Source organism: Oryx dammah, unplaced genomic scaffold (genome assembly GCF_014754425.2).
Source record: "Oryx dammah isolate SB20612 unplaced genomic scaffold, SCBI_Odam_1.1 HiC_scaffold_25, whole genome shotgun sequence".
NCBI lineage: Eukaryota > Metazoa > Chordata > Mammalia > Artiodactyla > Bovidae > Oryx > Oryx dammah.
The window spans coordinates 2498041-2637807 of record NW_024070209.1 but is presented as its reverse complement, the minus strand read 5'-3'; the positions used below and the strand labels follow the sequence as shown (position 1 = coordinate 2637807).

The following is a 139767-nucleotide window of genomic DNA, read 5'->3' as shown; positions in this document are numbered from 1 at the left end:
TGGGGTTGAGGCCTGAGTGGGCCCTACATCCTCACACATCCCTTGTTCATGGGGCGTGCCTGGGGGGTCCTCTGTTCTCCACTCTCCTTGTCCTTTGCCCCCCGCCGCGGAGGCTGAAGGTCAGGGGAGCAGGGGAAATAAAGGCCTTTCCATGGACTTCCCTGGTGGTCCAGTGGCTGGGACTCCATGCTCCCGATGCAGGGGGCCCGGGCTCAACCCCTGGTCAGGGTACTAGATCCCGCATGCCACAACTAAGATCCAGTGTGGACAAATAAATAAATATTTTAACATACATATAAAGAGAAAGGGCTTTCCCACTGAGCAGCTGCTTAGTAAGCCATGAGATCACCCTGCTTAAGGAAGGGCACTGGAAGTGGAGAGAGGGGGGCCCCTTGGGCACCCAGGTCTTCCAAAGCACCAAACCCTACAAATTGGTGGAACTATATTTTCATCCATCTTTGAGAATTCTCTTCCCCTTTCCCAGTTCTTTGTTTTGATTCCCCTCCGGTCTGCGGGCCCTGGAACTGCTAACTGGCACAGACTGTTGTCAGCAGTGTCCCCTGCAGCCTGCCTTGCTTGGGCCCAGACCAGCTGATCTCAGATGCCACTGCCTGTGCAGGCGGTCGTCCTGCCACTTCACAGGGAGGTCCAGAAGCCTGGCGACAGGCACAAGGGCTTCTCTGGCGGTCCAGCTGGTAAAGAGTTTGCCTGCCACGCAGGAGACTGTCTGCAGTGCAGGAGACCCGGGTTCGATCCCTGGGTCAGAAGATCCCCTGGAGGAGGGGCATAGCAGCCCACTCCGGTATTCTTGCCTGGAGAACCCATGGAGAGAGGAGCCTGGTGGGCTACAGGCTATGGGGCTGCAAAGAGTTGGACATGACTTAGTGACTGAACTGCCTGCAATAGTCAGGCCGCCCCCCAAATAGCCCCAGCTCTGGAGAGAGACTGCATCTACAGAAAATGGGTGAGAGTCTGGGGGTGTTTAGACATCTTCAAACATGGGAAGGCCTCTTTCAGGGACGGGGGGCCTGCCCCTCCCCCAGTGGTTTCCGAGCCCGGAGGAAGCTGAACATGAGAGAGGACGTCCAAGGCCTGAGCATCCACAGAGCATCCGAGGATTCCTGTCCTGAGCCTCATCACAGCCAGCACAGGGGGAGAGAGCAAGAGTGTAGGAAGGACTAGGTCCTTCTTTAAGAGTCTAGAAAATCACCCAAGAAGGTAGGGATGGAGAGAAACTATCCTTCTGTTTGTGCAGGGGTGAGGAAGAGAAAGCGTGATGAAAAAGCAATACCTGAATCCGGAAGGTCAGGATCTGGTTCCATATTGGGCTCTCGGTTTCGGTCTGCACAGGTGTCTTAAGCTGGGAATATCCCAAAGAAATATCAGTCTAGCCCGTCCCTCTTCCCTCCACTGGTCTCACCTCCCAGCCCTTCTGGTCTAGCCTATGGGTGGACCCTGTCTGCAGCACAGAGCTGGTCCAAAGATACTTTGACAACTTCTCATCAGCTACAACTTCAATCCTTTGAGTTGCTATCTAGATCCAGACTCCATATTTTCCCTCAAATCAGCTTTCAATTGATTTAACTTTTAAATAGAGGGTTACTAACTCTATTACTAACTCTATTATGAGTGCAAAGATGTTGCTCTTGTTAGAGAAATTCTAAAATCCCAACAAAAGGTCAGCAACAATGATACTGATGGCATACTCCTTTTCAAAGTATCACTTGACTTTATTTTTAACCCTAGCCTTATTCTGAGCAATCATGTCGGTAAAATCAAGGGTTAATTGGACTGGTTAAACTTTTTCATACGCTCTAAGAAAAATATAGAAATATTAACATTTCTGAAAATATGTGTGCCTCTCCCACCCAACAGTATCTCACCTACTTCCAGAGTACCAAACCACTCACTGGAAAATAGGTACTCAGTATGGTGCTCTTGAAATATGTCCACACACTCTTTGGTATGCTCCCCTTCAAAAGGTGGACACTAATCTCCCTCCCCATTTGTCTGGGCTAGATTTAATGACTTCTTCTAATAGGTAAGATATGGTAGAAACGATGCTTGATGAATCTTGAGACAAATCTACTTAATTTCAGCCCAGAATTCCCCAAATTTGAAGACAGGGTCCTTTTTTTTTTTTTTTTTTGCCCATGACATCCATCAGCACACTTTGGAAAATGCTACTGTGTGTCCGGAGAGCTTCAGGGAATGTTGCCCTGGCCCAGAACCTCCCATGTCTAGATGCAGAGACTGAGGTTCAAGGGGCTCAGTGCCAGTTTCAATGGGGGCACTTGAGGACTCGTCTCATTCACTGGTCCACTCATCCGTGCATTTCGATGTTTGGTTTCCGGTGGGCATCTCCCCTCAAGGCACTGGGCACAGCTCTGGGGCACGGGCCGACTAAGCCACGGCCTCCACCTTCACAGAGATCCTCCCTGGTCCCACGAGGTCTCATCACTCATAAACAGGACGTGACTCCTGGGGTCCTGGCCTCCGACCCAGTCGTTTCCTCCCTGCTATTTTTTTCTAGGTGCCAACGTCTCTAAGCTTCAGACCGTTGTTATGCTTACCTTTTCCCCAATTAGTTCCACCTCCAACACAGGACTCACAGAGTAGTGTTTCTCTAAGAATAAGAAGTTACAAGATTTCGGCGGCAGCATTATTTTTTCAGGAGGAGGAGATGGAGAAGAGACAGGACCTCCTAATGAAGACCCTCCCTCATAATTTGGTTTCGTGCCCCCTGGGCAGACCCCTCCCACTTTCACTCTGTTCCCCTGTGCCACTGTGTGTCCTGGCACACAACGGGGGTGGGGGCTCTCACAAGGAACCTTGACTATGGGCATTAAGGACAGGTCAGGGGCACGTGGCCCATTTTAAAGGCGCCTTCATAAAACCATTCTCAGTGGGTTTCAGCCTCCCCCTCTTCCCCACCCCAAATCTTAAGGTCAAAATGGAACTGGGGAGCCCAATGAGAAACCAAGGTGGTCCCCAGTAGGGAAACTCAGGGCCACTCCCTCTCCCGCCCCGACTGACTGAGGTGGAGGTCCTCGGCACAGTAGATGAAGAACTGTAAGTAGGCTATGCTGATGGGCACCACTGACGACTTGAAGATCCGGGTGTCCATGTCGTCGACCCTATAGATCAGTTTTTGATCTACCTGGAGAGACCAGAGAGCTGATAGGGTTGGAGTCACAAGGAGGTCACAGGCCACCAGACTTGGCTGGCTGGTTGGGGTGGGGATGGGCAGCCTCGGAGTGACAGTGAACAAAGGAAAGCACTTGAAGAGCAGTGGCTGCTTGCGGGCTCAGGGGGTGGTCACCCACGGAAGCAGCCAGGGTAAGAAGTGTTCCTGAGGTGTGGGGGGGGCAGCCTCACCGGTGCCTGGTCTCCCACACCGAGGGCACAGATGGTGACTTTCAGGTAGCCTCTCACACCACTGCTGGGTTCGTTTGGCTGGCAGAGGCCAAGCCATTTCCTCAGGAGTGTGTGACCTGGAGAGGCAGAGGGCCCGTGGGAGACCAGCCTCCAGTTCCCCCCGTCTTCCCTGGAACCAGTCTTTGCTTCTGCAGTGGGCGCAGGTGTGTGGGAAAGTGTCTCATATATTCCGGTTTCCACCCAGGGGCAGAGGGAAATGGGACTCACTTCTTTGTGCTTAGCCATTCAGTCGTGTCCGACTCTTTGCAACCCTTTGGGCTGTAGCCCGCCAGGCTCCTCTGACCATGCAATGTTCCAGGCAAGAATACGGGAGTGGGAAGCCATTTCCTCCTCCAGTGAATCTTCCCAACCCAGGGATCAAATCTGGACCTCCTGCACTGGCAGGCGGACTCTTTACCCGAGGAACCGTTGGGGAACCCGTAAAGTACAGTATCATTAAGCAAAAGCCATGAAGTACAGTAAAATGTTGTCAAGTACAGAAAATAACTCACACCCTACCCCCCCCACCCATGTGTGGAATACACAGGAATTTTGAGATGATTTCAGCCCCAGACTGGTTTTTCTCGGAAGACACTCACATTTCCAACAACGGTTACCTACCTGGACAGTTGTAGATGAACCCAATATCTGTCTGAAAACACAGGAGTAGAGAAAGGGTTAGTTAGGGTCTCCAGCCAAGATTTGTAATGACCAACCAACTTGATGACAATCCATGTACTTTGTTGTCGCGTTGCTAAGTCGCGTCTGACTGTTTGTGACCCCATGAAACTCCAGCATGCCAGGCTTCCGGGTCCTTCGCTGTCGCCCAAAGTTTGCTCAGACTTATGTCCATTGAGGCAGTGAAGCTATCTAATCGTCTCATCCTCTGCTGCCCCCTTCTCCTCTTGCCCTCAGTCTTTCACAGCATCAGGGTCTTTTCCAAAGAGTCAGCTCTCATGGACTTGTCCCGCCCTAGCTCCTTTCATCTTTACAGCAACCTGGAAGTTGGCCCATTGTAATCTCCACTCTACAGAGGCAAATGTTGAGTTTGAGCCAAGAGCCCCAAATCTTACAACTAGTAAGTAAGGTTTGGATTGAAAGGACCCTTGACCACCACCAGCACTGCTAACAGACACAGCCTTGTTCTTCCCTACGCCTGTGTGGAGGAAAGTGTTTATCCCATCCTCGGGAAGAGGATAGTTGAGGAGCTGGCCAACAGACTAGGGGTTTTCCTCTTTCCCTGGGGGATATACGTTCTGTTTGCTTGTTTTGATGTGGACCACTTTTAAGGTCTTTACTGAATTTGTGACAACACTGCTTCAGTTTGGGTTTGGTTTTTTGACAGTGAAGCACGTGGAATCCTAGCTCTCCAACCAGGAGTCTGACCTGCGATCCCTCCTGCAGTGGAAGGAGTCCTAACCAGTGGACCGCCAGGGAAGTCACTATGTTCATCACCTTGATTGTGATAACAGTTTCAAACACAGTGGTTTCAAAAATGTATCAAATTATACATTTAAAATGTTTATATATTATTGTATGTCAATTATATCTCAATAAAGCTGGAAGAAAACAAACCAAAACAAAACTTATTCACCTCTAACGGGCAATAGATCTAGGCAGTGATCATCAATAGCTGTTAACAACAAAGGAAGAGACCGGCAGTCATTCTGTGCCTGTAGGTGATGTCATCTGGCCAAATAATTGACCTAAGTCTGATCCAGCCTCTAGATAGCAAATACCTGGGCGGAGGATCATGAGATGTGAGCCGCTGGAGGTACAGTCAACAAAATCCAGACTGAGGGAAAACTCTGCAGGACAAACTATCCAGTTGCTTCAAGAAATAAACGGCCAGACTTCCCTAGTGGTCCAGTGCTTAAGAATCTGCCTTACCATACAGGGAACACAGGTTTGATCTCTGGTTGGGGAACTAAGATATGTGCCGTGGGGCAACCAAGCCCATGAGCCACAACTACTGAGCCCTCGTATCACAATGAGAGTCTGCAAGCTACTCTCAAAGTGCTTGCATGACATGATGAACATCCTGAGTGCCAAAACTGAGACCTAAGGCAGCTGAATAAATAAATATTAAAAAAAGGAAAAGAAATGCAAAGAAAACTAGGGTGCAGGACCAACTGAATAAAATACACCTAAAAATACATTTTAATCAACTGCAATATGCGCACTTGGTTTGGATCCTGATTTGAATAAACTGTAGAAGGAATTCATGAGACAATTAGGGATATTTGAACACTGACTAGATGTTTAGTGCTAGCCCAGAATTATAAAGGGGTTTAGATGTTGTCATTGTATTCAATTATGCTTAATAAAGTCTGTATGTTTTTGAAATAGGTAATGAAATATTTTAAAGTATAATGATATGTCTGAGATTTGATTCAAAATATTTAGGTTGGTACAAAGCAATTGCAGTTTCAGACCATCAATTTTAAATCAGTCATGTCAGACTCTTTGCAACCCCATGGACTGTAACCCACCAGGCTCTGTTGTTCATGGGATTCTCCAGGCAAGAGGACTGAAGTGGGTTGCCATTTTCTACTCCAGGAGATCCGCGCAACTCAGAGATCCCCAACCATTCCAGAATCTCTTAATTCCTAGGCCTGTGCTGCTTCGAGAGTTAGTTGGGGGAGGGGCAGGTTATGAACACTCACATGCTTATTACAAGTTGTGAGAAAGAAACCTTCCTTTGACTTGTCCTAAATTTGCCTTTCCCAAGGGTAGGGCCCTTTCCCAAGAGTTGGCAGATTTAGCAAACACAAATACAGATGCCAGTTTAAATTAGGATTACAGATAAATAACAACCTTTTTTTTTTTTAGTAAATGTAGGTCCCCAGCAATATTTCATGAAGAGCCATGAAATATTGGGGACATACTTACATTTAAAAAGTACCTGTTGTTCAAGATTAAAAATTTCCAGGGCCTCTTGGATTTAACCTGGCAACCCTACCTTTTGGTTCACCCTTCATGATTGTGTGAACCATTTCTCAACCTGGGTCTTTCCCAAAGCAAATCTTTTTACTCTGTCTTCAGGGGCAGTCTTTCTCCAGGTTTTCCAACAACCTGGTTGACCTTTTGGATCCTCTGTTTCCATTTTCTGGAGACAGAGATGTGAGCTGTGTCCATAAATATTCTAAGTGTGGGGGAGTCAAGGTGGCACCCAGCACTCTCATAAATGTTACATATTTAATCCTCACAAAAATCCTGTGGGTTGAGTATGTTATTATCCCCATTTTACAGATGAGGAAGTAAAGGCTCCGAATAACTTGTCTAAATCACCCAGTGGGTAGGTGGATTCACAGCTGGAAATCCAGGTCCTTTTCCCTAGCCTGGGGCAAGTAGCCCTGGGTGGGTCTCTAACTATTTCACCAAACCTCCTCCTCCATCCAGTGCTCACTTGGAATCTCCCAATCTCTGCATTGAATCTCATCACTGAGGAATTCATCACCTGCAGGGAGATCCCAGAAAGATTTGTTATTCACAACCCTAACCCTGATTTCCCCAACCCCATGGGAGGAATCGGCAGGGTACATCTGGGCTCTCCGGGACTGACTCAACTTCCTAATGACGGACACTTCCAATCAGTGTTCCTCATTTAATTCTCAGAGAAGCCCTGAGAAGTTCAGATTTTTAGTCCCACTTTCAGGATGAGGAAATTGATCCGAGAGGTCAATTCCCTTGGTCTCCACAAAGCAAACTTGCTCTCAGCTTTCTCCTCTGCATCCTGCCGTGGCTGTTTCCTAAGAACTCTTCAAGGGAGAAGCCTTGCTCTCACTAGCCCTGTGCTGGGCACATAGGAGGCATTTGATAAATACAAGTTTCACATTGTTACTGGGCTCCCTGTGGTCGGAGAATGGAATGTCTCATTTGGAGGGGACATTTGAGGGGTCCTTTGGTGGCGTGAAAATCCTGGTACATGGGAAAGGGTTGCTTTGTTCACCTTGGAGCTAAGCTCAGGGCCTATCATTTGGCATTTCATAACATTCATTGAATGAACGAATAAATGGATGGATGGATGGATGGCTCAGGCGGGCGTCTGGCTGCTAGGGTGAAGAAGGTGGCAGAGACGCTGCCTTGGGGTCAGAAAGACCATCTGATGTGACTCTAGCTCCACAGATGGGGCTGGAGGAGAGTGAAGCACTTTTCAGAATTGAGGCGGGACAAGAAAAGTGAAGCTGTCTTGCCTGGCTCCTCACCTGGATTAAGATAATCTCATCGAAGAACTTCATAGGAGCCTCAAAAAAATTCTGAAAGAAGATCTGACGTAGAGAGAATGGGAGGGGGGCGGGGGTGAGAGTAGGAAATGTGTCTCCATCACATCCCCCAGGGACTGAGCAAGCCTGAAGCCTCCAACTAAGAGGCTTCTGCCTGTCGTTTGTCCATTTCGGTGACCTTCAGCTCCTTACCACTCGCATGCTCCGCTTGTAGAAGCAGAGGCCCGCCAGGCCCTAAATGATTTTTTATCCAGAAAAGGGTGGTGTAGGGGATCCCTGGAGGGCTTGGGAGCAGCTCAGAGCCCATCAAACTGCCCTGGGATGGAGATGAAAGTGTCCGCCTCTTTCCAGGTGTCCCTGTCTGTCCACCGCACCCTCACTCCCTGCTTCAGCCAGAACCTCCTCCCCCGAGAGCAGGCCTGGCCCTGTCACTCTCCTGCTTGAGTCCCTCCATGGCTCTCAAGTCCCATCTAAGATGAGGCCCCAGCACATTCTGCAGGCTTACCTAGGGCCACCCCACCCCACCCGCCCCCGTCCCAGCTCCATCCACATCTAGTTTTGTCAACCAGCCCTACTGTTTCTTCCTTCTGGGTCTCTGAGAACACAATTCCTTTTTCCTGAATTATCTTTCTCCATCTTGTCCCTCTTTCCTTGGAAGACTCCTCCTTCAAGGTTTCAGGAGACTTTTCTGAGTCCTCTCCACCCTCTGTTCCCTGCCCTCACTGTGCTTCTCTCTTTTCTTTGGTGGTCTAGTCACAAATTAACTCAGTGCCTATTTATGGAGTTCTTATTGCATCAGTCATAATGCCAGGAGGGGAGGCCCCAGCGGCAGCAAAGTCAGCATTGTTGTTCAGTCGCTCAGTCGTGTCCGACTTTTTGTGACCCCACGGACAGCAGCACGCCAGGCTTCCCTGTCCCTCACCAACTCCCAGAGCTTGCTCAAACTTGTCCATGGAGTTTTGATGTCCTTCAACCATCTCATCCTCTGTTGTCCCCTTTTCCTCCTGCCTTCAATCTTTCCCAGCATTGGGATCTTTTCAAATGAGTCAGTTCTTCGCATCAGGTGGCCAAAGTATTGGAGCTTCAGCTTCAGCATCAGTCCTTCCAATGAATATTCAGGCCTGATCTCCTTTAGGATTGACTGGTTTGATCCTCTTGCAGTCCAAAGGATTCTCGAGAGTCTTCTCCAGCACCATAGTTTGAAAGCATCAGTTCTTCAGCACTCAGCTTTCTTTATGGTCCAACTCTCATATCCATACCTGACTACTAGAAAAACCGTAGCCTTCAGCTGTGCAAACCTTTGTCAGCAAAGTGATGCCTCTGCTTTTTAATACAGAGACATTGAAGTTGTCTAGGTTTGTCACAGCTCTTCTTCCAAGGAACAAGTGTCTTTTAACGGTGGTAGACACCGTCAGCAGTGATTTTGGAGCCCAAGAAAAGAAAGTCTGTCACTGCGTCCACTTTTTCCCCTTCTATTTGCCGTGAAGTGATGGGGCCGGATTGCTATCACTCTACACGGGGCCTGCACTTTCTGGCTGTATCAGCGACCCTCCAGATCTTTATCCCCGGGCTCTGTCCCCGCAGCCTGCCGTCTCCCCAGATCTCTGTCCCCTCACATGCCTGCCCACTGCAGTCTTGCCCCATCGTCAGCACGGATGTGCTCACGTGCTCTGCTCTCCGTGGTGTGTGACCATCTGTGCCCAGTTTTGTGGAACGAACAGATGAAAGCAGCAGAGTGGGGAGCATGCTTACCGTCCACCAGCAGGAGACGCCTAGCCCTCGGCCGGCCCCTGTGACCCCAGCGCCCCCACTCAGCTCTGAAGGGCATGGGCCGCCCACCTCATTGAAGAAAGGGTTGTTCCCCATCTTGATCCGTGAGTGGTGCTGGTGGCCTCCAATGACCACCTTCACCACTGGCTTGATGTCGTTGCCCATCAGCTGCCGGGCTTCAAACACCTGCACTCGGACCTGCAGGGGACAGACCAGGAGAAACTGACTTTGGGGTCCAGGCTCCTCTTTGTCAAGGGGGACTCTTCTCTGAAAGAACAATATGTTCTGGTAAGAAGCATCTACTGCCGATAGAAAGTGGCCCCAAAGCCCTGAGAAGGCTCTGGCTCCTTCTCTTTCTTCCTATGGGAACTGTCACCTCCACTTCGCCTTTTCATTTTGGGTGCACATAGGGTTTACTGAGTGGGAGGGACTTGTTACAGAATAGGGTAGAACATTTCTCAGTTGTTGTTGTTGTGTCGTTTTGTTTGTTCTAAATATTTATTTGACTGCATCAAGTCTCAGTTAAGGCGTGTGGGGTCTTTAGTTGCAGCATGTGGGTCTAGCTCCCCGACCAGGGATTGAACCTGGGACCCCTGCACTGGGAGTGCGGAGTCTTAGCCACCAGACCACCAGGGAAGACCCAGTATATTGTCTTTTATACATGTGATCTTTCTACAGAATTGAACACTTTAAGAAGTTTATTTCATAGTGATAAAAGGACCAGTTAATGAAGAGGACATATAAAGATTATAAACATTTTTGTTTATACCCTGACAACAGATCTTCACAATATATGAAGCAAAAACTGATAGAAGTATAAAGAGAAAGAAAGAAAAACTCTTCTCTCCATTGATATAACAGGTAGGCAGAAAATCATCATGGTATAATACATTTGAATAGCACTATCAATCAACTTGGCTTCTCCCGTAGCTCAGCGGTAAAGAATCCACCAGCCAAGGCAGGAGACTGGGTTCTATCCCTGGGTGGGGAAGATCCTCTGGAGAAGGAAAGGGCAACCCACTCCAGTATTCTTGCCTGGAGAATCCCATGGACAGAGGAGGCTAGTGGGCTACAGCCCATGGGGTTGCAAAAGAATTGGACTTAGAGACTAAACAACAACAATCAATCAACTTGACCTGATGGACATTTATAGACTATTTGATCCAATATTGGCAGAATGCAAATTATTCTTAAGTGTGCACAGAATATTTACCAAGAAACACCATATTCTGGTACATAAAACATGCTTCAATAAATTAAAAAATAATCATTCAGGTTATGGTTTGCTTTTTTATTTTTACCATAATGGTATTAATTTATGTTTCTTTTTCAGTGTCTATTGGAGTATAGTTGCTTTACAATGCTGTGTTGGTAGGAATTGAACATTTTAAACTCCTGTGCAGTTGAATCTATGATCTGTGTTTCTTCTGCTCTCCTGAGACTTAGTAAAGGGCCTCACCTGGAAGTGCTGAGGCTTTGGGGACAGAGCCTTGTGCACTGTGGCACTGGGAAACCTCAGCTTCTGCTTGGCCACCTCTTGAGCTGTTACGGCCAGGAGGTCTTCATCGCCTGGGGAAACAGCCCAGGATGGGCTCTCATGGGGGGAGAGCAGGACACGTGGGGGTGTGTCCCCACTAAAATCCCAGCCACGAGGCCTGGTAAGGGCGCATGTCCTCCCAGAACCCTCCACGGTCCCCACCTACCCCTACCCCTGGGCCTCACTCGCTATACATGGGCGGGGCACGCTCTGGGGAACGGTCATCCTTGCCTCCCTCTGCAGCCCATTGGAGGCTGAGTCTTATGTCCACAGGGAGGTGTCTGGAGAGCTCACGATCCTGTAGGCCTCAAGGGTTGGGTGTCCGAGATCCCCAAGAGCCCATCCAGCTATGGCTGGAGAAGGGCAGGGCTCAGCCCTGTGGAAGTACATACCGATCTTCTCGATGTCCTTGGGGGTCATAAGGGCCGCCTGTAACGTGGCAGTGCACTGCAAGGCAAAGGCAGGAGGCTGTAAGACCCGGCAGTCCCCGGCAAGGTCACGGCACTGGAACCTGCCCCATCGTGGCAGGAGTCACTCCCAGCCATCCTGGGCCGAGTGATGCTGGTCACAGCACAGGGCCCCACTGGGGGGACTGTGCAGTCTGGGGTGGAGGGAGGCTATGAATTGATGGGGAGAGAGCAATGGGTCACTGCGGACAGGGCTGAAGAACAGAGGAGGCGCGTGGCTGTGGTGGTGACAGAACAGAACGCCGCAGGGTGGGGAGGAGAGAGAGGTGACTTGGGACCAGTCTAGAACCACTGATGCTAAACTCCTAGCCCAACATCTCATGACGCCCTGTGGGAACTCCAGCAAACATCAACTGACCTCTTGCCTCCAAGCGCCCTCACTGTTCAGCCATCGTCAGAATTGACCCCTGAACTCCCTAAGTGCCCTAAACCATCAGAGTAAAGTCACAGCGTATCCGCGTAGACCCCGCAAGGCCCTTCCCTTCTGGCCCCTGGCCACTGCCCAATCTCGGCTCTCCCACAGTCAAGCCTTCTCCGCCCCTTCCCCAGTGCTGGCAGTGCAAGCAGCCCACCCTCCTGAACATGCCGGGCTGCCTTTTGTCCCTCCAGCCTCCACACAAGCACCTTATATTCCTGCCGGGGGCTGTCTTTATTTCCTATCCATTGGGCAAACTCATGTGCTGCTGTGCTTAGTCGCTCCATCATATCTGACTCTTTGCAACTGCATGGACTATAGCCCACCAGGCTCCTCTGTCCATGGGGATTTTCCAGGCAAGAATATGAGAGTGGGTTGCCATGCCCTCTTTCAGGGGATCTTGAAAAGATCCCAACCCAGGGATTGAACTTGTGTCTCCTGAATTTCAGGCGGATTCTTTGCCATCTGAACCACCACGCCTCTCCTTAAAAACCATCTACAGGGCTTCCCTGGTTGCTCGGTGGTTAAGAATCCTCCTGCCAATGCAGGAGACACAGGTTTGACCCCTGGTCCAGGAAGAACCCACATGCCGAAAAGCAACTAAGCCAGTGCGCCACAGCTATTGAGCCTGTGCTCCAGAGCCCAGGAGCTGCTACTACTGAAATGCAACTGCCCTAGAGCTGCTGCTTTGCAACTACAGGAGCCGTTGCAATGAGAAGCCTTCACACTGCAGCTAGAGAGTAGCCCCTGCTTGCCACAAGTAGAGAAAAAGCCTGCACAGCAGCCAAGACCCAGAACAGCCAGAAATAAATAAAACCACATAAAAAAATTTTTTTAATCTATAAAAGTAGAACCTACACTCTGTAGCAATCAGCTCAGGAAACGAGCCTGATACTCACAGTAACCAGCCCAGGAAGTCAGTTTGCTGTGAGTCGGACCTATAGAAAGTCAGACCACCAGCTCTAGCAACAAACAGCCAGGACTTGATTAATAACTGACGAATCCCTTAATTTTGTTCCCACTTTTAGCTCAGGGCCAACAGGAGAAAGCCAAATACATACCCCTAAACAATCACATAGGGTGCTCAGCTTCTAGTTGGGCCACTTACAGCTCTCCTCACATCAACAGCCTCCCATCAGGACATACCTGAAGTCTTCCCTTTTTTCTACCATTGCGTTTTCTCACTCCTCTGCCTACCTTTGCGTCTCTGTCAAATCCAAGTGCTGGTGGCTGACTCCCTTGTTGTATTTGTTGCTGTTGTTTAGTCGTAAAGACATGTCCGACTCTTTTGCGACCCCATGGATTGTAGCCCACCCAGGCTCCTCTGTGCATGGGATTTCCCAGGCAAGAATACTGGAGTGGATTGCCATTTCTTTCTCTAGGGGATCTTCCTGACCCAGGGATCGAATCCGTGTCTCCTCCATTGTAGGCAGATTTGTTACCATTGAGCCACCAGGGAAGCCCCTTGTTATATATTAATAGCAAGCTCTGAATAAATCGCCTTTGCTTATTCTCATCTGGTTGGTCTCCATCACCTCCTCTGTAAAGCCTTTCATTTTCTCTCAAGTGAAATCATTCATTCCTTCCTGACCTCAGTGAAGTAGCTTTACAGACCCCAGTACACATGTGCGGGAGTGCTTGCCACGTGAGTGACGACAGATGTGGGCTTCGTTCAAGTTTGTATCTCAGGCCTAGCACAGTTGCTGAAACCAGCAGACAACTGACTGAGTTCTGATCTCAATGGGTGGGTGAAGGGTAGAGAGGTGAGTCGGTAGATGGAGAGTGTCACGGAACTTGGGGAGATGATGACAGTGTGATGGGGTCCCTCCAGGGTAGAAAATGTTCTCTGGGTTAGGGGGGCCCTGAGACACTGCTGCAGTGCTTGGCCCAGCTTCATCAGCTGCCCCCCTACTCCTTCAGCCACCCTCCCCGGGGCCCGACTCGCCTCTGTGGGCATCATGGAATGGTTGAGCAGGGTTAGGTCATTCACAAAAAGGATCTTTCTTGGTCTTTTCACCAAGGGCTTGAGCAGTACTGTGGCCGTGCCAATGAACCTGTGGAGACAGGGAGCAGCTGTGAGGTCCTGAGCCAGGTGTCCTTTTCTGTCTCAGGCATAGCTTTATCCAGGGATGTCTTTTCCCTCCTGGAGGCTGTGCTGTCCAGACAGAAGGAAGGGTGCGGTGATGCGGAGCATCCACTAGAGGGCGCAGGACTCTCAACTCTCTGGGAACTGGCTTGGGGGCTTCCTTGCCAGTGGGCACCCTAGTTACTGGCTCTGCCCTGCTGTACCCAGCCCCTTTCCAGAAGCTCTGCTCCCCACGCTCCTCTGGAACAGGACCCGTGCTAAGGAACAGCTGGTTGGACCAGGAGGTGGGCATCTGACCAAAGCTGGGCCAATCAAATTCTCTGTCCTAGGAATTTTGACCTGGGATGCCATAGCTCAGTTTCAGTAGGGCTCTAGCATGGGGCTGTGATGAGAAACCAGTGGTGGGCAGAAAGAAACAGGTTTGAGATCCTGTGTCTTCAAAAGAGACAGAAAGTTCCTGAGTCCCCAGTTTCCTAATTCTGTTTGATCTATCTATAATTCTAGCCTTGATACCTTTTTTTTTTTCTTTTTGGTATTAGCTGTCTAGAGTGGGTTCTAGTCCTTGCATCTGAGTGAGTTATGGATTAGAGACTGGAGACACAGCATCTGCTGTAGATTTGGTCAGAGAATCAGGCTCCTCCTGCCTCTCTCTCTGGGGGAGCCTTACCTTTCCTTCTTCACTGAGCCCATGTCTCGAAGGGTGATTTGCAGGAAAGAGTCCTTCTGCAGGGGGTGGTTCCAGAGGTGCCAGATGAGCGTCTGGGGGAGCCATGGAGAAGTCAGTACCTTCCCTCTACCCCGCACCCTTCCCATCCTTCTAGGAAATGAAAAAAGATGCAGGTGAAGGTCTGGCACTGTGTTTCTCTTGAACTGAGGACTCTCCCTCAAGTCCAGTTTCCTAAGAGGAGGCATTTGTTACCTTCACCCAGGAGCTGGGCATCCTACCTGAGCTCCTAGAGCTTAGCTGCAGTACTGGGGGCTTGTTAGTAGTTAAGGGGCTTGGGAATCAGGTGGTGGGACGAGGATGGATGGGAGATGAGAGGGGATCCTGCAGAGGGAGCCCTGTCTCTGGGAACATCAGGATGGCTGGTTGGACAAGCCGAGTCCCTCCCTAGGGTGAGGGGGAAGGCCAAGAGCTCTAAGCAGCTGTGGTTACAGTGGCCCTGAGATCCCACACAGCCTTCTCAGCACAGAGGCTGCTCACAGGGCAAGATGCTCCAGCCATGGGAAGGCTGAGGAGGCCCCTGTCCCCTCCCTAGACTTCTGAGCACAGTCAGTCTGGACCCGGCCTGAATGCTGGGCTTGTCATGGTCTCATCTGGGCTTGTCCTAATGTGTTTTACCTCATTCCACACGGGGTGATTGCCTTCCACCTCACGAGTTGTCCTCCTGACATCTGAAAAGACACCAAGGGGCCAGCATATGCGATAGGACATGTTTCAAAGTCTAGGTTCGAGTGAGCAAAGAGAGGTCAGACTCTCTAAGAAAACATCCAGTCTACATCGGCAGGTGTGATGTGGCACTGATTCTTTCTAACTTTGGAGTCTTCTAAATTTCTCACCTTTTGTTAAGAGTGACATCACCCCCATGTGACAGATAATGTTATGTGTTCATTTCCTTGTCCTCCTGGGTACACAGTTCCCAGTCATCTCGCACCAGGGTGGGGCCGGGTAACTCGTCCTGGCCAATGGAGCGTGGGAGCGATACTTAACTGCTGCCTGGATTGGCTCCCGAAGCTTCCCACGAGAGCGTCCATTCCCCTCCCCACTCCTGCGTCCACTCTCACCATCTGCGGGCAGAGCGATGCCTGGTGACTCTGCAGCCACCGGCAACAAGCAGCTGGTCCCCAGTCTACTGTTTGGAGGAGTCATTCAGGATTGCTGCCTGATCTGTACCATCAACGTTAGACTTGGTTGTAAGCAAGAGGTGAACTTCTGCTGTGTTAAGGCACCGGGATTTAAGGGTTCTGTTGTTACCGTTGGGTAACAACCAACGGTAAAGCCAGTGTACCCTGAGACATCCTAAAACATCTCTAATGGGTTGAAAGGTCTTTATCCACTATAATTTGTCTTCTTCAGAAACATCTTTAACAAAGAACAGCCCATAGCCCTGCAAAGAACCCCTAAATTGGTAACTCTGAGATTCTTCCCAAGGAATGAATATGTGTGTGAGGGCACGGTAACCCACTCCAGTATTCTTGCCTGGAGAATTCCATGGACAGAGAAGCTTGGTGGCCTACAGTTCATGGGGTTGCAAAGAGTTGGACATGTAGCCATTCACCGGAAAAAATGAAGGCAGAGGAGTCATACTAAGAGAAATCACAGCAATAAGGATGATAAATTTGAAAGACCCGGATGATGTCTACCTCACCTTTTGGTCACACGGCATCTTTGACATAGTAGGGCACCAATGGGTCTAGTTAGTACTGGACACGTTGCCTCCTGGGGGGTCCTGGTTCTTACCTCTGAAGTACACGGACACGCAGGGTCTGGGTGGGGGGCTTAGGGGTGGGCTAATCTTGGCCGACTGCACAATAAGCCGCAGCATCTTCCCCATCTACTTCTCAATGTCCTTCTCAGACAAAACTTCCTGCTTGGAGCACCTTAGTCCAGGGCTTCTCCTAGGGTGAGTAAAGTCTGTTGCTTAGCAACAGAGGTGACCTCACAAAGGCCGGTGGTTCTTGATTCTGGAGAGGAATGAAGAGAATGGAAAGAGGAAGAAGTCATAGGGCATGATGGAGCCAGTGGCTTGAGGTGACCCGGGCTGTAAAAACAAAACAGCTTGGCTAAATTTCATTTCCCCTTCCCATTTTTCTTTTCTCTCTTGTTCTTACTGTTCTTCTAATTTCAAGATCAGGAAAAGGGGGAATATGTTTTCTTTATACAAGCAAGATATCTGGACTGAATCCTTGCCAAAGTCACATTGTTTCCATAAGAAAATAGAGAAGGGAAGTGAGTTGAGAAAAGGAATAGGGAACTCAAAGATGATTTCAGTGGTGTTTCAGAAGTCCTTCCTAATATGGAAGCAAAACATCAAGGCCTCCCTTTTTCTAAAGAGGACATGAGTTTAGATAATGAGTCTTTCTTTAACCAAACTAGCTTACTCATTAACAAATTCCTATGCCAGCCAGCTGGGTTTGTAAGGTTAAAGAAAACTCTCTAAAGAAAAATCTCACTGACAATATAATCTTGTTGTGGTATCTTACTTGCTCTCAAGGCCTCTCAGAATGAGAATGGAGCAGGTCATTGCTCTTGTTGTCCCTAAGCTTTTTCTACTTTAGAAGGTTGATCATTATATAACCTACATCTAACTACATCCAATAGTAAGCATAAAAAAATTTTTTTTGTCAATTTATTTGGCTGTGCCGGGTCTTAGTTGCGGCATGTGAACTTATTAAGACTTTTTTGTTTGTTTTTTGATGTGGACCATTTTTAAAGTCTTCACTGAATTTGTTTTATGTTTCGTTTTTTTGGCCACAGGGTGTGTGGGATCTTAGTTTCCTTATCAGGGATGGTACCTGCACCCCTTGCACTGGGAGTGGGGCGTCTTAGCCACTGGACCCCGAGGGAAGTCCCATTAGCATAAAAATTAATGAATGTTTTAAAAATGTGTATTAATTGCTGAAACAATTTAGCACTAAGCTTATTACGCATTCTAAAACATGCATAGCATTCAAAGAACAACAATTAAAAAAAAATAAACTGGATGTGTGATTATGGTGCTACGATTACTTTTAGTCTTCCTGACAGTTTTTCTTGAAATCTAACAATGACACAATGCTTGTTGCTTTGTGAAAGATTTCCCAAACTAATCATGACACAAAAGGCAAACCCAGTAAAGGAAGAGGTTGATAGATTTGATCACATAAAATTTAAGATTCTTGTATAGAAAAATATACCTTAAAAGACAAATATCAAGGTAGGGAACATCTGCAACAGTTCTTATAATTCAATAAGAAAAAGATGAATACTCCAGAGGGGAAATTGCCCAAATAGATTTTTTTTTTAAGATGCAAAAACAAATTCAACCTATTTACTAATCAAAGAAATGCAATGAGATACTGTTTGTCATTTTGCCAAATTGGACTCAGAAGCCCCCAAAACAAGAAAAATATGTAAAAAAAAATTTTCAAGCTCATTAATAAGCAAAGAAACACAATAAGATACCATGTATCACCTCCCCGATTGGCAAAGAATGAAAAAAAAAAAAAAAAAAGATTAACTTGGTGTGCTAAGGAAGGAAGAAAGGGCAGAGAAAACATACCAGTTCATACACTGTGCTGATCAGACATAAAGAGAAAAAAACAGCAGAATGCTGGAGCAAAATAAGTGCCAGGGCAAGAGAATTAAGGGTGGTGAAAGATGAATCAAAGGCTGCTCTTTTCCTGTCATCCTAATAATGTTAACCTCTATATCTCTAAATAGTATATTTAAATAACATCTCTTGAATTTTTCACTTTTAAGAGATTATCTACCAAGTCAGTTCCTTTACATCATCTTTCACTCCTTTCCCATCTCCCAGCTTTTCTCTTCCAAACTTTCCAGCTCATCACTTTTAGACCTTATCTACCCTGGAGGAGGGCATGGCAACCCACTCCAGTATTCTTGCCTGGAGAATTTCATAAAGAGAGAAGCCTAGCGGGCTAACATACAGTCTATGGGGTCACAAAGAGTCAGAAACAACTGACTTGCCAGGCAGGCACTGTTGTTTATCTGCATATTTAACTTATACGCAGAGTACACCACGAGAAACGCTGGACTGGATGAAGAAGCACAAGCTGGAATCAAGATTGCCCAGAGAAATATCAATCACCTCAAATATGCAGATAACACCACCCTTATGGCAGAAAGCGAAAAACTGAAGAGCTTCTTGATGAAAGTGAAAGAGGAGAGTGAAAATGTTGGCTTAAAACTCAACATTCAGAAAACTAAGATCGTGGCATCTGGTCCCATCACTTCATGGCCAATAGATGGGGAAACAGTGACAGACTTTTATTTTGGGGGGCTCCCAAATCACTGCAGATCACAATGACTGTAGCCGTGAAATTAAAAGACGCTTGCTCCCTGGAAGAAAAGTTATGACCAACCTAGACAGTGTATTGAAAAGCAGAGACATTACTTTGCCAACAAAGGTCCGTCTAGTCAAAGCTATGGTTTTTCCAGTAGTCATGTATGGATGTGAAAGTTGGACTATAAAGAAAGCTGAGCACTGAAGAATTGATGCTTTTGAACTGTGGTGTTGGAGAAGACTCTTGAGAGTCCCTGGGACAGCAAGGAGGTCCAACCAGTCTATCCTAAAGGAAACCAGTCCTGAATATTCACTGGAAGGACTGATGCTGAAGCTGATAATCCAATACTTTTGCCACCTGATGCAAAGAGCTGACTCATCTGAAAAGACCCTGATGCTGGGAAAGATTGAGGGCAGGAGGAGGAGGGGATGTCAGAGGATGAGACGGTTGGGTGCCATCACCGACTCAATGGACATGAGCTTGAGTAAGCTCTGGGAGCTGGTGATGGACAGGGAGGCCTGGTGTGCTGCAGTCCATGGGGCCGTAGAGTCAGACACGCCTGAGCGACTGGACGGAACTGTTGTTTATCACACACGGGACAGGTTTTGCACACCTGCCTTTCCTGCAACCCATTTCATTCATATCTCATTTGGGGGCTAAATCTATACTGTATTCAGGATTTTATTTTTATCATAATGCATTTTTTTCACCGGGCTTCCCAGGTGGCTCAGAGGTAAAGAATCTGCCTGCCAATGCAGGAGACTCAAAAGATGCAGGTTCAATCCCTGGGTGGGGAAGCTCCCCTGGAGGAGGGCATGGCAACTCACTCCAGTGTTCTTGCTAGGAGTATTCCATGGACAGAGGAACCTGGCAGGCTACAGTCCATGGGGTTGCAAAGAGATGTACACCACTGAAGCAACTAAGTACAACCACGAAGTCTAATCTCTGCCTTGAGGGCGGCACTGCCTCGCTTTAACTTCTTAAGGATAGGGCCATCTTGACACATCTTTGCAGAGACCAGAAAGCAGCACTCCACAAATTATTTATTTTTAATAGTTTTTTTTTTTAGAGCAGTTTTAGGCTCACAGCAACTTTTAATTTTTACATGTATTTTTATTGTGGCTGTTTCTTGAGTAAATTCCTTTTTTTTTTTTTTAAATTTAAGTATTGTTGCTTTACAGTATCGTGTTAGTTTCAGGCATGCAGCATAAGTAGTAAATTCCTAAGGAACACACCCTGATAGGTAAGGGATGAGCTTTGCGGAGTGGAAAGTAGGTTGCCCTGCCTCCCGGCCCTGGCCAGACAACCTACAAAGCAACAGTGGGGGACAGCGAGAATAGGGGCTGCAGGAGCCAGCCTCCTCCCTCACCCTCACTTTTCTTGCTGAAGATGCAAGAACCCATACGCCGGACCCCGTGCTGTCTGCAGGCAAGGCCCGTGTGCTTTCTCAATTCAGTTCAGTTCAGGAGCTCAGTCATGCGATCCCATGAACTGCAGCACGTCAGCCTTCCCTGTCCATTACCAACTCCTGGAGCTTACTCAAACGCATGTCCATTGAGTCGGCGATGCCATCCAACCATCTCATCCTCTGTCCTCCCCTTCTCCTCCTGATTGGCTAGTTGGGTCTCCTTACAGTCTAAGGGATTCTCAAGCATCTTCTCCAACACAGTCCAAAAGCATCAATTCTTCGGTGCTCAGCCTCCTTTATAGTCCAACTCTCACATCCATACATGGCTACTTAAAAAACATAACTTTGATTAGACAGACCTTTGTTAGCAAAGTAATGTCTCTGCTTTTGAATATGCTGTCTAGGTTGGACATAACTTTTCTTCCAAGAAGCAAGTGTCTTTTAATTTCATGGCTACAGTCACCATCTGCAGTGATTCTGGAGGCCAAGAAAAAGTCTCTCACTGTTTCCATTGTTTTCCCATCTATTTCCCATGAAGTGATGGGACCAGATGCCATGATCTTAGTTTTCTGAATGTTGAGTTTTAAGCCAACATTTTCACTCTCCTCTTTCACTTTCATCAAGAGGCTCTTTAGTTTTTCTTAGCTTTCTGCCATAAGGGTGGTGTCATCTGCATATTTGAGGTTATTGATATTTCTCCTGGCAGTCTTGATTCTAGCTTGTGCTTTATCCAGCCTGGCATTTTGCATGATGTACTCTGCATATAAGTTAAATAAGTAGGGTGACAACATACAGCCTTGACGTACTCCTTTCCTGATTTGGAACCAGTCTGTTGTTCCATGTCCAGTTCTAACTGTTGCTTCTTGATCTGAATACAGATTTCTCAGGAGGGAGGTAAGGAGGTCTGGTAATTCCCATCTTTTGAAGAATTTTCCACAGTTTGTTGTGATCCACACAGTCAAAGGCTTTGGCGTAGTCAATAAAGCAGAAGTAGAGGTTCCCTTGGAGAAGGCAGTGGCACCCCACTCCAGTACTCTTGCCTGGAAAATCCCATGGACAGAGGAGCCTGGTGGGTTGCAGTCCATGGGGTCATGAAGAGTCGGACACGACTGAGGGACTTCACTTTCACTCTTCACTTTCATGCATTGGAGAAGGAAATGGCAACCCGCTCCAGTGTTCTTGCCTGGAGAATCCCAGGGACGGGGGAGCCTGGTGGGCTGCCGTCTATGGGGTCGCACAGAGTCGGACACGACTGAAGCGACTTAGCAGCAGCAGCAGCAGCACGGGTTCCCTTCCAGCTGCATCGTTTCCGGGTTTTGCGGCTCACCGCCCCTCCCTTCCCAGCTGGAATCCACTTCCGCATTTTGCTCGGTGCCCTGGGCACCCGGGCGTGGAGGCGGTAGCGCGCACGCGCACAGGGATCCGGCCCGGGCCGAGCGCGCGGCCGGACGATTGCGGGTGAGGGAGAGTCGGCCCTGGCCGGGATGGCGGGCCTGAGGGGTCGTGGTCCGGGTCGGAGCGGGCAGGGGGTCTCGGCTAGGATCTCCTGGCTCCCGGGGCATGCGGGGGCCGGGCGCTAGAGCCCGGGTCCTGACGATATGGGTCGGACGATAGTGTAGGGCCGGGGGCGGGCTCGGGCCGCCGTGACGCGGGCGCTCAGCCTGGCCGGGGCGGGCGGGAGGCGGGTGCGAGGCGGCTCCTTCTCGTCGCGAACTCTCTGTGACCTTGGCCAAGTCACTCCATCCCCTTGAGCCGGCGCCTGCGTCTGTGAAGTGCGAATTATGAGCCCTGCCTGCCTGCTGGAGCAGTTTTGAGGCTCGGGGGCGGGACCCCCGAGGGTACCTGGGGTAGAGGGCGGTTCCCCGGGGACCACCCGGGCCTTGGGTGAGGGAGAGGGGCCTTCCCGGCGTAGCATTTTGTTACAGGCTTTGGGGAGGACCGCTCATCGATAGATTTTTAAAACTCCAGAGCATTATGAAGTAGTTACAAAACTTGTTTAACACAAAGGAGACAGGTCAGGGCTTCCCCGAGGCCCACGTTGCGCAACTGTTTCAGCAATGCTCACGCTCCGGCCGGAGACGGCTCGGTGAGAATGGTTCGCAGCCGTCGAGACCCTTAGCTGCGGAATTAGTATTATTTGTGATTCCTCTTGTTTGCCAAAACCCGTTGCGCCCACCTGGGAAATTGTGGCGCTGGCCAAGCAAGTCTAGTATCTGTCCACGTGAGGCAGTCCTCCAGCTTCCCAATGGACCGAATTGTAGAGCCTGAGGATGGAGGGGGCGCCATAGCCATTTTGGGTCGGGGAGTGGGATCTCAGGAACCCTCCTGACGCGGGCAAGATATTATGTAATTGTATAATACTCAACTGCCAATGGTAGAAAGTCACTAAAATAAGCCTATTAAGATGTTCTAGGTTGGAAGAAATTCTGAGCATTTGAATTGACTTGAACTGAAACTTTTCACCGCAGGTGACTAGAATGCAGATAACCATTCTCTGACCTGCTGCCCCTCTTCTGACATGGCCCACCGCGGTGGGGAGAGGGACTTCCAGACTTCAGCGCGGCGCATGGGCACCTCTTTGCTCTTCCAGCTCTCGGTGCATGAGCGGGAACTGGACCTGGTGTTTCTGGATCACAGCTATGCTAAGCCATGGAGTGCCCACCCTGATGCCAGTAGTGCCCGCCCCACACGCATGCTCTTTGTTACTCCTCGGAGGCAGCACGAAAGTACCATGTGAGTTTGGCCTTCTCTCCTATGGGCTGCGGTCACCCTAACTGGGCAGTAATCAGGTGGGGAGTAGAGTGGATTTTATTGTGGGAGATTAGGGGTGGGGTGGGATGTTTAATTCAGCATCCTTCTTAACCATCCTGAGGATGGATGTCAGGCCTCTTGGTGAACACCTGGATTCAAGACATCTAATGAGTTAGAAGGCAGGATGTTCAAAGGAAAGCAAACAGCTGATTACATTTAGGATAAGAGGACTTGTTTGGAAAGAGGAATTGAAGATGATTATTTAAACGAAAGAAAAGGATGGAAGAGTTGACTTTTAAAAATTGTCACATAGAATTAGACTCATTCCTAAAATAGCCCAGTGTTCTGGCTCCAACGCTGGCAAATAACCTTTTTATGGTAATGCGGTTTCTTTTTCCTCCATTCGCCTGCAAAGCTTAGGAGCACATGCCCACAACTTTTCTTTCCCTCTTAACTTGTTATGGAACTGTCACCATGGGTTGATCTTAATCCTTCTGAGATCTGGTTATATTTTCAGCTCGCCTACATAATAGGGTCAGGAATTTTTTCGTAAACTTACCATGTAATATGTGATACAGTTACATGTGGTCTGTGCAAACTTGTTTAGCAATTCTTTTGAACTTTAAGGCTTTCTGATTACCTTGGAACACAAGGTGTTTCAAGATTTAGTGATATATTCTATTTTGATGATAAAATCATGCCCTTAATAATTTTATAAACTTTTTTGGGGAGGAGTTTGTTTTTGTTTGTCTCAATCTGACCTGATGTTTAATCTCTAGCACAGGTTTTAGGTTTGCTGGAAAACAGAGATCTTGTGCTTTGCTTCTTTCGGTCCACCAGTGAGCCTTAATGAGCTAGAAGTGCCATGACATGTGTGTGTTTAACACATGTAGAATAGTGGTTTTTATTTCATTTCCCAGCGAGAGCCTCATTTTGTTGGCCTATTTTGGATGTACAGGTCACAGGGTCTGTGATTTTAGAGAATAATTAAGCATAATCCTGATGCTTCTGATCAAGGGCATCACTGAAGAGCTCTTTTAAGTAGAATTGCAAGTCTCTCTCTTAGTTATGTAATAGCTTCTTGCAAACATTGAAACTCCTGTATTTAAATCTCATGATTATTTTCTTAAAGTGATTTCAGTACTCAGAAAATTACTTCCTCTTATAGACTGGCTCCATATATGAGCCCTATAAGTGGGAGTTTGGCGTATTTTAGGAGCTCTTTTTAGGCCACTGGATCTGGAAGGTGGTTGCAATGGGGGTGTAAGTGGGAGCTAGGGGAGAAGCTGGCAGGGGCTACCTCATATAGGAATTTGATTCTCAGAGTTGGTAAGAAGTCATTGAAGGATTTTAAGCTAGAGATTGAGTTTATATTTAAAAAGATCACTGAATTTTTGTTTAATAGATGATAGTGCTGAAATGGAATAGATAAGACCTGGCTAGGACACCATTGCAGAGTGGTCAGGGTCAGAGATCATGAGCCTTGATGGGACAGGCATATTACAAGTGGGGAAAAACGGATGGCCTTGAGGTGTATTTCTTGGATAGATCCAACATGACCTGCTGTGGTGAGTTGGCAAGAGTGGCCAGGATTAAGGGGAAAGGAAAGGAGGATGACTCTCATGTTTCTGGCTCAGTAGTGCCATGAGTTGGGAGGGACCTTGGGAAGATGGGGTTGGAATTGTGACATCAGGACTTCTTTTTTAGGCATCCAAGTCTGAGTACCTTGCCCAAAGTCTGGTCCACAAACGATAGTCAGCTCTTTCACCCACCACCAAATCTAGCTACACATTATTTCACTTCATTGTATAATGGTGTAATTATTCTAGCCATTGGGAATGTATACAGTAGCATCATTGAGGTCAAAAAGTTAAAGTGACATTTGCTAGATAGCCAGTAGACCAGTGTGATTGACATCATATTTTGGGTGACAGAGTTATTGAACTGAAAAACACAGCACTAGGATTTCATTAACATTTTATTTATTTCTTTCATTAATGTTTTAAAATACAAAAGATCTTTCAGGTATCCACTTGTGTTTGTTTCTGTTGTGGGCTCCTTACAGAGTGAGTAAGCTAAGGTGTTGGTCTGCATTCCTAGCAGTCTGTCTTAGACAGTCATGGGCTTTTACAGCATATCATTAGCTATCAGTTAACTTGGTAAGGAAAGGAAAATTTGTATGAATAATTTAGAACTTTAGACCAACATTGCCTGACAGACTCTGTAGTAACAGAAATGTTCTGTGCCTGCTTCCTTTAATATGGTAGACTTAGGCAGACATCTCTCTTTTTTTCTTGGAGAGAAAAATAAATGCAAAAAGGCAAAATGGTTGTCTGAGGGGGCCTTACAAATAGCTGTGAAAAGAAGAGAAGTGGAAGGCAAAGGAGAAAAGGAAAGATATACCCATCTGAATGCAGAGTTCCAAAGAATAGCAAGAGGAGATAAGAAAACCTTCCTCAGTGATCAATGCAAAGAAATAGAGGAAAACAATAGAATGGGAAAGGACTAGAAATCTCTTCAAGAAAATTAGAAATACTAAGGGAACATTTCATGCAAAGATGGGCTCTATAAAGGACAGAAATGGTATGGACCTAACAGAAGCAGAAGATATCAAAAAGAGGTGGCAAAAATACACGGAAGAACTGTACAAAAAAGATCTTCATGACCCAGATAATCACGGTGGTGTGATCACCCACCTAGAGCCAGATATCCTGGCATGTGAAGTCAAGTGGGCCTTAGGAAGCATCACTACGAACAAAGCTAGTGGAGGTGATGGAATTCCAGTGGAGCTCTTTCAAATCCTAAAAGATGATGCTTTGAAAGTGCTGCACTCAATATGCCAGCAAATTTGGAAAACTCAGCAGTGGCCACAGGACTGGAAAAGGTCAGTTCTCATTCCAGTCCCAAAGAAATGCCAAAGAATGCTCCAACTACCGCACAGTTGCACTCATCTCACATGCTAGCAAAGTAATGTTCAAAATTCTCCAAGCCAGGCTTCAACAGTACATGAACTGTGAACTTCCAGATGTTCAAGCTGGATTCAGAAAAGACAGAGGAACCAGAGATCAAATTGCAAGCATCCGTTGGATCATCGAAAAAGCAAGAGAGTTCCAGAGAAACATCTGTTGCTGCTTTATTGACTGTGCCAGAGCCTTTGACTGTGTGGATCACAACAAACTGGAAAATTCTTAAATGGGAATAGCAGACCACCTGATCTGCCTCCTGAGAAACCTGTATGCAGGTCAAGAAGCAGCAGTTAGAACTGGACATGGAACAACAGACTGGTTCCAAATCAGGAAAGGAGTACGTCAAGGCTGTATGTTGTCACCCTACTTATTTAACTTATATGCAGAGTACATCATGCAAAATGCCAGGCTGGATAAAGCACAAGCTGGAATCAAGACTGCCAGGAGAAATATCAATAACCTCAGATATGCAGATGATACCACCCTTATGACAGAAAGCTAAGTAAAACTAAAGAGCCTCTTGATGAACGTGAAAGAGGAGAGTGAAAATGTTGGCTTAAAACTCAACATTCAGAAAACTAGGATCATGGCATCTGGTCCCATCACTTCATGGCCATTAGATGGGGAAACAGTGGAAACAGTGAGAGACTATTTTCTTGGGCTCCAAAGTCACTGCAGATTATGGTGACTGTAGGCATGAAGTTAAAAGACGCTTGCTACCTGGAAGAAAAGTTATGACCAACCTAGACAGTGTATTGAAAAGCAGAGACATTACTTTGCCAACAAAGGTCTGTCTAACCAAAGTTATGGTTTTTCCAGTAGTCATGTATGGTTGTGAAAGTTGGACTATAAAGAAAGCTGAGCACTGAAGAATTGATGCTTTTCGACTGTGGTGTTGGAGAAGGCTCTTCAGAGTCCCTTGGACTGCACGAAGATCCAACTAGTCAATCCTAAAGGAAATCAGTCCTGAATATTCTTTGGAGGATGTGATACTGAAGCTGAAGCTTCATTACTTTGGCCATCTGATGCAAAGAACTGGCTCATTTGAAAAGACCCTCATGCTGGGAAAGATTGAAGGCGGAAGAGAAGAGGATGACAGAGAATGAGATGGTTGGATGGCATCACCAACTCAGTGGATAGTTTGAGTCAACTCCAGGAGTTGGTGATGGACAGGGAGGCCTGGTGTGCTACAGTCCATGGGGTCGCAAAGAGTCGGACACGGCTTAGCAACTGAACTGAACTGAGGCAGACATGTCTGTTGAGCTCTTGAAATATGGCTTGTGTGACTGAGGAAGTTTTTATTTTATTTAATTGTTATTAAGTTAAACATTTGCATGTGGCTTATATCTACGGTATTGAACATACTTGTCTTTTTAAAAAATAGCTCTTTGTCAGTTTTACATAAACTCATTTAAAACAACTTTGTGTTTCCCCTTCATATACCAGTATGTCACAGAGATCTAGATACGTGTGGGAAAGGCAACTTTGGATCATAATTTTCTGTGGACATAGTATGCTTATGCATACTTTAAAGCTGATTAAGGACTTCCCAGCAGTCCAGTGGTTAAGACTCTGCCCTCCCAGTGCAGGGGCCACAAGTTCTATCCCTGGTCAGGGAGTTAAGATCCCACAAGCTGCATGGTGCAGCCAAAAAAAATAAATACATAAAAAGCTGATTATATTAAAGAGACATTTTTGGCAATGGAACAATCATTAAATACTTATGTTGTGTGAAATATGTGTGGCTGGTCCTATTTTTTCACTTTTACAGTGAATCAGACGTCCCAATAGACGTGGAGACAGTCATATCCACCCCTGTGCCGCTCTATGACAACCAGAAGGCACGCAGTGTGATGAATGAGTGTGAACGGCACGTCATCTTCGCCAGGACTGATGCGGACGCCCCTCCCCCGCCAGAGGACTGGGAGGAGCATGTCAACAGGTAGGTTGCTTCTGAGAGGACTGGGCACTACAGGGTTCATGGTCAGTGCGTTGTAAATATCTTATATCGTTGTCATTGAAACGTATTTTTAGGAGTTTATTTCATTTGCAGCCATAGGAGTCAGAATGTTCTCCTGTCTTTGTAACTCTCAGCTCATTCTGCAGTGGGCTCCCTGGGAGGAGAGCTTGTGTCTCAGCCATCTTTGCATCCCTGACACCTCGGACATTGCCTGGCACATAGTAGGCAAGTAGTAAGTGTTAACTGAATGTATAAATGAGTCAAATTTGGTAGGTGTGACTTGCTCTGTAGTGTATATAGTACACGTTATGATACGGGAGTTAGCCAGACTACCAAAAAAAATTAAATGTCCGTTTGTATGATACTGTGCTTATAGTGCCTATAACTAGGGTAGTGAAAATGTTTTGGAATCGTATGAAAGGCTAATAGATGTTTGACTTGAGTGACTTTTAAAGATAGATTTGTAGTCTGTGGTTTTGGGGGAGCACCTCAGCCTGTTTTCATGAGTTTGCTGGCTAGTTTTGCTCTCTCATATCCTACTGACCCTGGGGACTCAGCATTGCTCTTTAGGTCATTCGTTGTTTATTTGGCAAACATTTATTTATCTTCATTTGTTGCATAAAACTTTATGAAAGTAAAATTTACATAGCATACAATTCACTTATATAATACATACAACCAGTGATTTTTAGTATATTCATCACTGCAGTCAATTTGATGAACGTTTTCCTTGCCCCCAAAAGAAACTCCTTACTCATTAATGGTCACTTCTCATTTCCTGCCAACCCCTCCAACCCCTGGCAACCAGTCTACTCTCTGTCTCTCTAAACTTACCTTCTCGAAACATTTCATAGACTCATCCAGAACATGGTCTTCTGTGACTGGATTCTTTCACATAGCATAAGGTTTTCAGGATTCATCCATGTTGAAGCATGTGTCAGTAGTTCATTCCTTTTTAATGCTGAATAATATTCCACAGTACGGAAGTGCCACATTTTGTTTATCCATTGATCTGTCGATGGATATTTGGGTTGCTAATGCTTTTTTGGCTACTGCATATGAATAATATCACTCTGAATATTCATTTACTTGTTTTTGTGTGGGCATACATTTTCATTTCTCTTGAATATACACCTAAGAGTGGAATTGCTGTGTCATATGATAAACGTGTACGGAATCTGCAGGTTCTTCTCCAAAAGGACTGCATCAGTTTGCATTCCCACCGGCAGCGTATGAGGGTTGCAGTTTCTCCACATCTTTGCCAACATTTGTTTTTCATCTTTTTCTTATTATGACCATTCTAGTGAGTGTGAAATGACATCTCATTGTGGTTTTAATTTACATTTCCCTCGTGGCTCTCTCTATATGTATTTATCTCCTAAGGGAATGTTAAGGTCTTTACATCAAGAGTTGGAAAGTGGTAAACTTGCCATAATGTTGGAGGGTTCTTACTTAATGATAACAGAGGAGAAAGAAGTAATTTGGTAGGAAGAAGGGCAGGAAAGTTCGAGGCATGTTGGAATGGCTCATGAGTTTGGTTGGAAGCAGGGAATGAGATTGAGCTGGGGTGCTTGTGTGATCAGGTGGTGGCTGGTGAAGGTGGAGCAGTTCTGCACCCTGGTTGAAGATCTTGTGGAGAAGTTCTTCGGGGTCTTGAATTGGAATTAGTCTTGTGCCCTAAGAAGGGGAAATGCTCTCCAGAGCTTCAGATAAAGAGGAAAATTGCTGTGAATGAAGATCAACTACTAGAATATTGCTGGGGTCAGTGAGTTCAGCGAAATTGTTTATCACCCTTGTTACAGTTAATAACACTGAAAATACTGGCAGTGGTAGTAACACAAGAGAACTCCCGTTTGTCGAGTGCTTTCTAGGTGCCAGGCATTGTACCAAGTGCTTCCATGCATTATCTCTTTTAAACCTCACAACTCTCCTAGGCATGTCCCTTCTTTATCTCTACTTTAAAAATGAAGAAACTAAACTCGGAAGTTGAAGAAAGCTTAGGAAGTCGTGGAGCAGGGGTTTGTTCAGAGCACACAGTCTGACCCTGGAGCCCAGTGTTGTCGGCTGCTGTACCTTTTCTTTAAGGGCAGTGGAAAGAGGCCAGTGATGGCTGGACCAGGTGACTTCACGCAGATATGTGTCCCCATTGTGTTCTTGGTTGCCTTGTCCTCAGTCTGCAGTTTCAGAAAGCGCATAGAAGAATTGCATGAATTTTTCTATCAGTTCACCCTTGGTCATGGACAAAGGGTTTTGGGTGCACTCATCATGTTTACCAAAGTCATCAGAGACTTAATAATAAGCATGAATGCAAGTTTCTTAATTTATAAGGAGAGATACAGCTGCAGGGCAGACGAGATATTGGGGCAGCCTGGCCCAGAGCCTTGATGCTCAGTAGGAGAGTTTGAGACGCTGTTCTCTTCCAGCAGTGGGTGGCTAGCAGACCATCTGCACAGGGGGTGCCCTCCTCCAGCACGGTAGCTGGATGGCAGAGAGGCCAAGGCACACCCCCCCCGCCGAGCCCTGCGGGAAACACTGACAGGCTCTGCTCTTTGCTCTCCTTCCTCCGTACCTGTGCTGTGACATTGCCACAGAGTGACGCGATTCATTAGCGCTAGTTTGTCTCAGATTATTTGTTTTTTAGTGTCTGATGAGATTTTGGAGGCGTCCTTTCATTAGCAACAGGCTTACATCTTCAGGTGCCTCACTATTGCACACAGCTAATTTCATTATTTGATGATACTTACTGGCTTCAGTCTCAGAGGTCACCATTTTTATGACCTTGTCCCCAAATTCTGGATCTGTAGCCTGTTTGGAGGTTGTAGTTAGTTCTCTCTGCTCTGATTATAATCATCTGTTGCCATTCTTGCACTTGATTTTATTGTTAAATTGCTGCTGCTTTTCTTCCATGTATAAAATCATGTAAAATTACAGTTTGCTACATCAAGAACTCATAGAGGACAGCTCCCTAGAAATGTATTTTTCCTCAGAGAGATGACTGATCTCTCTATCAGGGAGTCAGAAACTTACTTTTCTTTTTTAGTGCCCCATTTTGCCCTCCTGAATTATTTCAGTAGCAGATAGCTTCAGATCACTTCTTTTTTTTTTTTTGTCTGAGCCACGCAACATCAGGATCTTAGTTCCCTAACCAGGGATCAAGCTCATGCCCCCTGCACTGGGAGCACGGAGTCCTAACTACTGGACCGCCAGGGAAGTCCCCAGATAACTTGCTGTATTTAGAAAATGCATCCCCCCACCCCAGCTGACTCTGGGTTTCTCTAGTAATGCCTCATATTCCATGAAACATGATTTTAAGTATCCCTCTTCTTGATTTAATTGTCTAGATCAGGGGTTGGCAAACTATGGCCTGTGGGCCAAATCCGGCCCATTGCTTGTTTTTCTATGACCCATGAGCTAAGAATGGATTTTACATTTTTGAGTGGTTGAAAAAAAATCAAAAGAAGACACAAGAAATTCAAAATTCAGGGTACGTAAACACAGTGTTATTGGAACACAGTCATGCCCACTCATTTAGGTATTGTCTGTGGCTGCTTTTGCACTACAATTGTGGAGTGAAATAGTTGTGACGGAAACTCTAAAATATTTAGTATCCAGTCCATTTATAGAAAAAGCTTGCTGACTCCTGGTCTAGATTTGTGTCTGCGTGCCAAAATCGTGTGACTTGGTGAACTTTTGAAAATGATATATATTTGCAGGTATGGTAATGTTTCCCAAAGAAGCTGGACCAGCTTTTTTTCCCCAGATGTTTGTCAGATACCAAATTTAATTAGATGCACAGCTTTTCAAAGACATGTAACAAAATACTCCTGACATATGGTACTTCAGGGCCTTGCTCAAATGGATTCGAGGACATTGCCAGCATTTCAGTAAAAGCATCTAGTGTCCTACAGCAGATTGTCAATCTTAGAAATCAGAACTTCTGAATTCAGTTAAAAAATATTCTCTGAATTTGCTCTAACTGTATCTCTCGGTATTGTATGTATAATATCTATGTGTTAATCTCAGACAGATGTTTGAAATTTCGATTCAAGACCTCTGAGTTGTGTATTTTCCCTCCCTCTTTCCCTGTCATTTCTCTTCCTTTCTCCTGGTGTTTAAGCAAAGAGTTTTATGATCTGAAAAAGTAAGTGTGACCCTTTTCTTCTCTCTGATGTTCTTTGTTTCTCTCTGCTTGACTTCTGGTTAAAGAGAAGAAAAACCCTTTAGACATTTTAATATTGAATTAGTGTCAGAAAAAGAATTATCTTTGAAAATATCAGGCTCTTCTAGGACTGGTGTGACTTTTTGGCTGCTTTGGATAAGAGAAGCCAGGAGTCAGAATGTCATTCGGTTTCAGTGGGAGTGTGGGGAACATAAAATTGTCTGATCTCATCTAAGCAATGGAGAGAAGACATTTTTATACCCATGAAAATTGAATAGGTTTAGATGGGGGAGTGTATTGACTCACCACAGTTCCCATCAGCTGTTTGACTGTTCAGACTTGTATCTAAAATTCTGTCTCCTGTTTTTAAATTTTTCCTTAATTATATCTTTTGCATACTCTTAATCCTCGGTTAGATCATTTTTTTCTGCCCATTTAATTTTCTAGCCTCCCATGAAGCACACGAAATACAGAGAATATGTTTCAGTTCTTGGAATCACTTTGTTATATATCCAGCAAGAATCCTAAGAACTTTTTCTGGGGGTTTTAGACTCGTGGTTTTTCAGTTTAATTTCAGCTGTCAGTGGTGTATGGTAGTAATTTCTAAATAGCTTTCTAGTCCCCCTCCCATTTTGTTCACATCATTTTCCTTGCTCCCATCATTTTGGGTTTCAGAATAAATACAGGGTAAGAAAAACAAATAGAGAAAACATCCTGTTGTATGATGAAGAACAAGATAATTTTGGAAATGCTGTTGGTACCTCATAAGTAAAAATTATATACACCTCATTCTCTTTCCTTGGGATTAGGGTTTGCAACCTGATTGATAGGCTTTGAGAAAGCTCAAGAGATCCTTGGACATAAAGAAATTGTATTCGTTGTTTAACGTGTTTGATTATCACTGAGCATTATTGCTGGGGTTAAGCGCTCAGTTGCTCTGTCTTGTCTGACTCTTTGTGACCCCGTGGACTGTAGCCCGCCAGGCTGCTATGTCCATGGGATTTTCCAGGCAAGAATACTGGAGTGGGTTGCCATTTGCACCTCCAGGGGCTGGGGGTAAAGCTGCAGTGTAATACTGCTTTCAAGATTCTACAGGTTCTTTATGCATATTATTCACACAGAACTGGAAATTCTAAAATTTTAACACAGATCTTTCATTTCCACTTCAAGAGATTTATCCTGCAGAGAGATTTGCATGACCATGTGAAGATGCAGAGAGAGACGTATATGAGTGTATTGGGAGAAGTGGGGCTGTCACTGTGACTGTTTATAATAGTAATAAAAGGGACAGAACCTCAGTGCCCACCAGTAGGGTAGAACCAGCCATTAAAAGCAAGGAAGTTTATTAATAAGGAAATATCCAGGTATCTCCAGAGAGCTTTTTATAACTATTTGTGGACATCCTTTGTCTCCTCCCACCACCACCAAAACCCAAGCCCACCAAAGAATCACTATACGTAAGAGAAGTGCTACTCATGTTAGTGTGTAATACTTTAAATAACGTAAAGAAAGGTAAGATTATGAACCAGCGGACTGGTGATGCTAGTTCACACACACCTTCCTCGTCCCAAGGTATCTTGAGCCCCAACCTTGAGTACAAGCTTCTACTCCCCCATCTTCCAAGTCCAAAATCTCTCTGAATACCAAACCACAACAAAAACTGACTAGATACTGATGAAGTAGCAGAAATTCAGCCAGGAGAGCTGTGGGAAGATAAGAAAATGTCAAGAAACCTGAGATGGCTGCTGGAACCCCACAAGAGGTTTATAAAAGGATGAGCAGCTTTGGCAGTTGAGACAGGCATTAGCTGTGCCAACAAAAGCTACTAAAGACAGAGGGCACTTCTAAAGAAAAAGTTCTGTGACCCTGGACTTGGGCTGCTGTCATAGAACTTTTACTCCCATCAGTAATCGTAGCTAGCCTGAGTTTTATAGATCATCTTGTCCATCTCTTCTGCAGTCAAGGAGACTAAAGGTACATAGCCAGCTCCTGGCTCGTAGCTAGTGTTTCCCTGGACTTTGTGACTGTGGTAAGTTGTAAAACTGGAGACGTAACGTGGTGGGTGGAGATTGTATTTTACAGGAGGAAAAGAAGTTGGACTGTTATTTTCCTCCTTTCCGGAGGGTATTTACTCGTTTCAAGGACAGTGAGATGATGGTTGAGGTTGGAAGCAATGTTCTTGTGGTCCAGGCACCCTGATCTGGCGATGGGCTCTATTTACAGTTGCCCCCAGAGGATGTGACAGTGTTGCGCTGCACCTCAGGACCTGGGCACCTACTGTGCTAGGGAGTGCGAGGGTTTGAATTTGTCCTCTGCTGTTCACCGGGTTTAGAATGTAGTGTGTGTACAGCTCCTCCATGTCTTTATTCAGCAGATGGTTAAAGTCCCTGCTCTGTGTCAGACACTTTTAAAACAGACAAAGATCTTTGCCGTCTTGGCCTTTACATTCTAGCAGAGGGAGACAAACCAAACATAAATAAAACGGATAGGATGTGAGGTGGGGATAGGGAATCCCGAGGCGAGAGTCTTGTGTTGGCAGTTTTAAGTAGGGGTGCGTCGGGGGAACCCTCAGTAGAAGGTGACATCTGAGCAAGAACCTGGCGGTTGGAGAGGGCGCCATTGTTTCAGGTGGAGGGAGCGGGTGGCTAGGGCCCAGTCTGTGCGGCGGGAGCGGGCAGGCTGTATGGGAGATAAGGGAAGGGGCAATGCAAGGAAGCATAGTAAGCTGGGGGCTGTCCTGGAGGATGAGGTTGGAGAGCCAGGGGTCCACACAGCCCATGGCAAGGACTTTGATTCTCAGCTGACTTAAATGGGCTTGGCTCGCAGTTGTCACAGTCCTACTTACTTTGTCCCAGCTGATGTGGAGTGCTACCTTGATGCCATTCCAGGCTCTCATTTGGGTCTGGCATCCACCTAAGGTTTTAAAATGAGATTTAATCACCAGTTTATTTTTATGGCAGGGAGAGCTGGTAAACAAATACTGAAATAAATTGGGCATCTTCTGTTACCTTTTTCTTGGTATCTGTAGGAAGATTACTGGCCAGAGTTGGAGTCTCAGAGTAATTAAGGTTGTCAGGAGTCGGGTGGAGAGGGTAAAGCTTTAGTCAGCTCCACACTGCTGTGCGCCATTTCATGAGGTTGGGACGAGCAATAGAGTAGTTTTCTAATAGCAGGGAATTTATAGCTGAGTTGGAGGAAGAGCTGTAAAGCCTCCCATAAGCAAGGTCAAAGTGTGTCAGCCGGGGTCATACACTGGATGCACAGAGCTGACTTATATGGGGCAGTTGTTGTATGGCAGAAACTAGCACAATGTAAAGCAGTTATCCTCCGATTAAAGATGAATTAGAAATACATAACCTATTTAAACATTTTACAAAGTAAATTTGTTAATGGTGGGATATACAGAAAAAACAAAGGAAGGTTAATGAGGGGTGGATTATTTAGGCATGGGAGACCAGCGCTTGGTTTTGTTGTGTTTTTGTCCCTGACCCTGGTGTAAGTAGGCCTCTTGTCTTAGTGTGAGGTTTTAGTGTGCCCAGTGCTTCCTCATCCTGTCTACCTTTTTTGAGTAGCTTGTGAAATTCAGATGCGTCTGTGCAGTGCTGCCTGGCTTCTGTTCACTAATGGGTTATTTTAGCTACTGGGTAATTACTGAGCCCTGCTAGCACCACAGAGGCGTAATTCCTGGTGGCTCAGCAGTACAGAATCTGTCTGCCAATGCAGGAGACACAGGTTCAATCCCTGGGTTGGGAAGAGCCCCTGGAGAAGGAAAGGGCAACCCACTCCAGTGTTCTTAACTGGAAAACCCTATGGACAGAGGAGCCTGACAGGCTACAGAGTGGACGTGACTGGGCGACTATGCAACAAACAACAAAGCCCCACAAAGACTTGTGTGTGTGTATGAACACGTGCTGAGGTGCTTCGCTGGCAGGACTGGGGCCAGAATCTGGGTGTGGTGCTTTAGCTCGGTACTCAGCTACTTGGAGTTACATGGCTCACAGTGCGAACAAAAATCATGACATAATCTTCTTTGCAGTGTACTGGTGCGGGGAGCGTCCCCAGGGTTTGACTCTAATTCCTCAGAGTGTCTCTTACAGGACTGGCTGGACCCTGGCCCAGAACAAGCTATTCAACAAGATCCTCAAAGCCCTGCAATCTGACCGGCTTGCCCGCTTGGCCAATGAAGGGGTAAGACTCCAGAAATCTGCCCCCAGCGGGCCCTCACTAGCTCAGGCCTCTCTGACTGACTCACTTGTTGGGCGCTATCCCCCACCATCCCCCAACCCCAGCTGCTAACAAGGTGACCCTCAGACTTTTCCCTCTACTTCCTCTGTTCAGGCTTGTAATGAGCCCGTGCTGCGTCGTGTTGCTGTGGACAAGTGTGCGAGGAGAGTGCGGCAGGCTCTGGCAAGTGTGAGCTGGGACACCAAGCTGATCCAGTGGCTGCACGCCACCCTGGTGGAGACCTTGAGTCTGCCCATGCTGGCAGCCTACCTGGATGCTCTGCAGACCCTGAAAGGGAAGGTGAGGCTGGGGTGTGTGTCTGCCCTGTCCTGGGATAGCCAGCCTCTGCTGTGGGTTCAGGAAACGGGACTGGGCCAGGTCGTTGCCTGGTCAGTCTAGAGGACGTGGCTGAAGCTAATGTGCTTGCTATTAAAAATAGGAGACATGGTGTCATTTCACGTTCTCATTCGGCATAAATGTCTTCAGCCCTCCTGTCTCTAGGATGAGGTGTGGCGCCCCCAAACCAGAGAACATGTTTAGCCTCTACAGCCCTGCCACTTGTGGTTTGAGGTGAGGTGAGAAGGGAGAAGATAAATGAAGGGTTTACCAGGGAGGAGTGTTGAGAGAGGAGTAAGAAGCAGACACCCCCGGAGCTGAGAGTGGGGTGGGGCAGGGGAGGTGTCTGGAGCAAGGCGCACAGGGCCGACGCCTCAGTCTCTGCTCATTGTGACAAGCCTTCAGTGGCAACACTCTGACTTAAACCACGCTTAATAAAGCGCCACTACGTTTCCCACTTCCTTACTCAGTATTGCAGTCACGCTGTTCCCCTTTGTGACTAGTTGACTGTGGTTGTAGTTACTGCACTGGACTGTGTTCAGTGTGATAGAGTTCTGGTTCTGGACGCAGACTGCCTGGCTGATCCTTTCATCACTAATTAGCTGTGTAATCTTGGGTTAACACCTCAGTTTCCTCATCTCTAAAAAATGGCTGATTATAATAATACCTACCTAGGATTTTTGTGATAATTTGTTAATCTGGGTAGAATGCTTGGCACAAAGTGTGGCACATAGGAAACCCAGGGTAGCTGTTAGTGATTTATAAGTGGTACCATTATATTTAGTGTGTTTTGCTCCAGCATGGCCTCAGATAACTTGGATTAATTCAGTCTTTTACTTTTGTGGGGTTTTTTCCTCCTTTGCAAGCAGCTGGCCAGCAACTTTCCCCAGCCATATTCCCCAAATTTCCAGACTTACTGTTTCCTATCTGTTTGTAAGTTGAAGGATGCTGAGTTTGTTTGAAAGCAAAAGAAGACTGGTTTAGCTTCTGGAAATAAAACGCAGGACTAGATGCATTAATGAAACGCATGGTAGGAATTTGACGTTAATTTATACACTCTGCCTTTGGAAAGAGAATAGCATTAGCAAATCTACCCTAGGGACCAGTGTAGCCATGCCCAGAGTCCACCCCCTGCTTCTCTTTGTGTGCCCAGTATGCCTTGGAGGTCTTTTTCCTCATAATGAAGTTGGCACTGCTTTCCAACTGAAGTTACTATCTGGATGTTCCCAACAAATACGTGTTTTGTGTCTCCAGTGTGCCGGGTGTTGGGATGAGCGAAACAAGTTCTCTGTCCTCTGATGGAGCTGATTTTCTAGTGGAGAAAGAGACAAACGAAAAGAGCCCCAGACTTGCCCCTGTGCTGCTCCTCTGCAGTGGTCACCCTGGCTCAAGTGTGAATAGGGGGCAGCAAGGGCACAGAGTGGATATGGGGCCAAGACAAGCCCCTGCCAGAGAGCAGTGGCTTGTAATCAAGCATTTCCACTGCTCTCTACAGCATTCCGCCAATGGAAAGAGAACAGCATTGGTGAGTCTGCTCTGGGGGCCCAGTGTAGTGGTGCCCAGAGTCCACTTCTCGGCTTTTCTTTGCATGCCCAGTACGCCTTGGAGGTCATTTCCCTCAATGAAGTTGGCACTGCTTTCCAACTGAAGTTATTGTCTGGGTGTTCGCAAGTGAGTGAAGGAGTGTTCAGATTTATTGAGCATCACGGACCACTGGTGGTACCCTGCAGGTGTGCCCGGTGCGTGCTGCTGAGTCGCAGTGTGGGTTAGCTGGGACAGCAGAGGGAGCCCAGACTACCCGGTGCTGTTCTGCTCTCAGCGGGATCTCTCCCTTCAGGCTCTTGTTTTCCCATGACTGTTAGAGTCACAGCAAATATTTAAGCTGTTCCCAAAACTTCCAGTGTACCAACTGGATGAAATTGTCAGTGAATGGGGTCATGCTCTAGGCCCAGTTACTTTCACCTTCAGAACTGTTGTAAAGGGTGCACAGAAGGTATGGGCCCCATCCTCTTCACTGTCTGCTGAGAGCGATCCTGTGCTGGAGAGAATAGGGAGGCTTGGTCTGCCTAGCTTCATTCAGGCAAAGGCGTCTAAGTGTTCTGTATTTACAAAAAAGTGAGTTTCGAGGCTTTGTCATTTCAGAGGTGCACTCTGCTGTGTGTGTGATTAGTGTGCATGCACGCAGGCTGTGTGCTCAGTCACGTCTGACTCTGCCATCCCACGGGCTGTAGCCCGCTAGGCTCCTCTGTCCATGGGATTCTCCAGGCAAGAACACTGGAGTGGATTGCCATCTCCTCCAGGAGATCTTCCCGACCCAAGGATTGAACCTGCGTCTCTTGCAGCGGCAGGTGGATGCTCTGCCACTGAGCCACTGGGGAAACTGCCAGATAAAAGGGTTTAAAATCTAATATTCAGTCAGATCCTCTACGTCTAGGTGTTGAGTGGCTCACAGAGACGAAACATCAGTTACTTTGGAAGAAACAGCCAGTTCAGGGTGAAGATCCTTTGCAGTTTGACACTCTCCTTTGTTACTAGCCTTATATCCTCCTATTGCCTTGCTTGAATCCTTGACTTCAGGCCCTCTGTGCCTAGAGTGAGCCCTGGACTTTCTTGTTTCTGTCTGGTGTCTGTTTAGAAAGCTGTTCCCCATCTTCTGTTGGAGCTCTTCAGAGGGCGTCTCCTTTGCGTGCTGCATCTTCACTCCCCTCTTCTCTGCCGGATGGTTCAGGTCACAGCAGTGAGGCTTCTGTTTCTTTATGGGACTTCCCAGCCCCTCCTCCCTGGTTATTTGTGTGCTTGCCTTCATAGATTGTGGATTAAATTCCTTTGTAGTCAGCACTAGCCTGGTGCCTTGTAACAGCAGTGTTGCATAAATGTTTGTTTCCTGAGTTAAACTGAGACAGCCTCATGGTTAAAATAGTCCCCTCATTTTTTGTGCGGAGCTCTTCTTAGTCTTGCTCTTTTAAAATTAAGAACACTGTCCTTTCTTGTCATTTCCAGGAATAATTATCTTCTTGTGCTATCTTCGAACTTTTAATTTTAATTGAAATATAATTGACATATAGGATTTCCCTGTTGGCTCAGATGGTAAAGAGCCTGCCTGCAATGCAATGTTCGATCCCTGGGTCAGGGAGATCCCTTGGAGAAGGAAATGGCAACACACTCCAGTATTCTTGCATGGAGAATTCCACGGGCAGAGGAGCCTGGCAGGCTACAGTCCATGAAATCTCAAAGAATCAGACACAACTGAGTGACTAACACATGTACACACATACAATTGACATTTATTGACAAGTATACAATATGTTTCAATATTTATATTATGGTAAAATGATCACCACAGTAAGTCTAGTTAACACCTGTCACTGTACCTAGTTAAAGAATTTTTTTTCTTTTGATGAGAATTTTTAAGATTTATTCTTGTAGCAGCTTTTACATATGGAGTATAGTATTATTAACTATAGTTGTCATGCTGTATGTTACATCCCTTGACTTTATTTATTTCATACTTTTTGATCCCTTTTACCGATTTAACTAATCTCCCATCCCATCCCTCTGACAACCACCAGTCTGTATCTATGAGTTTGGTTTTTGTTTTGTTTTGGTTTTCCATAGTCCAGATACACAGTAGATCATTCGATATTTGTCTTTTTCCATCTGACTTACTTCATTTAGCACAGTGCCCTCAGGGTCCATCCATGCTTTTGCACGTGGCAAGATTTCCTTTTTGTGGCTGCATAATATTCCATTGTATGTATATTCCACATTTTCTTTATCCATTCATCCATCAGTGGGCACTTACGTTGTTTTCATATCTTGCCTGTTGTAAATAATACAGTGAATATGGGGGTGCGTATATTTTTTTGAGTTAGTGGGTTTTTTTCTTCAGGTAAATACCCAGAATTGGAATTCCTGGATTATGTGGTAGTTCTCTTTTTAATTTTAGGACGAATGTCTATTAGTGTTTTTCATAAAAGTTGTACCAGTTTACATTCTCACCAAAATGTACAAGGGTTTCCTTCTCTCCACATCCTTGCCAGCATTTGTTAATGCCTGTCTTTTTTGATAATAGCTGTTCTAACAGGTATGAGATGATATCTCCTTGTGGTTTTGGTCTGTATTTCCCTGATGACTAGTAATGTTGAGCGTCTTTTCATGTACAGTGTGTAAGCTCTGTATATCTTCTTGGGAAAATGTCTATTCAGATCTCCCACTTTTTAATCAGATTGTCTTACTCGTGTTGAGTTGCATGAGTTCTTTGTGTGTCTTAGATATTAATCTCTTATCAGATACATGACCTGAAAATGCTTCTCCCTTCAGTAAGTTGCCGGTCCCTTTTGTTGATGTTTTCCAGGAGCTTTTTAGTTTGTAGTTCTACTTGTTTATTTTTGCTGTTGCTGCCTTTGCTTTTGGTGTCAGATTCAAAAAAAATATTGCCCAGACTGACATCAAGGAGCTTACTGCCTATGTTTTCTTGTAGAAGTTTTATGGTTTCAGGTCTTCATTCCGAATCTTTAATCCATTCTGAGTTAATTTTTGTGTATAAGGTAATACGATGGTCCAGTTCGTTCTTTTGCATGTAGCTATCCAGTTTTCTCAGTACCATTTATTGAAGAAACTGTCCTTTCCTCGCTGTGTTTACTTGGCTCCTTTGTCGTAAGTTAATTGGCCATACATGCATGAGTTTATTTCTGGGCTCACTGTTTTCGTCCATTCTTCTGTCGTCTGTTCTTATGCCAGTACCATACTGTTTTGATTACTGTAACTTTGTCAGATAGTTAGAAATCAAGAAGCATGATGCCTCTAGCTTTGTTCCTTTTTCTTAAGATTGTTTTGGCTATTTAGGGCCTTTTGTGGGTCCATACAAATTTTATGATAATTCGTTCTATTTCTGTGAAAAATGCCATTGGAATTTTGATAGAGATTGCATTGAATTTGTACAGTATATTGCTTTTTGGGTAGAATGGACATTTAAACAATATTAATTCTTCCGATCTGTGAGCATAGAATATCTCCATTTATTTGTGTTTCACTCAGTTTCTTCAGTTAATGTCTTACAGTTTTCAGGTAAGATATTCTCATTCCTTTTACCTCCTTGTTAAATTTAACCTGGGAAGCCCTAGTTAAATTTATTCCTAGCTATTTAATTATTTTTGATGCATTGTAAATGAGCATATTCTCCATTATTATTTAGAAATGCAACAGATTTTTGTATATTGATTCTGTATCCTGCAAATTCACTGAATTCATGTATTCTAATGGTTTTTTTGGTGTCTAGGGTTTGCTATGTGTAATATGATGTCATCTGCAAATCTGTAGTTTCACTTCTTCCTTTCTAATTTGAATGCCTTTTAGTTCTGTTTCTTGCCTGATTGCTCTAGCTAGGACTTTCAGTACTGTGTTGAATAAAAATGGTGAGAGTGGGCATCCTTGTCTTGTTCTCATCCTCGAGGAAAAGCTTTCAGTTTTCACTGTTGAGTTTGATGTTAACTATGGACTGAACTTTTCCCACTGCATCACCATAGTAGTCTTTATTCTTATTTCTCAAAACTACTTGTTTCTGGCTGTGCTGGGTCTCTCTTGCTGCATGGGCTTTTCTGTGTTTGTGGTGAGCGGGGCCTTCTCTTAATTGTTGACATTTTGACTTTCTGCAGGCAGTATGAGGTTCACACAGACATTTCTTTTCAGTGGAAGCATCAGCAAGTCTGTAATCTATATTTACACATCTTTGAGGTCACATTTTTGGTAAATTGTAATGGTATAATGTGGAACCACTGATACGGAGAGCAAACTGAAATTACTCAGATTTTTCAGCTTCATTGGGGGTGGTTAGTGTCCCAAGCCCATGTTTTTCAAGGGTCAACTGTATACACTGTAGAGTAGGCTATATTACTTAGAGCATAGTAACAAATTTCTTTAACACTCCAGAGCTTGAAGGCAGTATACTAGAAGAAAATGCAGAATTATATTTTGTTTTTAACTTACAAAATCAACTGAAGTTTGTTGAGGAAATTTAGAAAATATAGAAGGAAAGGAAAAAGCTTCTTCATATCTCCATAAAGTTTATTATAACAATTTTCACATGTTCTCTTATTGTATTTTTCTTAATTAGAGATGATTTTTATTTTTTGTTTTACCTTTAACATTTTAGCAGGGGGCTTTCCTATATTATTGCAAACTGTTTTAAGCATTTTAACTTAGTCCATAAGATCTGATTATGTAGATAATGTGCTTAGCCACTTCTTGTGTGCCTTGATGTTGCTTCTACTCTTCGACTATTACTGAGAATGAATTTATCTTTTGCTTACCCCCTACCTGCTGTGTGTGTGTGTGTGTGTGTGCGTGCGTGCGCACGTGTACACGTGCATGTGTGTTTCTGATACAGTTTTAGGAAAGGGATAGGAATAAGTTTAAGTCTCTCAATGTATATCACCAGATTGGTTTCCAAAGGACTGTATCCATTTACCTTTAATGATGGAGGGTGTATTTTTGGCCATCCACTTGTTTGTACTTTTTCTTGTGAGGAAAGTCTGAGAGGCGTCGTTGGCATCTGCCCTTGGCTCACAGTGGGGCTGTGTCCTCCTGCCTGACCCTGGTAGTGGAGTCTCCTGCCTCACACTGGAAGCGTCTTCATTCTCTCTTGCTTCTAGATCCCCACGTTGATTGACCGGATGCTTGTGTCCTCCAACACAAAGACTGGGGCTGCAGGAGCTGAGGCCTTGTCCCTACTACTGAAGAGGCCCTGGGACCCTGCTGTGGGGGTGCTTTCTCATAACAAACCAGTAAGTTGGACTTCACCATGGCCCATGAAGTTTATTTTAGATTCCAGTCTCAGAACCTTGGCACGAGGATAATAAATGGCGTGTTTAACTGTGTTCACTAATAACTGGCTGTGTGTCATGCTTAACATAGTTTCCTGAGCAAATCAGCACTGGTGAGGATAAGATAGGTCATGGGGTACGTGGGGTTCTGTGGGGGAGCCTCCCTCCCTCACTGGCTTTCTGATGGGGTCTTACTCTATAGAGCAAACTCCCCGGCTCTCCTCTCATCCTCATCGCCTCCTCCGGGCCTTCCAGCTCCGTGTTCCCCACCTCACGCCGCCACCGCTTCTGGCAGTCTCAGCTGTCCTGCTTAGGCAAGGTATGTGGGGGGCAGGGGGGCGGCCTGAGAGGCAGACAGATGCTCAGTGCTTAGTGCGCTTAGCACACTCCTTCGTGTACAGGAAGCGGGGGCCGAGGTGCGAGATGGCTGGACTTGAATGCGGTGCATCGTCCGAGTCTCTGGACTGCTGGTGGTGCTCACCCGGGGCTGGAGGGGTCAGGGGAGGCTAGGCAGACTGGAGAGAAGAGCGGAGACTGAGCTCGTGGCACGGCAGCCCCTCTCTTTCCTTCAGGTCGTCCCTGTCGCCACGCACTTGCTGAACAGTGGGAGCGGAGTGGGAGTGCCGCAGTGTCTGGAGCACATGGTCGGGGCTCTGAGGAGCAAGGTGCTGGAGGTGAGGCTGCCCCTCTGTCAGCTCACCGCCGCGCACCCGCGTTCTGCACCCGCCTGCAGCCTCCCATCTCACTGTCTTCCTTCTCTCCCCACAAAGATTCACAGCCATTTCCCCCACAAGCCCATCATCTTGATTGGCTGGAATACAGGAGCTCTGGTGGCCTGTCACGTAAGTGACCCCGTCTTATTCAGAGGTTGTCTGGGGGTCAGCTGGTGCTGCTGCTGCAGATGGCTACTGTTGAGCCAGGCACTGTGCTGAATGCTTTGCCTGCATACTTGGATTTTAAACTGTGGGAAACAAGCTTTGTTTTTTAACTTTATTGTGGAAAATGTTAAGCAGAAATTTAAAGGGAGGATAGACTAGTGTAATAAACCCTTTGGGCTCCTCATTAAGCCCTACCAGTAATCGGCTCAGAGCCAAGGTCTTTTTCATCTTACCTCTGCCCACTTTCAGCTCCCTTCAGTTACTTTGAAAAAAAACACCAAGTATTTTGTTTATATATTTTAGTGTGTAGTTAAAAGACGGTTACTCCTTGGAAGAAAAGTTATGACCAAGCTAGACAGCATGTTAAAAAGCAGAGACATTACTTTGACAACAAAGGTCCATCTAGTTAAGGCTATGGTTTTCCCAGTAGTCATGTATGGATGTGAGAGTTGGACTATAAAGAAAGCTGAGTGCCAAAGAGTTGATGCTTTTGAATTGTGGTGTTGGAGAAGACTCTTGAGAGTCCCTTGGACTGCAAGGAGATCCAACCAGACTATCCTAAAGGAAATCAGTCCTGAATATTCATTGGAAGGATTGATGTTGAAGCTGAAACTCCAATACTTTGGCCACCTGACGTGAGGAACTGACTCATTTGAAAAGACCCCGATGCCGGGAAAGATTGAAGGCAGGGGGAGAAGGGGAAGACAGCAGATGAGATGTTTGAATGGCATCACTGACTCAATGGACATGAGTTTGAGTAAACTCCGGGAGCTGGTGATGGACAGGGAAGCCTGGCTTGCTGCAGTCCATGGGGTCGCAGAGTCGGACACGACTGAGCGACTGAACTGAACTGAACTGGGCACTGTCTGTTAATTTCGAAAGGGAGAGGTTTTCTTCCCATAAGGGACAAGAGCAGCATTTGTGTTCTCTTGGTTGCATTTGTTCTTGGTGGAGCAAAAAGGAAGGGCTCAAGCCTTGCACATTCCCATGATGGAAGCATTAAACCTCCCATCCTCGCAGAGGTTTAGGTGGGGTCCCCTGAGGGCCCCGGTTCTCTCGGTGGGGGCTGCTGGTGTAAGCAGACGTCCTGTGTCTGTCCTCTTACTGCCCTACTGTGTGGCTGGTACACCTGTGCCATCACCTCGGGGTCGTGCCATCACCTGGGAGTCACGACCGGGGAGGGGGTGGGTGGGGCCAGCCGGTGGCCTCCGGGCAGGCTGTAGCTGTGGGGAGGTCAGTTGGCCTTGAGGCAGGCCATGCCCTTATTTGCAGGTGTCGGTGATGGAGTACGTCACTGCCGTTGTCTGCCTTGGGTTTCCTCTGCTTACCGTGGACGGCCCCAGAGGGGTAAGCGCGGGGCCTGTGGGCGCCGGGCCACCGGCCGGTGGGAGGACCGGAGTAGCAGCCTGCCCCTCCCAGGCTGCTGCTCAGAGGCCGCGGCTACCCGGGGGCTCTCTTGAGTGGGCTTGCCAGGCAGTGTTGAGCAAGTATCAACTGGCTGACTGTAAAACCGGACCTGCTCAGGATGTGGACGATCCCCTCTTGGATATGAAGACTCCAGTCCTCTTTGTCGTCGGTCAGAACTCCCTGCAGTGCCACCCTGAAGCCATGGAGGACTTCCGGGAGAAGATTCGGGTGGAGAACAGCTTGGTGGTGGTTGGGGGAGCTGATGACAATCTCAGGTGGGTAGGGTCCCTGGGCGCTGCCAGAGTGCCGTGTTGGAAAGATGCTTACTTCTAAAAAGTTGGAAAAATTGTACCAAAAAGTTCTATATACTGTTCACCCAAATTTCCCAAATGTTAGCATCTTGCATAACCAAAAGTAATTGTCAAAGCTGGGAAGCTGACATGGGTATGACACTGTGATCTAGTTTGCAGACTCGCAGCTCGTCACTGTGTCAGTGATACTCGTCTAGTCCTGGGCCAAGGCCAGGCCGCGCGTGGCTGCCGGTTGCTGTGTCTCCTCAGCCTCCTCTAATGTGACGCTGTTCCTCAGCCTATCTGTCACGACCTTGATGCTTCCTAAGAGTGCTCTTTTGTAGACTGTTCCTCAGTTTAGGGGTTGACGGTGTCTCGTGATTAGGTTGCGGGCACACCTTTGGCAGGAATGCCACGGAGCTCATGTGCCCTGCATGCACCCTCGGGGCTGCATGATGTTGCTATGTCCTGTTACTGGCGAGGTCACTGTTGATCACGTCGTTAGGGCAGCATCTGCCAGGCTTCTCTACAGTTACTGTTTTTCCCTTTGTAGTTAGTAGTCTTCTTGTGGGGAGAAGATATCTCAAGATGATGTAATCATAGTCTTTGCCATTGGGCTTTCACTGGGGTAGGCATTTCTTTACATTTTCTTCCTAGTAATACTGAGGATGAATTTGAACAAAGATTTTATTTGTCATAGGCATCCTTTTATATATTTTGGAGTATAAACAACCAGAGTTTGGAAGCGATTTTAAGGGGGCATCTTTAGTCATTGAGATGGCCATTCTTCCCTTTCAGGGTCTGCCAGCGGGGCCTTTAATTACATTTTCATGAAATGTACTGGAAAAGAGATTGTGTCCTTTATTGGCCTGCTTTCTCACATGCTCAGTCTTATGTATTAGCTTCCTATCAATGTTTTTACTGGAGAGCTTAGAGTGAGTGCCTGTTCCCACCTGTCTTGTCACTTTCTCACCCAGAGATCCTCTGGAGAGAAGCCTTCCTGGCCTTTGTCATCTGACAGCTTCTTGTGGACCTAGAGTCTAATCCTTGGATGCTCAGGGCAATGCTTGCTTGTAAATACATTCTTTCTTATTAATTCAGACATTCTTACCTATAGGAGAATAGACTGTCGCGTCGTGGTGAGGGAGTGGGGGGCGGTGAAAACACATTTCGTTAGAGTCGCATTGTGAGGCTGCTTGTGAGACATATTTGCATGGGGCTGAGGGCTTTGGACTGAAAGTCAGGAGACCTCAGTTTAACTCTTGGCTCCTTTGCTTGGGTAAATCGCTTAACTTCTGGGACTTGGTGTCCTCTTCTGTAATACAAGCACGTTACATGACAGGGCTAGAGGCCAAACAGCAGTGAACTGGGGCCTCAGGATGTGGGGGCTCAGGATGTTGCTCTTCATCTTGGCACTTGGTGCTGTTTCTGTCTCTGCTGAGACCCCAGGCAGAAGCCAGGGGATTTAAGTCTGGCTTTCAAAGAGGAGAATGCAGCCAGCGGTGGTCGGTTTCTCGGATCGCTTTAGAACTAACTTGTGGCCACCTTTCCTGGTAATATCATTTCAAAAGCACCTAGAAGTCTCAGGGTTTGGAACTGTATTGGGGTACCTCAAGATGAGGTCTTAGCAATCAGATAGAGTTTACCTGTGAAGCCGTAGGTATAGGACTTCTGGAGTGAACAGTCCCAAGTACCTTCCATGTTTTCTTTGGTTTGTTACCTATGTTGCTTTGTGTCATCTCCACAACTCCATGAGGGAGGTATTAGGGTTCCTTATTTTGCAGATGTGGAAACTGAGGTTCAGAGAGGTTGCAGACCTGCCTGTGGGCTACCATTATCTTCCTTCTTAGGTTTAGAAAAGAAGCAACACAGAAGAGAAAGCCATTCTTACATTTGTTACTGTGGAATGTTTGGAAAGTAAACATTTCCTCTTTCTTGTCTCTTAGAATAAGCAAAGCAAAGAAGAAATCGGAAGGGTTGACGCAGAGCATGGTGGACAGATGCATTCAGGTACACAGCTGCTTTCCATGGGTCCCTCAGCTGGGCTTGTCTGTCTGTGACCTTTTAGGCTCGGTCTCCTTGGCAGCATCCTCCCGACTCTATGGAGGATTGGGTATCCCCTAGGGCCTTTGGGGGACCTAAGTCATAAGCAAAGAAAAGGGGGAAAGAGGGAGGGGAGGGAGAAGGAGAGTAATGATCGAAGATGTGAGCAAAGCGGGTGGGGAGGAAGGGCTCACTGAGGAGGGGTGAAGTGTGGCCACCCAGAACACCACCCCACACCCTGGGCACAGGGCCTGGGCCCCTGCGGGCCCCTGGCTGAGTGTAGGGCTTGTGCCGGGCTTTGCAAAGTAGGAGGGACAGCACACTGGTTTCAAAGCTGGGGTGACTCCATTTTAGTAGGAACTGCTGGGGAGCTTCCTAAGGTCTGGGCTTCTCCTTTCCCCAGGACGAGATCGTAGACTTCTTGACTGGGGTACTTACTCGTACCGAGGGCCACGTGGGCTCTGAGCCTCGGGATCAGGATGCCGAGAAGAAGAAGAAGCCCCGAGACGTGGCCCGCAGAGACCTGGCCTTCGAGGTCTCAGAGCGGGGCAGTCGTCCTGCGTCACCAGCTGCCAAGCTGCCTGCCTCCCCCTCAGGCTCAGAGGTAATGCAGGCAGAGAGGGGGCGCTGTTGCTGGGGAGTCAGCAGAGTGGGTTCCTGTGCTTCCCAGAGAAGGCTGCTGGCCTTGCCAGGCCTCGGCATTCCTACAGGGGGAATCCCTGACCGGGAAACTCCAAGGGGACTTGATGATTGACAGTCCATCCAAATGACCTTGACTCGGCCCTTGTCCTTCTCAATCTACTCAGGATCTCTCCAGTGTGTCCAGCAGCCCCACCTCCAGTCCCAAGACCAAAGTGACCACGGTGGCCTCTTCCCAGAGGTCCAGTCAGATTGGAAGCACCCAGCTGCTGAAGAGACACGTGCAGCGGACAGAGGCTGTGCTGACCCACAGACAAGCCCAAGGTGCGGCCGCCTGGCCCAGGGGCCTCTCTTGGCTTCTGCCTTCTCAGTTGACGTCATGTGGCAGTTGAAAAGTCTTGGCACCTGCCGCTTTTTCCAGACATATCTGTCCATGCAGAATTAGGTTGGAATAAATACTGAGGGCTGCTTTCAGGGATAAACTATGACACAAGGTCTGTGCGTTGGTGTGGCTGTGCTCCACTAGTTATAGCCCCGCCTTGGCATTCGGGCAAGTTCGCCTTCATGGGCCGACTCCATGGGTACTAGCCTCGGATGTTCTTTCTGACTCCCAGTTGGGGAAGCTGTGTCTTCTCTTCAGGCCCAGCCTTTCCTGCAGTCTGGGAGCTCTCCGGGCCCTACAGACGGGGCTGGCCGTGCTCATCAGATACCAGGGCAGCTCCAAAGCCTCGTGCCTGCCCTTGGAGAGTTAAGATTCCTACACTGGGACTTCCAGGGATGTTTTTCAGGAATCTTTGGAGATAGGTTTTCAGTTAGGCTGGGAAATACTTGTTCAGTTAAAATTAAGAGTTTGGAAAGCAGTGACCGTGATGTAAGAAGCTGCCCTGCCCCACTTTGATCCAGTCAGCAGTCCTGAGGTGAGGCCTCTTAGGCCTGGGCCAGGAGCGGGTATCACCCGAGAGTCTCCGGCTGGGAAAGAGGTGGCAGCCAGAGGTGGCTGTCAGTCAGATAGACTCTTCGGCTGCATTTCTTGTAATGGAACCACAGGGTCAAGACTTAGACCCAGGCCTCATCCAAGGTTGCCCAGAGGTAGCTGTGAGTGTGAGTGGATCGATGGAGACACAAAAAGAGGCCAGCCCACTGAGGTCCACACGGATTCTCTGTGCCCCGCACCGTCCCCAGTGGTGGCCAGAGTCACGGGGTGCTGTCCCCTCGGCTTTTGATGAAGAGAGAGACAGCAGTTTGTGATGTTTCTGGAGGCAACCACTAGTCAAGGCCGGAAGGCCTTCTGCAAGGCTGACTGGGAGCTGGGTGCAGAACGGGACCCAGAGTGGCGTGGAGGAGAGCCGCAGCATGGCTGCCTAGCACAGGCAGAGCTCGCAGGCAATGGGTGAGGACAGCTGGGGTTCCTGGGCCCTCGCCAGGCTCCTCGCCTTCCTCTTGGCACTTGACTTGCTGTTGCTCGTGGAATCCGGGCAGTGGCCCCATGAGGCAGGTACATGCATTATTTTCAGTTTATGGATGACACCAAGGAGCTGCTAAGTGGCAGAATCAGGTTTCAAATTCATCAGTAATCCCAGGAAAAGCCTCTGTTGACCATTTTTCAGAACATTTTCATACCTTTTCTTACTCCCTCTCTCTTTCTCCTTTCTCTGGCTGGCTGTGATTCTGTAATTCTTTCTGATTCATTCCAGCTCAGTTTGCTGCTTTTCTGAAACAAAATATGCTGGTGAGGAAAGCTCTTCCTCCCGGCACCTCCTCCTGTCTCTTTGGTGAGTATCACTCTCTCCTCGCCTGCACCCTCCGCTCTCTGCTTCTCTCCTCCTCCCTCTCATCTCTTCCCCAGCCCTGCTTCTCTTTTGTCTCTGATTCCCCCTGTTCTCTTTTCTCCGCATTTTTCTTTTTTCTTTGCTGTCCTTTGGCTTACTCCATAGTCTTTGCTTTCCCCCTGTTCACTCTGCCTCTCATGGTGGTTTTCCCCTTTTGGGTCTCACTGTGGTGGTTGGCTCTGCTTCTCCCGTGTGTGCCTATGGGCCATTCCCTGCGAGCCTGCATCTCCCTGTGTTTTTCTCCTTGCCTCTCATTTCCTGCTTCCATCCTGGCCTCTGCGAGCACTGAGCAGCATAACCATGTCTCCTTTCCCCTTTGCTCTCCTTCCTGTGCTGACTTTGGTCAATGCGTCCATCCCCTAAGCAGTCCTTTCTTTCAGCTGATTGTGGCCTCACTGTGGTCTGGAGTGGTTCCCTGTGGCCCTACACCAGCCTCCCCCTGTCACTCCCACCTCCCATTTTTCGTGTGAGTCCAGCCCTCTGTCTCCTTCCTCCTGCCTTTCTGCCCCTGATTGCCTGTGCTGAGAAGGACTGAGCGTACTTCTAAGTGGAAAGAGGAGAGGACCTGTGAGCAAGGCTGAAGGATAACTAAGCATCTGGGAGGCTTCGCTCTGTGCAGGATGTGTCTGTTGGATTTGGTGGACAGGGTGGCCTTTCTCAGTCCTGTTACCACTGACCTGGGGACTAGCTTGTGACGTGGGCCCCTGTTGCCCTGTTACTTCAGGGTCAGAACTGTAAAGTCGTCTCAGCTGTGATGCCCCCGTGCCTAGTAGTTACTCAAAGCCAGCCTGGAGTCCTGGTGATAATCCTTCCCATGGTCAGCGTTTGACAGGCAGACCCTCAGCCTTGGGCCCTTGAGGGGACTCAGAGCTCTGGGGACATCTGCCTTGTAGGGAGGACGGAATAGCCTGCTCCTCTGTTGCTTGTGCAGAACATGTTGGCTGGCCTCCAGCCAACGGGGGGAGGGCGGGAGGCTTGTCACATTCTGAGTTCGGGAAGCCCTGTTGAGGTCCACTGCGGTGAGTCCCATTTGTTCGGCAGAGTCAGGATGGCATCTCCTTCCTTTCTGTTTCCACCGACTCAGAGCTCCTTCCTTCCGAGCCCAGGACGGGAGGGGAGGGGACTGTCCTCGGAGAGGGCCATTGTGGAGATGAGCATAGGTGGGCCTGAAGGAGTAGCCTTCTTTGTGGACACACTGGGCCGGTTCTTCCCACGCGGCCATGCCGATGCTGGTCCCGGTCATCAGTGTCTGTCGGGCTTCTCTGGATCGTGGAGAACTTCACCACAATTCCATGTCTTAGTTCCTATTTCATCAGAACAAACCGAGGAAGCTGAGAAAGAGGAGCTCAGGGTCCAGCTGAAGCGGCACCATCCCTCCAGCCCCCTTGCTGGCAGTAAGACCTGCAAGCGGCCGAAGATCAAGGTGTCCCTCATCTCCCAAGGGGATGCAGCTGGAGGGCCTTGCGCCCCTTCCTCAGGGGGCGCTCCAGAAGGTGAGTGTCTCGGCCTGCTTAAATAACAACCGACGGGACTGTCCCAGAGACACAGTATTGCCCTCTTGGTGGCTACTTGCTGGGCAGCTCCTCCTCTCCCTCGGCGCAGCAGGCGCCCAGAGAAAGACAACAAGGGTTGCCCATGGGGGAGAGTGGGCAGTGAGCTAGGATCAGGGAGGCAGGACGAGGATCAGAGGGAGCCGGGGGTCATTCACAGCATCGTACTGTTTGTTTCCTTTTGCTTTCAATTAAAGATGATAAAATATTCCAGGAAGTTTAGAAAACGGAAGGAAAAGATAACCTCCAACTCTTCCCCACTCTAATGTAGAGTTATCCTTCCTTTTTCGACTTTCAGCCTTTTCTATAATATTTTGCATTCAGCCTGGACTCTGGGACCCTGAAAGGTCAGCACCAGTCCGGACTGACCGGCGGCCTCGGGGTTTTCTGTTTTGCAGCCACAGGAGGGAAGCCCCTCACCATGACACTGGGACAGGCGTCTGCAGGGGCCACAGAACTCACCGGGCTTCTCGCCACAGCCAAGTGAGTCTGTCTGCTGGTCTGTCTGTCCCCTTCTTTCCCTTCACCTCTTCTCAGGGTCCAGTGAGTGCTTTGGAAGATAGTGGATTCTGGAGTCTGTCTGTCCTGTGAACATGACTTCTTTCTGAGTCGGGTGTTTTTCCTTTGGGTCAACTCAGAGTTGACTTTTACTTAAAGTTTACAAAGTGTCCTGTAGCTCTTGCTTCAAGACCTGAAGTCTTTCCTTTAGGCCTGACTTAGAAGGACCGGAGGCTGGATTCAGAAGGTGAGACAAGACACCGAAGTTCTAGTCTTGTGTCCATTGCTAAAAGCCTTGCTGGACCCCCACTGGACCCTCCTGGTACTGCCAGGGACCTTTAGGTGATGGAGCTCCTGTCTTTGTCTCCAGGTCAAGTGCTTCTGAAGGGGGCGTCTCAGCCAGCCAGGCGTCCTCAGTGGTCTCCAGCAGCGCCTCGCCCAGTGCCTTACACACACTCCAGAGCCGCCTGGTGACCCCGTCTCCTGGCGGCTCCCTCCCAGGTACCTGCTAACTCAGCAGCCCCCACACCCCACCCCCACCTCCCAGCCAAGTCTCTCTGTCTGCTGCTGGAGGGTGGCCCTGGGAAAGCACTGTGGAGCTAGGTCTCAGGGGTGCACCTCTGGGTCTCAGGCTTATTGTAGAGACTTGGCATGGAGTAGGAATTAACTTTGAGGTGGGGGAGTTTGGGGCCTTAACATCTGCAGGGAGTAAATGTCCTACTCTGCAGGTGATGTCTCTTGTACTGTAAGGAAGGGGTCCTTAACCCACAGGCCTTGGCAGTCCTGGTCAGTGACCTGGTAGGAACTGGGCCCCACAGCAGGAGGTGAGCTGTTGGCTAGCGACGCAAGTTTCATCTGCCACTTCCCATTGCTTACATTACTGCCTGAACCATCCCCACTGCCCCCGCTCCAATTGTCTTCCACGAAAAGTCCCTGGTGCCAAAAAGGTTGGGGACTGCTGCTGTAAGGAGAAATAGCAGGTAGGTTTCCAGCTGTGTTGGTGTTTTTCAGCATGTCTGGTTGAATAAAGCTGGAAATGGTACTGTATAGGGCATCAGCAGAATGAGACATGTTTCTGCCAGGCTGGTCCCCTCACCCTGCATTCAAAGGCTAGTTGCTTGAGCCCAGCAGGGTGCCCCGTTCTTCCAGAGGACCTTCCTCTTTGCTCTCGGGCCACTGGACTGTGTGCAATGTGAGTCTAAGTCAGGTATTGGGGATTCTTCTGGCTTGCAAGTGGGTCCATGTTTTCCTTGGTGTTACTGAACCCATTCAAATTGCAGGCCAGGTGGTTTGGAGTTGGCTGGGATGTGCAGAGTGAATCCAAGACAGTGTGTCAGGAAAAGTGGGCGTCGGGCACGTGTGCATGTGTTCTGGCATCTCTCTGTGGGTACTGGAAATGTCCAGGGGAAAGAGTGTCAGTGTCTCAGTTGGTCACTGAGGATGGCAGGGACAGCTGCTCGTGAGAAGGTGCTCCAGCCCGTGCTGACGTCTCTCGTGTCCTCCCTTAGGGGCCGCGTCAGCCAGCAGCCTTCTCCAGGGCCTCAGCTTCAGCCTGCAGGACATCAGCAGCAAGGCCTCTGGCCTCCCGGCCAGCCCCTCCCCTGGGCCAGCCCCTCAGGTGCACGTCTGCCTCTCCTGGGCGGGACGGGGCGGGAAGGGAGGAGGCCTCCTCGGCTTAGCTGGTTCTGGCAGGGACACTGGGTCAGGGACAGGTAGCCTCTGACTCCACAGCAGGGCACTACCAGAGGCTAGTGACAGGTTTCTAGATCTCTTTGTATCTTTGCTTTCTTGGTTGTAAAATGAGGATAATGATAGTACCTCCCTCACAGAGCTGATATGGGGATTAAATAAGAGAATATGTGGAAATGCCTGGCAGAGTGCCTTGCGTGGGGTAGGCGCTCAGTGCCTGGGGAGGTATCACGCACGCGGGCCCGCCACACTGGACTGTTGCAGCTTCTGACTGGCCGGGCTTGTGCCCGCAGGCCGCCAGTGTGAAGCTGCCCACCCCCGCGCAGAGCCTGGGCGCCGTCACCACGGGCGCCGGCAGCATTGTCCGCGCAGTCCCTGTGGCCACCGCCCTCTCTTCCTTGGGCGCCGCTCCCGGTGGGAAGCCCACAGCCATCCACCAGCTGCTGGCCAATGGGGGTCTCGCTAAGTTAGCAAGCAGCCTCCCTGGCCTGGCTCAGATCTCTAACCAAGCATCAGGTGAGTCTCTCATGAGAACTGTGGGGATCTTCCACCAAGACCATCCAGCCTTGCATGGGCAAGGTATGATGCCAAACCCAGCCCGACGGGGTCCTGGCCTTGACCTCTTGGGATTCAGCTCTGTGGTTCCAATCCCAGGGAACGTGAGAGTACACAGGCTGTTCCTGTTGCTTCTGGACTGACTGACGGGGCCTGGATGACCCAGCTGGGGAGGAGACCACGACGGGAGGCCGGGTGAGGGAGTGTCACATGGGTGGTCAGGGGGACGCTCCAGGAAAGGGAAGTGGAGGCTGGGACAAAAAAAGCCTACCACTCTCTGTCTGTCTCAGGCTTGAAGGTCCCCACCACCATCACTCTGACCCTGCGTGGCCAGCCCAGCCGGATCACCACGCTGAGCCCCGTGGGCACAGGAGCAGCCCCGTCAGAGGAGCCTGCCTCCCAGGCACTGCCCTCCAACTCACAGGTGAGTCTGTTTGGGGAGACCAAGGACATGGGCCCAGCGTTGGGCGGCGGGGCCTGGCTGGCTGGCTGGCTGGAGGAACTGGGCTGGTCGGCAGGCCCACTGCACCTCCACTCTGGGAGTTTGTGGCTCTGTTACTGTGGTTGGGTTTTGGGTTTTGTTGTTTAGAAGTATAGTTGATGTACAGTGTGTTTATTTCAGGCGTACAGCACACTCAGTTATACTCTTTTTCAGATCCTTTTCCCTTTTAGGTTGTTATAAAACTGTTGAGCCTGTACAGTTCCCTGTGCTGTACAGTAGGTCCTTGCTGGTCGGAGCTTGTAGCTTTGAGGTTGAGGGAGTCGTGGGCCTCTTTGCGGCTTCTTCTCTGTAGCTCCCGTGGATTGTGTGAGGATTAAACATGAGCTGTGTTCAGCGCCGGGTCAGAGCTCGTCTTCTTCCCCTCTCCGCCTTTTTCTGCTCTGTTCTTGGCTTCACCGTTCAGAGGTTGCGTAGGAGAAAAGTGGTAATGTTCTTTATTTGACTCTCCAGCCTTGGCCCATCCCAGATCTTTGTGTTCATTGTCTTTTTAGGGCACAGTTAGGTTTTTATAGCTCTTACACAGGAAGACACCATCAGTTTCTCTTAGCTGACCTGATTTCCATTGTGACCTTTTCAAGTAAAATGTTTCTAACTTTAAATCGTGATCTGAGGGCCACCCAAAGATCAGAGGTTAACAACAGGAAGTCCTGACTCCAGCAGTGCATGCGCGCTCCTCGAGCGTCTGGTTTTCAGCCGAGGCCTCCTGTGTGGGCCCTGGGGTCCAGCTTCCATGGCTGAGGCCTAGCCGGTCCCCTGACTGCTGCCAGGCCAGCCTCGCCCTGGGACTGGGCACCGGTGCCCTCCCACCTGAGCCTCCCCAGGGGAAAGTACTGCTCAGAGGTGGTTACCCTGGCTTCATGCAGAGAGGTGCAGGTGATTTATTTTATTCTCTATTCTTTTTAATTATAAAAGTGATTGCACTTACTTTAAATAATCCAAAAGTTATAGAAATAAAATAATTTATAAAGTGAAAATTTCCCATGATACCACTCCCAGGGATGATAGTCCCTGTTGGTAGCTTGATATGCATTTTTCTAGATTATTCTTTCTATAAAATTCATTATTTTACTCTTTTGACAGAAATTAGATCACAGAATATGGCTATTTTGTAACTGACGTTGGTTTGTGAAACACATGGGCTCTTTCCCTGTCCTTTCCATGGGGACTTGCCTGTTTCTTGTCAGTGGCTGCCTCATGCTTCCCTGGGCTGATGGACTAAGGTGCATTTCACCAGTTCCTGTTAGGGAGCTATGTTTTGTTTTTCAGTAGCGCAAATATTGGTATGGTGACTACCCCTTGTTCACAATTTCTGTATACCTCTGGGAGATTTCTGTAGGCTGGAGACGGTAAGCTGGGGCCTGCACATCTAACATGTGGCTGTTGTTTGGTCAGTAAATCGTGTCCGACCCTCTTATGACCCCATGGACTGTAGCCTGCCAGACTCCTCTATGCATGGGACTTCCCAGAACATCTGGCTAGCTGCTGACTAATTGTCCTTCAGAAGGGTTTGTTCATTTACAGTTCAGGCCACAGAGATGAGAACACCTCTTTTCCTCCACCTTGTTGATTATGAGAATCAGTATTTTTAATTTTACTAATTTGATGAAAAATGAAATTGTTTTAATGTGCATTTTCCTGATTACGTATGAGGTTGTGTCTTTAATGAATTACTTGTCATATTCTGTATCTACTCAATTCATAGAAACTTTATATATGCAGATGTTTATCCTTTATACAAATATGCAAATATATTATACAAATTGTGTATGCTTTATTCCAGTCAGTTACTTATATATATATATATATATATATTTTTTTTTTTTTTTCCTGTTGAAGTATTAAGTTGCTTGTCTTTTAATTTTTGTTTCTGGGTCTTTTATCAAACAGACATTAAAAATTGTTTATGTAGTTAAATCTTCAAATTCTTCCCTTTATGACTCTAAAGTTTTGTGTCTTAAGAAAGCTCTTCCCATTGTAAGGATATAATCTTCTTATGTTTTTAAAATTTTAATGCCTAAAACTGTGGTAAATTTTGCTTACAGACAGTTTACCATTTTACCCTTTTTAAACTGATGGTTCCATGCCATGTCCACGGTGCTGGACAGCCGTCACCACCGTGCACCTCCAGAACTTGCCCATCATCCCTTGCTGAAACTCTGTATTTGTGTTCTCTTACACTGCTTGTGTTCATTTGCTTACCTTCAGTTGTTCAGTCCATTTGCAATTCATTTTTCACTCTGAGTGAGGTAAGGATCTGACTTACTGAGTCCATTCACCTTCCATTCGTTTGAAGAGAGCTGCTCTCACATTCTAGATTACTTACTGTACACACGGGACCTGTTAGTACCCTTGACCTATTTCTGTACTACTGGATTATTGTTTGATAATGCATGTTCTCAATTATGTTTCTAGTTCCCTAAGATCATCTTTATTCTTTTCTGTTTATAAATAATGAATTTTAAGATTTGTTCATTGCCATTTTGGAATCAAATGAACTGAATGAGTACAACTGTTTCCTTTAAGTCAGTTAAAATGATTACTTTCAAACATTTCCTAATATCAAACTGTCTGAATTCCAGATTCAGTATTTGTTCAGTATGTCCTATTCTGTTTTTATTTTTTGCACATTCCTAAATTTTATTGTACACGTATAAGAAACAAGAACTTCAGAGGTGACGCAAGTCTAGTCTTGATTCACTTTTGTTTTACTCAGGGTTTTGACGTCTATGTCTATTAGTAATATTGGCCTATGGTTTTCTTCCTCTCTGCTCTTCCTTTTTGATGTATGTCCTTTCCTTGTCCAGTTTTAGAATATAGGAAACATTTTCATTCTCATATTCTAAAACATTTATATAGCACAAAAATTACCAGTTTTTGATGGTTGGATGGAAATGACCTGTAGGCCATTTGGGCCTGTTTTCAGGCAGTCTTAACCTTTGTTGATGACACGTTGATGCCCAGCTAGAAGACAGATCCTCACGAGTTATGCTCCTTTCCTTTTAGATGGTCCTCTTCAGCTTGCTCTGGCTGGGGGCAGGTGGGGGGATCTAGTTAGAGTTGAGAAGAGAGCAGAGGTCAGCGAGAATCCTTTTCCATGGCTAAATTGAAGGACTTCTACTTGGTGGTATTTACTTGAAAGCTTAGGCTTTAACTGAGTAAAATGGGTCTGTCAATTACTAGGAGGGTTCTAGTGGTGATTGTTTTCTTTTAGACAAAGGAGGTGTTTCTGGGTTAAGGCTTGCTGATTCAAAAGTGTTTAACAGTTATTTCATTGTTCAGATTGCCAGACAGTATGACCTCAGGGAAAGCTCAGGCCTTCTGTCTTCAGTTAGCTGTGTGACCCTGGGCAGATTGCCTGGCCTCTCTGTGCATTTTCTCATCTGGTCTAGCGAGGAGGTTGGCAGAAGTCAGTGACTGTTGTGGTGGTGGGCTTAGTAGGGGCTGTCTCAGAAAGCTCTTCTGGCTCTGGGAAGATGGATTTCTAAAAGCTGAGAAACAACCACCCATTTCTGATGTTTATATGACAGTTGGAGATTTGAACACTGACTGGATTATTGTTTATTAAGAAATTGTTAATCTTTTTAAGGTGTGATAATAGTTTTAAGTTTGAAAAATAATCTTTTTTAAATTTGGAGGTTATAGACTACAATATTTATGGAGAGAATGAATTTAAAAAAGAAAAGCTTGTAAACACTGATAGACTTCTCTAAGGTGTGTGCCCTTATTTATCTCTGTTGTTCCCGGTGGAGATGAATACTTACTGTGTGTTTCCTTATGAAACTGGGCCATTATGCGGCCCTACAGCTGCGAAGCTACAGGAGAAAGGGGATACAGTGTGGTGCCCTGCGTCAGGGTCCTGGGAATGGACTCCTTGACTGTGATCACAGTGCCCTCGTCAGGCTGGCAGGCAGCCTCCAGCTGTCCGCCCAGCGGGGTCATTGCTCCCAGCACTCCTGGTCTGGACAGAGCTCATCTGTGTGCATTCCAGCCCGCCCTGGGGCCGGGCCAGCGCGTGGGCCGCGGAACCTTTCAGGTTTTGATTGTCAGACCTTTCTTCATTCCTCCTCACTTGTGTCCTCCCCACCCCCACCCCCGCCCACCGCCCCCGCCTTTACTGCATCCTCAGAGACCTCTTAGGAGTTTTCCAAAAGTGGAATTAGAGAAATAGGGAGAACCTTTGTGGAAAAAGGCCAACTCCCTCTACTTCCTTCTTCCCAAGCTGCAGGGCTCAACAATTCATGGCATCCTCCACAGCACTTAAAAAATGAACATGACCTAGAGCAATGATACTGCCAGAGCAGTCATGAAAAACTTCTCTTCAACTCTGTCACCCTTAACAAGTTACCCGTTTCCTTTTTCCTGCGTTCTTTGCCTGTTTTTTTTTTACATAGTAATAGGAGCCAGTGATTATGGTTGACACACAGGCGCTTTGTGTAGATCGGCCTGTGTGTAGCCTCACAGCAGCCCTGGGGAGCGGGTGCCCTGGTGTCTGGCTCACAGAGGAGGGAAAGGAGGCCCAGAGCATGGAGGCCACGGCCCTGAGCAGCGGTGCCGGTGGCTCTCTGACTGCAGAGTCTGTGGCTGCCAGAACACCTGTCCTTGTACCTCTGCCTTCCCTCAGCGAGCATCATTGCTTTGGAATAAGTTCTCAGGGCGGGGTAACTGGCTTAGGAAGAGGGTCGGTTGTGCTAACCTGGCAAGCTGTTGACCTTGTTCACTGCCTCTCCCGCCACAGCGCCTGCCTCCAGCCCCCTGAGGACACTGTGCCACGTCTTCCTTTGCCAGGCTGGTGACGGCTGCTGCACGGTGAGGCCTGGGCGGCGGTTCGGTCCTGCTGAGCTGTCCACTTGTCCAAAGACCTCTTTAACACAGTTATTCTTGCCTCTCTGTCAGCTGTCTTCAGGGCTGGGCCTCCGGGTCTTGTGTAATCATGAGGCAAGGTGATACAGCACCAGCAACGGGACCCTGTGCCCCACTCGCTACAGATCTGATTCCCAGAATCTCCAGGTCCTCAGCAGACCTGGCTGGGCACGAATCTGAAGCACTGCTTCCCTGTCAGTAGCTGTAACTTGACCCAGGAAGCGGTGTCAGACTGCTTACTGCATCGTGATAAAGGAGCATCTCTTGGAAGTCTGTGCCTCCCCGCGCCAAGTTAGGAGGAGGCATCTGTGTGGTCCGGGGCTGTAGGAGTCGAGGTCAAGAGCCCTGTGCTGAGGGCAAGGACCATCCCAGCCCCTCAGCTGGCGGCTCAGTGCCAGGGGGCTTGTTCTGTGCGTCGTCGTCCACCGAACAGCCGTAGGAGAGGTCTTTACAGGCAGCACTCACCGTGGGAGCCCCACTGGGGACCAAGTGCCTGCTGAGGCCTGGGGACTCCACTCCCAACCCATGAGAGGGCACAGAGAGCCGGACTGTCCGCTTGGAGTCCCTTTGGCCGCTTCCAGACCTGGGACAGCTGCCGGGAGGAGAGAGCCAGCTTTTTTTTCCATCGTGTTTGGGCAGTTCTTGTATTCAGAAAGGTTGAAGAGGATGAAGGGGACAGCAGACAGAGTGGCCTGGAGGGCACGTCAGTGATGAAGACGTTCTGGGCTTGAGGCTTTGCATCTGGCACCTAAGGAACTGTGGATGCGACTGGAGAGGAAAATTTGCTGGGCCAGAGGAAAGAAGCCCCAGCCCCTGAAATTCCTGTGCTCAGTGATGGAGCATGGACAGCTGCTAAGTGAACATCTTGGCTGTTCATCCTGTGAAACTCTGACATCAGGACAACAGATGCCGTGCTTCGCTGTTTCTGTTTCAGCTCTGTGTGTGAGTCTCGTCTTCTTGCTCAGAAGTGGGAGGATGATCGGCATTGACTCTCCTGTGCAGGGTGCTCAGTACCAACCTGAGTCCTGGAGGTGGAGGTCCCTGGAGAAGTGATTACTGAGGATGGAGCCCTGAGGCTCCTCATGACACTTGTGTGCAAAAATATTTTCAGATTTGGTTTAGAATCTATCCTCCAGAGCAGGCTTCTTTCCCTGTTCAACCCAGGTGTAAGGCATCCCACGTATGACTCTTCAGTATCTGTAGGCAGGGAGGACCCACAGCATACCATGGCTGGACCTGTGGTGAGGGTCCTGACCTGGGGGCAGTGCGTATCCAAAGCAAGCCACCTATGTTCAGTCCAGGAGCCTCAGTCCAGTCTGAGTGGCAGCCGGGAGGGAGCCTGTGGTATAGAGGAATCTCAGACAAGGCAGACTGGGGATCCAGGCAGGGTCCAGGGCAGTGCACACCCCAGGAGTGGAGTGGGCAGGTTATACACTGTACCCTCCCCAACCTCCTGCCGAGCTTGTCTCCGAAGTGATTCACACAGAATTAGCCTGCATCCTTGCATTAGTGGGCAGGTAACTGCTTTCGGAAATTCAGGCAGCATTCAGTAAGTTGGAGGAAGATATGAAATGTGAAGATGATGTCCGGGGTCAGGGATGTGGTGACTTTACAGGTAAGATCGTAACACAGCAAGAGGAACTGAGGACAGCGAGGCTGTGAGGCCTGTGTGAAGCTTTTAGCAGTCACTCAGCGCAGGTTCCTGAACAACCCATTCACGACTTAGGTGTACATTATAGTCAGCACTAGGGGGCTGCTCTGAAAGATGCTGACCCCCCGTGGGCTGGGGCCAAAGGAGAAGCTGAAAAACATCCCGCGTTTGTCTCAGTCCTAGTAAGCTTCCCACGAATGATTTCCTGAGGCTTGGCTTATACACCGGGAAGGATGCCAAAGCTGGAGAAGGGGAATAGTCAGAACCTTGGTTCTGCTGCACTGTGGAGGGACGGGCTAAAGGGGGAAGTAGTTGAAGTCCCTAGAATCATGCTCCCCAGTTCCATACTTCTCTAGCCACATTTCTTAAAGTGGAGAAGGAGCTTTCCTCTGCCCACCACGTAACAGACCTCGAGTCCCTGACCTCGGAAGGTGACACCACTGGCCAAAAATGTAGAAGGATCCAGAGGGCTTTAGCTGAGTTCTTGGGTGACAGGTACGTGTTGATGCCCTGTGAAAGCAGCCTTTGAAGATGAGGTCGCTGATGGAGGAAGACCTGTCCTCAGCTCCAGCGCTGGGACAGTCCTGGGCTGGATGGGGTATCGAGCTGAGCAGCTGTGACAGTTCTGTTTTTCCATTAGGCAAAACAATTAAAAATAAAAACCGATTTTGGATTGCTTCAACATGTCTTGCGTCAATTTCTTACTTTTATTCTGGTAACCACCCAGTGGAATGGCACAGAAAACAAAAGCTACAATATTGTGGTAATTCCGCTGCCCATCCTCCTGATACCTGCAATACCCACGAGGTGGGCACTGTAACTCCCCTTTTACAGATGAGGAGACTGAGGCACAGAGAAGCCACACAGCAGGACTGAACCAGACAGTCTGCTACCAGCATCTGTTCTTCTTGGCACTGTGCTGGGATTCTGAAGTGGGAGACCGGAAGTGGAAGTTAGCGCAGGAGGTGAGGGGATGGTGGCTTGGCCTTCGTGTGACTCCTTTCAGTTTAGACCCTAGGCCCACCAGGCCTAGAGTGACTGCTGCTGCCCTGGTGGGCTCTTGGCTGAGCCTGAGTCAGTAGGTGGGGTCCCTCACCCTTGATCCTGAGAGATGGAAACCTCTGCATATCCTATCCCTCTGTTGCCCTCCAGTAACTAACGACTTAGGGATGAATGAAAGAATTCCAACCTCCGTGTTATCTGTGATCTTGTATCTAAGAGGACCTTCCTGAAAGTAAAGTGAAAGTGTTAGTTGCTCAATCGTGTCCAACTCTTTGCAACCCCATGGACTTTGCAACTTCTCTGTCCATGGGATTCTCCAGGTAAGAATACTGGAGTGGGTTGCCATGCCCTTCTCCAGGGGATCTTCCCAACCCAGGGATCCAACCTGGGTCACCTGCACTACAGGCAGATTCTTTACTGTCTGAGCCACAGGGAAGCCCTTCAACCCCAGGTGCCTGCCTTCAACCTTGGAGCCCCCGTGGTGGAAACTGTGGTTCTGGTATACTGCTGAAAAGGCCTTCACATGCGAGCTCTTCTTGTTTCCTTCCTTGCTAGAGACCTCATCTCACTTCAACTCCAGTCTCACCGGCTTGGGTGTGTCAGATGAAGGGGGAGGTGAAGATTAGGTTGTTTAAATGATAGCTGTCTTAAACTTTAGCAGTATAAGGACAGGGCCATAGCAGATTAGGATGCAGAAGAAATTCTGTTGCCTTTTTATCTCCCTTTCCAAAGCCTATGTTTTCGTTAGGGTTGATGGCTGCAGGAAGCAGGAAACTCTTCACTACCCAAATTAGTTCTAAAAGGCAATACTCTCACAAGTTGCCTTCACTGACGGGCAGCCTGCCAGTCTCCGCTGCCCGCCTGAGGATGCCCGCTGAGCTGGCCTGGCCAGGGGCCAGTTTTGACTCTGTCGTCACGGGATTTTCCATCCCTTTGTGAGTGGCCAGTCTGTCTTTCATCCAAATTCTGAGCACAGTGAGTCTGGTTGGCTCAGTCCCACGTGCAGGTTGGTTCTTATATCCTTTCTCACCCCAGTTTAGTAACATCCAGAGGATGAAGTCATATGGCCCGTGTTTTTGCCTTTCTAAGGGATTAAAAAACAAAACTACCCGAGCTATTTCAATGTGTGTGTGTGTGTGTTTAACTTACATTGAGAGCATAGGGACGTCCCATGTTCATTTCATCCAATTTCCTCCAGTACTTAAAGTTCCCATAACTAATAGTTCAGTCTAAGTCAGTAAAGATTGACACATTTGACTACATAGAAATTTAAAGCTGTGGTTTAAAAAAAACACCTTTTTTAAAAGTGTGAAATAAATTGTGTATGTGTGTGTGAAAGAAAACAGAAAAGAATGGAAATATACATATCTACCTGTTGGCAGATATCCTGCAGAGGATAAAAGGATTAAGGAGAAAGATCTGTATACAAATCCCAACAAATTTTAAACAACATAATGAAGCCTCACAATACACCTAGGAGAATGGCTAAAACAAAAAACAGACAGAATAAGGATGCAGGGAAAATGTCTCTCTTCTACATTACTGGTGGGAGCATCAAATGGGTTGCTCTAAGTTTTTGCTATGACTACATATTACTTTTAATATCCAGGTGGCTCAGTAATAAGGAACCCACCTGTCAGTGCAGGAGACGCACGTTCTATCCGTGGGTCGGGAAGATCCCCTGGAGGAGGAAATGGCAACCCACTCCAGTATTCTAGCCTGGGAAATCCCAAGGACACAGAAGCCTGGGGGCCACAGTCCGTGAGGTCGCAAAGAATCAGACATGACTGAGCAACTAGACAACAACAACAGAAATGAATGTCCTGTGGGTTGAATGTACCGTAGTTTTGTTAACTGCTCCCTTGTTGAGTGGCATCCTGATTGTTTCCAGTTTGCGACTATCGCAGATGGAGCTGCTGTGAGCATTTCTTTTCTTTTTTTTTTTTTTTTTTGTGAGCATTTCTAAGTGGGTTTTTGTATAAACTTTAGTTTTCATGTCTCTGGCATAAATGCCCAGCAGTGTGATTATCAGGTCATATGGTAAATTTTTACCTTTTGAAGAAACTGTCAAACATTTTCCTAAGTAGCTCTTCCATTTTATGGTTCCACCAGTAATGGAGTCAGTCGCCCCGTCCTGTCCGACTCTCTGCGACCCCATGAACCGCAGCACGCCAGGCCTCCCTGTCCATCACCAACTCCCGGAGTCCACCCAAACCCAAGTCCATTGTGTCAGTGATGCCATCCAACCATCGCATCCTCTGTTGTCCTCTTCTCCTGCCCTCAATCTTTCCCAGCATCAGGGTCTTTTCAAATGAGTCAGCTCTCCACATCAGGTGCCCAAAGTATTGGAGTTTCAGCTTCAACATCAGGCCCTCCAGTGAACACCCAGGACAGTAATGTAGAAGAGATCCATTTTCCCTGCATCCTTATACTGTCTCTGTTTTTTGTTTGAGCCATTCTAGGTATATGGTGATATTTCATGTTGTTTAAAATTTGTTGAGGTTTATATGGTCCAGGATCTGGTGGTTCTGTCCTCTTGGTATATTTTCTGTAGGTGCTTGAAAGATTATACTGTTGGGTGGAGGGTAAATGGTGATAAAATTCTGTTGCTTGATGGTATTGAGTTCTTACAGCTTATACCCTTGCTGATTTTCATCAAGTTCTGTTGGTTGAGAGAGTGCTGTTGAAATTTCCAACAATAATTGTGGAATTGTCTCTGTCTCCTTTAAGTTTTTGCTTCAGATATTTTGCAGTTCTGTTATCTGGTGCATACCACTTAGGATTTCTGTGTCTTTTTGGTGGATTGACCTTTTTATCATTACGTAATGTCCCTCAGACTGCAAGGAGATCCAGCCAGTCCATCCTAAAGGAAATCAGTCCATCCTAAAGGAAATCAGTCCTGAATATTCATCGGAAGGATTGATGCTGAGGCTGAAACTCCATACTTTGGCCACCTGATGTGAAGAACTGATTCATTTGGAAAGATCCTGATGCTGGGAAAGATTGAAGGCAGGAGAAGGGGACGACAGGATAAGATGGTTGGATGGCATCACCAACTCAATGGACATGAGTTTGAGTAAATTCCAGGAGTTGGTGATAGACAGGGAGGCCTGGCGTGCCACAGTCCAAGGGGTTGCAAAGAGGCAGACAAGACTGAGCGACTGAACTGAACTGAATGTCTCTGTACCTGGTTATTTTCTTTGCCCTGAAGTTTACTTTTATCTGACAGACATTTACACGTCACATCTGCTTCTGTTTCTGGTTTGGGTATTTTTTATACTTTAAAGAATTGTCTTCTATTATTTCCGGTGCTCTAGGCCTTTGTTGCTGCGCGTGGGCCTTCTGCGGTCGGGGCGCGCTGGGGAGGCCGTGCTGCAGTGCGCGGGCTTCTCACTGCGGCGGCTTCTGTTGCGGTGCACCGGCTCTAGGACGCATGCGCTTCAGTAGCTGTGGCTCTCGGGCTTATTTCCCCTGCGGAATGTGGGGTCTTCTAGACCAGGGATCCAACCTGTGTCTTCTGTGTTGATAGGCAGATTCTTAATCCCTGGACCACCAGGGAAGTCCCATGATTATCTTTTTTGTACCCTTTCTTCTATTGCTAAACATCTCCAGTTATTTTCTACAATAAATTCCAAGAAATAAGACAGTCAAATGGTATGAGTATTTTTTGTGACTTACTGTTGTCTAAGCAGCTTGTGATAAATTACGCCCTCACCAGCCATGTATAATGCTGCTTGTTTGTTTTTAACTTCACCTCACTTTATATTTTTAATTTAGAACAATGGAACAGTGGGAAATGTTTCCTTTTTCTTTCTGCAGCTCAGTTCCCAGATTAGAAATTTCCTGTTGAAGGAACCACATACCCCAAGTTCTAATTTGGGATATACGGGAATGTGATGAGAAGGGAGATGGAGAAATGGGTAATCTTTTGTTTGATGTCATAGCTGCTTACATACATGAACACAAGCCCGCATTCAGCTCACACACGAACATTACACATGTGTACAAGCGTTCGTGCCTCACACCCTCACAAGCACATCACACATGAGTAATAGCATTTGTGCACGCACCAGTTTACTCCTAGGTTTTGTCTTATTCTATTTGGCCTGCTATAATAAAATGCCACAAATTAGGAGGCTTATAAGTGAGAAATTTATTTCTCACAGTTCTGGAGGTTGGCACTTCTAAGACCAAGATGCCTACAAATTCAGTGTCTGGTGAGGCCCCCTTCCTAGGCTGTCTCTTAGCTGTAACCTCCCTTGGCAGAAGGGGGCAAGGGAGCTTTCTCTGTCTCCTTTATAAGGGCACTGATCCCATCCACACGGGCTCTCCCCTCATGGCCTGATCGCCTCCTGGAGGCCCTGCCCCCATTGTGCCGTCACACTGGGATTGGGCTGGGAGGCCATGACGTGAGACCACGGCAGACCCCTCACAGAGGCCCTGGCTGGGCGGGGGGCTCAGCATGGCCAGGGCATCCTCGGAGTCTGTCTCTGGCTTCTTTTATTCCCTTCTCCTTGCCCAAAGTCCCCGCCACTACCAGTTTCAAAAGTTTTAACCACTGGTTTGGGAGCGGAGGTTGACTCTGGGACAGGAAATGAGGATTTGGAGACATAAGCCTCCGAAGAAGGTGAAAGCAGAGCTTCCTCTCCTCTCCGAGATGGTGAGTGAGTTTGGCTAAACCCCTGGGTAGAGCTCTGGATGGTGACCAGAGGTCTGGATTCTGACAGACCCGTGTCAGGAACCAGGGCAGGCACCTGCCACATGGGTGGGGTTGAGTAGCAGCTTCGAGAGGCAGTTACGATTTGTGTCTGTGGTGTCTCCTTTTTGTTTTTCCTAACATTTTAACAGAGTTTTGTTTCTCTCCTTGCTTAGTCTCAGGAGTGTGTGTGAGTGTGTGTGTGTGAGTGTGTGTGTGTGTGTGTGTGTGTGTGTGTGTTCAGGGGAAGCAGATGGGCTTGGCCCATGTCTCTGCACTGGTAAGAGTGGCTTCTATCCCTTCTCCAAAGCAGGGTGGGAAATTGGCCCAGGTCACTGGCGGGAAGAGCTGCTCTTCTGCAGGCCCACCAGCGTCCGGGGCTGATGGGATGAGAACCACTTCTCCAGAATGAACCTGGGCATGGCTCCTGTGTGGGTCAGAGCCCTCTGGGAGCCACTCAGAGGCAGCTGGGGAATTCTGAGGGGGAGGGTGCCGGGAGCCACCTCGGGAGATCCCACCCATGACAAAGGTCATGCGGAGAAGATCTGACGGGCAAAGGCGGATCAGAATTCGAGGGACTCCCTGGACCAGCTTGAGCATCTACCCCAAAACCAGAATCTGTCTGTCTTACTATTTTGTGCCTTTCACCAACTCTCCTGACACTAACAGGGGGCTATCCCCGACCACCTTTCTTTGGAGAATATCAACATTACTGCTGCTGCTAAGTCACTTCAGTCATGTCCGACTCTGTGCGACCCCATAGATGGCAGCCCACCAGGCTCCCCCGTCCCTGGGATTCTCCAGGCAAGAACACTGGAGTGGGTTGCCATTTCCTTCTCCAATGCATAAAAGTGAAAGTGAAGTCCCTCAGTCGTGTCTGACCCTCAGCGACCCCATGGACTGCAGCCTACCAGGCTTTTCTGTCCATGGGATTTTCCAGGCAAGAGTACTGGAGTGGGCTGCCATTGGGGCTCTAGCTAATAAGTCCCCTGGACATGAGAGGAGTATTTCAAATCAAACCCCCTCTGTTAGCATTCTAGCTTGCTTGGCAGGTTTATCCAGACTCTTGCAGCTATGAATGTGATTGTTCACAGCCTCCCAGCTGTGAGAGGCACGGGAAGCCTAAAACATAGAGCCTTTCAAAGAGTTAAAAACTATTTGAGTAGTGCTGGTGTAAGATTTCGTTATTGGGCCAATGCTTGTTGCTAAGTTCCCATATCTCTTATCCACTGTGCACCTGGGAGCGCATTAGTTAACGTAGTTGGAATGTAAGAAAAACAAGTGTAGCCTTGAAATTAACCACATCAGACCTTTGAGCTAATTGGTTCTTTCTTGTAACTCACTGCACCTTTGCTCCGAGAGAAATGTAACTCTGTTTAATACTTTCTGAGGCTGACATAGATTAGAAATATAAAGAAAAAACAAGGGAAAATAAGTTTTCTGGTTGAGCAGCCTTTATCAAAAGAGGGTCATAAAATGTCCACAGGCCTCCAAGGCCAGAAGATAATGTACACAACATCATTTGTGGGAAAGGTATGCAGAAAAAATCCTGGCTTCCATAAGGGCAAAACTGCTAGAGTGTTTGGGCTGATTCTGCATGACCTTGCATCTTTCATTTCCCTCTATGTATAAGTCAAGGTATAAAAGTCCCTTTTGAAAATAAAGTTACGGGCCTCGCTCACCAAAGAAGCTTGGTCTCCCCGTGTCTTTCTTTCTTTCTTTCTCTCTCTTACTCTCTTTTTCAGGCTGATCCCTTGGAGCATAGAGGCTCTCTGCGTTCTCTTATCTGCCTGGGCTTCTAAGACCTGAACAGGAAGGCGCCCTGCATCTTCACTCCCCCGGGAGACCGGGAGGGCGCCTGTGGCCCCGTGAACAGAGCAAGTCCCTTGTCTTGGGGCTTTACTAGCTTTCTGTGTAAACCAAGCAATATCAGCTTCTATTCTTTCCTCTCTCATTCATTCATTCATTCATTCGCCAACGCCGTTTCTCCTGAGGGCTCCCCTGGATCCTGTGGGGGCTGGACCCCGGCAGGAGGGGGGTTCTGATGCTGACTAATGTGTACAAATACCGTGATAATTCAGGTGGAAAAGAATTTGGGTGGGTCCAGGACACCTGTCCTATGGCCTGCCTATGGTCTCTAAGTCGTGCCCAACTCTTTGTGACCCCATGGGCTGTAGCCCGCCAGGCTTCTCTGCCCATGGGTTTCTCTGGGCAAGAATACTGGAGTGGGTAGCCATTCCCTTCTCCAGGGGCTCTTGCTGAGCCAGCAGGGAAGCCCACCGTCTGTGGAGACAAGTATAATTGGGGATTGGTGGTGAGCAGGAAACACTGACTGCCCTGAGGCAGCCTACATTCTGGGGCGAAGATAGAGAATGGGTCTGGCAGTGGCAGGATGGGCGAAGCACTGGGTGCCTGAAGGCACGTGGGAGGGGTGCCCGAGCCAGTCAGGCTTCCCCAGATTCTTCTGAAAGGAGCTGGAAGGAAGAGCCAGAGCTGTGGAGAGATTGCTTTTCAGGTCAGTGTTTTCTGTGCTTCCCGGTCCGAGGAAGGGCCAGGCAGCTGGGGAACTGAAGTGGGGCCTCAGGACTCAGCCCAGACAGGCTGTGAGGGTGGGGACATCACGGTGGGGAGGAGGATGCCATGGGGGTGTGGAGTCAGGAAACTGGGAGGAAGCAAGGCCAGTAAGGAGCCTTTCACACTAAGACGTTTGAGGTTTAACTTGAAGGCAGTGGGGGGTATGGGCCAGGTTTATGCAGAGCTGAAATGGGAATGAGTCTTCTAATTTACCATCTGACTTCCTCAATACACAAGGCCATCTCAAATGCGTTGCAGCTACTCTACAAGTGGCGCTCCAGTCCCTCCACCCCAGTCCTGGTGTTTTCGTTTTAGCTTTCATCTCTGGCTATGCTGGGTCTTCACTGCTGCATCTGGACTTCTCTATTGCAGTGCACCAGCTTCTGATTGCGGTGGCTTCCCTTGATGCAGAGCAGTGCTCTTGGGTGCTCGGGCTTCCGGAGTTGCGGTGCCCGGGCTCTAGAGCACAGGCTTGGTAGTTGTGGCACATGAGCTTAGTTGCTCTGCAGCTGGTGGGATCTTCCCTAATTAGGGATCGAACCCCTGTCTCCTGCACTGGCAGGCAGATTCTTCACCACTGAGCCACCAGGGAAGCCCCCTACTCTTGGTGCTGACTATAGATAATCCTTCTGCACGCAGCCCATGTAGACCTTTTTATTCCCCAGAGTTGTAGGTAGCCTGCCTAGATTTTTCCCCAGAAGCTGCCTTTCTGATTACTACCCAGGCATTGAACTCAGTAGCCCATGAGCAAGTGACGTCCAGCCCTGGTTTCTAGGATTTGGCTCCCTGGCCCAAACCCTGCTCCCCCACAACCCTTGCTCATGTGGGAGGGGAACCAGACAGCTCTGCACAGGACCTGCGGCTGAGACGTGGCAGTGAGCTCAGGGACCTGCGTTTAAGTGAGACAGTCCTCACCAGGTGGTCACCAGCTAGTCATTATGTGTATACACAGCAGGTCTGTGGCAGGTAAGCCTTCCCGGGCCCTTGGCAGACATTACTAATCCATTACGTCACCTTCACACTGAGTCAGCCCGAAGCTGCAGACAAACCATCAATCAGAGCTGGTACCTGCCGATCTGCCATCCTTGTCCCAGACCAGACAGGATGCAAAGGTCAGGATGACTCTGAGTCAGAAGCCAGGGCGGAGGGCAGTGGTCAGTATGCCAGGGATTTCAAAAGCCCTGCGGTAAAGGCAGGGCAGGGGATGGTCAGGCTGGCCAAACAGAAATTCAGGGAAGGAGCTGATGATCCCCCTTCACCCAGAACCTCAGTTTACAAAGCACTTTCACTAAATGCCCATGACTCTCAAGGTAGAAATTCCATATTAGAGAAGAGGCAATGGAGGCTCAAGGGAACCTGTTCCCAGTGTCACCAGTGTGGCAGCTACGGTTTTGGTCTGCCTGACAGACACTTCCTGTGAGGTAACAGGCCCACGCTTTTTCAGACCAGGCTTTTTCCTGAAAAGTCTGTCCTTGCCTTGAGACCCCCCTGAGGGAGGGCAGCAGAGCTGAGCCAGAGGGCAGTGGCATGCGAACGGTTGCCGGAGTACCAGCTCCCAGAGAGTGCAGTCCTCTCACTTGGGCCTCGTTCAGGCTGCCCGTGTAATACTGAATGCAGGGTTAGGAAGAGCGGAGCCAGGGGGAGCCAGCTGCAGCTCCCCCGGGGCGGGGCCCACACCCTGGTGGTTGAGCTCTCCCTGCAGTCCCCTGAGCCGCGCAGGCTCTTTCCTGCCTGAGTGGGGATTCGCTTCTGTTGTTGGCAAGTAAAGGGCTTGAGACTCCTCCCTGAACCCATGGAGGAGTCAGTCTCAGGGCTGGGGATCTTCCCTCCCTGCCCCCTGCTCCCTCAAGGGAGAGGTGACCAGACCAGGCAAGTGGTAGGAATCAAGCCAAGGCGGTGCCCTCACAGTCAGGTGGAGGTAGGGAGGTGCCCGTCCCTGTTCTTCCCCAGTGGCCCCTTGCTGCCCAGGTGGCCTCACAGACAGGGCTGGGCAGGGACTCCACGTGCTGGTCACAGGCGGTATTGGTTCTCCAGGAAGGGCCAGGGGCCCAGAGGAGCCAGCATGGTCCTCTCGGGACCAGGGTATGTTGAGTGGGCAGGGAGGAAGGCACCTGCCCTTCCCCAGTCACTAGATCTGTCTGTCTGGGCCTCACACTGGACCACAGTGCAGAACCTGGAAGGGACTGCACTCATTTCCTAGATGTGCAGACGTAGCCCAGGACGGGGCAAAGGCTTCTGCTGCCTGAGGAGTTGGGTGGGGGAGCCCACCCCCTGTCCCTGTGGCCAGGGACACTGCACAGGTGACTGCCATGACCCACTTCTGCCCTGCTTGCCTGTCTGGAAACCTTGTTTCCCAGCAGGACGTTCCTGGAGTCATTTGCTTAGGAAGCTGGCCTGGCTGATCTGATGACAGCAGAACGAAAACCGCCGCCTAGTGTCTGATCTGCTGAAGGGCTGAACGTTGAAACGCCTGGGAGACCTGGAGGCCAGACAGGCCAAGCCCCTTGGGCCGGGGACGAGTAGGGCTGTAGTGGCTAGCCGGGTATATCCTGCCCGAGGTGCAGCCGCCGCCACTGAGTGCCAAGCAGTGGCCCCCATGTGTCCAGAAATTCTGATTTTTAAAGAGCAGCCCAGTACCCACATTTTTATGTAAAATTTCTTGATTTTTAAATGCTAGCAACTAGTTACAGAAACATTTAGGAAAAAATCACGTGGATCAGTCAAATGAAACACATCTTCAGGCTATCGTCTGCAGCGTCTAGTTTTGAGCCTACATGGAAATCACTCCCTTACCTGTGGGGTCTTCCCAGCCTACCCTTCTAATACTTCCTTCCTGGCAACTGCCAGCCTGCGTCTGTGCCCACCCAGAGCCCACTCCCCTGCGGCCCCCTCCTACTCTACCCACAGTGGACTGAGAGCCCTCCCTGCTTCCAGACCCTGTGGCTCCCCCTTTTGAAGGTCACACCAGGAAAACAGACATCCCCTCCACCGTGTCCTTGCTGCAGTCACCCACAGACCCTTGAGTCCTCCTCCCAGCCCTTGCAGACAACAGTCCTCGCCCCAAATCGCTGCTATCCTATCTGTGCTGATTTCAGGGCAGCCACAAGATTGCCAGGAGAAATATCAACAACCAGGTATATGTGGATGATACCACTCTAATGACAGAAAGTGAAGAGGAACTAAAGAGTTTCTTGATGAGGGTGAATGGAAGAGGAAACTGAAAAGGCTGGCTTTAAAACTCATCATTCAAAAAACTAAGATCATGGCAACCGATCCCATCACTTCATGGCAAATAGAAGGGGAAAAAGTGGAAACAGTGACAGACTTTATTTTCTAGGGCTCCAAAATCACTGTGGACAGTGACTGCAGACATCAAAGTAAAAGATACTTGTTCCTTAAAAGAAAAGCTATGACAAACCTAGACAGCGTTTTTAAAAGTAGACATCACTTTGCCAACAAAGGTCCATATAGTTATGGTTTTTCCAGTAGTCATGTATAGATGTGAGAGTTGGACCATAAAGAAAACTGAGCGCCGAAGAATTGATGCTTTCAAATTGTGGTGCTGAAGAAAGACTCTTGAGAGTCCTTTCGACTGCAAGGAGATCCAACCAGTCAATCCTAAAAGAAATCAACCCTGAATATGCATTGGAAGGACTGATGCTGAAACTGCAGCTTCAATACTTTGGCCACCTGATGTGAAGAGCCGACTCACTGGAAAAGACCCTGATGCTGGGAAAGATTGAAGGCAAAAGGATAAAGGGGCGGCAGAGGATGAGATGGTTAGATGTCAGCTCCACGAGGGTAGAAACTTGAAAGTTTTGCCCACTGAGGTGTCTATCCAACACCCAGAACAGTGTCTGGCAACCACTGGAAATAGACATTCAGTATTTGTCAAACAGTCTGTACTTAAAGACTGTCACCAGGAAAAGGGCCAGGACTGTAGGGACAGGCCTGCCAGAGTTGCCTCCACTCACCACCAAAAACCGTGCAAACGCCACAGATGATTTGGAGGGGGGTCCTAAAAATGACCCTGAAACAGTTTACGCCTCAAAGGCAGATGCTGGCCTGTAAGTCCCCAAAGCAGAGTCAGGGACTGTTAGGGGACATGGCAGGTAACACAAGGGAACGAGTATAAAAAGCAAAGTGACGTGGGTGACCCGTCCACCTAGGGTGGCAGCGCCAGGAAATGTGCAGGGTGCCCTGCCAGCAAGCTGGCGCTCCGCGCAGCCCAGCCTGGCGTCTTAGCTGCAGAATCTCTCAGAGCTGCTGGTTGAGGATGGTCCCACCCCTCGGAATCTCGGGGCGTGAGAAAAACCACAGAAAGGTGGCATGCCAGAGCTGCAGGGCACAGGGGTCTTCCAGGAAGTAGGTCCACATTCGCCTGCAGCGTTTGCTGATGCCGGAGCAGAGCCATAGCGCGACCCCCGGGGACCAGTTCAAGACGGAAGACGCCCGTGCAGAGTAGTTCCCAGTGCAGCCTCCAGAGGGCGCCAGCGTCGCAGCTCTGTGCAGCCCGAGCTCAAATCCTGTTGCCAGGCCAACCGCCCACTTCTGTGCTGGGAAAAGCCCGCTGTGGCTTTGCAAATGAAGGGGACCCCAGCGACCCTGCCCCACATCAGGCAGGGCTCCGCACACAGCAGATGCCCATATCCTGGGGATCTGACTCTAAAAGACCTGCAGCCCAGCACCCAGGACACTTGCAGGGAGGGTGGTGGGAGTTCTCAGTCCTCTCCTGACTCCTTATCAACCACGGAGACCCCATAGGCGCAGAGATGGGATCACGTGGGTGCTTGCAGGGGTGAGGAGCTCAGGGCTGGAGATCACGCGGCTACTTGGGCTGGCGTCTCCCTACAGCAGGGAGCAGGGAAATCCCTTCAGAGCCTGCGTGTTCATCCATCATCAGCTGATAATCTGAGACCGGAAGTCAGGACCCGGGGCCAGTAGTGGCACTGCCTTTCCAGAAACCTGTATGGAGCTTGGCCGGCGGCTGTGCCCAGGTTCTAAGAACAGGCAGCCTGAGGAGGGGAGGGGAGCAATGCCTCTGACGGGGCACCCCTCCCACAGCGACAGGTGAAAGCACACTGTTCCACAGGCAGAGCCCATAGGAAGGAGGGCGTTAGGCTGCTGGGTCTGAGCCCTGGGAACAACCACATCAGGAAAAAGGCAGATGCCCAGGTGAAGATTCTGATCTCCTTCATCCCCTTTTCCCTCCAGGTGCCCCCGGTGGGAACCACCTGCTCTCCCACCCCACACATGTGGTAGGCTAGTAGAAGGGCTCACCAAGAAGACTCGGCAGCAGCCCCCAAGTCGGCATCCAGCACCAGGGCAAGCGACGCTAGCGTCCTGCTTGCACCCTCCGCCCCGGGGGCGCTGCTGACAGCTGCAGGGCATCCATGTGGTTTAGCTCAGGGTGCTGGATCATGCCCCAGTGCACAGCTCTGCTCCCCCACGTACCCACTGGGGGAACGGGGCAAGTCCCAGCCTCTCTGAGCCTCAGACTCCGATCTGCACCATGAGGAAGGTAACAGCTGGTTGTCCCCAGACTCAACCAGCCCAGTGGGCTGAAGGCACAGGACGAAGGGCACAGCGTGCAGAAGTATGAGCTGGAGGCTGGGTTTGCCCTGGCCCTGCTCTTTATTCCAGTGACAGCATCCCAGGCAGGAGGGGGTGCTTGGCAGGTCCCTCTCCTTGGCTCCTCTGTCACCCTATGGGTGGCGCTGCCCATGAGAACACCCCCACCTCACTGCTCCTGCAAAGGTCCACACCACACACACCTCAGGGCTGCGTGGATTCACTGGTGTTTTATTGGATTTTCCACAGGCAGCATGGACAGTCCCGTGGGCCTTCACCCGCCCCGATCCCTGCTCTGGGGCCCGGGCTGGGAACTGTCCGCCTCTCAATGTCTTATCCTGAGGCATGCCATCACTGGGCCCCAGCCCCTGGGCTCAGGCTGCCATCTTGAGAGAGAAACCCAGTTTGCCCAGAGCCTTCTGGGCCAGGCTTCCCAGCCCAGGACCCATCCCTGTCAGGCACAGGTGAGCTCTCCTGAGGAGGGGCTCTGGGCCGGAGCCCCCGGCAGTGCCCACCCACCCCAGGCTGAGGCCAGACCCTGACTGTGCACAGCACGGCAGGCCCAGACCTACAGCTTGGTGTTGAGGTGGAAAGAGAAGTGGGGTGCTGTGTAGGCTGTGGCAGGCGGCACGTGCCATGGAGACGAGGCCGGGCAGAGTCTGTGGCACAGGGCACCATCAAAGGATGCCGGTGGGAGGTGCATCAGGCCAGCGGTCATGGGCGAGGGTGCTGTGGCAGCCAGCAGGTGGGCCGGGAAGGCAGGGATGACCAGGGGGCTGAAGGGGAGGGTGGCCTGGCCCTTTAAGGGGCCCAGGGTGCCAGCAAAGTTCAGTGGACAGCGCAGCATGGTACCCCTGTAGGCCTCTGGGAGGGCGGGGCCCAGCAGGCAGGAGACGGCCAGGTCAGGGCCCCCGGGCTTGGTCCCACACTCCTGGGCATTCGCCTCCTTCAGAAAGGGAGACACTGCCCGCAGTTTTTTGCCGCCGTGGACCGAGCCCTCTTCCGCCAGGCTGCGCTTGTGGCCCAGGCCTGGGCTGCTCGGGAAAGTGGGCAGGGGCATGGGGCTCTCAGCAGGGACCTTGGTCATGGGGGACACCCAGCAGGCTTTGGGTTTGGGGTAGAGGCTGCCCTTTCTGGAGCTGCCCTTGTGGAATGCAGAAGGGCGGCCGGCATCCCCGCCCCACACCAGCGGGGGCTCTTTGGCTGGCAGCCCCTCCTCCTTGGCAGGGGGCCCCAACAATGCCCTATCTTTAAGACTGGGGAAAAGGCCCCTGGGACGCTGGCTGACAGGCTTCAGCACTTCGCTGGGGTAGGCGTGGAAGCAGCCGGTGACGACGGGGGCCGACGGGCGAGGGCCTGCCTGTGGCTCCCCCCAGAGGCCGCCCCCGGGGGCCTGCCTTCCTTCCAGAGGTGTCAGCCGGTCCCTGGAGTCCTCGGCCGGCCCTCCTGGGCTCTGGGGACTCTCCACGGGCGGGGCAGCTGGGGGGCTCTGGGGCTCCCCACCTGCCCCGTGGCAACAGCCCTCCTCCTGACACTGCAAGGCCTCTGCCTTGCTCACCTGGGCCAGGAGCTTTTTTTTGGCCAGCGGTGACATGATACCATGTGTCCCTCTGCAGTAGAAGCTGGACAGGAGTCGTTTGTAGGCCTCAGGGCAGCCACTGGCACCCAAAAAGGGCAGAGAGGGCCCCGCGGCTGGGCCTCGCTGCTCCATGCCATCCCTGGGTGTCTCCTGGCTAGGAAGCCTTGCCAGGTCAGGGGCATCTGCTTTGGTCTTTGCTGGCATCAGCTAGAATGAGAAAAGGCCAAGCCTCAGGGGACAGGAGAGAGCCAGCTCTTCCAGCACCTTCCTGCAAAACTGTCAAAAGGCGTCCCATCCTCTGAACAGACACAGCTTGGTGTCAGGACATGGGGCCTGGTGAAATGGGGTGCAGACTAGGACTCAGACCCCACATGTACCCCCAACTTGAGGGGCCTCAAGTAATGAACCACTCTATGACCCTTGCCCCCCCGCCCCGGTGCTTTTCTGGGGGTTCCAGGCAGGGAGCTCTGCAGCCACAGTGAGCTGGTAGGGGGCGCTTTGAGAGGCATGGCATGGGGCTTGGAGCTCACCTGGTCCACCCGCTTCTCCTCCTTGACCTTCTTCAGTCTCTCAGTGGCCCCATCATCCCCCCGAGGCTCCTTGGCCATCTTGTACTGCTTCCTGGGCTTGGAGGGGGGCAGGGGCTTGTCATCCTCCCCCTTCAGGTGCCGCACGTATGGGAGGACCAGCCTGGGGAGGAACCAGGCATGTCGCCAGGGGGCCAGGCTGGCAGGAGGCTCCCACCCTCTAGGCCCACCCCCTAGGCCCACCCCAGCTTCCCCCCGGCCCAGACCGCCAACACCCCTGCCCGACTGGCACACAGACACCCCCCAGCCGCGGGAGCCACCACCCGCCCCCAGCCCACTGCCTATCGGAGTTGCCGGGGGGCAGCCCAGGGCCCCACACCTCTCGTAGTGGCAGCCCCCACCCCACTGCCCGTTGGAGTTGCCAGGGGGCAGCCCAGGGGCTGCGCCTCTCGTAGTGGCGGCCCCCACCCCACCGCCTGTCGGAGTTGCCGGGGGGCAGCCCAGGGGCCCGCACCTCTCGTAGTGGCGGCGCGTGCATGTGGCCGCACTGGTGCTGCCCGGGCTGCCCCCCAGCTCATCGTACACGTTCTTCCAGAGGCGGCGGCCAGTCACCTGCAAGGGCGCCACGTCAGGGCACAGCTGGTGGGCGCCCCTGCCCGCAGGGTCCTCACAGCTCGGGGTCCCCACTCAGAGGCTGTTTCTAATTGCTTCTCCGCCAGCAGGGGCAGGGAGGTTGGAGGGGGCTCCCCTGGCCAGCAGCCAGCCAAGTCCCCCTCCCAGGGGCTGCCTGAGCACTGGCCCTTTGTGAGTGCAAGGACAGGACAGATGGAAAGGGTGACGATCTTGCTCGGAGCAGCAAAGTACGGGCAGGTAGGGCAGGTCCCTCCTCCCTGCGGCGCACAGGGAGCTGGGGAAAGGGTAGGGTTTGGACACTGCCTCATCCTCCTGCCGACAGGAAAGGGCAGGTCTGCTGGGCTCCCTCTTTTCCTGAGGTCCTGGGGGCACAGCTGATGTGCCAGGAGACGCGGCAGGGTGAGGACTCAGAGGAGCCATCCTTACCAGTTCATAGGCCCCTAGCTTCTCCACGGCCTTGTAGATCTTCCATAGGTTAACTGGGGACAAGAGGGGGCGGGGCCCCTGTCAGTCTTGGTGGGAGGAGGGGGCAGCCAGCCGCCTGTCCCCATGGCCCCGTCAGGCTGGCACAGAACCAGCACATACCCAGACAGGGCCACCAGGATGGCTGGGCAGACTGCACCCTGTGTGCTGGGGGTCCAGTGGCCTGTAAGGATGGACATCTGGCCGCACCCACTGCCAGGCCAGTGCCTGGAGTGGGGCAGCCTTTCTGTGTGCAACCCCTGTGGGCTGGCTCCCCTTGGGTTGCCCCAAGTGGAGGTCCCCTGCCGGGCCCCCCTCCCGTGCCTGCACCCCGGGGACGCACTCTGCTTGAAGCCGAGATGGGGCACCCTCTCGATGGGCGTGTGTCGCTCCTTCATGAACTTGTAGAGGCTGACCAGGAAGGCCTGCTCCTCCTCCTGCTCCTCCTCCTGCTCCTCCTCCCGCTCCCTGCCTGCCTCGGGGGGCTCCTGGGGAAAGAACACGAGGCAGTGGGATGAGCCCCCAGTGGTAGGAGGCTGCGGAGAGGCAGAACCACTGGCTGCTGGGGAGGGAGGAGATGCATGGCCACCAACTCCAGGTTCCCCAAAGAGGGAGCAGACCCTCACACCCGACTCTGGGCTGCAGAGGTTGTTCCTGGGCTCAGAAGGACAGAGGTGTTCCACGTCAGCCCAGGACCCCAGGTCAGGGTCCACAGAGGCCTGGCTCCAGAGGTGGCCACAGGAGCAGCCCTGCCCCTTCTCCAAGCTTCCGATCACTTCTTCACCTGGCTCTAGGTTGTCACGTCGCCATCTCAGGTCCTCTACCAGACTCTGAGCTCCCGGAGGCAGGCTCTGTGGCCCCGGGGCTCCCAGTGGCCCCTGTGGTCCAAACCAAAGGATGGTGCGTTTCAGCTGTGTGGGGCCATTCCGCCAGGCTTGCTTCCGTGGCCCGCCATCCGTGTGCTCAGCGCGGGGAGGAGAGACCTTGTCCTGGGCTCCAAAGGGCCCTTGTGTACAATGCACAGGTCTTTTGGTTTCTGCTCCCAGTGGGAATTTCTCCTGGTGCTCTTCCTGCAGCTGGTGGCTCAGGGCAGGGGGCTACTGTTGGGCTGGGGTTGGAGTCCCGGCTGGGGTGGCCCCAAACACGAGAGGGCTGGCAACCATCATTAGGGTGAGAACCATGCAGAGAGCCACGTGTTCCAAAAATACTCTATTCAAGTGAAATGACCGTAGTTTTGACTAATCAAAGACCTCGGGAAATAAACAAGCCAGCTTGCATGTTACCTATGAAATTGGAACACACTGCCATGCCTCAAAATGGAGGCACTCTGACCACAGCTCTTCAAATGAACATGCTTTTCTGTTCCTCTTCTCTGAAGTCCAGGAAATCTGTTAAAACCTATTCCCATTTGCAGCTCCCTCCAGCCTGTGCCTCCGAAGCAAATGGCCAAAGAGCATTGATGCAGAGGCTGATGGCTGCAACTGTGCTGGTCAGCGCAGCAGCACCGATCTCACTACAGGACAGAAGGATGTCCGTGTAGCTTAACATTGTAGAACAGAGCTTTACTCTGTTTCATAGATTAGGGCTCCAGGTCAGCCGCATGGAATAAAAGGGTTCTGCTGTAAAAACCAAGCCTGAAAGTCCAGCCAGAGGTGATGGGTGAGCCCTCCTGTCTGCCCACCGCCCAGTGCAAGGCCCCAGACAGTGGGGCTGTGCCCCTCTCTGGACTCTTTCAGGGTTGAGGGGGTTAGGGAACTCATCTCCAGGGAGTCTCCAAGGTCACCTGGGAGGTTGCACACAGGTGGGGCAGGGTGAGGGAAGGGGCAGGGAAGAGGCCCCCAGTGGGGGAGGGGTCACCCAACTCACCTCCAGGCGCACGGGGCTCCGGCTCCTTCTCGGCTCACCATCGGGCTGAGGAGACACGGGTGGGTCTAGGGGCTCCCCTTCCTCTGACTGCTTCCTTTTCCCTTTGACCGGAGGTGCTGGAGGAGAAGAAGGGGAGAAGGGCAGGGGAGAGCGAGAACATGAGATGCTGGCAGAAGAGTGGGTGGCAGGAGGGCAGCGTGGCACCCGAACGGCGCAGTGGGGGTCAGTCCTCGCCATCCGCTGCTCATGGTGCCCAGCTGCCGCAGGCGGCCCCTAAACCGCACGGCTCCCCTGACTCTGCAGCTCCCGCAGCCCCACCCACGCCACACCGGCCGGTTTTCCTCACTCCATTCAGCCCTCTTCCCAAAACTATGAAGGAGACCCTAAGTCACCCTGGGGTCAAGTCAGAGGAGGCTGGGGCCATGGTGCTTGGGGAAACTGTCTCCAAACTCCACCTCTCCACATAAGACAGTATTTGCAGCGGCTCAGCCAAACTGCGAGCTAAGAGAGCTGCGGAGGCGCCCATGTTTGTGGGCCCTCAAAGCACCACGGGAGCAGCTGGGACCACAGCCCCTCCACGAATAACCAAGAAGAAAGTTCCATTTATGAAGCAGCCAAGCTTTTCTTAAGCATCCCTCATGACCCCATGCATGCTCAGTCATGTTTGATTTGTTGGCGACTCCAGAGACTGTAGCCCACCAGACTCCTCCGTCCATGGGATTCTCCAGGCGAGAATACTAGAGTGGGATCTTCTTGACCCAGGGATCAGACTCACGTCTCTGGCGTCTCCTGCATTGGCAGGCAGCTTCTTTCCCACTGGCGCCACCTGGGAAGCTCAGCAGAGTCCTAACCGCCCCTAATCAGGCCACATACTCCCCTCACCTTCATAGCTCCTGGTGACCCTGCAGGTCTCACCTGACAAGCCCCAAGCAGGAAGTGGGGGGCCCTTCCCAGCCCTCAGCCAAGCACAGCACTTCTCTCTAGTCATCCTCACCTCACACCATACGGATGGGGCCATCCAGACTGAGATGCCTGTGGCTTGTCTGGCCTCCTGACAGCTCGGTGAGGCCGCCCAGCACCCCCACCCAGCAGGTGGCAGGTAAGGGAAAATGTCTCCTCTGCCCATGGGATATTCCAGGCAAAAATACTGGAGCAGGGAGCCATTCCCTTCTCCAGGAGATCTTCCCGACCCAGGGAAAGAACCCGGGCCTTCTGCATTGCAGGTGGATTCTTGACTGAGCTACTAGGGAAGTCCCATTTTGGAGGAGAGAATGGGTGAGTCCCACAACAACCTGATGGAGGGCCGGGAGGAGCCAGGAGCTCGATTCTCCTAAGGGCATCCTGAGAGTTGGTGGCTGCAAAGACATAGCCACTGGAAGCTGCTCTGGCCACGAAGAGGCTGACTGGCCATGTGAGACCACCCTTTCTTTCCTCCTTTTTGTTCACGTTGCATGAACTGTCCTAGTTCACTCCAGCTCAGAAAATCCTTACTGCTGGGAACCTGCAAGATTTCTCCTCCATCCCAGGTAGAAAAGAAACTTTAAGAACAAGAAACCTGGGCTTCCCTGGGGGCTCAGTGGTAAAGAATCCACCTGCTGATGCAGGAGATAGGGGTTTGATCCCTGGTCCGGGAAGATCCCACATGCTGCGGAGCAACTAAACCTGTGAGCCAAAACTACTGAGCCTGCGCTCTAGAGCCAGGGGTGGGAGGGGCACAGCCACTGAAACCCTCCAGCAAAGAACATGTGCTCTTCAACAAGAGAAGCCACCACAGTGAGAAGCGTGCACTCCACAACCAGAATAGCCCCTGCTCACTGCAGCTAGAGAAAAAGCCTGTGCAGTGACAAAGACCCAGCACAGCCAAAAATAAAGAAGATACCCACAGCAGAGTGACCCTCGAGGCCAGCGGTACCCAGAAGCCTGAGCTGTAGACCTCTGACTGCTGGACAGTGTCCCCTTGGGCGGCTATTCACGGAAGTGCCATGCAGGTTCTCAGCTCTGTGTCCCTGGCCCTTTCATATGTATGTTCTGTCAGTGAGTCCCAGAGGGATCCCGTTTTAAAGAGAGATTAAGTTGCCTGCCTCCCTGGGGGACCACATTCAAAGCCAGGTCTGTCTGACCACCCGTCCAGGGGCCTGGCCTCACCATCACTACGGCTGTGGTGCTTATCACCAACATTGACAAGCTTTGATGGGGAGTCTGAATAAGCCTGGAAGAGAAACTGAGCCTAATGCTAATTGGGCCTGGGGCGTCCTTGCAGGCTGGCTCCTGATCACCGGAGACACAGCCAATCTCCAGAAATAACTAAGTACTAATAACTGACCCCTCCCACCCCTGACGGATGCCTTTCCAACCGGGCCCTTGGGCAACTCTGCACCTCCGTCTTTCCTTCTGTGAATTGGGGCGGGGGTGGGGGGGGAGAAAGACACTGCGGTCCTTTGCTAACTATCTGTGCATCCTGAAGCCTTCAGCTAATCAGCTCTGTCCCCCCAGCTTTTCTCCTTTCCCTTCCTGCCTTCTCTGCTCTGCTTTCACACCCTCTCTCCCTTCTTTCCTGAAGGGAAAATGCTCGGCTCCGAAGGACTCTCTCCACCTGTTCCTGTGACGAGGCTGCTCACTGGCACCCTCCTGCAGATCGGCTACAAGGCTGTCCTCGGGCCTCAGGGAAAGAAGGTGGTGGGACCGGGGCACACTGGGTCACCAGGGAGAATTTAAAAGACATGGCGCCTGTCTCCCCCCCACCCCCAACACGAGTACGACTTAAGGTCCTGCACAGGACACCAGAGGTTTCCTGGTGGCTCCGCAGTAAAGAACCCACCTGCCAATGCAGGAGACATGGGATCCATCTCTGGGTCAGGAAGACCCCCTAGAGAAGGAAATGGCAACCCACTCCAGTATACTAGCCTGGGAAATCCCATGGACAGGGGAGCTTGGCAGGCTACCATCTGTGGGGTCACAAAAGAAATCAGACAGGACCTAACGCCTAAACAACAACACAGGGCTTCAGGGGTTCAAACTCCCCAGGAGGCCTGAGAGGGCAGCCAAATTAAGGGTTACCGGGACAGAGACGGGGACGAGAGCCACAAAGAGAAAACACTCTGTGCGTGGCCGAGTCCGGGGGAACCGGCCTCCATTCTCGCCCACCTGGACCGCAGCCCTGGATGAGGGCCGTGGGGAGAGTCTTCGCCCTTCTTCCCCAGCCTGTCCTCTCCCTCTCTTCTCCAGTCATTGCGAGATCGTAGTTCCCGCTAAATCTTCATTTGGAAAAAGAGTTCTGCCTTGAGAAGTAAGTCTGAAACCCTCTCCCGTAGGGGCCGGGTGAGTCCTGTCTGCCCAGCTCCTCAGACCCCCAGCATAGACTGAGTGATCTCCTCCTCACATAGTTTGAAATTCTACTTCCCCCACAATCTAAAGGTTTGTAAGGAACACTCTGGGAGCTGGTTTTGGACTTTCTGTTCTCTTTCATTCCTTATGGAACCCTGGACCCATGCACAGTTTTAATTTCTGTCGAGTTGTAACAAAACTTACTATCCAGAGCTCAAGTCCCCCATCATTACTCCTCTGAAAAAATTCCATCTGAACTTTAGGATAATTCTGTCACATTCCAGGATGAAAAAGAGAGAGAGGGAAAGGATGAAGGAGAAGAAAGAAACAAAAGCCACTGGGGTTTTGACCGAGTTGCATTTAAACTTAGAAATTACTCTGAAAAATGGTAATGCCTTTCTGACGTGCACCCTCCTATGCAGGAGCAGTGTCTCCCCAGATGGAGGTCTCCTTGCAGGGCTCAGGGGCTCCTCCTCAAGGGCCCTGTGGTCCCCGTTGAGCTTATTCCCAGTTGTCGTGCTGCTAGACAGCTGAGTGAGAAGAGCCCTGACGACGGCAGCAGGACTTGGCTTGCAGCCCCGGCCGCTCCTCATCCTGGCCATGTGGCCCAGCCCCGGCACGGGCAGCGCACGGGCGTGGCATCGGCATGGCTACGGCCCTTCCTGTGCTAGCAGTTCAACTCCACAGCTCTGTGGAAGTCAAGCTTAACCCTCGATCCCAAAACCGAGGCAGTGAAGAGGTTAATTCCCGTCACTAGCTGTGAAGGAGGGGGCTCCTGAAATGAAGCCCGCCTGCTCTCAAGCCCCCACCCTCTGAAACCAGTCTCTCCTAGGCCCTGGTCTGGGCACTTCTGAACACTGGCTCACTACATCTTCCCAGCACTCAGTGGGTATTATTCTCTCTCTGCCCCATTAACAGATATTGCAAGATCTGAGGATCTGAGAGGCTCAGTAACTCACCTGAGGTCATATAGCTTACTAGCAGCAAAGCTAGGACCTGCAACCAGTGCCGTATCCCTGTCTCAAGACACTGACTCCAAGGTCTCGAGTTTTGAATGGGAGCAGGGAGACCCCAGGGCTTCCCTGGTGGCTCAGTGGTAAAGAATCCACCTGCCAATGCAGGAGATGAGGGTTCGATCCCTGGGTTGGGAAGATCCCCCAGAGAAGGAAATGGCAAGCTACTCCAGTGTACTTGCCTGGGAAATGCTATGGAAAAAAGAGCCTGGCAGGCTACAGGCCATGAGGTCACAAAGAGTCGGACACAACTTAGCGACTAAACAACAATAAAGCGAGACCCCAGGTTCTTTCTCTGTGCTCAGAGGGTGCAAATTGGCCGTCTCTCCCCAGGGGACCTGCAGTGTCACGCTGCAGCACCCCTGTTAGTCTGCTGGCAAGAACTGGGCCTGTCCTCCCAGAGAAGCTGAAAGCAGATGAGGTGGGGCAGGAGGAAAGGTGGGGAGGGGGCTGTGACCCCACACAGGTGTTTCTAGCCCTTACTTTATTCTCCCACCTATAGATGGGTCTGTTAGACCCAGTGGGCCCAATGTTCTAAGCAGAATGAAACGAGAAACGAGGCTCTCCCCCCAAAAAACCACAGGTGGCTGTGTTCATGCGTGTGTGTGTGAGATCCGAGGTGTGCGCGTGCGTGCGTGCGTGGGTGTGTGTGTATGAGATCTGAGGGCTGTCACTCCGCTGTGTCTCAGGGCCTAGAATTCTGCACCGCAGGGAGCAGCTGCTTCATAAACAGGACCTGCACTGCCGGAGAGGACCTGGGCTGCGCCTAGTCCAAGGCCTCTCTCCCTCCTCTCTCCCTCTCTCCCTCTCTCTCTCTCTCACTCTCGCCACCTCCCCCCTCCTGCCCCGCCTCTCCACTCTCGGTGTGATGGAAAGGAAGCGACACTTCCTTTCATGAAAAGTCACCCACTGGGAGCACCGTGTCAATTACGACAATAATGGTAACAGAGGCCTCAATAACAACCAGCAGCCACTGCCACACCTTCTTGCCTGAGGTTGTTGGCTTAAGTTGCTCTTTGGCTTGAGCTGGAGCTGAAACAAAGACAACCTTTGAAGCGGCCAGTCCACTCAGCTCGGAGCCAGCTGCCTGGTGGAGCAGGGGTTTGGGGAGGGGGCCTGCCCAGGGCTGTGCTCCAGCCAGCACGGAGGACAGACAACCTGGACACGTGCAGCTCCCCACCTGCCCTGCCTCTGAGTCTCGGGGGAGGGAAGAGGGGCCAGGGTGGCAGCCTCGAGTGTAGAAAGGAGGGGGTGGGGGCGCCAAATGTGAAGTGGCCACCTCCCAGAGCCCCGGGATCCGGTGGTCCCAAAAGACCTTGATCCAGGGTGGGGCTGAGTCCCCACCGTCTTGCCCCTCCAAGTCTGGGTGGTATCTGATGATAAAAGTAACCACTCCATCTTTGTACTGCTTCCTGTGTCCCCACCAAACTGGGCTGGGTGACAGCTTGTCTGAGACGTGGGTCAACAGTAGACGCACAGCCAGGACAAAGGAAGACTGCCTGACTTCTGCACGGGGCGCTCCTCTCTCTCTCTCTCCCCTAGTAGAGCTCTCCCAGAGTGGCTCTCGAAGCCCAGCCGGTAAAGCAAGGTCCAAGGCGGGTGTGGGCCGTCCCAGGTCAATTTCCCCCCTGGGAACAGGAGACCATTGGGAAGGGAGAGAGGGGCAGGGTCTCAGAGGCCTAAACTGTCCTCACTGTCAGACCAGGGCTGGTCTCTAAGCCTCAGTTTCTCAGACTGTAAGCCCCTCAGAGAGCGGGGCTGATTCTGTGAGGTCCTTTCTACCACTGCCATTCCAAGTTCGAGGTCCAGAAGGGTCCCTAGGGCTTGGACAGGCTCTGGAACTCCACCCTGGTGACCCAACCCACTAGCTGCCATCTCTGCCCTAACACAGCCTCTGGGCACAGAGACCCCACACCCTCAACTTTGGTGCTCCAGCTGGGGCAAGAAGCACCTGTTATCCTCCCTTTAGCTCCGCGGACTCCTCTTGGCTAGCTGATGACCCCGCAAAGAAAGGGACCCTGGCTCTGGCCAGTACAGTGCCGCCAGACCCGCACCCTGAGCCCTTGGGGGTCCGGCATCGGGCGATCTCCTCCCCTATTCCCAGCGTCCATCCGGCTGGAGGCCTGAGGTCGGCGCGGTCGCACCCCCTGAACACTCTGCGCAAGGACCGAGACGAGGCAGCGATTCAGACTGAGCGCGAAGCCAAACGCTTCTCTCCTCGCAGCCCGTGCGTCTCCGCTTTCCACCCTCTCCCCGCCCCCCATCACTCGCGGGTCCGCCACGCTGTCCCTTCTGGAGCCCCAAGGGGAGAAAGAGACACAGGAGAAAGATGAGCGGAGCAAAGAAGGAAGTTACTTCTTCCCTGCCGGGGGTTGGGAGTGGGAGGGTACAGAGGAGGGTGGACAGGAGACAAGAAGAGGAGAGACTACGGGGAAAAAAAAGAAAAAAGGGAAGAGGAAAGAGAAAGAGAAAGGGTCGGAGGCGAGAAGCCGGTAACCGCCGAAGGATCAACACGACTCTCGGTTTAAAGAGGAACAGTTGATTCTTCAAAATGCATTGAGCAAGTTCTTCAAAACCAGCGCAGAGTCACTTTCAGGAAACGGCGGCCGCAATGGAAAGCGCCCCGCGCGCCCAGCGGACCCGGTGCCCCTTCTCGGCGGCGCCGGCGGATTCTGAGAACCGCCGGGATGTGACGGCGGGGAGGGGAGAGGGGAGGGTGGGGGGCAGGGGGCACTGCAGACGGAACTGCTGCGGACAGCTGTCACAACAAATTAGCTGAGACCAGCTCGAGATTCAAAACCACAGCAGGAAGTGAGGTGACAGGGCCGTACAGGACTTGGTAAATTTCAGTCAAGAGACCACGAAGAGAGTTTCGAGATAAACGCCCGGGAAGCCCCTTGGCCGCCAAAACTTTTTGTCTTTCCTTTTTTCGAACAGCGCGCGCCCGACACTAGGCTTTGGCCCCGGCTCGCGGCGGGAGGACGCGGGAGTCCCGGGCCAGACTGCCTCCCCGCGCTCTCGCCCCCGAGTCCACCCCCAGCCCCCGCTCGCCCCGCAAGGCAGCACCGACCGCCGCGAGCGCCGGGAAAGACCGGGCGCCACAAACTTGCCCTCCCGCGGGGCCGCCCGTCCCGTCCCGTCCCGGGCGCACCGCAGAGCCACTTACCCATGGCCCGGAGAGCGCGCGCGGCGCCACCACAGCACCCTCCTCCGGTTCCTCTCTCCGGACCTCGCGCTCCCCGCGCGACTGACCCAGGGGCGCCGCTCGCCGGCCACCTCCCCCCGGACCCCGCCCCTGTCCGCCCCCAGCCCCGCCCCCAGCCCGCCCCCAGCCCCGCTCTGGGCTCCGATTGGTGGGGCCAACTCTTCCTCGAGAGATGGGGACCGCCTCCTCATCCCGCAGAACTCTGGGAGCTGTAGTGTGCTCTCTCCCTCCCCAGGCGCACAAGCTGCGGAGCTGGGCTCCTCACCCTGAGGGGTTGAGGCAGGACAGCCAGGAGTCACGGCTTCCTTGCGCCTCTGGAGGCGAAACTCGAGTCTTGGAAATGTCCTCTTTGGTCTTAAGCAGGGCACTGGGGTCTGGGTTGGGTAGCAAAGCGCTTCCAACTATGACTTGAGCTGGGTGGAAGACCTCTCCCATCTCCCTTCCAGCCCAACTTAGTAGAGATGGTTGGTGATAGCTAAACAAGGACCCCTTCCAAAGTAACAAGTCCTTGGCCAGAGCTCTGTGGGGGCCCAGAAATGCCTGGGGCAGGAAACCCGCTGACAGGGGCCTGTGTCCACCTATTTCTCAAAGACAGAGAGGGCAGCTTCAGGGCGAGCAGTGGAAAGAGGGGTCATGATCCCTGCTTGGGGAGATGAGGCTTCCAGTGGAGTAGGGGCCTTAGGAGATGCTGAGCCAGCTGCAGCTGGGCTTCTGCCAGAGGGAGAAATAACTCAGCCATATTCACCTCACAGAAGAGAGAACTTGGGTTTTCTCTTGGGCTTGAGAGTTCAAGGTCTGGAAGCATTGTTCACAATAGCCAAAAAGTGGAAGCAATCCAGTGTCCATTGATGGATGAATGGGTAAACTGTGATCTGTACTCAGTTGCACCCAAGTCTTTGCCACTCTTTGGACCATGGCCCACCCAGGCTCCTCTGTCCATGGGATTTTTCAGGCAAGAATACTGGAGTGGGTTGCCATTTCTTCCTCCGGGGGATCTTCCCAACCCACGGATCAAACCCATGTCTCCATCTCCTGCATTGCCGGCGGGTTCTTTACTGCTGAGCCATCAGGGAAACCCCTAAAGTGTGGCGAAAGTGAAAGTCACCCAGTTGTGTCCGACTCTTTGCGACTCATGAACTCTCAAGTCCGTGGAATTCTCCAGGCCAGAATACTGGAGTGGATAGCCTTTCCCTTCTCCAGGGGATCTTCCCAACCACCCAGGTCTCCTGCATTGCAGGCAGATTCTTTACTAGCTGATCCACAAGAGGAGCCCAAGAATACTGGAGTGGGTAGCCTATCCCTTCTCCAGGGAATCTTCCCGACCTAGGAATATAACTGGAGTCTCCTGCATTGCAGGTGGATTCTTTACCAACTGAGCTATCAGGGAAGCCCGAAACTGTGGTATGTACGTATAGTGGAATATCACTCAGTCTGAAAAAGGAAGGAAATTCTCATGTGTTCCACAACACGGATAAACCTTGAAGACATTATGCTAAGTAAAATAAACCAGACACAAGCTACAAATACTGTATGATTCCACGTATATAAAGTACTTAGAGTCAAATTCATGGAACAAATAGTATAGAATTATGGTTGCCAGGCTTCCCTGGTGGCTCAGATGGTAAAGCATCTGCCTGCAATGCAGGAGACCCGGGTTCGATCCCTGGGTTGGGAAGATCCCCTGGAGAAGGAAATGGCAACCCACTCCAGTACTCTTGCCTGGAAAATTCCATGGATGGAGGAGCCTGGTAGGTTACAGTCCATGGGGTCGCAAAGAGTCGGACATCGCTGAGCAACTTCACTTCATCTATGGTTGCCAAGGGCTGGCGGGAGGGAGGCAGGATAGGGAGTTAGTATTTAATAAGGCTTTCCTATCGGCTCAGATGGTAAAGACTCTGCCTCCAAAGCAGGAGACCTGGGTTCGATCCCTGGTTCTGGAAGATCCCCTGGAGAAAGGAATGGCAACCCACTCCAGTATTCTTGCCTGAAGAATTCCATGGACAGAGGAGCCTGGCAGACTACAGAAGATGGGATTACAAAGAGTGACATGACCAAGTGACTAACACACACACACACACACACATTTAATAAGTACAGATTTTCAGTTTTGCAAGATGAAAAATTTCAGAAGATGAATGGTGGTGATGGTTGCGCAAAAATGTGGATGTACTTCACATCCCTGAACTGTATACTTAAAAATGGTTAAAATGGTAATTTTCACGTAATGCATGTTTTTCCACAATTTGAAAAAAGAGCCAAGGTCTCACATATGGACTTGAACCCTGTCCTAACACAGAGTAAGCAACCGCAAATTGTTGATTAGTTTTAATACAAACAGCACTATGCATTTCCTAATTTTATACGATAAAACTGAGGCTCCAGAGGATTAATTAGCTCAAGTAAGACAGCTGGTAAATGGTGGAGCTGAGCATCTGAGCTCTAGTCAGGCCCCCTCAGTCATTCCTCTCAGCGTTTCTTGGCAGTGCTGTTAACTGAATCAGGGAACACAGCCTGAGAAGGAGAAAGTGTGAAGGGGAAGACTTGAGCACTGGTGAGGACACGATGGGCCAGTGAGATGTCCAGTGATAGCTGGCAGTGAGGCCTGGAATCCATGACAAAGCACCGACTGGAAACACAGCTGGTTAAGGAGCCCTTGGACCCGTGTATTTACCAACCCTGTTTGCAGTCATCACCCAGCCATCACCCTAAACAAGTGGACCAGGGTTGTAGTTTGGTGACCCTGAAACTCTCCCTTATCCTTTGGCTCTGGGATGGAAGAACTCTCCAGGCTCAGTCCAGAGTGGACCACACGTGGGCTCCCTTGTCTGCCTCGTAATGGGTCATTTTATAAAAGTCTGTGCCTGCAGATTTTGGTAACAGGCACATCCTCAACAATAGTAACTGCCTCTAACAATCATTATAATGGTGATTATGATAGTGTCCCCCACACTTCCCAGTTTATAAGCCCTCCAGGTGACCTGAGGCTATGTTGGCAGATGCTGTGGTAGAAAAGCTTTGTCCATTCTTTTTTTCGGTGGCAGGGAGCCACAGCTTGCAGGATCTTAGCTCCCGTCCCAGGGACCGAACCCTTGCCCTTGGCAGTGAAAGCTCTGAGTCTCAGCCACTGGACTGCCATCCCATTAGGATTGTTTGCCCAAGGTTTGGGATAGAGGCCTAGGCACTACCCTCAGCATCCCAGTCTAGGCCAACCCCACCCTCCCAGGCTGAACAGACTCATTGCCTGACAAAGCAGAGATCATCCCACACAGGATAGAGTTATTCTGCCATCCCAGGCAGTCGGACACACTCTCACAGACAGTGGCTGTTGTGCAAAGTCTCAGCAAGTCAACACCTGCCTGTGTCAACCTGGGAACAATATGATCTAAATTTAATTGCCTCCGGAGGCAACTGTTTGCAATAGAAAGTAATTTACAACAGCCAATAAATCTTGCAGAGGAATGACATCTCCATTTGCTTCCCTAAAATCAAACATGCCTGTTGGTCAAGCTACTATCTGATGTACCGTCACCTCCTACCCATCACTATCCTCCTCGTGCCTCCTCTAACCATCAGATCCAGCCCCTGATGGCCTGAGAGAAGTCGCCTGGGCCCTCCATGTCCTGCTGTCTCAAATAGATTAATTACAAAAAAAACAAAAACCCACGAATGCATTCTCCCCATAAAGACATTACAAATAAATCATTTCTCTCTGACACCATTCCAAATTTAGTGCCCTCCCCAACCTAGAGATAAGGACTCTTATCACATTGGGTGGGCTTCCCAGGTGGCACTAGTGGTAAAGAATGTGCCTGCCAACGCAGGAGACATAGAGACGTGGGTTCGATCCCTGGGTTGGGAAGATCCCTGGACAAAGGCATGGCAACCCACTCCAGTGTTCTTGCCTGGAGAATCCCATGGACAGAGGAGCCTGTCGGCTATAATCCATGGGGTTACAAAGAGTCAGATGCAACTGAGCATCAGATTGGGTAAACTCTTCCAGAACTTTCCCTATGTATTTTCATAAATTTGTGGTGTAGAAAAACACGTAAATTTATATGTGCTTTTAAAAAGTGATTCCATTCTAATTGTTCTAGTCTGCAACTTGATTTTTTTTTGTCCAACAATACGTCTTGGAGAACCGTCTTTGTTAGGACACAGGTCTGTTTCTCTTTTGTAGCTGCTAGACTGCACATCTGGTATGGACGTACAGCAGTCTTTGTTTCATCCCCTCTTCTTGGTGCTTGGTCTTTTTGCAATTACAGGAACCTTCCAAGAACATTCTGGACCCCCTTAGAACATTTGCAGGGCTCTGTAACTTACAAAGGAGTCCCAGAGATTGACCTAAAAGCTGCTTTCTCCTAACCTCTGTCCCCAAGACTCGGCATCCCTTGCTGGCCCAAATCTAGGAAGAAAACCTGGTCTTGGGAGGGGTGGTCCTCATCCTGGAACTCTCAGAGCTGGAGGGACTGTTCACGAGCTTCTTCCCACCTGGCCTCATTCTGGAGAGGAGGCCAGCAGGCCCAGAGATGTCAAGCGAGTTTGAAGGAGGTCACACAGCAAGTCCGTGTTGTTGCTCTTGCTCCTGGGACCCACAAACACATCCAGCACGCTCAGTCAGTTTTCTGCTCTGGGAAGCTCCGTTCCCAGGCTCCAGCAGGTTGCAAAAGGCCCCCAGGGCTTTGTTTCCAAAGGAGAAATGAATCGGGAAGTATTTTTAAGTGCTGGCCCCGCCTGGCTCCTGCCTTGCTCCCTCGTGCCCTAGCTGTCCAGGAAAGGCCAGCTTCACAGTGGCATCCGCAACGCATGGAAAACAACAAACGCCTGAAATAGATGATACCCAAGCTCAGGAATGGAAAGAATTGGCTCATGGCTTCAAGCGCCTCTTTTAGAAAAAGGCAAGAATAGCTTTCGGAGGCGTTTGGGGAACTGCTGGAGGTGAGGGAGGAGGATCTGAGAGCTTTGGTCACTTTTTCCCCCTCCCCCTTCCCCCACCCCCATGTGAACACTTAGCTTCCCCAGCTCCATCCACTCTGGGAGCACATCCACACCTGGCTGCTGCCAGAAACTGGAGATGCTATGTGATTCTTACGCTTCTTGAGCCTGAAAGGTAATGGTCGAATTCCTATGTGTGTCTGTGTGTGTGTGTGGGGTGTGCAGGGTGGGGGAGGGTGACAGGGAGAGAAAATGCGGATTTTCATCCCCACTCAGATAGCCCAGCTGCTGTGTGATCATCTGCAAGTCACTTGACCTCTCAGAACCTCCAGTTCCTCACTGGCAAAGCCAGGCATAATGATTCATTTATTCATTCATCTGACATTTGTTATGATCCAGCTCTGTGCCAGCACTGGACTAGAGACTGGGGATATAGCCATGACCAGGACAAAGCTCTGATCTTGTGGAGCAAAATATACAGCCCTTGACAACCTTACAGGTGATGAGAATCAGCCATTGCTTCTTCAGACAGTTCCAAAGTCACTCAAGGCCTGGTGCCGGAGGGGTGACAATACGTTTGACCAGAGTTTCTCAGGTACTGAACCTAGCATCTTACATGGGTTATTTCATTCAGTGTCACCCAGCCCTATGAAGTGGCCACTATATATTTATGCCTATATTACAGCTGAAGACATCGAGCAGCAGAGAGTAAATACTGGACGAGGTAATGAAGAGAGGCTAGCTGTGGGCCAGCTCCCTGTTAAGCCTGGATACCTGGACAACCAAACCAAGTCCTTCTTTATGACACAAAGTAGTAAGTCTAGACTGGAGGTCAGTACAAATGCACTGGACAAAGGTTTTTTAAACAAAACAAAACAAAACAAAAACACGGGGTCTATATAGAGCTTTTTAAAGAAATGTATTTTAAGTTGGAGGATAATTACAATTTTGTGTTGGTTTCTGCCATACATCAACATGAATCAGCCATAGCTACGCATATGTCCCCTCCCTCTGGAGCCTCCCTCCCACCACACCCCACCCTACCCCCTCTAGGTTGTCACAGAGCATCAGATTTGAGCTCTGTTCATCTAACAGCAAATTCCTATTGGCTCTTTAATATATGGTAACGTATATATTTCAATGCTACTCGCTCAATTTGTCCCCGCTCCTTCACCCACTGCATCCAGAAGTCTGTCCTTTATGTCTGCCTCTCCTTTGAAAGTGAAAGTGAAGTCACCCAGTCGTGTCTGACTCTTTGTGACCCCATGGACTGTAGCCCGCCAGGCTCCTCCATCCATGGGATTTTCCAGGCAACAATACTGGAGTGGGGTGCCATTTTCTTCTCCAGGGGGATCTTCCCTACCCAGGGATCCAACTCAGGCCTCCCGCATTGCAGGCAGACTCTTTGCCCTCTGAGCCACAGGGAAGCCCTTGCTGCCCTGCAAATAGGTTCATCGGCACCATCTTTCTAGATTCCATATGTGTGTGTCAGTATATGATATCTGTTTTTCTGACTTACTTCACTCTGTATTATAGGCTCTAGCTTTATTCACCTCACTAGAAGTGACTGGCAGCACTATGTACAATAACTAGGACATGGAAGCAACCTAGATATACATCCACAGATGAACGGATAAAGAAGTCGTACAGAGCTTTTGCTCTTATTTAAAAATAAGCTTCTGGTAACCCTTCATTTCCCTGGTGTATGACTGTCTCCCATTTGACAGATGAGTAAACTGAGGCATGCAGCGCTTAAGTGCCTCTTCGGAAGACTGCACAGACCGCACGATGGGAGCTTCTTACCACCTGCATGTTCCCAGGACTCTCTGGCGGGAGCGGGGGCGGAGGCGAGCGGGGGTCGCGCCCCAGGGCAGGAGAGAACTACATCTCCCAGGATGCCATGCGAGGGACGTGTAGGGGTGGAGTCTCCGCGAGCCCACAGCAGTCATTTCTTGGTATTTAAAAAAAAGGAGCAAAAGAAAAGAAAGAATCAAAGCCTCAAGCGTCACGTCTAGGAATAGCGTCGGAGCCAGGCCAAGTCATTATAGACGATGAGTAATCCGGTTAAGTCATTTCTCTAAACGCCGTTCCTTGTAAGAGAATTAAAATATCAGCTTACATCAGTCGGGGAGAGGCAGGCTCCAGGGGCCCGGGGCGGGAGCGCTGCAAGGAGGGGGTGCGGCTGGCGCGCCTCGGCCGCTCCGCTCGGTCTGGGTGGACGCCAGCGACCGACAGCTGGGCCCTGGGCTCGGCCTGACAGCCAACTAGGGGGCGGCGGGGGAGCCACCCGCCAGGCCTCAGTTTACCTTCTTGTTAAGAGCTTCTAGGAAAGTTTGGGCTGCCTCCTCTCAAGAGAATCAGTGTCCCTTGTAGGGGTGGACCTGCGAGGTGAATAAAGGCCAGGCTACTAGGCCAGATGGGAATAGGGTTCCTTTTTCTTCAGTGTCCCCCCTTTCTGTCAGATTCCAAAATTCCTGTCTTGACAGCTGCAGGAGCAAAGAGCTGATGCTGGGAAAGATTGAGGGCAGAAGGAGAAGAGGGCGACAGAAGATGAGATGGTTGGATGGCATCACCGATTCAATGGACATGAACTTAGGCAAACTCCAGGAGATGGTGAGGGACAGGGAAGCCTGGCGGGCTGCAGTCCATGGGGTCGTGAAGAGTCGGACATGACTTGGGTACTGAACAACAACAGCAGCCAGTGGGAGTCGGGGTGGATCTGGACCTCCTGGAGGTGTGAATTTTGCCCAAGACTTGCAGCAGTCATCCAGGCATCCTGAGATGAGGATTGCAGTGAATTTAGGGAGGGTGAGCTGATCCAGAAGCGGGCTCTAAAACCTGTCCCCTAAATCCCTCTCCAGGTCCAACAACATGAGCTGGGTCCTGGTAGTGAGCCAGACGCTCATCTCTCCCTCAGGGACCCTCACGTGAACCCTTGGCAGATAAGGGCACTGGGGCCCGGAACCTTCCCACTGGCTTCCCACGCCAGTCCCCAAAGCAGTAGAGAGTAACTCAAGCTTACAGATCAACGCTTGAGGCAGCCTCTGAGCAACTTACACACGTTCACACTCGCAATGAATCAGGCGCTTTTGAAATTCCCTTTTCACCAAAGGGCAGAGATAAGCCGAGATTTCCTAAGAAGCTGCACTAGGCTCAGCCAGTCCACTAAAACAGGAACCTCCAAGGCTCCGGAGTCAGGCCGACTGCTCCCCAGTCCTGGCACCCTCACTTGCAGAGGCCCTTGGATGAATGACTCACCATCTCTCATCCCATGTGTAAAACGGGATTAGCAATACCTACCTTGTAAGATTACTGTGACAGTTAGAAATAACGTAGACCTTTAACAAATGCTCATTCTGTTGTGTTGGTGTTATGTGAAAACAGCCTCTGACCAAGCAGATTCTGTGTGCCTCTGAGCCTGTAGAAGTAAATACTTAAATAACCTGCTCCCCCAAACCCAACCATCTCTTAGCACAGCAGTCACCTTTCCTGCATCAGGGGGCTGAGCCCTTGGCACACCGCTGGCTCCTCTACACAGTCCTGGCCTGTGTGCACCCCAAGCCCTGGCCTTAGAGACCTGAGCTGGACCCTGAATCCCCCCACCTGACCAGGTTTTCTAGGTCTACAGGTAATAGCTTCAAGGTCCTGAGCTCCCCAGTTGGAGTCTTCACGTTCGGCCAGGATGTTGGGAGGAATCATGGTCGAGGTGGATGATGTAGCTCTAACCTGAGCGGATCCTTTAACCCCTTCCATGCTGGAAGCCTAGGCTTGGATGGGTGGGGTGGGGTGGGGGTTGCTGCTCTAATTACTTCTCCTCAGTCCCCTGGCGGCTTCAGAGTCTCCCAAACCCTGACCCACACACATATCTGCAAGAGGGAGATTCCAGACACACCTTAGCCTCACTCTCAAGTGAGGCTTCCTGTGGCTGAGTGGCACCTGCCTCCTGCGCAGAGAGGGAAGAGCGACCTGCATTCTCCATAAGAAGACCAAGTGCCCCAGGACTTCCCTGGCCAGTAAGACTCCAAGCTTCCAATATTGAGAGCGCAGGTTCTATCCCTGCTCAAAAGTTTTGTTTTGTTTTAAAAAATAAAACCAGAGTGCCCCAAATCAGTTCTCCATGCTCAGTCTTCTCATCTGTAAAATGGTCACGGCACAATAAAAGCCCCCACACCTGCTAGTGCAGTTATAGGCACTAGATGAGCTGTTTCTTATAAACAGCTTAGAACTGTGTTTGGTGGGAAGGCAGATCTCCATAAATATTAGCTCTTATCCAGAACCCAGGACCAAGCAGAAGGCATGGGGTGAGCCGGGGCTAGGGGAAGGACACAGGAAACCTGGGTTCCAGGGACCCGTGGGACATAGCAGACAGTGGTCTTGCCTACCCACCCCACCTTCCCTTCTGCTGCTGCTGTGTGTCAATGTGTCAAATTTTGTTGGCTTTAGGGCTTTTTTTTTTTTTAATTAAACACGGGCTGCCTGAAAACCCTAATATTCTGGTTAAGTTTTGAAACAGCTCAGAAATCCCCTCCTCCTCTTGTGAGTCAGAGGCAGGAGCATTAAGCAGAACTGCCAGTGGGGTGCTGCGCAGAACTGCAAAATAACAGCTGGGCAGCCCTGTGACCCCAGGGAGCTGAAATAGGGGCTCAAAAATATTAGGGTGCGCTGGCGTGGCACGAAGGCCGGAAGTCCCTGGGGATGGGGGTGGGGCACACTAAAGCCCCAAAGGATCGCCATGCCCACCCCCTGACATAAAAACAACTCGGAACGGTTCAATTAGTGTAAGGAAGTCTCGCAAGATTGGCTTTTCCCGGAACGGCGATTTCGATGCTCGCCTGGAAATATCAAATCCTTTCCCAGTATTTTTCTTTTTTCTATTTTGGTGCCTTACGCACGTGCTTGGGGAAGCGATGGGTAGTTTTCTCTTTCCAACCCAGCCCGCGCGCAGGGGTCTTCACCGACCAGCTCCGAGGAACTTGCGTCCCGCCTCGCCCACCCATCCTCTGCTCGGCTCCGCCGGGGCGCGGTGGTGGGGGGGGCGGGCTGCGGGGTCCGCGGGGAGCCCCGCCCTGAGGATGGGGGGCGAGGCAACGGGGCGGGTGGTCGGTCCGAGCGCCCGCTCCCCTCCCCCTGGGCTCGCTGAGCCGAGGTGGGGAAGGCAGGCAGGCGGGGGTTTCGGAAAGCGCTTTCCATGCTCGGCCGGATCTGAGTCAAAAAGGGGGAGCTTGTTCAAACCGAAAGAATAATTCGGTTAGCCAAGGCCGCCAATATTTCTCTGAGCCCAAATTATTGCTAGGCAGGGAGAGCCTGAGCTGGAGCATCGCTGGCCCCTCGGGCCTCGCCGAAAGCCCCGGCCCCCCAACCCCCACCATAGTTCCTCTTTTTTCCCAGAAAAGGGACCAGGGGGCACGCCTCCTCCAGGCCCGCAGGCTCTGCCAAGTCCCCAGGGCCATCCAGACCCTCCTGAGGCCCGGAGCATGGGGCCGGCAGAGATGAGTGAGACCTCTCTCACCCGCTCTGGTCCGCCCTTCTCAGGTGGATCAAGAGGTCCCTCGTGCCTCTGAGCATTTGCACCCTCTGTTCCCTGTACTGTTCCCTCCCCACCAGCTTGCAAGTTTTTGCGCGTCCTCCTAGCGGTAGAGATGTGAAGCTTTTCAGAAAATTTTCTGGAAGTCTCATATTGACACTCCTGGGGCCTCTACCAGGTCTTAGAACAGGCCTGGCTTCCCATCAGAGAGACCTGCTTGAAGTAGGTTCAAAATTCCCCATACAGGCCCCCATGCCTCGTTTTCACTCCCAGGCATCTTTGCTTAACAGGGCTCACACTCTGGCCTGCAACCTAGTGGACCCAGTAAGGCCCAAATTAACAAGTCTTTTTGAACTGACCTTAATGGGGAGAGAAACGTCAATCTATATGTAGGAGCTAATGATTTTCTTTTTTTTCAGGCTGGCCTCCCAGTGAGGAGTGGGCTACGGAGGGCCCAGGGGTTCTTCGTGAATTCTGACCTCTCAAACTCAGCTTCCCCAGCCTTTGCGGTCACAGAGACTCTCTGGCTGGGCCCGAGTTCATTCTGACCTTAGGACAGGTGTGGAAAGGAGATGCTGATGGTTCATCTTCCTGGGCTACCCGCAACACCTGGCTTGGGCCTGCTGCACTGCCGCCTCAGCCCAGCTCATTGATTCAGCAGAAAATTCGCCCCGTAAGCAGGACCGTGGTGAGCTCCCAGGCAGGGCCAGCTGGCCTTATGCGGAAGAGCCCTGTAGACAGCCAGATGACTGAGGCATAGAGGGCACATCACACACAAGGACAAGTACAGAACATGTTCAAGGTCGAGGGGCCATGCGGGGTCAGCTGGGCCTATGAAGAGGACAGAGGTCCCGCCCCACCGCCACCCCAAGGCTCATGGCCCAGGCTGGCAGAGAGAGGTCAGCATGGCCACTGACCTATGAGAACACCTGGCATTAACCTGGCATTACCCGCTGTGGTTGCCGTGTTGGGGGAAATTCTGAGGTCCTTGCACTCCCTTCTGGAATGTACTCTGGCCAGCAGTAGAGACACGCACATGGTGCCGTGCACACGTCTGCTCGTCCAATACGCTCCCCCCTCAGCTGTCGGGCCCACCTCTGTGCCAGGGAGCATCTTTCCTCTCTGTTTAGCGGTCACTGTTTCAGATTAACTCTAACCCCAGGAAAAGGAAGTGGAGATCAAGGGTGGCCAAGAAGACCAGGCTGTCTGGCAACTGCAGGGTGGGGGCTGCCCCCAGCCCAGGAAGCCTTGTGGAGGGAGGAGAGACATATTCTCAGGGATCACTTCCTGTGAATGCTCCCACTTCCAAGGGTGCTCTGGACAGGGAAGCCTCCCAAAGGGCAGGGTTCTGGGGCCATCATTGAACTCCCTGAGGTCTCTCTCTTACCTGGGGAGGGGCTGGCTGGAGGGTTAGCTGGACGTGGAGGACTCAGGTAAATAAGGCCCAGAGAAGTTTTATCTCAAGTCTCCCCAAAGTTTTGGTTTTGCTTTTAATCTCATTGTCAACTTGGAAAAAAAAAAAAAAGGGGGGGGGGGGGGAGGGAGAGTTCTGTATAAAATTTTAGATTTCAGACTTCTCTTAAAATCAGATCTGCCTCACCAGTCAAGCAGCCTGCCCCCTCCACCAGCAGGTGGACCCTCTGTGGCTCCCTCAGCCGCTGTACGCCTCCCCACCCTGAGGCCGTCTGTCAGTGGGCTCTATCAGCGTTATCTACCAGGCCCCGGAGGGATTTGAGGGTGGCCAGCCCCTGAATGAGGCCTCTGTTTTACAGAAGACCTGGCTGGTCTTCGGGCGTGTTTTTGTTTTTGGCTTCTCGGGTTCTTTGTAGCAGCACTCAGGCTTCTCTCGCTGCAGGACACAGGCTTAGCTGCCCTGTGGCATGTGGGACCTTATTTCCCTGACCAAGGATCGAACCCTCATCGCCTGCATTGGAAGGCAGATTCCTAACCACTTGACCACAAGGGAAGTCCCTGGTCTTTGTGCTTTTGAGCAGGGGAGTAACTGTTCATCCTGAGGGGTGAAGAAGGCCCTGGTTGCTGAGAGAAAACTGGGAGCCTCTTCATTTTAAGGAACTAAGTGAGAACTCGGAGCCAAGATGGGGGTTCTGCCTTCTGGTACATTCTGGGGTGCTTCTCTGGCCTGGCTCCATTTTGATAGGGTTTTATATTTTTAAAGGGTTGTTAAAAAAAAAAAAAAACCAAGCAAACAAAAACAAAGACCATGTGACTGAGATTGAAAGCCCCAAATATTTATTATCTAGCCTTTTTTGTTACAAGCTTGCTGAGTCCTGGTTTTACAGATGGGAAAACTAAGCTCCAGAAAGGGAAAGTGACATGCTCAAGGTCACATATGGTGCAGGAGAAGCAAGAGATACAGGGTCAGTGCCCGGGTGGGGAAGATCCCCTGGAGGAGGAAATGGTAACCCACCCCGCTATGCTTGCCTGGAGACTCCCATGGACAGAGGAGCCTGGCGGGCTACAGTCCACGGGGTCGCAGAGTCAGACACAACCGAAGTGGCTGAGCAGTAGCAAGACCACACAGCAGACTGGTGACTGAGCTCTGTCTGTGCCGATCAGCCTGCTGCTTTTCCTTCAGTCTTGCCGTGAGCACGGGGAGGTGCTCGTCAGCCCTGGGCCAGCCGTCTGTGAGTGCAGGGGCTTGGAGGGGGGCCACATGGACGCCTGTGCCCTTGATGGTAGCCGTTTCCTGACAGTTGCTTTGACAGCGCAATGTTTTGTTACCTTTTACCTGGGGATCTCCAAGCCCACGACTAAATTCAGAGAATATAGTTGCTGGTTTCTGTACATTTTCCCTCCTGCGGTTTGGCCTCTTCATCAAGAACTCTATGAATCAGAAAATTCAAGTGCGTGCAGACACACACAGGCATGCGTGTGGAAGGGAAATGACTTTTCTGGGTAACTGAGGGTTAACTGGAAGCCTGTGTTCTTCTGCCTTGTTGAATTTTTTTTTTTCTACAAATGATGAGCATTTCCCCAACTGAGTATTTTGAAAAGTTCCACCACTTTCTAAATATGTGACCTTGGTCAAGTTACCTAACCTCAGTAACCTCAGTTTCCTTATCTGTAAAAATGCAGCGAGTGCCACCTCTCTAGGTTGTGACAGGCACTAGAAAGACGAGTGTGTGCTTGAGGTGGAGGCGCCAGCACTGCAGTTATTGTTCTTAGTGGGTCAGCGGAGCGGCCAGGTTGGCTGAGGGTCTTCGTGGGTATTTAGCATTATGGTTTGGAATCCGTTGTGCCTTTTGTACACATTGACATGAGATTTGCCAGAATTGGCATTCATCTGCAATTTCTATCCCAACTAAGTCCTCCCAAAGAGATGGTTTTTCTTATAATTTGCTGCTTTCTCATAAAAGCCAGTGCCTGCAATGCACCAAGGACTCTTATTCTGCCAGGACCTGAATGCTGTCTTTATCTGGGAAATGTCTCCAGGTAAAGGGCAGGGCTGGGGCTCAGCCTTCCAGGTGTCCCATCGCACCCCTCATCCTTTCCCATCCTCCCTACTCACAAGCCAGGACCCACCCCCGGGCCGAGGGTAGCCGGGAAACAGGAGTGGGGAGCCTTCGCAGACCACCGAGAAGGCAGGAAGGCCTTGTGGGGGGAAGACCTGGGCAGGTTCTAAATTCTCAGCAAGTGTAGGGGGTGCTGGAGGAGCAGGGGGCCCAGGTGGGTCTCTTGGCCCAGTGCATTCTGGGAAGACAGCAGCTGTCTTCCATGAGTGGACTGAGCTCCGAGTCAGATCAGCTCCCTGCCCGGTCTCTCGCTGTGTGGCCTCGGACGTGCCACTCAGCCTCTGGGCCTCACTCTCCTCACCTGTAAAGTGGGACTCCTTACCTCTCGGTGTTGACGTGAAGACAGTAGGATTAATGTGTGAGAAATGAGCCTCGCATGGGTCTCGAGACGCATAGCCTGCCCTCTTCTTGGGGCTGGGCAAGCTGTCTCCAGCATAGGTTTGGTTTCTGGGCTGTAGACAAAGGTTTTCTTCAGTCCTCATCTCTGCTCAGCCCTCCAGAGCCCTTTTCCCCCTGCCACTCAGCTCAGCCTGTCTGGGCCTCTCCACCTCTCTTGTACCCCTGTAGCCCACCTGATGGCATTGGTGATGTAGATTTCAACTTCTGTTTACCCTACAGCGTGCTCACCACCCAAAGTCTAGTTTCCATCTGTCACCATGCAGTTGACCCCTTCACCCATTTTGCCTACACCTCCCACCGCCCTTGGCCTCTCCTCTGGTTCCCTCTGGTAAATACTACTCTGTTCTATGTATCTACATGTTTTTGTTTAGTTTGGTTTATTCATTTATTGTGTTTTTGTTGGTTTGTTTTTAGATTCCACATAGGAGTGAAAATCATACGGTATTTGTTTTTCTCTATTTTCACTTAGCATAATATCTTTGAGGTCACCCATGTATTATAAATGGCAAGATTTCATCTTTTTTAATGGCTGGGTAATATTCCTCTGTGAAGCTTCGCTGGTGGCTCAGGGGTAAAGAATCTACTGGTAAAGATGCAGGTTTGATCCCTGGGTTAGGAAGATGCCCTGCAGAAGGAAATGGCAACCCACTCCAGTATTCTTGCCTAGGAAATCCCATGGACAGGGATACCTGGCGGGCTACAGTCCATGGGGTCGCAAAAGAGTTGGACATGACTTAGTGACTAAATAACAATAACGAAACAATACTCCATTGGGTGCATAAACCATTGATCTGTCTATTCACCCACTGACGTGCAACTTAGGTTGTTTCTGTATCTTGGCTATTGTAATTAATGCTCCATTGAACATGGGGGTCGCATATGTTTTAGAATTAGTGTTTTTGTTTTCTCTGGATAAAAGCCCCAAAGCGAAATAGCCAGATTGTATGTTAGTTCCATTTTTAATTTTTTAAGGAAACTGCATATTGTTTTCCATAGTGGCTGCACCAATGTACATTCTCAGCGACTGTGCAGGAGCGTTCCCTTTTTTCCTATGTAGATTGACTCTTTATTTATCCCGCCTAGGATTCAGTGTGCCTCTTCCATCTGAAGATTCATGCCTCTTTTTAATCCTAGAAATTTTTCATTCATTTTTTCTTTGAATATTGCAAATGTTATTCCTGGCCCATTCATTCTGATTTTTTTCTTCTACAACTTCTGTTGGTTGTGTATTGAACCATATCATTTCATCGTCTGTCTCAACCTTTCTTTCAAATGTTCTCATCCTTTGACAGAATGTTGCATTCTGATTAATTTTCTCAGTTGTCTTCCAGTTAATCCAACTATGTCTGTCTGGTCTGCTGGCTTGTCTATCCATTTTGTTTACAAATTCAATGTCTATATCTTTCATTTCCTTGCTCCCTTTTCAAATCTGTTTCATCCTTCTCAAACCTTTTTAATAGTATCCTACCTTTCCCTGTCATTTTTATTCCTTTATATATTTCAGTATTTTAGCATATCAATATGATCTTTCAGCTTGTCCTATTACCCCCAAGTTCTCAGAGATGATTTTTCCATTTGCTGTATTTGCTGACTCTCCTTCACAGTAGATAGTTTTTTTGTGTGTTTTTAATTTAATTGGTGTTTTTGAACTCATCTTCAGTAAGATTATTTTGCTCTATGGGAGCCCTATGTGTCCTGGGCTGTGAAAATGGCCTCAGAGATCTGTTTTTGTATTTTTTCATGTTAACTGCTCCAAGGGCTCATTAGAGGAATTTTTTAAAAATTTATTGAAGTATTATTTCTTTATCTTTATGCAACTTCTTATTTTATTTTAGGTTTTTGGCCATGCTGCAAGCCATGCAGGGTCTTAGTTCTCAGACCCGTAGGGAAATCTTTTTGTCTTAAATTTTTCAACTTGGGAATTCTTTGCCCCATAGAGAGTATAAATTTGGATGTCACCTCCATGGATAGTTCGAGTTTTCAGTTCTGGTCTTTCCCAAGGATCTTTTCTCCCACCCAGAGCCATAAACCAAAACAAGATTCACCGTCCGTTCCCTAAATTGGTGGGTAGATTATTTCCTGATGGGCAGCCTTTTCAGGGTTCTAGCTTATATAGCAATCTCAGTTCTATTTATTTACTTATTTGGCTGTGCCAGGTCTTAGTTGCAGCATCTGTGATCGTTAGTTGCGGCATGTGGGGTCTAGTTCCCTGACAAGTGATGGAACCCTGGCCCCCTGTATCAGGGGCATGAAGTCTTGGCCACTGCACCACCAGGGAAGTCCCCCATTTCTTCTTAAGGCCATACCTCTTGACCCTGAGTGGGTGTTGAAGCTTCAGCCCCTATCATTAGGCCCATGGTCAAGGTCAAAGCTCAACTCTGATTTCAAGTCCTCTGTGTACACCCAATACCTGGGTGTTTCCCTACCCTTTTTTCAAATCCTACTGTGGTTCTAACGTCCACTCTGAATTTCTCAGTGTTTTTTGGGGGAGTGGTGTCAGTGTTATTTCCATACATGATGTTGCCAGAGTCTGAAAGTAGTGGTCATGACGTTTAGCAGAGCCCCTTGAGGATTGGCGGGGGGGTGGGGGTGGGCGGAAAAATCATCTTGGGGGTTATATCAGTTCAGAGGGATAGCCGAACATCTCTGCTTCAGAAACAAACAGAGACCACAGGGTGAAGAGAAGGGGAGAATAAAGAAAGGGCCTGGAGGTGTGAAGGAAGGTCGAGGCTTATAAAGCCAGGAATGGGGAGAAATCCCAGGGGAGAAACAGGACCTTGAAAATAGTGGTTGGTTGGGCTCTGATTTAACTTTGTTCTCTGTGCTGAGTGACACTGTGAGTCCCCCTCCCCTCACACAGCTTCATTGTTAGAGCTTATCTGGGGTGTGCTGGGTGGGCTGCAGGGAAGAAAACCTCCATGGGAGAGGAGACCAGAGAGGGGGATTTGGCAGAAGGAGGCAACAGCCAAGAAACAGTGGGCAGAGAAGGGAGGCCTTTGTTAACCTCTCCCCAGAGTCCCTGGAGCCTTTGAGGGGAGGCACTGGGTTCCCCTCTGGTACTAAAAGGCTAAAAGGAGGGCTCAGGCTTTTTACTTCAGCTCTGCCTACCACTCCCCACTGGGCAAGGCCTGGGGGAGCTCACAGACAGCCCCACACTCAGAGCAACTCCCACAAACACAGGATCCACCCAAAGAGGTGGCAGCTCAATTATCCAGAAGTCTGAGCTTGTTTGTTTTTTCTAAGCCTCTTCATCTATCTGGAACAGACCTGCGAACAAGGAAATGTGGTTAAAAAATACATGCTGCCGGGTACATGTACTGATTTTTGTATATATATGTATTTTACTTGATAGTAGAATTTACTGCACACATTTCTACTTTGGAAAACTGTCATTCTTTTCAGATTTTGGGTGTTTGTTTCTTTTGGCCACAGCACATGCCACGCAAGATCTTAGTTCCCCTACTGGGAATCAAACTCGGATCCTAGGCAGTGAAAGGGGCCTAATCACTGGGCCACCAGGGAACTCCCTACATGTTCTGAGCTTTTGCCCATTTTTCAAATGTCTTTGGGACATTTACTCAGGAGACTGAAAGTGAAAATCACTCACTCATGTCCAACTCTCTGCGACCCCATGGACTGTAGCCCTCCAGGCCCCTCTGTCCATGAGATTCTCCAGGCAAGAATACTGCAGTGGGTTGCCATTCCCTTCTCCAGGGGATCTTCCCGACCCAGGGATCTAACCCAGGTCTCCTGAATTGCAGGCAGATTCTTTACCATCTGAGCCACCAGGAAAGCCCTCAGGAGACTAGTTATCTTTATTTTAGAATTAATAAAAGAGTGGAGAACTTAGGAATCAGTTCTGATTTAACCTCCACTAGTTACACAAACTTGAGCCTCAATTTCTGCATCTGAAACACACCCAAATCACACAGCCAGTGGTGGCTGAGACCTGACTCCACACTGCCAAGGGCACTAAGGCATCCTGTGTGCTTAGCACAGGGCCAGCACATCAGGGGCCCAGGAAGTGTTTGCTGACTGTCCTGCTGAAGGACTCAGTGAGTTAATGAAGGTCTTGGAGAGGTCACACATGGGGGTGGACACAGGGGACTGGTGTCCTGTCGGGGGCCAGCCCCCGCAGGATCCAGGGGAGCCCTCAGGAGACAGGGCATCAGTGAAGAGAATGATTTAGAGAGAGATAAAGAATGTTGCAGATAAGAAAATAGAGGAGAGAAAGAAAGACACGGGGAGACCAAGCTTCTTCAGTGAGCGAGGCCCATAACTTTATTTTCCAAAGGGACTTTTATACCTTGATTTGTACATAGAGGGAAATGAAAGATGCAAGTTCACGTAGAATCAGCCCAAACACTCTAGCAGTTTTGCCCTTATTGAAACCAGGATTTTTTCTGCATACCTTTCCCATAAACAATGTTGTAAACATTATCTTCTGGCCTTGGAGGCCTGTGGACATTTTATGAACCTCTTTTGATAAAGGCTGCTCAACCAGAAAACTTATTTTCCCTTGAAATGTTTTTTCTTTATATTTCTAATCTATGTCAGCCTCAGAAAGTATTAAACACGGTTACATTTCTCACGGAGCAAAGGTGCAGTGAGTTACAAGAAAGAACCAATTAGCTCAAAGGTCTGATGTGGTTAATTTCAAGGCTACACTTGTTTTTCTTACATCCAACTATGTTAACTAATGCGCTCCCAGGTGCACAGTGGATAAGAGATACGGGAACTTAGCAACAAGCATTGGCCCAATAACAAAATCTTACACCAGCACTACTCTAATAGTTTTTAACTCTTTGAAAGGCTCTATGTTTTAGGCTTCCCGTGCCTCTCACAGCTGGGAAGCTGTGAATAATCACATTCGTAGCTGCAAGAGTCTGGATAAACCTGCCAAGCAAGCTAGAATGCTAACAGAGGGGGTTTGATTTGAAATATTCCTCTCATGTCCAGGAGACTTATTAGTTAGAGCCCTAAGTTGATTTTCTCCAGAGAAAGTTGGTTGGGTATAGCCCCCTGTTAATGTCAGGAGAGTTGGTGAAAGGCACAAAATAGACAGACAGATTCTGGTTTTGGGGTAGATGCTCGAGCTGGTCTAGGGAGTCCCTCGAATTCTGATCCGCCTTTGCCCGTCAGATCTTCTCCGCATGACCTTTGTCGTGGGTGGGATCTCCCGTGGTGGTTCGCGGCAGTGTCCACACACACGTGAGAGAGTGAAGTGCAGGGTGGTGCCTGGAGCACTTGCTCACAGTTAGTCACTCCAAGACCCACCTCTGCCCCCACCAAAGTCAACCCTCAGGACATGTGAGACCCCTGGAAACAGAATTTGAGGACCTATCTTCCTTGCATATATTTTCACACATAATCAGGAGCTGAGAGAGGCAGCAAAAGTCAGTGGGTGCATGGCCCAGGGAGATAGACACCCAGCTGTTAAGCCTTTTATCCCTGGAGGATGGGTCAGTTCTTATCTTGCATCTGGAAGCTCAAGGGGAGGGTGGAGAGTTCCCTAGGAGACAGAATAAGCTGACGCCCGCTGTGGTGCTGGACATCTCGGGTCGTGTCTCTGCCGGGGTGGAAGGAGCGCCAGGGGGCCTGGAGGGTGGTCTGAGGGCTGTGCCCACGGCCCGGGCAGTGTGCACAGTGACAAGGGCCAACACGAGCAGTGACTGGGCAAAAGCTCAAACGAGTGGAAAATAGCTTTTCAAACATATATATATTTATTTATTATTTATATATTTGGCTCACCACTCTTAGTTGTGGCACATGGGATCTAGTTTCCTTGACCAGGGCCTCCTGCATTGGGGGCTCAGAGTCTTAGCTGAGGGACCACAAGGGAAGTCCCAGAAGAAAGACATTTCTTACTTTCTGTCTTATTTCAGCTTTGGTGTGGGGCCAGAAGGCCCTCCGAGGGAAACTTGAAAAATTCTTCTGGAAAGCTCTGGAATGTGTCTTCCTGGCCAGCAGAGGGCGTTCTCAGCAACACCGACTCCCCTCCCCACCCACCTGCACCCCCCAGCCTCACAACGGATACATGTGGCTGGGGACCCAGGGTGCACCTGTGCTCGGCAGGGGCTCCCTGGGCAAAGCTCTCTCCTCCATTCACCCTGTGCTCCTGGCTGCCGCCCCCTCTTACCCGGCACCCCGTGACAGCTTCTCTCACTCCAATACTCTTCTCCCCTGTGGTAACAGCCGGCCCCCGCTCCACCTGGACACAGAACTGTCCAGAATAAAGGCTGCCTTCCTAGGCCCTGTAGTGGGACGTGGCCGGTGGGATGTGAGCTGGAGTAAGGGCCCTGGGGAGCCTTCCTGTTGTTCAGTCGCTCAGTCACGTCTGACTCTCTGCAACCCCAGGGGCTGCATCACACCCGCTTCCCTGTCCTTCACCATCTCCTGGAGCCTGCTCAAACTCATGTCAACTGAGTTGGTGATGCCGTCCAACCGTCTCATCCTCTGTTGGCCCCTTCTCCTCCTGCCCTCAATCTTTCCCAGCATCAGGGTCTTTTCCAGTGAGTTGACTCTCTGCATCAGGTGGCCAAAGTATTGGAGTTTCAGCTTCAGCATCAGTCCTTCCAATGCAAATTCAGGATTGATATCCTTTAAGATTTACTGGTTTGATCTCCTAGCAGTCCAAGGGATTCTCAAGAGTCTTCTCCAACACCACAGTTCAAAAACATCAGTTCTTTGGTGCTCAGCCTTCTTTATGGTCCAGCTCTCACATCCATACATGACTACTGGAAAAACCATAGCTTTGACTAGATGGACAATAATAGAATGGGAAACACTAGAGATTTCTTCAAGAAAATTAGAGATACCAAGGGAACATTTCATGCAAAGATGGGCACAATAATGGACGGAAACGGTATGGGCCTAACAGAAGCAGAAGATACTAAGAAGAGGTGGCAACCTTCCTGGCTCTACACTAAAAAGGAGGGGGCAAGCCCGTGCCTCGCCTGAGCCCTTTCCTCCTGCTGCTGGCACCTGGCTACTGGGCAGGCACTCTGGGCCATGTGGAGGAGACAGGACCTCAGCGAGGAAGAGTGCATGTTAGAAGCGGCCTGGCCTGAGATTTCCCTGGTGGTCCAGGGGTGAAGACCCTTTGCTTCCACTGGCAAGGGCATGGACTCATTCCTTGTTTGGGGAATTGAGATCTCACATGTACGGGCATGGCAAAAAACAACAACAAACACGTGGTCTGGCTCATGATGGCTTCACAGAGTGGAAGTCCCCTTCCACTTGGACTTGGAAGGAAATGGAACATATCTTAAGCAATTCTGAGCCTGTCACAGCCTATTGGACACAGCTGCCCCCTGGCTTCTGCCTCCACCCCTGACCTCGGACCTCCTCTCCAACCACTGACCTCCTTCCCAACAAACCCAATGGCCTCTTCCCAGCTGTCATCCCGCCTGACCCCTGGACTGAGCTCGGCCACCTCCAGCTCCTCCCTCGGGGCTCATCCTTAGCTTCTGGATGCCAGGCACCTCCCCTGTCTCTGATGTTCCCCTCCATGTCCTTTGAGGGTCCTTATTCCTGTGCTTGTCCCTGACATGTTGGTTTTCCCACATGCTGTCTGGGGTCACTTTGGGGATAAGGGCCAGACTGATCTTCTAAATGGAAGGGTTAAGCAGGGGACACTGTTATGGCAACCCACTCCAGTGTTCTTGCCTGGGAAATCCCATGGACAGAGGAGCCTGGTGCGCTACAGTCCCTGGGGTTACAATGAATCGGACTTGACTTGGCAACTAAACCACCACTGTCTACCAGACTCCAAGCCAGGTATTTTCTCCTGGTTGGACATTGCCCATGCCACACGCTGAACTCGTGCAAGTGTATGTGGGCCACTGCTCCACTCATGACGGCGGGCGGGGCCTCTCCCTCTGCCCCACCAGTTATCTTCCTCAGTTTCCCAAACTGGGCTCCTTGGAGTCATCTCCATGGGGCTCACGACTGGCCCTCACCCTTCTGCTCATCTGTGTCCTGGCACACACACAACTCCTTTTCCAAACCAGCGGCTCGGACTGGTGGTGCCCCTGCCTGGGAGATCTGCCTGGGCCAGGGGCTGCCCTGGCTGGGCCTTGGAGATGCAGAGTACCAGTGAACTCATCTGGGGCCCCGGGGACCCTGCCCTGCAGCAGGAAGACTATTGGGCAGACTCAAGACCCCAAGAAAGGCACTGGTGTCCCTCCAGCGAGGAGAGAGCTGCCCCTTTGATGGTGAGAGCTGGTGTTTATTGACGGAGCTGTTGCCGGGGCTAAGCACTCACCCACTGCCTCCTCCTATCAGCCCCCGAGGTAGCTTCTTCATCCCCACCTTGCAGCTGAGAAAGCTAAGGCTCAGGAAGACAAGCAGCTAGCCCAAAGGGTTATGGTTGTTAAGCGGCAGCCCTGTCTGGCTCCAAAGAGTGCGTGCTTACCCTTACCCACTTCCTTGTCCTCCCTGCCTGCTAACTCTGGAGGGTTTATCAGATTCCCCCGGCTCGACACTGCGGCACCGCTGCTGGCCAGATCTCACACACAACGGGAGAACTGGTGACTCCTCTAGTTGAATCCCCAGCACTGGCCTCTTGCTTCTACTTCTGCCTGGATCCTCAGGTGCCCTCGAGCCATCTGACCTGAAGGTTCACACATCTCGAGCTCTCTCGTATATCTTGAACTCGCCGTGTCCCTCCCCTGTAGCCGGCAGTGCCTCCACTTTCCCCGGGGCTCGGGGCTCCATCCCTGTTCTCATCACCTTCTTCTTGCTGTCCCCAGCTCATCACCTGCTAACAGCTCTCCTCCCCCTGCCTTCAGCCCTCTGTTGGCCTGCCTTTGGACTGTTCTTTTCTGTTTAAATCTTTCCCCAAAGGAAATTGCTCCAGACCCCTTCACCCAAAGCTCCCATTCGGAATCCTTTGGCGAGTCCCTGTTTTCTACAGAATAGAGTCCACACCCTCCTTAGCATGGCCTCTGTGAGCTAGTTCCCTGCTCTCGCCTCTCTCCACACCCTGGAGGACCCCTGCCCCACTGTCCCTGGGCTGCACAGTACTAGGTGTCCATATTCTCCTTCTTCTGTTTTTAAAATTTTATTTATTTATTTTTAATTGAAGGATAATTGCTTTACAGAATTTTGTTGGTTTCTGCCAAACATCAACATGAATCAGCCATAAGTATACATAGGTCCCCTCACTTTTGAGCTTCCCTCCCGCCTCCCTCCCCATCCCACCCCTCACGGTTGTTACAGAGCCCCGGTTTGAGTTCCCTGAGTCATAGGGCAAATTCTCATTGACTATTTTACATTCGATAATGTATGTTTCCATGTTATCCTCCCCTTACATCCCTCCTTCTTCCTTAATAATAGAACCCTGTGTTTATCTGTTCCCTCAATAAAGACTGCATCTCTGTTTCCCTTGCAGCTATTTGTGGCCACATGACAAAATTCTGGCCAATAAAGTGTCAACAAAAGTGTTACATAAATCCTCCCATGTGTCACCTTAACAAGGAGCTGACTTAGCTGAGAGGAATGCCTTGAGGATCTTTCCCTTTCCTGCTACCTGGAATGCTGATGTGCTGGCTGGAGCTCCAGCAGCCTTTTTGATCCGTAAAGTGACCTTGAGTATGAAGGCTATCACTAGAATAGTGAAGAAGAAAAGTAGAACCTGGGTTCCTTATGGCCATAGCGCTGTCACGATTACTTGCAACTTATTTTGTATGGAAAAGGGATGAACACCTCTCATTTAAGCCACTCTTCTTTTGGCTATTCTGTTATGTGTAATCGATACAACCAGAGAGCACTGTGTGTGCACAAGTACACTTCTGCACCTTTACATGTCCCGGAGTGCTTTTCTTTCTCCTACTGCTGTTTAAAGTCTAGTGATCTTTCAGGGATCAATTTTTAATATCTGTTGCTCTGCAAAATCACCCATTTCCTGTGCATAAGAGCTCCTCACTGAACCCGTGGTTTTCCCAGCCCTCAATCTGGCCTTCTTGTAGCACTTTAAGTATCAAGGTGTACTTGAACTGAATAAAGGTCAGGTACTAGGTTTTCTTCATTCTCTGGTCACTTGGAAAAAAAGAACAGTGCTTGGCACTTAACAGTTCAGTTCAGTTGCTCATTCGTGTTCAACTCTTTGTGACTCCATGGACTACAGAACACCAGGCCTCCCTGTCTGTCACCAACTCCTGGAGTTTACCTAAACTCATGTCCATTGAGTCGGTGATGCCATCCAACCATCTCATCCCCTGTCGGCCCCTTCTCCTCCTGCCTTCAATCTTTCCCAGCATCAGGGTCTTTTGTAACAAGTCAGCTCTTCACATCACATGGCCAAAATATTGGAGCTTCAGCTTCAACATCAGTCCTTCCAATGAATATTCAGGGTTGATTTTCTTTAGGATTGACTGGTTTGATCTCCTTGCAGTCCAAAGGACTCTCAAAAGTCTTCTCCAACACCACAGTTCAAAAGCATAAATTCTTCAACATTCAGCCTTCTTTATAGTCCAACTCTCACATCCATACATGACTACGGGGAAAACCACAGCCTCGACTAGACGGACCTTTGTTGACAAAGTAATGTCTCTGCTTTTTAGTCTGCTGTCTAGGTTGGTCACAGCTTTTCTTCCAAGGAGCAAGCGTCTTTTAATTTCAAGGCTGCAGTCACCATCTACAGTGATTTTGGAGCCCCCCCAAAATAAAGTCTGTCACTGTTTCCATTGTTTCCCCATCTATTTGCCATGTAGTGATAGGACTGGATGCTATGATCTTAGTTTTCTGAATGTTGAGTTTTAAGCCAACCAAAATGGTATGGACCTAACAGAAGCAGAAGATATTAAGAAGAGGTGGCAAGAATACACAGAAGAACTGTATAAAAAAGATCTTCGTGACCCAGATAACAATGATGGTGTGATCACTCTCTTAGAGCCAGACATCCTGGAATGTGAAGTCAAGTGGGCCTTAGGAAGCATCACTATGAACAAAGCTAGTGGAGGTGATGGAATTCCCATTGAGCTATTTCAAATCCTAAAAGATGATGCTGCGAAAGTGCTGCACTCAATATGCCAGCAAATTTGGGAAACTCAGCAGTGGCCACAGGACTGGAAAAGGTCAGGTTTCATTCCAACCCCAAAGAAGGGCAATGCCAAAGAATGTTCAAACTACCACAAAATTGCACTCATCTCACATGCTAGCAAAGTAATGCTCAAAATTCTCCAAGCCAGGCAGATCTAAATGATCTGTAAGTGACCATTAAATGCCCAGTACCAGATGTGGCAAATGGCAAGTGGCCATAGGTCCGCAGCTCATCAACTCCTGCCCTCTACATACCTTCACAGCTTCACAGTCAAAGGTCAGCGGTAAGCTCAGTAAGCACCTTCGCGGTGACCTCCATCATCTTGTCTCACTTGGAAACCGTTTTCAGTTTATTTACTATGCAATAGACATTGGTTGTTCTGTATCCAGCTAGCTTTGGTTAGCGCGCCACTGCTTGTCTTTCTGTTACACATCCAGTTGTTTTGATTTATTTACCATATGTGCTGTGCCATTTTGATTTTTATTTTGTTTGGTTGGTTGAATAAATTTGCGACACTCAAACACTTGAGGTGATAGTTTAAAAACGATGCCAATATTTGATCCAGTTTCATCTCAACTGTGTTATACCTGGACATTTTAGATGTTTATCAAAGGTCTTTTATGAGGAAGAAAGTAAATGTATGAAATAAATGCGTGACATTTATGAGTAATGTTGGCTCTGAACAAACGTTTGAAAACTTAGTTGATAAAATTTTGGATCAACTGAAAAAAAGCATGACTTTTGAAATCTCTGAATGCCTTGGTTCTCAGTATTATCATTCTTTATTGAATTCCTTTCTTATTAAAATATGTAGTTTTTAAGACTTTTTTTTCTGACAGTATTATGTAATTTTTTAGTGTGGGTAGATGGGAGTGTCGCTTGTATGTTACCGTACAGCTGACATGTATTTTTGTCTATTCTTTATTATCTCAGTAGTTTCATGCTATGTATGTACCATAACCAACCTATTGCCTCTGAGAAACATGTAAGATAATGTATTTACAGCCATTGTTACAAGTTTATAATGTATTTTTCTATCTTGTTTTATATGTATGTTATATAACATTCAAAAAGAATTTTTTCTTGTTTGAGAAAAGGATACAAAATGCAAAATCCACAATTTTGATAACTGAAAATTGCCAATTGTTTTGCAGTACTTTATTATATTGGATGTCTTGTCTTTCTTGGGCTTTTAGTTAGCTAATGAATGAATACATTAGACACTTTTGGGTTTTAGTTGGGATTTTACATAGCTTGCATTTTAATTCTTTGGTTCTTTGCTGTTTCTATTAACCCATAGCATTATTTTAATAAATGTTATAATATCAACCTACCAAAAAAAAAAATTCTCTGAGCCAGGCTTCAACAGTATGTGATCTGTGAACTTCCAGATCTTCAAGCTGGATTTTGAAAAGGCAAAGGAACCAGAGATCAAATTGCCAACATCCACTGGATCATCAAAAAAGCAAGAGAGTTTCAGAAAAACATCTACTTTTGCTTTATTGACTATGCCAAAGCCTTTGACTGTGTGGATCACAACAAACTGTGGAAAATTCTTCAAGAGATGGGAATACCAGACCACCTGACCTGCCTCTTGAGAAACCTATATGCAGGTCAGGAAGCAACAGTTAGAACTGGACATGGAACAACAGACTGGTTCCAGATCGCGAAAGGAGTATGTCAAGGCTGCTTATTTAACTTCTATGCAGAGTACATCACGCAAAATGCCAGGCTAGATGAAGCACAAGCTGGAATCAAGATTGCCGGGAGAAATATCAATAACCTCATATATGCAGATGAACAGATGAACACTACCCTTATAGCAGAAAGCGAAGAAGACCTAAAGAGCCTCTTGATGAAAGTGAAAGAGGAGAGTGAAAAGGTTGGCGCTTAGTAAGTATTCAATAAATATCTGTTGAACACATACACAGACATAAGTGACATCCTCAGGGCAGTGCCACAGTCTTCCCAGCACAGACACCCTAAAGAGGCATGTATGATGCGTGGGGCACAGGGGAAAGGGAGACAGGAACCCAAAAGGGGAGAGGGTGTGCCTGCCCCTTGCCCCCGCCTCTGAGCTGCCGCTGCCCCTCAGCCAGGCCTCACTCCCGGGCTCCACACCCACAGGGCAGAGGGGGCCCAGGGCAAGGGAAGCTGCAGCAGAATCAGAACCCAGGAAAGTCTGGACAAGGCAGCAGTGTGGAAGTAAGAGCACAGACTTAACTAGGGGCTGACGATTTTGCTGGCAACCCTAGCCTTCCTCTCTGACCTCTGGGTGGGGGTTCAGCTACTTACCAAAAGGATTTGGTGGACTCCAAAGAATTTCTAGGCGGCTCATAGACAGGAAGCAAGTGGGCAGAGAGAGCCAGGGCCTGGGAACAAAGCGGGGAGCCTTTGTGGTTCCGACCATTTCCTTCCAGCGTATTCCACGGTCAGTTCCATTTCTCTCCACCAGGTGGCAGTGCTAGGCAAGCTCTCTGATTTTAGGGCCGATTTTTCCCAAGGGCGTGTGGATGCTTCCTCCACTGTTCATCCTCTCACTGAGAATTAAGAGTCTGGTATTCACCCAGGAATGGAATCGCTGGGTGGTGAGGTTGGCTGATGGACCATTTTTAAAGAAACGACCACATTGCACTGTTTAGCACTGACACAACCTTGCTGACTACCTACCGTGTAGACAGCCCTGATTATTCTAAGGGCTGGTCTCCGGCCTGGCTGCCCCCTTGTCTCTGAGATTTCCACGTGTCAGGTAACAGCTGAGCACAGGCAAGGGGTCTCGGGGCCCCAACAGCAGACACAGAGGCTGGGCTGCCTAGCAGAGTTTCAGATTGGCTGGATTTCCAGGTTCCTGTTTCTGCTCAGTGGCAGGCTGGTGTGAACCCTAAGCAAGACCCCAGCTCTCTTAGCTGTGTGATGGGGACTGACACACCTGTCCAGAAGCTTCTCGGAGCACTTGAGGCATCTTAGGAGATGACCCGGGAACAGCCCTTTGTAATGATGAGGGTCTGGGCAAACTGATGATTGATTGCCAGTGAATGGACCCCGGCGGGGGAAGGGAGAGTCTCTGGGGAGCTTCAAGGTGAGGGAGGAGGGGCAGAGTCCTCAGCCCCTCTGACCTCTAGTCCTGGGAGCGCCCCTCCTGGCTTTGAGGATGCCACTCTTGACTTTGTGGGCTCACCCCTCCTGCAGTACCAGTTATAGCCAGCAGGGGCCGCCTCTCTGTTCAGTAGCTAAGTCCAGTCGGACTCTGACCCCATGGATAGCAGCACTTCAGACTCCTCTGTCCCTCACTATCTCCTGGAGTTGCTCAGATTCATGGTTATTGAGTTGATGATACTATATAATCATCTCATCTTCTGCCTCCCCTTTCTCCGTTTGCCTTCAGTCTTTCCCAGAATCAGGGTCTTTTCCAACGAGTCAGCTCTTCGCATCAGGTGGCCAAAGTATTGGAGCTTCAGCTTCAACATCAGTCCTTCCAATGAATATTCAAGGTTGATTTCCTTTAGGATGGACTGGTTTGATCTCCTTGCAGTCCAAGGGACTCTCAAGAGTCTTCTCCAGCACTACAATTTGAAGGCATCAATTCTTGGGTACTCAGCCTTCTTTATGGTCCAGCTCTCACATCCATACAAAACTACTGGAAAAGCCATAGCTTTGACTATATATGGACCTTTGCCAGCAAAGTGAGGTCTCTGCTTTTTAATACATTATCTAAGTTTGTCATAGCTTTCCTTCCAAGGAGCAAGTGTCTTTTTTTTTTTTCCCATAGCTGCAGTCATGGTCCTCAGTGATTTTGGAGCCCAAGAAAATAAATTCTGTCACTCTTTCCAATTTTCCCCCTTCTATTTGCCATGAAGTGATGGGACTGGATGCCATGATCTTGGTTTTTTGAACATTTGAATTTTAATCCAGCTTTTTCACTCTCTTCTTTCACCATCATCAAGAGGCTCTTTAGTTCCTCTTCACTTTCTGCCATTAGAGTGGTATCATCTGCATATCTGGAGTTGTTGGTATTTCTCCTGGCAATCTCAGTTTTGGCTTGTGATTCATCCAGCCCGGCATTTCACATGATGTACTCTGCACAGAAGTTAAATAAGCAGGGTGACAATATACAGCCTTATGGTATTCCTTTCCTAATTTGTAACCAGCTCATTGTCCCTTGTCCCATTCTAACTGTTGCTTCTTGACCTGCATACAGGTTTCTCAGGAGACAGGTAAGGTGGTCTGGTATTCCCTCTCTTTATGAATTTTCCAGTTTGATGTGCACAGTCAAAGGCTTTAACGTAGTCAATGAAGCAGAAGTTTTATTGGAACTCTCTTGCTTTTTCTATGATCCAATGGATGTTGGCAATTTGATCTCTGGTTCCTCTGCCTGTTCTAAATCCAGTTTGTATATCTGAAAGTTCTTGGTTCACATACTGCTCAAGTTCATGGACCTAACATTCCAGGCTCCTATGCAATATTGTTCTTTATGGCATCGGACCGCCAGACACACCTATAAATGAATGTCATTTCTGCTTGCCCCAGCCACATCATTCTTTCTGGAGCTATTAGTAATTGCCCTCTGCTCTTCCCCAGCAGCATATTGGACACATTCCAACCTGGGGGGTGGGTGCACCTTCTGTTGCCATGTATTTTCGCCTTTTCATACTGTTATGGGGTTCTTGCAGCAAGAATACTACGGTGGTTTACCATTCCCTCCTCCAGTGGACCATGTTTTGTCAGAACTCTTCACAATGAGCCATTCGTCTTGGGTGGCCCTGCATGCCATGGCTCATAGCTTCTCCAAGTAATGCAAGCCCCTTTGGCAGGAGAAGCTTGCGATCCATGAAGGGGCCAGCCAATGTCTTCCCGAAACAAATATTTACAACAGCCTTGCAGCCAGGCAGGTGTCCTGGAGGGAAGGGTGCAGTCTCCATTGTGAGGTGGCCTCCACTTCACACTCAGGCAACCAGTCAGCAACAATCTACGAGCCCCTACTAGTGTCAGTGAGATGGGGAAGATGTTAGTAGCAACTGAGTGCTCAGAGGGGCCACGGCCTGGGGGAGGATTGTGGAGGCTGCACAGCATGGCGGATAAGGCACCCGCTCTCCAGCCAGAGAGCTGCGGTCACACCCTGGCCTTTCACTTCTGACTCTGAACAAGTTGCTTCACTTCCTTGTGCCTCAGTTTCCCCATTTGTAAAATGAGAATGATTACCAGAAGTAGAATGTTTTCAAGAAGTTGCCATGAGGATTAGCAAGTTAATACAGTACTGGACTTAGAACAGTAGTGTTTGTTTTTAATAAATAAATAAACTGGAGGTGGGACTTCCCTGGTGGTTCAGTGGTTAAGAATCTGCCCGCCAGTGCAGGGGACATTAATTCGATCTCTGGTCCAGGAAGATTCCACATGCCGCGGGACAACTAAGCCCGTGCCACAACTATCGAGCCTGTGCTCTAGAGCTCCAGCTCTGCAACAAAAGAAGCCGCCGCGATGAGAAGCCTGAGCACCATGCTCGCTGCAACTCGAGAAAGCCGACTCACAGCAACAAAGACCCATTGCAGCCAGAGATTAAAATTAGAAAAAATAAAAATCATTCAAACAAAAACCCTGGGGAATGTGCAATGGGAGGGAAGGCCTCAGCACCCCAGGCCCTGGATTTGAATTCTCAGAACGCCCACCCCACCGAGGTCCTGAGAGGAGGCCATACCATCTCAGCCTGCTGGCACTGGGCAGCCTAACGTCCACAGCCTCTCCAGTAATTTTCCAGATGGGCTGAGGCTCAAGGCCTGATTTCCCTGATAAGATACCATAACTATCTCTTTTATAGGAATGTGGTTTATCAAAAAGGTGCTCTTGGCTCCAGCTCACCCAAGGCAAACAGCCAGCCCCACAGGTGGGGTCAGGGTGGGGGTTGGGGGGAAAGGCGGCCTCTGACTCCAGCCCTAAGCCAGGATCCCTCCGACTAGGCCAGCAGGACCATCAGCCATGGACTCACTATGATTGCTCCTGACTTCTCACCAGTTTGCCTTTGACCTTAAAGACACTTTCTAGAGAGCCTGGCAGAGGGGCTTGATGTGGAAGAGATGGTCCAGAGTCACAGCAACACCTTCTGAAGTCAACCGAGGCCAAGCAACTGTCACCAGGACCAAAATCATGGCACACAGGGGCTGGCAGTGACCCACAGACCAGTGCATCCTGGTTTTCTGTTCTACACATGGGGACACAAAGGCCTGGGGAGAGAAAGAGAGGTAAAACTAACACAGGAGACAGAACCCGGGTCTCCAAACACCCACCCTTTCCCCTCCTCACTCCCAGCCAAACTGCACAGCCAACAGCACCACTTTCCCCAGGGAAATGCATGGGGCATATCCACCCCTTCAGCTGAGTTCCAAGTAGTCGATGATCGGAGGGCTTGCCTGGTGGTCCAGGGGCTAAGACTCCAAGTTGGGAATTAGACCCCACATGCTGCAACCAAGACCCGGAGCAGCCAAATAAATAAATATTGAAAACGAAACCAAAGCAGAGTAGCCACTGCTGATGGCTTGTCTTGGGAGGGCCTTAGCCTGGAAGTCAAGGGCCAGGATACCCACAAGCCTCCAAACTCACCTAGGGCCTGTCACCTGCAGTGGGGTCTACAGAACCATCTTGTTAGAAATCCCACATCTGCCCCAGCTTCTGACTCAATCTGCATCTTAAGAGCCCAGCAGATTCACGTGTTGTGATCTGAGAAGTACTAGGTTAGAGCAAGCCACTTTCCCTACCACCAGCCTCAGTTTCTCTAACAGGAATGAAAGGGGCAAAAGATCTCGGACACCTCTTGCCATCACTAACACCCTGGGAGCTTGGCCTTGGGCGTGACCCCCTGCAGAACTCTCTGTGTCCACAGGGGGTTCTGGTCAGTGGAATTACAGCTTCAGCAAGGCTGGGGCGCAGTCGACACCTCTGCTTAGCCCTTCTCCTCTCGTCCAGAGACCCGGGCCTTGGGCAGCTTTGAAGGTCTTGGAATGCAGTTAATTCAATTCAGCCCACTTCACCAACACTGATTAAGCACCTCCTGTATACTGGGGTCAGTAGCAGTGAATCTCTTTCTACCCTGGGCTGTACATTAGAATCAGCTGTGGCGCTTGTACTTTTATTATTTTGGTTTTTGATTATTTTATTTTATTTTACTTTTTTCTTTTTTTTGCCTCACTGTACGGCATGTGGGATCTTAGTTCCCTGACAAGGGATCAAACCTGTGTCTCCTGCAGTGGAAGCACAGAGTCTTAACCACTGGACAGCCAGGGAAGTCCCTGGGTGTGCTTTTAAACAAGGCTGATCCTGGGCTCCACCCCAGGCCACTGGAGTCAAGGTCTCTGGGGGCAGGTCTGGGTACAGGTCGTGTTAATGAACGCAACTCAGGCAGTGATAATGCACAGCTGGTTGATCACAACTGGTCAGAAGTAAGAGAGAAGGCTCCTCCGCATCCGACCTCAGCCATCTCCCGAGTCCCCGCTTCCTCCGGGCCAACCAGCTGCACTGGACTGTTGCAAACCAGAAGTCATCAGGAAATTCCCTGGATATTGTAACTCGTGACTGCAAAGTCTAATTAATCATCAACGCAGTAATATGATCCTGGCTCCATGACAAGAGGACCTGCCGAATACCTTTGAGAAACCTGTCCCCTGGCCTTCTTCAGACCCAGGGACCCATGCCTGAGGAGCCCAGGCGGATGGGGTCCCAGATCTGCCGTCAGGCTGGTAAGTGCAAGCCCTGAGCTTTGTGCCTGGACCAGAAGGACAAGAAGCAGAGGGGTGCTCTGTGTTTTCTGGGGTGGAAGACTCAGGAGATAGAGGTATAGTCAGTGGAAATATTGCTCAGGAGTTTCTCATCCAGGCCGGGCTGCCCTAGGCAGTGAGCTGTTATGAGGCTGGGAGGTAGTGAAAACTTCCTTTCTCTGCAAGAACCCAATAGAGGCCGAGGAACTCAGGCCGCAATCCCTGCAGTGATGCAAAGACCCTTATGACCCATTTGCCTTTCAGATCCTGTTGTGCAGAGAGAAGACTGGCTGGGATGGGAAAGAGGGTAGAGTTTAGGGGGCCTGGTGGAAGACCAGGGTCCCAGCTCTGCCTTCACAGAGCTGTGGGGACCTTTCCTGCCCAGTCACTTCTTCCTGGAGGCTCAGTTTCCTCATCCGCAGGCTGGGGGCCAATGCCCCCATCCTGCCTGTTACAGAGCTGCCAGAAGCACGGACCACAGGGTCACCAGGCTCAATGGTTCTTTGCCAGTCTCACCTGAGGTCACAACTTTGCCTTAGTGTGCGGGGCGGGGATTGGAGAGCTGGGTCTCTTACGACTAGAGATCTGGACCATGCATCCCTGCTCCCAGAGCCTGGACTCTGCTCCTTCCCAAGCAGAAGGACCCATAGCCCTTGGCCCCATAGTAACCATGGTAACCTAGGTTCCCGGGCAGCAGCAGCAGCAAGGGGCACCTGAATCCAGGGGCAGGGGCAGGGCCAGGCCGCCTCTGCCAATGCTGCAGCAGCAGCTAGTGTTTGGATTTCTGGGCAGTGCTGCTGCCACGAAGAAGGCAGCGCAGGAGTGCAGGGTGAGGAGCTGGGCTGGGGCTCCCCGACTTCCAGCTGCACGACCACCTCCCTGAGCTCAGTGTCCTCTGAGTGCTTCCCTGGGGGGTGGCCGGGAGTCGGTAAGGCACTTGATAGGTGCCAGGAGAGGCTTGGTGACTGGAGGGGTGTTGAGGATGAAGATGAAGATCTGGGGAGGTCCTTACTGAGCCTGGTCATTTACATTCCAAGAGCCTTGCTGCAAAGATTCTCTGGTTGGAATCCGCCTGTCCAGAGGGCAGGCCATCCAAAAGGCCATGACTGTGTTCCCTGCTTCCCAGCCACCCAGGGGCCCTTGTTACCAAGCCAGTGCACAGTGTGAGGCTAGGGGAGGCAGGCAGAGTAGTTTGGGAGGGTCCCCCGTGGGCAACTCCGCCTCAGGAGCCTCAGGATGCTGCCTGAAAGTGGGGCTGATGAGAATAGCCACCTGCAGGCATAAAGTGCTCAGAACTCCCTGCCCAGCTGGCTGGGGACAAGCCTACTTGGAGGGCCACACTTGGCTAGTGCCCACCTCTGCCTCGCCCCAACCCAGGAGCAGGCTGGACTGGGTCACCTGGGTCAAAGAACGGGAGGACCCCTGCCAGCCAGCTTTGGAGAAGGGGGTACTATCCAGAGCCAGCCCCAAACTCAGGCACAGAGCCCCGTGCAAAGCAGAGGAAGGGGCCCAGCGGGCAGATGCAGTTCTGCCAGACTGGCAGTACATGGGTGGCTGTCATTGCCACTCAACCTTGACCTTTTGCCGTGAACAACTAACACAGCCATACAGGACCTTGTGTGTGGACAGGCTGACCCCCAAGGAGCCCAGTGTGCCTTGCGAGGGCCACATTCAGGCCACTGCTGAGACAGTGAGTGGAGCCCAGACAGGCAGCTCGGAGAAGCAGCACAGTCGGCTGGGCCCTGGTGTCCTGTGCGGCACTGTGACCCCTCTCGGCCTCCCTCCTCTAACTGGTGACATGAGGACATAGCTCCCACGGGCCAGTGGGAAACTCCCGAGACAGGGGTAAGCTCTGCAAACGGTCAAATTCCTGTAGGGGCTAGGTCTGCTCCTCCTAGTGACCCCAGGGCCCCCTGCCCTGCCGAGGGACTCACGCACCTAGCAATCTCGTCAGTCGCGTCTTTGGCCCCTGCCCCACTGCTCCCAGAGCCGGTGGAGGTCAGAGATGGACTCGCTGTGACCTTGAGGATGTGCCTTGCTCCTGACCGAACCGAGCCTCCCCTCCTGGAGCCTGGCTGACACCTTGCAGGCATATGAGTGTCAGGGAGGAGGGCAGGGGTTGAACGTGTGCCCCCTGCATTGACTGGAATCGTGGAGTCTTAACCACTGGACCACGAGGGAAGTTCCCTGGCTCAAGTTTTGATTGAATTCATCTCTTTATATTTTCAGCCTCCCTCCTCCAACCCAGAAAAAACAGGGTCAGGAGGGGAGGGGGAGAGAGCTAAGGCCTGGGGAGCTGGCTAAGCGCCCTTCTTGGGGCAGGAAGCTCCACCAGCTTCCTTCAGGCCTCTGGGACTGAGAGGAAGGGCTGCCCAGCAAGGAACTTTCCCGTCCCAGCTGCCAAGTGGAGGCAAGTCAGGAAGTCCCCTGCTTTCAAAGCTTACCCAGGCCTTGGCTGGGCCCAGCCTACAATTCTGAGGGGCTGAGCTGGGACCCCTTTTCTGGGTTTCACACCCTCACTACTTTGGGAGTTACCAGTCTCCTTCTTTCTCTCCCAGGATGAGAGAAGTCACCCTCACTGGGGGGTGAGGCCGGTTCTCTGTGGCAAAGTCAGAAATTCAGATGGGAATACTCAGTCGCCGGCCCCTTCCCAACCCCCCTCTACCCCCGCCCACTGCAGAATTAGAGCTGACCACAAACAGCATGCCAGCCCATCTCCTCTCAGCCTGTTTCTAGATACAGACGGGCTATACATGTGTAAACATGTGAGTGATACACGTATAGATGTATGTGTCAAGCAAAAGCAGGATCATCTGTTGACTGTTCTAAAACCTGCTCTCTTTAGTTAATGGCAATAACAACCATCACCAGGTATCCAGAACTGGTACTGTCAACAGTTCCTTTAATTTTTACAACATCCCTAAGAGAGGGAGGGGTTCCCTGGTGGCTTAAGTGGTAAAGAATCTGCCTGTAATGCAGGAAACCAGGAATGGATCCCTGGGTTGGGAAGATCCCATGGCAACCCAACTCCAGTATTCTTGCCTGGAAAATTCCATGGACAGAGGCGCCTGGCAGGCTACAGTCCATAGCTCTCAAAGAGTTGAACAGGACTCTGACTAAGCAGCAGCAAGGGAGGGAAACTGAGCCTTGGCAAGAGTCAGGAGAGAACTATGATCCCAGACAGGCAAAGCGGGTTCCCTGCTGGTTCTAAGAAGGTCTCTGGAGTGGGGATGGGGGGAGAGCAGGGACAGTGGCCCCAGGGACATGGGTTGGTGGAAATGCCCCCTTCCCCTGGTGGGGAGGGCTCCAAGGGGCCGGGCAGCCCAGCCGGTGTGTCCGGCCGACCTGCATTGACGCCCTCGCCCCCGCCGCAGATGCCGAGGCTCCCCGAGAGGCACTCCGCTTCCACGCCCAGGCGGTGGGCACACAGGTGCGCCTGGATGCTCAGCGGAGCATCGCGTGCCGGCGCGCCACGTTCCACGACGGCATCGTGTTCAGCCAGCGGCCGGTGCGGCCGGGGGAGCGCGTGGCGCTGCGCTTGCTGCGACACGAGCACGGCTGGCTGGGCGGCCTCCGCGTGGGCTTCACACGCCTGGACCCCGCGCGCGTGCCCGCACCCAGCCTGCCGCCCTTCTTGTGCCCGGACCTGGAGCAGCAGAGTCAGACCTGGGCGGCCATGCTGCCTGACGGCCGCGCGAGGCCAGGGGACGTGGTGCGCTTCTGGGTGAACCACCGGGGCCAGATCTTCGCCCAGGTCAACTCGGGGCCCCGGCGGCTGCTGCGCGAGGGCGTGCTCATGGGCGCCCCGCTCTGGGCCGTGATGGACGTGTACGGGACCACCAAGGCCATCGAGCTGCTAGGTAAGGCTTAAGGCCAGGGCTGGGGACCCAGGCACCGTCCCTGGAATGCAGGCGGGGGAGGGGGCGGCTCCAGTGGTACCTCACCCGCATACAGAGTCGGGCAGAACTGTTGTTTCTTTCATATGGAGTTTTTCTATCAGCTTCTGTCGGAGTATGAAGATGTTCGCTGGGGACCAGACCCAGTCATAGGGAGGGCAACCCTGTTTTGAAGAACGAGAAGGCATGCCCAGCACCCCAAACATATGTTAGAGCAGCGGTCCCTAGCCTTTTTGGCACCAGGGACCAGTTTCGTGGGAGACAGCTTTTCCACAGGAGGGGTGAGGGAAATGGTTTCGGGATGATTCAAGCACATTACGTTTCTTGTGCACTTTATTTCTATTATTATTCCATCAGCTCCACCTCAGATCATCAGGCAACAGATCCCGGAGGCTGGGGACCCCTATGTGTTAGAGGGCTGGTCTCATTTACAAAAAATATATATATTCGGGGCATGCTGGGTTTTGCAGTCAAAGTAGAAGTTTGCTGCAGACAGGGGCGGCAACAAAGGGAACATAAGTGTGCGAGTTAGAGGTGGGCAAGAAGGCAGCCTGGCGGGGGCAAAGCTGAGATGTTCAGGCACCCAGTGGGGAGGTGAGGATCACCGGAAAGGAGAGTGGATTTCAGAGGAGCGAGGGATACAGGGAGACTCATAAAAAGAAGTGCTGGCACGCCTGGGCAGCATGCCAGGGGCCTGCACAAGCGTTCTGCTCGAGCTTCACCCCTGGGGAGCCTGACTTGGTGGCCCGGACGGCCGCGGCCCTGTTTCCCCACCTCCTGGGGGATTCTGTTGCACACCTGGCTTGGGGGCGGTGACTGACGCTGAAGATCTCTGCTCAGGCAGTGGGGCAGAGAGGAGCTGTCTGAGGGAAGCGTGGATTAGGATGGAAAAGCTGCAGGTCCACAAATTCTCTGCTGGGTCCCACTGGGAAAGGGGTGGCCAGGACAGGGCTGGACCCCTGGCTTGGAGCTGCAGCATTGCAACCCAGAGAAGAAAGGAGGTGGACACTCTGCTTTGGAGGCAGGGACTGGGGAGATGGGTTGAACGGAAACACCCTGACTGCTTTTCCCAGGTCCTGACTTTCCCTTTCTGCCTTAGATCCTGCAGCCAACAGCTTCCCCACAACCAGGCCAAGGGGCCTCCGTGATGAGGCTCTGCCTGGGCCCAAAGGTGAGTGGCTTCCCTGAGCACCAGGGACTCCCCAGGGCTCCAGAGCTAGGGAAGCTGGGCAAGGCCCCAGCCCTGGGAACTCAGTTATGTCTTCCCAAATGCCATCAAGTCTCCCACAGGCTCTAAGTCGAAACCTGAAAGCCGTGTAACAGTTTGCCTTCTAGGACATTGGCTGGCTTCATAAGGTACCGGGCACATTCATGAACAGATGTTATTTTGTCCACCTGCTTTTAAAAGAGAAATCCATGTTCATAGGGAAAAAAAAAACTTTGCCAAGCAGAAAGAAAATACATACTGAAGGATAAAAAAGGAAGTGAAAAGGAAACACACACCTCCCAAACTTCACATTGCCCGTTAGGTAGATTTCCTCCTGGTATTTTGCAATCATATACATATATGGGCGGGAGTGGAGAGGGGTGTTTCCCAGGTAGCGCTTGTGGTAAAGAACCTGCCTGCCAGTGTAGGAGACATTAGAAACGTGCATTTGATCCCTGGGTTGGAAAGATCCCCTGGAGGAGGGCATGGCTACCCATTCCAGTGTTCTTGACTGGAGAATCCCGTGGACCGAGGAGCCTGGCAGGCCATGGTCCATGGGGTTGCAGAGTCAGACACCACTGAAGTGACTAAGCACAGCACACCACACATGGGGAGTTATTTGTGCTTCTTTTCCTTTCTTCTAAATTGGAATCTTATGCTATGCATGTATGTACCTGACGGTTTTCTTCCCAACCTTTTTCGCTGATTGCACTATGAGCATTCTCTTATGAGGTAGTATTCCTCATACTTGGACCACATGCTTCTCTGTCCTGTGGCGATATGAGTGGGCTGCCCCCTCGTGGCACCCTAGTGCCCTTGACCTATGTCGTCCCCTTTCCCAGCCCTAGCAGGGGAAGAGTGTGCCATCTGCTTCCACCAGGCTGCCAGCACCTGCCTAGTCCCCTGCGGCCACACGCACTTCTGCAGCCCCTGTGCCTGGAGGGTCTTCAGGGACACAGCCAGATGCCCCGTGTGTCGCTGGGAGATCAAGGCGGTGGCCCCGGCTTGGGACCCTCTCTTTCTGCGTGCTGGAGAGGGCCTCCTGGTATAGGTGCGGAGCTCCGAGCCCGGCCCCTGCCGACGGAGGAGGTGCAGCTCTGCCATCCTTCTGGAGAAGAGTCGGCAGTGCTGGTCAGCAGCAGGCGTGGCGGAGAGACAGCTTAAGATCACAATGGCTCTACTCCTCCTCAGCAGGTTGGGGCCGGAGGAGCCAGGAGACGCCCCTTTCTGCCCACACCGGAACTGCCTCCCCGGCTGGAGAAGGTGGCTAGCAATGGGCCAGCCAGGATCTCGTCCCTCTGCTTAGTCCCAGGTTCATTGCTTTGTGGCAAGGCTTTTAACTAGCCTTGGGGTTCAGCCACCATGGACCTAGCAACCCGTGGTACACCTAAGTCCCGGGAGTTCCAAGAACCTGTGTCAGTGAGAAGGGCCTTTGTGTAGAGAGGGCGGCTTGACCCCTGGTTTTATGACTGAGGAAGTTAAGATATATGCGTGTGTCTGGTGAAGCCTTGCCCACTCAGGGTATTGAGGAGCCTGGACCAGATTCAGGGAACAGCTGGGTGAAATTTTTTTTTGTATAGTTGATGTACAATATTGTATAAGTTACTGATGTACTGTTTAGTCATAATTTTCAAAGGTTATATTCCATTTGTCATTATTATAAGACTATTGGCTATATTCCCCTGTTGCACAATGTATCCTTGTAGCTTATTTTATATCTAGCAGTTTGTACCTCTCGATCCCCTACCCCTAAATTGCCTCTCCCCTGTTCCCTCTCCTCACTAGTAACCCCACATTTTGGTGTGCTCCTGAGGGGAGGGGAGCTCAGGGCCTTTCTACTCGGTTATCTTGGCTTCTGTCTACCTAGTAGAATGTTCACAGTCTGTAGGGAAGCCAGGTCACTTCTACGAGTCCTCTGTAGGACTTCCCTAGTCGTCCAGTGGTTAAGAATCTGCCTGCCCATGCAAGGGACACCAGTTTGATCCCTGGTCTGGGAATTAAGATCCCACATGCCGTGGGACCACTTAGCCCTTGGACTGCGACTACTGAGCCTGCACGTTCTAGAACCCATGAGCCACAGCTGCTGAAACCCATGCACCCTAGAGCCCGTGCTCCACACAAGAGAAGCTACCGCAACAAGAAGCCTCTGCACCGCAACTAGAGGGAAGCCCCAACTCACGGCAAACAGAGAAAGCCCGCTCGCAGCAACCAAGAGCCCATGCCCTGCAACAAACCCCAGCGCAGCCATACACAAGCAAGAAAACAGATAAATAGAAATTAATTAATTAAAAACAAGTCCTCTGTAAAGGGGATCCGCAGTCAGCTGCCCCACCTTCCTTGCCCAGCAGTCATGAGATCCCAGCAAAACTGTGCATCTGAAGTCGAGCGGACCCTTCAGAGTGCACTGTTGTCGTGCTTAATGCCTTGCAATTTCTGAGATATCAAAATAAAGCTTGTCTCTCGTGAGTGATTTCCTAACGTATATGTCCCCTTTGTTGCCGTCAGCAGGAGTGAGCAGGGTTGGGAGCTGGTCAGGATGCAGGGGCGTGGGGCCATGCCTTCCTGTCCCTCGCAGGCACACCCTGGGCTTGCAGTAGAGGGGCCTGGGCGCTCAGGCCTGCGGACTCTGTTCTGCGGAGCAGGTGAACAGGATGAGCCTACAGATCCAGCCTTAAAGTTACAACCAGGCCCTGCCCTTGCCACCTTGGACTTGTGAGGCCTTCCTGGAGTCTCTGCTCCTGAGTGTAGCGGTGACTTGACCTGGGGACCCCAATCAGCAGGTGTCTGTGGTGGGGACAGGCGGGGAGGACAAGCTGTACCTGTTACATTGCTGGTGTTCCTGCTTTGTGGCTGGTGTGAAAGAGCACGAAAAGGGAGCTGGACCTATATGATGTCCCAAGTCATGGTGATGGGCACCTCCACAAGCCATGACCCCATGCTGCAGCCAGCCGGAGGGTCAGGACTTTGGGTGTGGAAAGTGAAATGTTAGTCACTCAGTCATGTGCAATTCTTTGCGACCCCATGGACTGTAGTCCACTAGGCTCCTCTGTCCGTGGAACTCTCCAGGCAAGAACACTGGAGTGGGTTTCCATCCCCTTCTCCAGGCGATCTGCCTGACCTGGGTCTCCCTAGCTGCAGGCAGGTTCTTTACCGTCTGAGCCACCAGGGAAGCTCGGGTGTGGTGACCCCCGGAAGAGCTTCCATTCTGGAGTAGGATCCCCTCTCTGCTGCCCAGGAGTTGCTCTGACCTTGGTCATGTGACTTGGATATCTGGGAGCCTCAGTTTCTTCATCTGTAACATGGAAATAAGATAATTTTGTTTGCTGATATGTTGTTAGGATAAATGGGTGTGAATGAAACTTGTAGCTTAGAGGAAGTACTCAGAATATGGCAACTTTCTTTCTCTGGAAAAGGCATCTCCCAGGGGAAGCAGCCAGAGGTGGCTGGCCGTCAGGGTACTGGGTATGAATCTTGACAGCTCACTGACTTTTACTGAAGGCCCCCATGTCACCCTAGTTCTACACTTCTCATACTTCTTCAGTTCAGTTCAGTCGCTCAGTCGTGTCTGACTCTTTGCGACCCCGTGAACCGCAGCACACCAGGCCTCCCTGTCTATCACCAACTCCGGGAGTTCACCCAAACCCATGTCCATCGAGTCAGTGATGCCATCCAACCACCTCATCCTCTGTTGTCCCCTTCTCCTCCTGCCCTCAATCTTTCCCAGCATCAGGGTCTTTTCAAATGAGTCAGCTCTTCACATCAGGTGGCCAAAGGATCGGAGTTTCAGCTTCAGCATCAGTCCTTCCGATGAACACCCAGGACTGATCTCCTTTAGAATGGACTGGGTGGATCTCCTTGCAGTCCAGGGGAGTCTCAAGAGTCTTCTCCAACACCACAGTTCAAACGCATCAATTCTTCGGTGCTCAGCTTTCTTTATAGTCCAACTCTCACATCCATACATGACTACATGGAAAACCATAGCCTTGACTAGATGGACCTTTGTGGGCAAAGTAATGTCTCTGCTTTTTAATATGCTGTCTAGGTTGGTCAAAATTTCCTTCCAAGGAGTAAGCATCTTTTAATTTCATGGCTGCAATCACCATCTGCAGTGATTTTGGAGCCCCCCAGAATAAAGTCAGCCACTATTTCCAGTGTTTCTTACTCCGTGTAAAACCACTAAACTTTGGGCATATCTCTGAGACATAAGGGAGCAACCAGGAGACACCTCACCCCCTGAATCCTTATTCTGTATAAATCCTTTGATCTAGTTATTTATAAACCAAAAGTAAATGTTTCCTTAAGCTAGATTTCTGGAGAAGGAAATGGCAACCCACTCCAGACTCTTGCCTGGAAAATTCCATGGACGGAGGAGCCTGGTAGTCTACAATCCATGGGGTCGCAAAGAGTCGGACACGACTGAGTGACTAGACTTTAAGCTAGATTAAAGTCATTATTCTTGTTCATCATAAAAGACAGATTTGGCTTCTTCTACTCAGGTGTAGCTATATTAGTATCAGATAAACTAGAATTTAAGGGAAAAAAAAGATTAAAAGGGATAAAGAGAGAATCCAACTAGAGATTATTGTACTAAGTGAAGTAAGTCAGAAAGAGAAAGACAAATACCATATAATATCACTTATATGTGGAACCTAAAATTTGACACAAATGAGCCTATCTTTGAACAGACACAGATGTAGAGAACAGACTAGTGGTAGCTGAGGGGGTGGGGGAGGGACAGAGCAGGAGGTCTCAGTGAGCAGAGGTAAGCTTTTATATGTTGATAGATAAACAATAGGGTACAGCACAGAGAGCTACATTCAACATCCTAAGATAAACCACAATGGAAAGGAATATTTCGTTCTAGAGTAGGATCAGATTCTTAAAAGAGAATGTGTGTGTATATATATATGTATATATACACATATAATTGAATCATTTTGTTGTACAGCAGTAATTCACACAACATTGTAAATCAACTAATACTTCAATTTTAAAAATTTAAAACATGATTAAAAAAAGAATTATTCATAATAACACCAAAGTGGAAACAATCTAAATGTCCATCAGCTGATGAATGAACAAATGTGGTCTGTCCGTACGATGAGATGCGTTTTGACAATAAAAAGAAGGAATGAAGTGCTGATTCATGCTACAACATGGATGAAGCCTGAAAACATGCTAAGAGTGGGAAGCCAGTCACAAACGGCCACATATTGCATGATTTTATTCATGTGAAATGTCCAGAATAGGCAAATCCATAGAGACAGAAAGTAGATTAGTATAGGGGCTGGAGAGAGGAAGATGGGAGTGGCCCCTAAGAGGTATGGGGTTCCTTTTAGGGTTCTAAAATTGATTTTGCTAATGGCTGCACAACTTTGACTCCAGTACTCTTGCCTGGAGGATCCCATGGATGGAGGAGCCTGGTGGGCTGCAGTCCATGGGGTCGCTAAGAGTTGGAAATGGCTGAGCGACTTCACTTTCACTTTTTACTTATGTGCATTGGAGAAGGAAATGACAAACCACTCTAGTGTTCTTGCCTGGAGAATCCCAGGGACGGGGGAGCCTGGTGGGCTGCCGTCTGTGGGGTCGCACACAGTCGGACACGACTGAAGTGACTTAGCAGCAGCAGCACAACTTTGTGAATATACCAAAAACCACTGGACCAGGCACTTTAAAGAGGCAGATGTATGAGTTGCATCCAATTTTTAAATTATGAAAAAAAAAAAAACCACACCGAAATAGATGAATGAAGATGTGCTAGTAGAAGAAAAGGAAGGGAATATGAGCCCTGGGAGGAAAAGCTTCAAACAGGAAGTGGCTTTTAAACTGTTTTTACAGTGAGCTTGAAAGCAGACAGGAGGGGAAAGAGGCATTCCACGAGGTGGGCACAGCACACGCACGTGCAGGACGCGTCCAGGGGATCAAGGGACGGCCACACTGGCCAAGGCAGAGGGAGCAGGGAGCCACCGAGGAGCCCGGAGGAAGAGGGCTGCAGCTGGCCACGGTGCACTCTGCCTGCCACCGAGTGGCTGCAGCCGGCGCCCTTGAGGTCTAGGCTGGCTGCAGGAAGGGGACGTGTCAGCGGGCCCCTCTCCCCTCAGACACGTTCTGCTTGCGAGGCACCTGAGATACAGGTCCAGGTTTCCCTTTCCTAGAAGTCCAGGACTTGCAGGTACTGGTGATAAGGAGTCACTGGATCAAAGAAGAGGGAATGTGTAATAAATCGTCATCACGAGGGTGACACAGAGGGAAAGGAAAGTAAGAGCACAACCAAGGATGGCCAGCGTTCGCTGTGCTGAAGCGAAAAACCAGCCTGGGCCGGACTCGCGATGGGGCTTTCCCAGGGACTGAGAAAAATTCCCTTGCTCATGTGACTTTCAGATGGCTTCCTGTTAGACCACGTAAGGTGTGAGACAGCAGTCTGGGTCATAACAAGCCCTCTCTCCAGGGGCCAGGACCACCATGTGCCCTGTCCACCCCCAGCCCCTCACACGGCCCCAGCATGTGGTCTTCAGTGCTAGCCGCAACAGCCCCCCCACCCCCCGGCCCCAGCATTATTGCCTAAGGGCTACCTGCTTTCCCCGCTCCACGCACACAAGCAGGGGCCTCCTGGCTGCTGGTAATCTGCTCAGGAACTTCCACTTGGAAGGAGTCCATGAGCAAAGGCAGGGAGGGCAGTGGGGAGAACCCCTGAGCCAGTGGCCGAGTGGGGAGAATGAGGTGCCAGAGCGCTTCTGCACGGACCTGCACGCCACACCTGTGTCCTGTCTTCCAGCTGCCCTGCTCCCCTCCCCTTTGTTTGAAGGAGGAGAAAATAGGGGTCCCCTCATGAGCCTGGAGGTGGTGACTCTGATCCTCTGTGTCAGCCTGCCTGTCCCTCTCGGGTCTACTTGAAGGAAGTAAGCCATGACAAATGGTAATGTCCCCATTTTACAGCTAGAAAAACTGAGGCCCAGAGGTCAGGACTAGATCCCAAACCCCTGGATCCCAGCCAAGGGACTCCTCTGCCTCAACCTTTACCATTTATGGTTTGACATAAATGTAGATCACCTAGTAAATACCATCTCTTTATCCCCTCAAAGTTCCCAACAAAATGGGCACAGTTTGCCCAGTCCCACCCACAGGAGGCAGGGCCTGGGAGCCAGCCTTGCGTACCTGTGTGCCCACACTGGTCAGCCCACCACAACACAAGGGCCTGTGCAGCCCGCCGAGGGGCACTGCTAGAGCGTGTAGCTCTGGTGAGTGGAGGGAGCTATGCTGCTGGACACCAGAGGGTATGTCCTGCATAAGAGCTTCTCCAGGATCAGAAAACAGAGCCCGCCTACCTGATACATAGAAGTAAGAACAGAGACTCAGGCAAACTGAGCCAACAGAGGACTAGGCTCCAAATAAAGGGGCGAGATAAAACCCCAGGAGAACTAAGCAAGGTGGGAAACTTCCCTGATGGGCAGTGGATTGGAATCTGCCTGCCAACGCATGGGACACAAGTTTGATCCCTAGTCCAGGAAGATCCACGTGCTGTGGAGCAACTAAGCCCTGTGCCACGACTACTGAGCCCACCCTCCAGAGCCTGCACGCTGCAACAGAAGCCCAGGCACCTGGAGCCCTGCTCTGCAGCGAGAGATGCCACCGCAGTGCCCGTGCCCTGCAGCAAAGGGCAGCCCTCGCTCGCCACAGCTAGAGAAAGTGAAAGTGCTCGTCACTCAGTTGTGTCCCACTCTGCGTGACCCCATGAACTGTAGCCTGCCAAGCTCATCTGTCCACGGGATTCTCCAGGCAAGGATACTGGGGTGGGTTGCCATTCCCTTCTCCAGGGGATCTTCCCAACCCAGGGATCGAACCTGGGTCTCCTACATTGCAGGCAGATTCTTTACCATCTGAGCCATCTGGGAAGAATCACAACTAGAAAAAGGCCCTCGTGAAGCGACAAAGACTCAATATACCATAAATAAATAATTTTTTAAAAAAGAGTTCGAAATAATGATCAGAAAGATGCTCAGTGAACTTGGGAGAAAGATGATGAGCACAGTGAGAGATTTAACAAAAAGTTATACTATAAAGAACCAAACAACAGAGCTGAAGAATACAATAGCTGAAATTAAAAATACACTGGAAGGAGTCAACATCAGGCCACTTGAGGCAAAGAGCCGACTTGCTGGAAAAGACCCTGATGCTGGGAAAGATTGAGGGCAGGAGGAGAAGGGGGCGACAGAGGATGAGGTGGCTGGATGGCATCACCGACTCGATGGACGTGAGTTTGAGCAAGCTCTGGGAGATGGTGAAGGACAGGGAAGCCTGGTGGGCTGCAGTCCATGGGGTTGCAAAGAGCTGGACACGACTGAGCGACTGAACTACAACAGGGAACTAGATGCCACAGCTAAGACCCAGCTCAGCCAAATAAATGACCATTAAAAGGGCAGGCCATCCTCCTGACGCCAGTAAAAAGGCCAGCTGCCCCTGCCCCTCTCCCCGCTCCAGGTGAGTATCTGGCGTTCTCCCCGCTCCCCAGAGGCAGGTGGTTCCCTCTGTCACATCAGCCATGCTGTGGCCGCCTCTCTCCCACTTCCTCGAGGCACCTGATTTCTGCACAGCCAGGCCTGGGATCCCCGGTGTCGGTAAGTTCAACGACACAGTAGCAACCTGGGTGCTGCAGAGAAAGTGAGGTTTCCAGGGCCTGACAGTGAGCACACTTTCTCCCATGGGACTTAGTACAGGGACCTAAGTTTATCGGCACAGGCGCTCCATCCATTAGGCAAATATTTTTGAGCATTTCATGCTCTGGGAATGCAGCAGCCAGGGCGTGAGCCTGCAGGGGCTCAGAGAAACAGCTTTGCGGGGGTGTCCGGGGGAACCTAAGCGTGGGTCTCTTTTGTTTGGATTTGACCATGAACTTTAGATTCTCCAGTGTTGGCACGACCAGCATTACTGGGGTTTGGCTGACCTTACGCTAAAACAACAGTGGTCTGTGTATCTTCCATTGAATCTTCCCAATTATTTGTTGATATTTAAGACTATTGCCAATATTCCAGTCTTTGGATTTGCATTGCGGTGAGCAACTGTCTACCACTCTTGCAAGGAGCTTTCTTTGTGCAGAAACCTTTTTCTGTTTGGAGATTTGCTTACTTAGTGTGCACTTTGGAGAGAGAGTGGGGTATTTGTGATTTAAAAAAAAAATTTATTTTAATTGAAGTGTAGTTGACTTGCAATGTTGTACCAATCTCTATTGTACCATAGTTATACACATATAAACATTTTTAGGGAGGGTATTTGGATCAAAGAGGGTACTTTGGGTCAAAGTCCCTCCAGCATTCCCACAATTTGCTTCTGGAACATTCCCATTCACACACCCCAAACTGTTCTTGTGATGGTGAGATATAAATTTTAGCTCCACTTCACTTGGCTTAAATGGAAAAAAGAGAAATTAGAACCACATCAGAAGGTCTAAAATATATGTGTGTTTACACACAAGAAAATGTCCACAAGGTATAGAATGGAATGATAAGAGGAAAAGTAACAAGTTGTGTTTGTATGTGCTTATATGTGTTAAAGAACTGAAACATCATGCCTTCCCGATTCCTCAGTTTCCCCAGCAGTTTTGGGGGAAAATTTTGACTGGTGTGTTCCCAGCATGACTTTAAACAAAGGCGGTTCTCTACCTTCCTGTTTCATACTGTAAACAGTCATCCTTTTCATGGTCTGTTTGGGGCTATATTTTCCTTCTCATTTTTGTGATTTTGTTTGTGCCTTCACGGTTTACAGCGGCCCTGAGAATAATACCAAAGTGCCATCTAGTGTTCCTAGGCTCAGGAAGGCTAGGGTGTATTTCCCCAGGGAAAATACACCGTAGATAATCTTTGGTCAGTTGTGAGTTAGAGTCCAGCTGGCTGGGAATCCAGTGTTAATGAATCCACTGTGTATTAAATAAGAGGTCTCTAAATAGAAGCACACGTCAAACAAGGTCATGCATCCATAAGTTGATGAAACCGCTGTGACCAGAGGCTCCTGGGAACCTGACCCTGTACTTCGTACAACAAGGAAGCAACTTAGTATTGGCTGTGACTTTAGAACTACTGAGAGTTGACTGTATTTATTGGTACAAAATATCTTTTGTAAGCATCTCTTTCAAAGGCTATGTTTTATTAGCAGGCACTTTGGGGAAAACTGTCCTGACCAAGGGGACAAATGCCTCTCATTTCACATCCTGTGAGCCCCCAGGTGACAGCAGCTGCCTGTGTTGAGGATGAGGTTCTGCCAAGCAGTGTGTTGAGACTAGTGCATCACTGAGGCTGTCATTTCAGAGAAAGGAAAACTCCTATCTATCCCACCAGGAGAGATAAGGGAAGGAAGGAACGATTCCAATTAAATCTATACTTTTCTATGTTGCCCTGTCATCATGCTGTCCCCAGTCCCCCTTGCTGTGCGCACCTCCCCTCAGTGCACCCACATGCAGAATTTTATGGAACCTGGGCTGACAGCATCCCATATCCACCAGGGCAGTCCCTGGAAGTCAGATGTTGGGCAGGCTGCAGGCTCTGCTATGAGAGAGTTGGACCATAAAGAAGGCTGAACACCAAAGAATTGATGCTTTTGCACTGTGGTGTTGGTGAAGACTCTTGAGAGTCTCTTGGACAGCAAGGAGATCAAACCAGTCAATCCTAAAGGAAATCAACCCCGAATATTCATTGGAAGGACTGATGCTGAAGCTCCAATCCTTCGGCCACCTGATGCAAAGAGCTGATTCATTGGAAAAGACCATGATGCTGGGAAAAATTGAGGGCAAGAGGAGAAGGGGACGACAGAGGATGAGATGCTTGGATGGCATCACTGACTCAGTGGACATGAGTTTAAGCAAACTCCAGGAGATGGTGAAGGACAGGGAAGCCTGGCATGTTGCAGTCCATGGGGTCACAAAGAGTCAAACACGATTTTAGTGACTGAACAACAAGCCAAACTCTTATTTTAGGCTCTTAAAGGGGGAAAAAGTCCCCTCCAATGACATAGGGACCACCAGCGGGCCTCTGAGACTCTGAAGATTTTGAGCTGAGCAACAGTACTGGGACTTCCAGTTTTGAACAGGCCCTTTACCCTTTACGTTCTTGAGACGTCAGGGATAATGCTAGGAGTCCTGACCCAAAAGCTGGGACTTGATCAGAGACCATGACTTACTTTTCAGCACAACTGGATTCAGTAGTCCTGGACTGGCCAGGCTGCTGCAGGCGGTAGCAGCCACAGCCTGTATGGCTAATGAGGCTCCTGAGTTTACCCTGGGGACAATACCTAGATATATTAATGCTTCATCAGGTACAGTCTGTGCTCAAAGGACATCATTGGTTGACTGGGGGAAGGTTAACAAGATATCAGGCCCTCCTAATGGACCCCAACATTACCTTAAAGGTGTGCCAAACCCTGAACCTGGCAACTCTGCTTCCAGCAGCCAGGAGGAGACTTACTACATCATTGTAGAGACAAACAAACTTACTCCAGCAGGTCTGATCTTCTAGATGAACCTCCTGACAGCCCTGAGATCAGATGGTTTACTGAGGGGAGTGGTTTTGTAGAAATGGAAACCCAAAAGGTGGGATATGCCCTGGTCTAGCTGAAGTTATAGGAGCTGAAGCCCTGCCACCCCAGATGTCGGCCCAGGAGGCTGAGCTAATTGCATGAATGAGAGCGTTGCAATTAGGGAAGGATAAGAAATCAAACATTTTTACCAACTCTAAATATGGGTGTAGGGGGAGGGGGGAGGGAGGCTCATGAGGGAGCGGATATATGTATACTTATAGTTGATTCAGGGTACTGTGGCTGAGCGGTCTAAGGCACTGGGGTAAGGCTCCCCGTTGGTTCACTGGTAAAGACTGCCTGCAAATGCAGAACATGCAGGTTCAGTCCTTGGGTTGGGAAGATCCCCTAGAGAAGGAAAGAGCTGCTGCTGCTGCTGCTAAGTCGCTTCAGTCGTGTCCAACTCTGTGCAACCCCATGGACGGCAGCCCACCAGGCTCCTCCATCCATGGGATTTTCCAGGCAAGAGTACTGGAGTGGGGTGCCGTTGCCTTCTCTGAAGGAAAGAGCAAACCATTCCAATATTCTTGCCTGGGAAATCCCATGGACAGAGGAGCCTGGTGGGCTACAGTCTATGGAGTCACAAGGAGAGTCAGACACGACTTAGCAACCAAACAACAATAAAATAACTGATTCACGTTGTTGTACAGCAGAACTAATACAACATTGTAAAGCAATTATACTCCATTTAAATAAATAAAATAAATATGGATTCCATATGCTCCCCAGTATGCTGCCATTAAGAAAGAAAGAGGAATGTTAACTACTGAAAATTCTCCCATGAAACAAAGATTTAATTCTGACTCTTTAAAAAGGACGGCTGCTCCTGACCCAGCTGGCAGTGACCCACTTCAGGGGCCATGAGAGGGGTGGATCTTTGGGGAGCCAAGGGAAGAAAAAAGACTGAAGTGCAAAGCGGGCAGCTCTACGGCAGGAGCCTGAGCAAGTCATGGCCCTAGTGATCGGCTGCCCCCGAACTCCTTCGTGTGCCCCAGGAGTCCCCGCAGAAAAGAAAGTGCTGAGAAACGGGGTGATGAGAGGGGAAGCACAGGCTGGTCTTAGAAGGATAACAAGGCTGTAATCCCTGAGGCCAACAACAGACACTCACTAAGAGCTTGTGTGATACCACCCACTATGGGAGGGATACACCCTGGGACTTGATGCAAAAGGCTTTTTCAGGGAAGGGGCTTAAAAGAGCAATTAAACAAGTGACCCTTGCCTCTGATTTGCATGCCTGTAAGAACCCACAGGCCCATCCAATCCTCCCTTCATTACTCAGGACAATTCAGTCCAGGGGTATAGAATCCCTCAGTGGGGGATGAGGCTGGGACCTGGGACCCTTTGCTGCAGCGCTTGCACCTGGACAAACGTCTCCTCCAGCAACAAAATCAAAGAAACTATGAGGGACTGAACATAACTGCACATGTGTGCAGCTGGGGCAAACTGTGAACAAGATACAAAAAGACCAAAATACTCAACTGCCACTTTTGAGGTTTGTGCATGGTCCCTGCACACAGCACCATCAAGGGGGCAGGCAG

The 139767-nt window shown here is 50.0% G+C and overlaps 4 protein-coding genes and 1 non-coding gene across 9 annotated transcripts in view; 3 read left to right on the top strand and 2 right to left on the bottom strand.

Annotated features, from left to right (window-relative positions):
* FER1L5 (fer-1 like family member 5) overlaps positions 1 to 16464 on the bottom strand; it is a 52481-nt gene extending 36017 nt beyond the window's left edge. Inside the window, exons 1-14 of the mRNA XM_040267594.1 lie at positions 16380 to 16464; positions 15261 to 15313; positions 14586 to 14677; positions 13778 to 13886; positions 11343 to 11397; positions 10873 to 10982; positions 9483 to 9611; positions 7626 to 7688; positions 6827 to 6877; positions 4039 to 4069; positions 3379 to 3494; positions 3037 to 3160; positions 2574 to 2626; positions 1292 to 1360 (exon numbers count right to left, since the gene is read on the bottom strand). Of these exons, the coding sequence (XP_040123528.1) occupies positions 1292 to 1360; positions 2574 to 2626; positions 3037 to 3160; positions 3379 to 3494; positions 4039 to 4069; positions 6827 to 6877; positions 7626 to 7688; positions 9483 to 9611; positions 10873 to 10982; positions 11343 to 11397; positions 13778 to 13886; positions 14586 to 14677; positions 15261 to 15313; positions 16380 to 16464 (1140 nt within the window). The remainder of the gene's footprint in view (positions 1 to 1291; positions 1361 to 2573; positions 2627 to 3036; positions 3161 to 3378; positions 3495 to 4038; positions 4070 to 6826; positions 6878 to 7625; positions 7689 to 9482; positions 9612 to 10872; positions 10983 to 11342; positions 11398 to 13777; positions 13887 to 14585; positions 14678 to 15260; positions 15314 to 16379) is intronic.
* A 5278-nt stretch (positions 16465 to 21742) lies between these two features.
* KANSL3 (KAT8 regulatory NSL complex subunit 3) lies at positions 21743 to 62623 on the top strand. Of its 3 annotated transcripts, none has more exons than XM_040267592.1 (22): positions 21743 to 21791; positions 22802 to 23066; positions 27822 to 27992; positions 36267 to 36357; positions 36508 to 36693; positions 43380 to 43511; positions 43753 to 43869; positions 44123 to 44224; positions 44321 to 44392; positions 45701 to 45775; positions 45953 to 46110; positions 48072 to 48135; positions 48572 to 48772; positions 48975 to 49131; positions 50502 to 50579; positions 51953 to 52129; positions 52585 to 52669; positions 53055 to 53185; positions 54193 to 54302; positions 54667 to 54889; positions 55219 to 55352; positions 60166 to 62623. In XM_040267592.1, exons 2-22 carry the CDS (start codon positions 22852 to 22854, stop codon positions 60184 to 60186), a joined length of 2700 nt encoding a protein of 899 aa, XP_040123526.1. In that variant the 5' UTR covers positions 21743 to 21791; positions 22802 to 22851; the 3' UTR covers positions 60187 to 62623. The 3 variants fall into 3 exon arrangements, with proteins under 3 accessions (XP_040123526.1, XP_040123525.1, XP_040123527.1); XM_040267591.1 differs by having other exon boundaries at positions 51938 to 52129; XM_040267593.1 differs by lacking the exon at positions 50502 to 50579 and having other exon boundaries at positions 51938 to 52129.
* Positions 62624 to 75995: 13372 nt separating this feature from the next.
* Positions 75996 to 88446, bottom strand: ARID5A (AT-rich interaction domain 5A). 3 transcript variants are annotated; one of them, XM_040267588.1, is made up of 7 exons: positions 88355 to 88446; positions 80852 to 80967; positions 79329 to 79473; positions 78950 to 79002; positions 78405 to 78502; positions 77894 to 78053; positions 75996 to 77570 (listed from the first exon to the last, which is right to left on the bottom strand). In XM_040267588.1, the coding sequence occupies exons 1-7, from the start codon at positions 88356 to 88358 to the stop codon at positions 76353 to 76355; spliced, it is 1794 nt and encodes a 597-aa protein (XP_040123522.1). In that variant the 5' UTR covers positions 88359 to 88446; the 3' UTR covers positions 75996 to 76352. The 3 variants fall into 3 exon arrangements, with proteins under 3 accessions (XP_040123522.1, XP_040123524.1, XP_040123523.1); XM_040267590.1 differs by lacking the exon at positions 79329 to 79473 and having other exon boundaries at positions 88355 to 88445; XM_040267589.1 differs by lacking the exons at positions 78405 to 78502; positions 79329 to 79473; positions 88355 to 88446 and having other exon boundaries at positions 80852 to 80968.
* Positions 88447 to 89996: 1550 nt separating this feature from the next.
* Positions 89997 to 90068, top strand: TRNAC-GCA. Its single transcript has one exon. It is a non-coding gene; the product is annotated as a tRNA-Cys (tRNA).
* A 31086-nt stretch (positions 90069 to 121154) lies between these two features.
* Positions 121155 to 127824, top strand: NEURL3 (neuralized E3 ubiquitin protein ligase 3). The gene is made up of 4 exons (XM_040267584.1): positions 121155 to 121549; positions 124942 to 125427; positions 126563 to 126634; positions 127513 to 127824. The coding sequence occupies exons 1-4, from the start codon at positions 121501 to 121503 to the stop codon at positions 127719 to 127721; spliced, it is 816 nt and encodes a 271-aa protein (XP_040123518.1). The 5' UTR covers positions 121155 to 121500; the 3' UTR covers positions 127722 to 127824.
* The last annotated feature ends 11943 nt before the right edge of the window (positions 127825 to 139767 follow it).

Bases quoted from the DNA above. Each gene is read 5' to 3' on its own strand.
- ARID5A (XM_040267588.1), bottom strand. The intron at 79,474-80,851 runs GTGAGTTGGGTG...TTCTTTCCCCAG, and splicing joins GGAGCCCCGTGCGCCTGGAG to GAGCCCCCCGAGGCAGGCAG. The intron at 78,054-78,404 runs GTGCGGGCCCCT...GTTCCTCCCCAG, and splicing joins ACGCGCCGCCACTACGAGAG to GCTGGTCCTCCCATACGTGC.
- NEURL3 (XM_040267584.1), top strand. From the start codon at position 121,501: ATGCCTGAGGAGCCCAGGCGGATGGGGTCCCAGATCTGCCGTCAGGCT. The intron at 125,428-126,562 runs GTAAGGCTTAAG...TTTCTGCCTTAG, and splicing joins CAAGGCCATCGAGCTGCTAG to ATCCTGCAGCCAACAGCTTC. The intron at 126,635-127,512 runs GTGAGTGGCTTC...CCCCTTTCCCAG, and splicing joins GGCTCTGCCTGGGCCCAAAG to CCCTAGCAGGGGAAGAGTGT.
- KANSL3 (XM_040267591.1), top strand. From the start codon at position 22,852: ATGGCCCACCGCGGTGGGGAGAGGGACTTCCAGACTTCAGCGCGGCGC. The intron at 50,580-51,937 runs GTGAGTATCACT...TCCATGTCTTAG, and splicing joins CACCTCCTCCTGTCTCTTTG to TTCCTATTTCATCAGAACAA. The intron at 54,303-54,666 runs GTGCACGTCTGC...TTGTGCCCGCAG, and splicing joins CCCCTGGGCCAGCCCCTCAG to GCCGCCAGTGTGAAGCTGCC.